This window comes from Patiria miniata, unplaced genomic scaffold (assembly GCF_015706575.1).
Source record: "Patiria miniata isolate m_02_andy unplaced genomic scaffold, ASM1570657v1 HiC_scaffold_9, whole genome shotgun sequence".
Taxonomy (NCBI): Eukaryota; Metazoa; Echinodermata; class Asteroidea; order Valvatida; family Asterinidae; genus Patiria; species Patiria miniata.
The window spans coordinates 26,781,300-26,925,113 of record NW_024037076.1 but is presented as its reverse complement, the minus strand read 5'-3'; the positions used below and the strand labels follow the sequence as shown (position 1 = coordinate 26,925,113).

General features: G+C 39.6%; 8 protein-coding genes across 13 annotated transcripts in view; 3 read left to right on the top strand and 5 right to left on the bottom strand.

The window, feature by feature from the left end:
* Positions 1–11,416, bottom strand: part of LOC119721083 (HEAT repeat-containing protein 4-like) — an 18,521-nt gene extending 7,105 nt beyond the window's left edge. Inside the window, exons 1-9 of one of the 2 annotated variants that reach the window (XM_038190974.1) lie at positions 11,311–11,416; positions 7,573–8,601; positions 7,048–7,191; positions 5,746–5,975; positions 4,732–4,843; positions 3,162–3,335; positions 2,277–2,455; positions 1,485–1,499; positions 226–525 (exon numbers count right to left, since the gene is read on the bottom strand). In XM_038190974.1, the coding sequence (XP_038046902.1) occupies positions 226–525; positions 1,485–1,499; positions 2,277–2,455; positions 3,162–3,335; positions 4,732–4,843; positions 5,746–5,975; positions 7,048–7,191; positions 7,573–8,551 (2,133 nt within the window). In that variant the 5' untranslated portion in view covers positions 8,552–8,601; positions 11,311–11,416. The remainder of the gene's footprint in view (positions 1–225; positions 526–1,484; positions 1,500–2,276; positions 2,456–3,161; positions 3,336–4,731; positions 4,844–5,745; positions 5,976–7,047; positions 7,192–7,572; positions 8,602–11,310) is intronic. The other variant, XM_038190975.1, reaches the window with a different exon arrangement.
* Positions 11,417–13,230: 1,814 nt separating this feature from the next.
* LOC119721084 (eukaryotic translation initiation factor 2-alpha kinase 3-like) lies at positions 13,231–36,314 on the bottom strand. 2 transcript variants are annotated; one of them, XM_038190977.1, is made up of 17 exons: positions 36,071–36,314; positions 33,945–34,212; positions 33,263–33,392; positions 27,541–27,738; positions 26,302–26,435; positions 25,382–25,631; positions 24,128–24,272; positions 23,022–23,291; positions 22,287–22,440; positions 21,177–21,365; positions 20,402–20,524; positions 19,557–19,703; positions 17,960–18,914; positions 17,272–17,451; positions 16,743–16,844; positions 15,798–15,860; positions 13,231–14,954 (listed from the first exon to the last, which is right to left on the bottom strand). In XM_038190977.1, exons 2-17 carry the CDS (start codon positions 34,160–34,162, stop codon positions 14,796–14,798), a joined length of 3,417 nt encoding a protein of 1,138 aa, XP_038046905.1. In that variant the 5' UTR covers positions 34,163–34,212; positions 36,071–36,314; the 3' UTR covers positions 13,231–14,795. The 2 variants fall into 2 exon arrangements, with proteins under 2 accessions (XP_038046905.1, XP_038046904.1); XM_038190976.1 differs by having other exon boundaries at positions 36,075–36,313.
* A 1,622-nt stretch (positions 36,315–37,936) lies between these two features.
* Positions 37,937–45,716, bottom strand: LOC119720774 (ciliary-associated calcium-binding coiled-coil protein 1-like). Of its 2 annotated transcripts, XM_038190612.1 has the most exons (10): positions 45,522–45,716; positions 44,837–44,944; positions 44,485–44,532; positions 43,122–43,228; positions 42,555–42,724; positions 41,459–41,603; positions 40,987–41,059; positions 40,102–40,303; positions 39,527–39,645; positions 37,937–38,717 (listed from the first exon to the last, which is right to left on the bottom strand). In XM_038190612.1, the coding sequence occupies exons 1-10, from the start codon at positions 45,588–45,590 to the stop codon at positions 38,634–38,636; spliced, it is 1,125 nt and encodes a 374-aa protein (XP_038046540.1). In that variant the 5' UTR covers positions 45,591–45,716; the 3' UTR covers positions 37,937–38,633. The 2 variants fall into 2 exon arrangements, with proteins under 2 accessions (XP_038046540.1, XP_038046541.1); XM_038190613.1 differs by lacking the exons at positions 44,485–44,532; positions 44,837–44,944; positions 45,522–45,716 and adding an exon at positions 44,266–44,392.
* Positions 45,717–50,615: 4,899 nt separating this feature from the next.
* LOC119719950 (glutamine amidotransferase-like class 1 domain-containing protein 3B, mitochondrial) lies at positions 50,616–54,346 on the bottom strand. Its single transcript, XM_038189437.1, has 7 exons — positions 54,083–54,346; positions 53,687–53,739; positions 52,872–52,985; positions 52,642–52,761; positions 52,147–52,239; positions 51,410–51,566; positions 50,616–51,174 (listed from the first exon to the last, which is right to left on the bottom strand). Exons 1-7 carry the CDS (start codon positions 54,209–54,211, stop codon positions 51,049–51,051), a joined length of 792 nt encoding a protein of 263 aa, XP_038045365.1. The 5' UTR covers positions 54,212–54,346; the 3' UTR covers positions 50,616–51,048.
* LOC119719949 (protein O-mannose kinase-like) lies at positions 54,262–57,953 on the top strand. 2 transcript variants are annotated; one of them, XM_038189435.1, is made up of 3 exons: positions 54,262–54,387; positions 55,416–55,734; positions 56,607–57,953. In XM_038189435.1, the coding sequence occupies exons 2-3, from the start codon at positions 55,423–55,425 to the stop codon at positions 57,360–57,362; spliced, it is 1,068 nt and encodes a 355-aa protein (XP_038045363.1). In that variant the 5' UTR covers positions 54,262–54,387; positions 55,416–55,422; the 3' UTR covers positions 57,363–57,953. The 2 variants fall into 2 exon arrangements, with proteins under 2 accessions (XP_038045363.1, XP_038045364.1); XM_038189436.1 differs by having other exon boundaries at positions 54,280–54,387; positions 55,420–55,734.
* Positions 57,954–60,248: 2,295 nt separating this feature from the next.
* On the bottom strand, positions 60,249–71,414 carry LOC119719951 (ELMO domain-containing protein 3-like). Its single transcript, XM_038189438.1, has 12 exons — positions 71,281–71,414; positions 70,337–70,462; positions 69,988–70,101; positions 69,027–69,381; positions 68,054–68,074; positions 65,868–65,956; positions 65,287–65,410; positions 64,080–64,202; positions 62,985–63,115; positions 62,334–62,410; positions 61,179–61,306; positions 60,249–61,020 (listed from the first exon to the last, which is right to left on the bottom strand). The coding sequence occupies exons 2-12, from the start codon at positions 70,451–70,453 to the stop codon at positions 60,854–60,856; spliced, it is 1,446 nt and encodes a 481-aa protein (XP_038045366.1). The 5' UTR covers positions 70,454–70,462; positions 71,281–71,414; the 3' UTR covers positions 60,249–60,853.
* Positions 71,415–71,553: 139 nt separating this feature from the next.
* LOC119719948 (prominin-1-A-like) lies at positions 71,554–126,228 on the top strand. Of its 2 annotated transcripts, XM_038189433.1 has the most exons (25): positions 71,554–71,688; positions 74,193–74,625; positions 78,984–79,039; positions 84,009–84,214; positions 85,404–85,524; positions 88,752–88,818; positions 93,397–93,486; positions 94,783–94,997; positions 97,347–97,482; positions 99,588–99,664; positions 101,101–101,204; positions 103,407–103,559; positions 104,388–104,514; positions 105,441–105,544; positions 106,679–106,763; positions 107,440–107,586; positions 108,943–109,026; positions 110,428–110,508; positions 111,675–111,728; positions 112,999–113,079; positions 114,935–115,003; positions 116,894–116,983; positions 118,319–118,437; positions 125,003–125,037; positions 125,910–126,228. In XM_038189433.1, the coding sequence occupies exons 2-25, from the start codon at positions 74,382–74,384 to the stop codon at positions 125,912–125,914; spliced, it is 2,550 nt and encodes an 849-aa protein (XP_038045361.1). In that variant the 5' UTR covers positions 71,554–71,688; positions 74,193–74,381; the 3' UTR covers positions 125,915–126,228. The 2 variants fall into 2 exon arrangements, with proteins under 2 accessions (XP_038045361.1, XP_038045360.1); XM_038189432.1 differs by lacking the exons at positions 125,003–125,037; positions 125,910–126,228 and adding an exon at positions 121,476–121,928.
* Positions 126,229–138,364: 12,136 nt separating this feature from the next.
* LOC119720986 (adenosine receptor A2b-like) lies at positions 138,365–139,453 on the top strand. Its single transcript, XM_038190851.1, has one exon. The coding sequence runs from the start codon at positions 138,365–138,367 to the stop codon at positions 139,451–139,453; it is 1,089 nt and encodes a 362-aa protein (XP_038046779.1).
* Positions 139,454–143,814: the final 4,361 nt, after the last annotated feature.

The following is a 143,814-nucleotide window of genomic DNA, read 5'->3' as shown; positions in this document are numbered from 1 at the left end:
TGACCAGAACTTAAATAACATCTGTCCCAATTTAAATCACATGTCCATTGGAAGCTGTCGCCATGCAGACCAAAATTTCATCACAAATCAGTCCCCTGTCATATCATGGGTCAAGCCCAAAGATTCTACACATGTTTGTTTACACTTGTGATTGACTCATGATTTGACCTGTGAATGACTTTTGCTGGACTGGTGAAGGACTCATGCTTGACTCCTGACTCTAACCTTGTTGATGGTCCCGTTGAGCCGTGGCAAGACCCGGCAGGCAATGATCCGATGCCGCCAGCTGGTGCTGTTGAGCTGCTCCCCGACCATGGAGTGGACCACGGAGGAGTTGGCGCTCAGCCTGGCCAGCAGGCTGACGCAGCGCTCGTTCTTGATGGCATCCTCGCTGGCCAGGAGTTGCTGGATCAGCTCGCTGACGACGTAGGAGTCACAGACCCCGGCGTGGGCCAGGCACTGGGCTGCCGCCCAGCGCTCTGGCTCGCTGCCCGCACGCATGACGTCGTTCAGGATCCTCCTGGCCTGTAAGGTGGGACAATTTACACAATTTTCAACTATATTTGACTGCTTTCGTACAAGAACATTCTGAATTCAGGTTGTGCCCTCAAAAACTGCTGGGGGATATTTCTGTGAGAGTTGGTCAAAAGAAATAATAGCAAACAACATAATATCAAATGTACAAAGCAAACAAATGCAAAGAATTGTATGGGGAAGTTACTTTGTCACACAGTGACTTGTAAGACAAATCAAAGCATCATTTAAAGCTATGTATATTAGCTTTTCCAAAATGAACAGGGAGGATTTTCGGAAATCCTTTTTATTTCAAAAGGTTTGCTTTGTTTCCATGAGTCATCTCAAATCTGCAGAATTTTTAGAAAAGCAAAAGTTTTAAATAAAAGCCACTGTTACATAATTCAGAATTCTTTGCAGTTTTACATTATTAAATAATGGGTGATAACTGAGCAGTGCTGAGCATTCAATTCTAGTAAAATCATTTTAATCCTTAAGTGATTAGTTCATCATAATACAGTCACCAACTGCCATCCTTCTCAATGAGCAGATAAACACAATAGAATTACTGGCAAGACCAAAGTGCAAAACAAGAAAAACAATATTAAGATTTGGGAAAATAACATTAAAAAATGGCGCAAGAACAGTGGATATTTTCTTTGTGCGGGTGCGTGTTGCTTTCCGACAATGGTGAAAACTGAATTTATTGCCATTTTAATAGTTATATAAGACTGGTGTAAATTATTTAGTGCCAATAAGTACACAAACCCAGTGTTTAACAAAAATTAGAAACTTTTGACAGGACTATATTTGTTTTGTTATGCAGTGCAGAATTGTTAGGTGCAGCTTATTGGGACAGTGCAAAACCAATACAAATTTAAAATTGTCAGTAAATGAAGAGTGCATTTTAAGATTAGGTGCTCAACATATTTGACCACAAATTTGATCAAATGGTTGTTCTGATTACTAACCTCAACATTAGATGGCTATCCAAGAGCACGCAGAAATCGGAACGAATTGACATTTAAAAAATATAACTATTTGTAATAATAATTACAATATTTCAAATAATGGTAATATTTAGATTCCAGGAATCTAACTTTGTCCCGAATATTTCGTCGTTTGAGGCATGCAACGCTTTCCCTTTCTTTCTTCCGTTCCCCGCCATGTTTGTGAGTTGGGGGGGGGGGGGGGGGTGTTTGACAAAACCATCAGGAAAACCATCATTGAAGTGAAATTGTGTCACTTTTGGCATATTAAGCCAATGTGAGCAGTTTAAAACCTCACGTCAGTTTGTCTCCAGAGCCTGCCACCTGGTTTTAAATAATGTCGAACCATACGATATTGTGTATTAGGCCCCAAAATATATCAAAATTCTGCTTCCGATTACATGGCATTTGAAAATAGGGTACATAGGTAGGGAATTGTGTTTTTGTGGGCATTTTTGTGTGTGTACAATCATATGGAGATGTCTGCATGTGTAGTCAAGGGTAAAAGGTAGAAATTGATGACTTTCAGGTTTTCTTCCTCATTTTCCCTACCAAATATTAGGGTAGGGGCTGTCAAAATAGGGTAGGTAGGGTAACCGGAAGCAGAACTATTTTTTTCTGTGTCCTTAATAAAAAACTACTTTCTCTAAAAACAGACTACATGCCAGGTAAACTGGACCAACTTTCTGGCCCTGAAGTTGGGGGTGGACTCTTGTTTACAACTCGGCTTCATTTAAAGTCAGAATAAAGAAAATAGCCAGCTTTGATACTCACCTCCTCGTTGGGTTTGTTGAGTGTGTACAGAGCAATGGCTGCAGTGACCTGGACTCTCCTGCTGGTGTCCCCCAGGACCTTCTCCACGCACTGCAGGAGGGCGTCGGGGAGCACACCCTCCGAGTCGCTGGTGTTCTTGCGCTGGTTGATGGCGGCCAGGGCCTTCTTGGCAAATGAACCTGAAAGAGACGTTTGGAAGACACACTCTGAATATAAGCTTTCTCTTTCATATGGGTGGGGGGGCAAAGTTGTAATTGGTGGGCGGGGGGGGGGGGGGGGGGGGGGCAGAGTTGTAATGACTCGAGTCAATGACTCGACTTGAGTCCCACTCGAGTCACAATTTTTGGTGACTCGACTTGACTCCCTAAGGGCAAATGACTCGACTTGAATCGAGTCACTGCGAGCAAATGACTCGACTCAACTCGAGTCCCTATGTTGGGGGTTGCCCAGTCAACTTTTGACACATGAATTCAGAATCATTTACGTCATATGGTTCAAAATATTTACTAGCCCATTGAAACGATTTTAGTGATCAACTTTCCCAATGGCCTTGTGTATTTCCCTACAAAATTCAAGAGAAAAATCATTAATAAGAAAGGGGAATCACAGATTTTTTTATTGAAAAATAAAATAGTAATTTAAATAAAGAAGTCAAAAAGTTAGAGAGGCCAGATATATGTCGTCTTTAGCAAAGACTTCTTCAGAGGCAAAAGACGAAATATATCAGGCCTCTCTAACTTTTTGATTTGTATATTTCAGGTCTGTCCAGTCAGTGAGCAGTTTGCAGTAATTTTATTATTTTTTCAATTAAAATGTAGTTCAATGTTTTGTTACATAAAAAAGTCCCCAGCCTTTCTTGGATTCACCGGATGTAGTATTGCTTACTTTTGATTGGTACCCCGGGTTCGGCTGGTGGCCGGTAGGTAGCTGCCTTGGCAATAGTCGCTATGGCCTGCAGTCGGACATGTTCATGTATGTCCGACATGTCACGCACAAGATCATCGATGGAGCTGTCATACCACTTGTTGCCAAGGTGCCATTTGGTTCTCCACTCATCAACTACGTGTTACAAAAGAAAGGGGAAAAAAAATCAGGGCTGTTTTTAATTCAGTAACAATGAAGGCGCATGAGGTCTACTCCCCTGTGGAACAACAGCATACACCTCAAAATTGGCTACAATGCATTAGCCGCCCCCCCCCCCCCCAATAAACATTCTGCTTCCGGTTACCTGATCTACCCTAATTTTATCATCACGTTAAACAATTTGTTTTTTGTTTAATCATGTTGTACTATGGAGTGTCATGGCCTAGCGGTTATTAAGAGCACCGGACTCATGCTCTGGTGTTTCAGAGGCAACAGAAGCGTGGGTTCGAGCCCGGGCCCGGACACTTGTGCCCTCAAGCAAGGCACTTAACCATTATTGCTTCGTCCTTCGGATGGGACGTTAAGCCGGAGGTCACGTGGGTTGTATAAGGCCTAACGCACGTAAAAGAACCCAGTAACACTTATCGCTAAGAGAAGGGGTTTGCCCCGGTGTTTCTGGCCTCCTAGTTATACTCCTTTGTGGAAGTCCTTAGAAGAAGAACCAACCAAGTACCAAGTACTTTCTGTTTCCACAAAAACGTTTCTCAACAACCTTTTTACGTCAAATACGCTGGTAATATTTCTGAGGAAACCTCCATTGTTGTTTTTCCCCCGATGCGATCAGCAAGGCTTCGTGGTGATGGTGAAAGCACATGCGTCATATGCATGTTGCAATGTTAGACTGGTTCCCGCAGTGTGCTAAAATGCCAAAGTTAAAGACCTGAACCAATCATTGGCCGACAAAGCGTAACAGGTCCTACTTGAGTACTTCACATCGTAAAAATGCCAAACAAACATCGACAGAGAAAGAACAGGATCTCTCTTTTCTGTGTTTATGTTTTCCGCATTAATGTATTTATTTCGAGGTTATACCACTCGTACCTGAAGCGCTACAGCGTAGCGAGTTTCTGCGAAATTTTCTACTGCTGGCAGCACTCGGGTCGCTGCCCACGCGCTAGACAGTGCAGTCATGCACGCTGTGATACTACGCGATATACGGCCAGTGGTCATCACGAATTACGTTTTGCACAGTGGTGTGCGCAACTTAAATTCTCCGTTATCTTTAAGAATCGTCGACCTGAAATATATTTTCACATTACTTAAGGTAAGGTTTTATCTCTTTTGAGGGTCAGTTTGATAGAGAAATGAAAATTAATCAGACCCAAAATGCACATAATATATATACTCCATTCAATCGGCACAAAAAATGAGACAATTAAAGTAAACAGATTTTCCGACCAATTGACCCTTTTGTGAAAGGCATGTAATCGGAAGCAGAACTTTATGTGGCCTTATTGCACTGAGTACCCCTCCAGAAAATAAGGACTTCAAAAAAGTACCTTAGGCACGCCACTGCTTTGAGGAATCTTACCAAGTTTGACCAAAGCCGGGTTCTGCTTGTGTTGCCTCATCTCTGATGGGTCTGGTTCCCTGTGTGCCTCAGGGTCATAGCCTGCTTCGTGGATGGTCAGTGAGACATCACCCTAAATCAAGTACAGTTAAAAGTAAATCAGAAATACAAAATGTTATCTTTTATTTACCACTTATCTATGATGATCAAATTCGCAATTTTGGCTGTTAACCTTTTTTACTAAATTTGTTCGTGCTTTACAAACTTTTTGGGCTTAAGCAAACTTATTGAGTTGGTGACCTATTTTTGCTCAGCAAATAATCTTTATGCTGAGCAAGATTTTTTTATTTCATTTATTTATTTTATTTGCAGTCTTATTTAAACAGGGTGGCCTCCTCAGTTTAAAAGAAACTGCTTTCCTTGAGGGCCCTGTATTAAAAAAATTATATAAAAAACCCCCAAAAAACAAACTATAAACTATAAAACAATTAAATAAAGAAATATTTAAAACAAATACAGTTATTAAAATATAAACATAAATTAATGTTAACTGTTTAAGCAAATGGATAAAGCAATAAAAAGCAATAAAAGGTAACAGCATGCTAAATTAATAACTTATATGCAATAAAAAATAAAACAAAATCCAACAAAACATTATGACAAACATTAACATATTAAAACAATAGAGCAGCAAATAAATGAAATAACAAAATTTGCAGGAGAGATGCAAACACACAGCAGTGTAAAGTAAAAACATAATATGACCAATATAAAACACACCCACTTTAAAACAAAATAAATGAATAAAATGCCCCACAATTCAAAGAAGTAAAGTAAAAAACAAACAGAATGAGACGTCATTAAAATAAAACAATTAAGCACATTACAAAGTTAATCAGATAACAGGCAAATTTAAAGTCAATGATAAAACAAGTCTTAAAATATCAAATAAAAGACAGTCATTAATTGCACAGATGTTTAAACTGGGACAGAGTATGTGCCTTTCTTTGAGAAGCAGTTAGCTTGTATATATACCTGAATTGCCTGGGGCAACTGGCTCCATTTCTTGTACCCCCTGTGGCCCTTCTGAGTGGCCGCCTCCGTCGGGCCCGGTGCCTTCCCTTTCTGCTTAGTTTTCTCTGACGCTCCTTCCCCGCTCCAGGAGGCCGGGTCCTGGGGGAAGTCTTCCTGCCTGGTGATCTGGTACAGGTTGCCCGTGTCCAGCAAGAGACGGGAGGTGTCATGATGGAGCACCTGTTGGGCACCTGTATTTGGAGATGTTGAGGAAGCGTTAAGGTGACTTTTTAAGACATGGTTGAGATGGAGGATGGGGGAGGGTTGAGATGGGGGGGGGGGGGGGGGGCAAATGAAAAACCAACATAATCGGTAAAGGGTTGGGGCCACGGAGGTCTGTAGAACAATGTTGCTTGTATTAGCAACAACAACAAAACCTTAGAATACCCCTGTCTTTTGTTTCATACCTTCATGGATAAAGAGACCATTACGGTAACATCTCACAAATGACAGATTTCCAAAGGGATTCTTAATAAAACCTAGAATTAAGGAAAAAGCCTGACAAATCTCACCCCCAGTTAAAGATGGTGGGGGAGGGGGGTGCTACGGCAAAACAATTTAGCCTGTCTGTCTTTATCTTTTCCACCATTTTTTCTAGAATTCTCAACTAATAAAGCAAGTTGCTTTCATTTTTTTCCTCACTGACAAAGAACAATCGTGTCCATGTACAGTGTAGTCCAGTGAAGGAATTCAAAATTGGTGTGTGAGATACGAAAGTGTCAGCTGATTCTGGAAAATTCCCTGAAAGTTTAACAACGTGAACAGCTTGTCCAGGGCACAAAATACTTAACAGCAGAGTTACAGCCTACTATATGGTGTGCTGATGAAGACGGTTTATTTTTGAGAATATGCATGAGTTAAAGACGTTGTTAACTTCCATTTTACTATATCTAAATTTGTGGGCAGTAACCGTGCTTATTATTCACCCAGTGATAGACAAGTGAACTTTACGTATTGATGCATCATTCGACAGCAACGACCATGAAACCTTGCAAAAAATAGCAGAAACCATTGACAATGATAAATGTAGTTGATTTTAACTAGTACAAAAAGAGTTTTTGGATCACACTTGTGGTTTTGCACAAGCTACATTTATTTGGAAAGTTACGAAGTAGTATCTATGTAACTGTCTCTTCACCTCGGTCACAAGCTAGGGAGTAACATTACGAAGTCATACGAAGCTGGCAACTACAAAATAGGAAGGTAGAAAATAAGGATATTGTGTAAAATCTCTTATCAATTTAGATGAACAAATGATCTCACCGGAAAGCCATTCCTGCTCAAACTGGTTCTGAGTGTCGTGAATCGTGTCGCCCACTGCCGGATTCATCACATCCTTCAGAGTTGGAGGCGGCTTAGGTTTCTTCCGAGTCACCTTAATTTCCCTGGCTGTGCTGTTGAGGGATCCTTCAGTGCAAAAGCGGAAAGACAATGGTTAAAAGTCAAACTTTTTTTATTCTCCTTTAAATCTAATAAAGTGAAGAAAAAAAAATCAGATGAGCCAGTCCAAGAATTCTCATCAGTGAATATTTAATCGTTAGCTCTAATCTTGCTTGTTCTCAATCTGAATTTATGGCTTTTCTTACAAATTAAAGAATTTTACTTCTCAATGAAATGCTACATGTAACACTATGTTCTTAAGGTACAATGTATGATTAATACTTCGTCTTTTTTTCACACTTGATTTCAGCAACAATCGATACATTTTGTGGATGATACGAAGTGTAATTTAAAAAAACAAAACAATTAACACCATTTCGGGACTAAAAGCGCAGTACTGTTATTAACCTGCCACTTCTTTCGCCAACTGTTTCTGCTGCCGTCGGACGGCATCCGGCTGGCGATAGAATGCCGCCAGGGATCTGGAGTTGACATCGTCTTCCACTTGCCCCCTCTCATCTTTGCCAGCTGCGGTGGTGGCGTCTTCCTGCTGCTGCTGCTGGCCTGTGGACTGCTTCGAGCCAGTCTTAGACCCAGTCAGGACTGTCTCCCTGCTGACGCTCATGTCGCTGACACTGACCTCATCATGGATAAGGGTGTCCAAGTGACCCGAGGGCTCCCCGTACATATCAACCAGCAATCGATGCAGCTTGTCCTTCTGCGGGCCTTCGGACGTCTGCTCCCCCACGATCCAGCGAGCCGTGTTCTTGCTCAGATGCATCAGCAAGTGCTCATCCCAGTTCTGGGAGTACTTGGTCCGGGCCTGCGTGGCATTAGCCTCTTCGGCAGAGGCTTCGATCATGGGGTCTTCGGTGAGGAAAGCCGGAGATTTGGGACCCAGTCTGGAGTCGGAGTCTGTTTTCACCGTCTCCTTGTCCTCCTCGTTCGCGGCCGCCCCGATGGGCTTGAGCTTCTGCTTTCTGATTGGCTCCAGTCGATGATGTGAGCGTTTCTTGATGTGGCAGGGCAAGTGCTGATTGGTGGTCCTCGGGTTGTACCTGCCCACGGGTCCAACAAAACGCTTCTTCTCTCTCTGGACAATGTCGGAGTAGTCATACGCCTCTCGGATAGATTCTCTGTCGTAGGGTAACGTGTGCGCCGCATGGGTTTTCACGACGTCCTCGCTGAACAGGAGATCTGAGCTGATTTTCTGGAGGTAGTCTCTTCTCAGCATATTCTGTCGCTGACTGAAGTAGGGGGTTGGCCTCAAGTCTGCCAAGCTGAACTTCCCCTTGAAGTTACTCGCATCGGCACCAACTTGGGGAACTTTGATTCTGTCCCCACAAGGGAAAAGCTCAGGGTGTTGAGGCATCCGGTCCATGGCCATGGTTGTTTTGATATCAAAACTTCAAAGATTTGGCCTTAATTTAAACGGATCTGAAAGGGAAAGGCACAAAAGTATGTTACACTTACAGAACAAAGTGGTCATGATATAATATTGCACTTCTTAATGATTACTATTTTGAATTAAGTTGCAGCCTGGTTCAAGCACAGCATGTTTTGAAGCAAGATATATTACTACTCGCACAGGGGTCGCACTAAACAGCGTCAACACAGCGTCAACACAGCGTCAACACATGACAGAAGCGTCAACACACCGTCAACACATCCAAAACACATTCTGAATTGACAAAAAGGGCATATAATTGTGAAACATACAATAAAAGAGAATTTCCATTGGATTGAGTTTCCATTTCGTTGTTAAAAATATCGTATTTTCACGCGAAAAAAATGACCTTAACTTGCACGGCCGTTGTCCGCCATCTTGACTTCGCACAAAGCTTGGACTACACCATTTCAAGTAGGGGTGTGTAGGTAATGACATTATCTTGTCATAAACAACAGAGGGCGCCTTGCTGCAGACTAGACAGAGGGATACCAGATCTGTGTGAGGACTAAGGATCGGAGGAGTGGTAGATCTTTATTTTGTGAGTTGTGTTTATGTTTTGGTCTTTGCAGATATTTTTAACACTGGCGACCCCGGCCGCGTCCCTCTCTGTTGGTTTATTGTACAACGCTATCACCCTTTAGAATAATGGTATGGTCTGCGCTGCCACTGAGGCAACATGGCGGGTGTTCGGCAGCCGATTTCGGAGCGGCACGGAGAGCCAATTTTCTTGAACTAAAAATCGCGATTTTCAGACGTTTAACCTATTGATTTTAAGCACAAATCTTGTTTCTGTCCATACTGTATGGGTTACATACTGCTTTTGTAAATTTTAATGCATTTTGGATGTGTTGACGCTGTGTTGACGCTGTGTTGACGCTTTGGAGTGTGTTGACGCTGTGTTGACGCTGTTTAGTATGACCGCTCGCACAGACCCTTAAACACGGCTACATAAGTATTATTAGTAGTCGCTAGTACCTAGTATGGAACGCCGTATTATCGCGGTACTTATCACGTTTCTCGTTCGGAATAGAGATTGCCCACTAACCTTCCAGAATTGTCCTGTCTTATGTGTAGTATAACTCTTCCTTTTTAAATTAATATAAAAAAATCCGACGGTGAAAATAGACATGCGCGGCGTTTGCGAACGGAGGTGGACTCCCTATTATCGCGGTATGCGGGAAGTGGTTTTTATAATAATCCCAACTTTTTTGTTCATAGTTTATCTTTGACCAAAACACCCCCTGAATAAAGTCTGATATTTTCCCTGTAACGTTCAAGTTGATTAAAGACAAAATGTCTGCAGGATGATTTCTTAAGACCCTGCCCTTCCCCCGAAAGGAGAACACAAATCCCTGAGGCAAGTCTACTGATCGGCGATTGAGGGCGCCATTCACTTTACACGGTGTGCCGTTTTATTTTCGCTAACGCGCGGTGCTTATTTTGATCCCGTAAAAGTTGTTACGATTTCGCGCTGCAAATATCGTCGTTCGACTTCATTTTACATTTGCAGCTGAAGAATGGGAACCAGACAATGGAACTTTCATGGACAGAGCGCAATTAAAGATTTATGTTAAAATATAAACGGTACCTTTTAGCAGACACGGTGAGGGAAAATTTTGCAAGTTTTGGAAAACGTTAATATTTATTAAAATCGTTAAAAGTCCCGAAAGACACAACATTTTTTAATCGTCCTTTTTATACATTTCGGTAGAAAATCCTTGATGACTGGTGAACTGGATAAAAATCGCCACTTGAAGGAGTTTTGACACTGTAAAAAGAGAAATTTCCCATGCCGCGATAATAGGGATGCCGCGATAATAGGGAGTCCGACTATACTTGTTGATTCTGTTTTAACATATCCTCGATTCCTCGATCCTCCAAAATCTGCGCAGGTAACACTTGCCATGCGCGCACGTTGCTACACACAAATTGAAGGTGAGTGTGTAGAAATAGGACTGCGAATTAGGGGGTCGACATTACAGTAATTTAAAAAAAAAATCAAATGAACATTCGGATTTGGGAAACATTAAATAAATGATCTATAATTGCAGATATATTAACTTTAAACCTAACTTGGTAGTTTGGATGCATCTCCAACGAGGGGTAGGCACACGGAATTTACGCTGCGATACAAAATCGAGAAGCGCCATTAGGGCTTAATAATGTAATATCATTACCGGTTAACGGCATTTTGTTAGTAACAAAAAAAATACGCAGTGGCTATTGTTACGGCAGCCGTAACGCATTTCCCATTTTCTATCGTTACGGTAGACTGCAACCTGGCAACTTTTATAAAAAAACATGACAAGAAAATATAAAATTAGAAGGAAAAAAGTGAATTTGAACTTTATGAAATTCGGACTTTATTTCCCTTTTAAAAAAAATCCTCCAAAGCCTCAGGTTAGAAAAGGAAAAAAAGTCGAGTGCAAAACTGAGATTCGAACCCGCAACCTCACGGTGCAAAATCCTACCCCCTATCGGCTGAGCTGACGCACTGCTCGATAAAACATGGGGAAACAAATAATTATATACCTGCGTGCGTATCAAAAAAATATCGTAGAGGGCGCTAAACAACGAGTGCCGTAACGATAGCCACTTCGAAAAAAATAACTTCTCATCGCATGCTGTAGGCCTAAATTATAATTGAGTTTATCATTAAATTTCTTCAAGTCTAAATAATGAACATCAATTATCACCTTCTTTGTGTAACCTTGCCGAAATGTTGCCATACCGTGTAAACACGAACGTTAAATTAGGCCGCTATTTTTCAGTCGTGGCCTCTGCAGTCCGCCATGTTGACTGTTACCATGTCGACAAATTAATTTAGAACGTGCAGTTCATGCACAAGTACTTTGCACTAGCCTTCCCATAGTTCCTTGCAAAAAGTAAACTCCAAAACTTGCAAACAGCAAAGGATAATTGAGTGTCACCGGACCACGTCGTCGTCGTTACATTTTGTTGAATGAATAAATGTAAATTCGTTTTTCACTTCAGGACCACGTGGTACAGCTCTAAAACAACAAACACGAGTAAGATATCCTTCCAATTTATTTTCCTTATTTAACAATAAAGTTTGCGGTCTTCAACAAGCATGACAAGCTGAACACTCGGAGAGTTCGATGAACCGAAACAAACTTTTACAAATGTACAAAGTTCGAGAAGTTTCATTTTTCACAATAAATTCAGGATGTCACTAGGCCTAATTTCTTAATGGTTGCTGTCTTCAGCCAGTGCCAAAATCAATGAAGATATAGGCTAAAAAGGCATTGGGCTTGGAAGACATATTTTGCCTAGGCTGATTTATATTTTTTCTTTTTAATTAATACTAGCCTAATTGCAGTTAAACTTCTCCAGCCTTAATGAATCCGTGACAATCCCTTTTAACTTTTAGTTGGACAGTTTTCGATATGCTTCGCGTGGAGCAGGACCAGCACTACCAGAAGGAACGAGAGGAACTGGAGATGCTGAGCAAGCAGCTCAAGAAGACCAAAGAGCATCTCAGCACGATGAGCTGTAAGGGCTTGGTCCCCCCCCCCCCCAAAAAAAATAAATAAATAAATAAATAATTAGGCCTAATAAAATAAATAAATAAATAGGCCTATATAATCAATTAAGCAAACATGAATAAACTCCTAAAAAAGGGTTACAGGCCAATGTAAGTGGCCACCACATGGACATTTTTCCAAAATGTTTCACTTGTTTAAATGAAATTTTAAAGTTATCAATTGGGACGAAATTTGGAAGGAATTATCCAATCTTTAGAACAAATTTTAGACAAATAAAAAAGAAAAACTTAATTAGAGTATGTTTAATCATAAGTTTGCAGGCTCACCATGATGTACATGTACCAGCCAAAGACATAACAAAACAGCTCCCTACATTCCCTGCTCCAAACTAGCTGACAAACTGACAAGCAATATGTCATGTTTTAGGCTTGTAAACTTCTCATACCAAGGTAACAAACTGGCCAGCGTGTGGCATTGAGTGCTGTAACTTTGACCCCCTAGGCATTACAAAAAATCCTGCCCCACGTCATGACTGCAGAATGAATTCAATTGTGCATTTTTCCATTGTACAGTGCAGGCACACATGCTCCAAGTGGACTTGGCCACCCAGTTCAAAACATGTAAATTTGGCCCCCTAGGTATAACAAAAAATCCTGCCCCACGTCATGACGGCAGAATGAATTCAATTGTGCATTTTTCATTACACAGTGCAGGCACACATGCTCCAAGTGGACTTGGCCACCCAGTTCAACCCTTTCATGGTCGAGAAGATCAAGAATGCCAAGGACCTGTGTGAGACGTGTGGAGAAACAATCAAAGGAGAAAAATGAGTCCAACGAAAGGGGGAAAAATATCCTCTGAATGATGGTAAACCAATGAAACTTGCATTTCTCATTTAGCAAACAAGTTTTTTTTGTTAATTTAAGACTGTTTCAGTTTGTATTTTGTAATTCGTGTTAAGACTCACAAAGTCATGTTCATGCTGTTATCAAACTCACAAAGTTGAAAGTTGATAAGTTCTAAACACAAACTTGAAAACTTGTTCAATGTTGTCTTCTGTGAGATTTAAGTTGAAAATTGATGAGTTCTAAACACAAACTTGAAAACTCGTTTAATATTTTCTTCTGTGAGATTTAATTTAAAACTTTAATTATTTACAAGGAAAAAATATACATTGCACTGTTAAGAGTGCCAGCGATAAAGTAATATTTCACGTTATTAACATATAAAATATATAAGTTTACTCTGTACATAGTACAAAGGTATTTGGAAGAATATCAATAGCTTTTTAGGCAACTCGCTATCCTAGGCAACGAGTGTACATTTTCCAGTATGATCAGTATCTCAGAATTGTGACAATAATTACGAGTACTTTACGGACACCACTGAGCCTTGTTTATGTAAACAGATATATTATAGATTTTCAAATAAACCACTGTAAGGGAACAGAGTAGGGGCATTATAATTATTTTAAAGTTGAATATTAAAAGTAACGCGGAACCGCCAACATAGGGTTGGATAGATCCATTGGTAGAGCACCGGAACGGCAATTCAGTGGTCGCAGGCTCAAACCCAACTCCAGTCAACTTTTTTTGTTGAACTTTAGAATGACAGATATATCATATATTGTAGTAAACATACATATATATATTATCTTGGCTCAAAACTAATTCTGCGGCAACTAATAAGTTACACTGCACAGGAATGTTAACCATTAATCTTAATTGTCAGCTGAAGAGAGATACAAAAATATATCGCGGTACGCTTTCATTTTTAGATGTCTTTCAAAGTTGTGGCCCTCAAGTTCTGTTTTGTGTCTTAAATTGTTGCCTCGTTAGTTAATCTTATAAGAAAACTTAACTATTTAAAACAAAAGTCATGCACATAATTGTTTGCAAACAGAAAAATCTGAAAGCAAGAGAGAAAAAAAGTCAATTACTGCATTATTCAAACAGGATTTGACAAATAATTTAAAAAGTAATAAACAACCAAGACTTATGTACATCATTATCTGTTTGACTATCATTCTTAAGATTTCAGGGGGAAAAAACTGAGTCTGAATTTCATGGCAAAGTAGACTTGGCTCAAGACGTCGGTAATCAATAGTGATTTTAGTTATTGTTGTAGAGCGCCCTCGGCCCTCGCACAACTGTTTTTAACTTAGTGTGAGCAGGCGCGCTGATCTAATTATTGTGCCACTAGAGGGCGCACTATGCACGAGCCACTGTCAATCACTAGAGTCTCAGGCCGAGACTAATGGCAAAGCAGAGTTATACTTGAAATATAGAGGGGAACACATCAAACTAACGAAATGCATGCAAAGTAAAATTGTAAAATGGTACGTTTTTGTGTTTTTGGAAAAAGGTACATTCATGTTTATTTTCAAAATCTAAATAAAACTTGAACAGCAGGAATGACACGCATACTTGTTAAGTTTTATTACACTTGAATGAGGAAAGACAATTAAAAAACAAATTAAAAAGTAAATAACTTGTGTACTGTGTCTTCATTATTCTGTATTTTAAATATTCACTCATCTGTGAAAAAGTAAGAAAAAAATAAATGCAAAGGCATCACAGCAAGTTTGACCAGTAGTTGATTCTGACTAGCATGCGCTCAATCAGAATTAGTTTAACACATCTCGATGAAAAGTTTTGTTTGGTGAAAGTAAGCAATCAGTTGCTGGAGTTTGAAGAATAGCGCCCTCTGTTGCTGTTGGCAGCAGGCGGAACGAAGTTCCTGTACAGGCGCGCGAAGGTGTCTTTCTCCGTGATCTCATCGGCGTCGGGTCGGTTGGCGGGATTGTTGGACAGCAGCATCTTTATGAGCTCAGTCTGCAAGCAAGTTGGCGATAAAGCATACAAAAACCACATTACTACGAAACTCATAAGGAAAGCAAGACATATCACAAATTTTTACACGGTCATGTAGCGTATTATAAAGGGAAGATACAACATTTGCAAACATCAAAAAACAAAATGATCAAATTAGCACGAAATACCTTACTGGATTTTTAGGGAATGACAGTCTAAAGCATCCTGTAAAATCGTGGCTCCTGGTGTGCTGACATTTCCAAGAAAAAGTGTATTTTTCCAACGATGGTCGGCCGACCAGCATTGGAGAAAACTGACTTTTTTTTCAAAAACTGCTCCTAATTTGTCATATTTAGTTATTCTGCATTTTCTTAGCAATTGATTACGCACCTGTCAAGGGGTACAAGCCTGCTAGACTGATTCTCTGACCTTACAATTCCCCCAAAGTCTATAAATTGCTCTGTTTCATCTTAATTGGGGTCAGGGAACCAGACTATAAGAACATGAATGGCTTTCTTAGCTCTACAAGCCAAAAACGTGAAACCAGTCAGTGTAATGATATTTTCTATAACATACTAAACTTCCAAATCCATTTATTTTTGAAAATTGCGGCAAAAGCAAATGTTGTACATTCCCTTTAAAGCTACACCTTTGGTGACTTACAAATTCATTATAGCGTCAACATTATAATGAGAGTGACTGAACATTAAGACTTTATTAAGGCAAAGGTGTATTGTAGTGCCACACCATCTAGCTGCACAGTAAGCCTTCATGAAAAAACAAGTAAATTATCAAAAGCAGTGCATTTAACACTGGTAAACCACTCCACAGCTTTGTTGAAAAAAAGAAGAATTAAAAGCCTACCTCCGACGGTAGTTCCTTTGCAAATCTGTCAGGGAACTTCTGCTGTCGTGATCCTGTCATCACCTGAAAAGATTACGTCGATATTTTCTTAGGGTTTGTCAAGTCAAATCTAAAACTTTTGTTTTTGGAATTGTTTTTCAATTAAGTTTTAACTGCTTGGATGTGAACCCAGGCCAGGGTTTGGGCAATTTCATTCAGATATCACCTTGGGCTAACATCAGGGGCCAATTTCACGGCACTGCTAAGCACAAAAATTTGCTTAGCACAAAAAAAGTCTGGCTTATAAAAGCAGGTTACCAGCCAAAACTCCATGTGATGTATATTGCTCGTAATTTGTATTCAGCTGTTGTTTGCTATAGCATGAAAATCACGAGGAGTTTTGGCTGGTAAACTACTTTTATAAGCCAGGCTGTTTATGTGCTAAGCATTTTTTTTTGCTTAGCAGCGCCGTGAAATTGGGCCCAGGTGGGGTTGGGTCAAGACTAGGAAACAACTTTATACAGGTCGGATTCTAACAAAGGACAGCTGTAAAAAAAGTACCGCAACTGCCAATGAAATTTTTGACAATTTGACACAGGTTGTATGTGAACCCTAGTGTGTATATGTATCATGGTGACCTTTGTAAGTTCTGGCTAAATATTGCGATTGACTACGGTTTTGGCAAAAAGGGGTTGGCTAACTTAATTTGAAGAGCAAAAAAGACAGTCCAGTGGTCTCGGGTTCAAGTCCAGGTACACTCCAATAGATCGATCCATTTAGCCCCGCCCAGAGGTGTTTTGACCAATCACAGCCATGATTAATGTCCAACGTGCGTGCACGTGCCGCTGGCCGACATTGGAGAGGCTCATGTGTTGTTGCCAATGTGCACAGTGGGCAGGGCCGTATTGACTTTATATCCAGCTGAATGAAAAATCTGGGCAAATGATATCAACAGAGCAGATTTACCATGATGCGCTCCATCTGTGTGCCGAAGGGATGCAACAACTCAAAGAAGATCAGACCCAGAGAGAAGATGTCCACTTTGTGGTCGTAAGTCTTTCCACTCAGCTGCAAGAGAAAAAAATTGAAAAAAAATTGTCTGATCAACGATTTGATGATGAAACAAGTGGTCTGTCAACAAAATGTGTCACCTTTTTCTATTACGTTATGTGTTCTTAAAAAAGGTCACATTTTGTGCATTTTAAAATGACCCCTACATGACCTTTGACCTCCAATTTTTGGAAGAGTTGTGATGTACCCCCACCCAAGGATCACTCCATCCAAGTGACATTAAAGTCAATCAAATTCTGTAGACAAAGAAACATTTGAAGCATATTTGAACAATGACCTCTAATGACCCCTACATGACTTTTGACCTCAGTAATCCGATGAAGAATTGTGTCTTCCCAACCGAGGGTCACTGCGTCAAAGTTTCATCAAAATCCACGTAAGCATGTAGAAGTTATACATTTTTTAAAAACTCTGTTTATCATACCTGTTCAGGACTCATGTAGAGCTGGGTACCGACTTGGCTGGTGTGCTTCTTACTGAGGTCAATGCTGCTTAGGTCATCGTCCAATGACTCGCCGGTCTCCAGCTGAGTGTCCACGGCAGTCACCAGGCCGAAATCACCCACTTTGACAGTCCCGTCCGCCGAGAAGAAGATGTTGGAAGGCTGGGAACAAACAATATACTTAAAATGAGCCCCAACAGTCCTGAATCCTCCAATTTTCCTATGATTTTTCACACACCCTATACAGAGTTAGGGTTAAGATCTTTGCTTCTTGGCTTATGTTCCTCCTTTTTGAAGAGCCCTGTATTACATCTGCCAAGAACTGACTCTTGGTTACGCAAACTTAAACGCCTAGGCCCTGTTCTAGACTTGGAGGGCGGTGAAAAAACTGAAAAACTTTTCAAAAAACTGACTTTCTGAACAGTTTCAGAAAATTAGAGGAAGTAATTCTTATGGACAAAAATGTGCACAAAAAGGGGAAATTTTCTGGGAACTAAATGGAGGGTTGCAGCCTACAAGCTCGCAAGACAAATGCAGCTGCAGATGCGTAATCTATTCCTGATTACGATTCACACGTGTGTACCATTCCCCAAAACAATCCCAGAATCAACAATTATCGAAGTTACGAAGTTCATAGAGGGGTCACAAGTGTAACTGAATGTTTTGTTACCTTGAGGTCCCTGTGGATCATGCCGCAGGAGTGCACGTACTGCACAGCGGCCAGGATCTGTTGGAAGATGTGAAGCTGCTTGACCCGATCCCTGCTCAGCGTGTTGGCCCCCAGCCAGTCCTTGAGCGTCTCCTTCTGGCACAACTGCATCTGGATGTACAGGTAGACCCTGGGCACCGAGTGGCAGCCCTGGGCGTCGCCTGCACCTCCTACAGAGCCCTCCTTGGGGCGTTTGCCTGAGGCGTCTTTTCTTGGAAGTTCGTGGCCGAGATCTGATGTGGAGCTCTGGTGTTGGGGTGGACAGTCATTGAGGCCGGCCGAGTCCATATTGCCAGTTTTGGGGGTGCTGCGTTCGGGGTTGCCGCTTTGGAAAACCACTAAGAAAGAATCCGAGTTTTGATTGTGATCTGATGGGGAGTTTGGTGAATCCTCACAGCCGAGTGAGTCACGGTTGCCGATTTTTGCTGCGGTGCTGTCTTCTGTTGTGCTGTTCTCAAATATCACTTGGAAAGAATCCTCTTGAATAGCTTGCTGGCGGCTCGGCGGCTTGTGGGCAAATCTTCCGAAAGAAACGTGGGGCAGAGCGTTGACTGGAGTCAGGACTTCAGAATCGCTGTTCGGCTTAAGATCAAACGTAGCCGATTCCTCAACTCTTGGTGTCAGGCTGACTTCAGTGTCGTCATTGCCATCGCCCTCATCGCAAAACTCAATACTGAACGAGCCGCTTTCGTCGCGGAGATTGGAGAGATAGTCAGCCTTGCCCACTGAGAAGTCTTCGGAATCTCTGTCGGCGAAAACGTCACTCTCTGGGTCTTCGACTCGGCCGGTTCGGGGTAGATTGAGGTGGGAGCTGGTCTGGCTCATGAACTGCTCCTTGTCTCGGACTAACAGACTGTCCTTGTTGAAGTTGGCTGTCGTGGACTGCGATAGAAGAGTGGTGTGGCTGGGATTGACACTGCAAAGTTAACAAAAAAACCACTAAGTTTAGTTTGTAGATCGATGCAATGTCATTAAGGGGTGAAAATAAAGAATGATCACATTCACCAAGAATATTTTTGTGTACTTAAAATTAAAAAAAAAAAAACGGTCAAGATTTTTTAGCCCTAATGAATCCTAAATGTTCATCCAAATTTCAAATTTACCCTAACCTTCCAAAATCCTCAAAAATCCTCTTTGCAAAACAGAGCTTTTTGCAGGATTGAGGCTATATGGCAAAAATGTGTAGCTATTTGGGAGGATGCACTGTGTCAAGGTCTAAGGCCGGACCCTGTGTTGTTTATGCTCAGCCGTGCATAAATTTGGGCCTAGATTATATTCTGCACTGCTCTGTGATGTCGCTGGCTCTGCCTCAACATATTAACAGTGATTTTGCAGGATTGAGGCAGTGGTCACCCCTCCAAGGACCACATTCAAGAAATGACGGAGGATTTCGCAGGATTGAGCCTGTATGCAATTTTTAAAAGGAGGCAGTTGGAGGATTTTGCAGGATTGAGGTTGCATCCTAGCAAAAATGCCTGGGGACTTCGGGTTAATAATGCTCAAAGTGTTGCATAAAGTACCCAAAGAAAACAAGAACAAAAGAACTCAAAGACTTTACCTGTCACCCAGGAGCTGATCATCTTGAATCTTCTGCCATCCGGCCGGAGGTTCCTCCAGCCAGGAGTTGAAGTAGCGGACGATGCTGCTGTGATCTAGCCTGGCCAAGGCCCTGGCCTCGCGGAGGACCTTGTCACGTGCTTTAGTTCTAGGACAGAAACACAACTCATAGATGAAAAACAATACTAAAAATGAATTTATAAGATGGAATTTGCGTCGGGATGATGTAAATTTAATACTGGGTTTTGCCCTTCACAGATGTAGGTCCATTTTGGAGCAAGTTCGGGCAAGGTCCATTAGTTGACTAGTGGTTGATTTGTGACGTAACTTACGCCTGCGCACTAATAGCAATGTGCGAACGGCTCTAGTCAAACGCTGACCAGTCAAATGTCATCGCAAAACTTCTGGGTCCTGGCTCCCTGCTGTACGTTATGAATGCGAGCGGCTATTGGTTACCAGCGATGCAACCAGCCCCAGTAGGTTGGTTCCAAATAGTCGACTAGCCTAGTCAACCATCATTGACTAGACAGAGTTTGGGCTAACTTTAGTCGAACTATGGTTAACCATTGGTCAACAATAGTTCTTGCGTGAACTTGCCCTTGGTTGCGGTACCCGCTGCTATATCTGATTCAAACCAGCCAGCAGACCCTGGCAAGCTCGGTGGTCAAGTGGTAAGACGTCTGCACTAGTAAGCAGGAGGTCGTGGGTTCAAGTCCGACCTAAGTGATTTTTTTCTCAATCACTCAAGACAACACATTAAATTTTCATTAAATAACGAAACTAATTCATTGAATCTTCAATGCAAAATTTGGTCTTTTCTGGATTGAGTAAATTCCTTGCTCATACCTGTTTGGAAGACAGATCCTTTTGATAGCATAGCTGTTCTCATCCACCACGTTCTTGGCTTCAAACACAATGCCAAAGCCGCCTTTCCCAAGGCACCGCTGATGCTCAAAGTCAGTCAAATATCTACAAAGTTACAATTTTTAAAAATAAAACAAACTGTCAAACACTTTTTTTCTTTCTTTCCATTTTCATTAAATTTTGGGGCTATAATTTTCTTCTAATAAACTGTTCGTGCATATATTTATTTATTTTATTTATTATATTTTTTTCCCCAGGGTATGCCCAAACAGTTTAAAACTGGTTTCCATTGGGGCCCTGCATACACTACAAATGATAATACACACAATACATTACAAATATAATCCAACACAATGAAATAAAATGAAAGCATACATGCATTGCATTGTTGATTAACATAATAAGTTATCTCTAACCCTGCACAATCTAACAGGATCCTGGTATTTTAGATTTTCGTTTGATTGAGCAGTAAAGACCTTGTATATATTCCTGTTGAAATATGTTGGATTCAACAGGTAACTAAAACGGAACATAGTTGGATTCTGTTGGATTCAGCGGGCAACTGAAACCATTCAGAGTGGGATTCTGTTGGGTACTGGTAAATAACGCCATATAGCTAATATGCTAATAACCATAGCATAATCTACGATTTTTGGTATGAAATCTTGAATATTTCCGGGAACTAAAAGTACCTTGTCAGACTGGTTTAATTTAAATATTTTATTTAAAATCGAGTTTTGGAAACTTAAAAACTTGCCTCGACTTATATTCCTTTGGCTGGTTCTCGGCACTTCCACCGGTGTCCTCTGTGACAGACTCCTGCATGCTGACGGAGCCAGCGAGACTGAGGCTGTTGACCCGGTCCAACGTAGCGCCAGACCTCAGCATGTGACACAGGAACTGCATACCCAGGGCCAGAACGAGACTCAGGGCAAGTATTTCTTTCCTAGAATCACATTTCAAACAAAAAAGGTATTTTGATTAGGGGGGAATTTTTCAGGATTTTGGCACAGAACCAAATTCGGCAATTTAGGCAATGGACCCTTCCTGTCTACCAATCAAATGGTGCGCATTGACCAATAAGATCATGACTTTTGGTCAGGTGACTGTCCATTCATACATTTGGCTCAACCCATTGTTTTTGTTTTTGGTGCTTTTTTTTATTGTTTTATGTTGTGTCTTCTTTGGGGTCAGAATTGTGATACTTACGGTTGATAACAAAAAAGTAGTGGTCGCGCAAGTCCACAAAACAATAACATTTGTAACAGAGTGAACGTTGTAACAGAATGAAATCTGTAACACAATGACATCTGTAATAACACAATGAAATTTGTAATAATTAAATCTTTAACACAATGAAATCTGTCATTTGTAACACAAATTTGAAAAAAAACACACTGAAAGTTGTAACACAATGAAATCTGTAACACAATGAAATATGAACACAATGAAATCTGTAACACAATGAAATCTGTAACACAATGAAATCAGTACCACAATGAAATCCGTAACACAATGAGATTTGTAACACAATGAAATCTGTAACACAATGAAGTCTGTAACACAATGAAATCTGTAACACAATGAAATCTGTAATACAATGAAATCTGCAACACAATGAAATCTGTATCACAATGAAATCTGTATCACAGTGAAATCTGTAACACAATGAAATCTGTAACACAATGAAATCTGTAACACAATGAAAACTGCAACACAATGAAATCTGTCTTTTGTAACACAATGAAATCTGTAACACAATGAAAGTTGTAACACAATGAAATCTGTAACATAATGAAATCTGTAACACACTGAAATCTGTAACATATTGAAATGTGTAACACATAGAAATCCGTTTATCACTTACCACCAGAATGTGGCCGATGCAGAAAGTAATATATCCAGACCGTCGTGCTGGTCCGACGACCCACTGTCGTTGGAGTCTATGTAGCCTGGATCTCTCTTAGGACCCATAACTTGATAGTGGGCTGAAGTCTGTTGCAGCACGTAATAGCCAACATCTGAATTTATGGAATGAACAAATTAACTTTAATTACGACCTGTTATGTTCACGCACAATGCAGAAGTTTTAAATAAAAAATTGCAATATATCTACAAGTTTCAAACTCAAAATCTTGAGCACACATAAATCAGAGATGCCACCAATATATCAATAAAAAGCCTGAAACACTACTAAAAAACCTGAAACTACCCTTACCCCCTTTCAAAAACGTGTTTTCTGGATGTTTCAGACCAAATCCAGCACTTTTAATTTGTCACATTTTTTGAAAAAAACCTGAATTCAGGTTAAAACCTGAAAAGTGGCATCTCTGATAAATTGAAAGTAACAGAGTTCCAAAATGCAAATTTCAATTCATAAATGAAGGCCAGTTTATATTTGAACAAATACAAAGCGAATTTGTTATAAAAATTTGTTGAAACATATTCATCTTGTGTCAATTTCTGTGATAAATACTTCCCATGGGGTCACAAATTGGCATCTTCGTGCCCAGCATGAACTTGTCTTGACAACATTTTTTTATCATTTCAAAAATATTTTTGTTTTATTAGAAAAAACAAACACCAAAAAATGTATCCTTACCAAATGGGTACTGGGACCACACGGTAATGGCACTGCTGTCCGATGCCCAATGTCGCCCTCTGCTCTGATCGTTGGCCACGATGGGCGTCCTGGAGGGCGCCGTTGACATGTAGGGCCGCCACTGCACTTTGGGCGCGGGAAAGCCGGGGACGTAATCCTTTGTACCACGGCCTGCAGCTGCTGCTGCTGCTGTTGCTGCTGCGGTCATGTCACTGACAGTCTGCTGCAGTTCCTTGGAGGGGTGCACATATGCCTGCGTGTTGTACTCACCTAAGAGGAAGGAGTACCCAGCAAAAAAATAATTATTAGTTCAATTATGAGAGAAGGACACTAACATTCTCTGCCCATTCAATCGCGAGGCGACCCACACGTACCTACCTTTTCAATAGGTAAATGGCAACAAATTGAAATGGATGGTTGTCAAGATTGAGTACGGAAGAAAACAAGAGTATATGTGATGCGGTCAAACTACATGAATCATTTGTCGACCCTGGTCAGAAAAAAAATTATTACAGATTTCAAAAGAGCACAATCTCAGCATAACTGCTGTGAAAACCGCATGCTGATACCATCTTTAGTTCAAAACTTATGAAAGTCAGAACACCAAGAGATGTGATGAAGTGATGTGATGAAGTGACCCGTTTGTTGGCCTTTATCTCCAAATGAAAATTCCCGACAAACGGCTCATGTAGCTCGATCGCATCACATATTTTGAACACATAAGTATAACTTTTACTTATAATCTTGACAGCCACTGTTGGAAAAAGTAAACAGGAAAGTAGCCAGGAAATGCCTCAGATTGCACTACAGGGGCCCTTAAGCAGGCCTTGGACCCACGCCGCAAGGGCTCCGTGCTTTGCGCTCGCAGGGTCCATTCTCAGCCGAATTTCTTTTACCACCTCACACCCACCGGCACCCCTAGGAAAATACTGGTTTCAGGACCCGAAAACCAATTTCATAAACTTTATATGGATTATCTAAGCACAGAACACAATTAACAAAATTCGTAGCAAAAACACTTAACAGTAAAAATGTCATGTGATGTATACTGCTTATGACTGCTTAGAGGTAATTTTTGCTAAGCGCGTAACAAGATAGCAGCTTACCCATGTACAGGGCTGGTTGTAACCGAGCGCTTGGCTGCTCCTTTCCATCGTTTCCGAGCAGGGGAATGTTTTTGACATCAAAAAGATCAATCTGATCTAGTTTTCCTTCCTTGATGGTCCAGGCGGCTGCAATGGCTGTTGAAAACTGAATTATAAAATAGAAATAACAATACCTTTTAATGCTTTAACCCTAACCTTCCCAAAACCTCCAAAATCCTCTTTGCAAAATGGAGGATTTTGCAGGATTGCGGCTATGTGGCAAAAACGTATGGCTGATTTTGAAGGATGCACTGTGTCCTGGACCTTGTGTTGTTTATGCTCAGCCGTGCACACATTGTAAATGTTGACCTAAATCACACTTGAAATCCTCTGCACTGCTCCAGGATGTCACTGGCTCTGCCTCAACATATTGACAGCAATCACTGTCAATATGTTGAATATTGACAGTGATTGCTGGAGGATTTTGCAGGATTGAGGCAGTGGTCACCCCTCTGAGGACCACATTCAAGAAATAATGAATGATTTTGGAGGATTGAGGCTGTATGCTATTTTGACATGGAGGCAATTGGAGGATTTTGCAGGATTGAGGTTGTGTCCTAGCAAAAATGCCTAGGGAGTTAGGGTTAAACAACTTTAAACCTTAACCGATATAGGGTATTTTTGCTACAAACCCTGCTGATAAACTGAACACAGCAACATGCAACACTTGTCAACATGAGAAGCCTACTCAGTGTATCATGATCAATAAAACTCAAGGCCAAACTTCCTCAGAGTCTTTGGTCACCAACTGCAGCAGGAAACAACTATGGCATTGCTCAATGGGACTACATGTAGCTAACACGTCTCCGAATTGGCCGTTTATGCGCTGGTGACGATGGCTCAATGCAGCAAGGCCCCACAGACTTTTACACCTGATGCACTCTGTTGCATCTAGCAGGGCAAGGGTTAAAAACGGTTTACTTATTGAAAATTAAGCCCAGTTCATACTTCATGCGAATTAGAATGCGATGCGAATTCGACTTCACAAAGCATTTGTTGCGAAATTCGCCGGAGTTAAAATGTGTTCAACTTTTGTGAATTCGCAGCGCAAAAACTTGCGCTAACATCACAAATTTGCGTTCGCATTCATTTTTGCGCCGAGTATAACCGGCCTTTACAGTGAACTTTTCAATTACATTCTTTTTTGTTATTCATTGAATAGGTTCAATCGCAACGAAAAGTCATGGACAAATCAAAAATCCAAAGTTTACAAACCTCCTGTTTCCATAGCAACCGCCCCGGGTCATTCTCGCTATATGCCAGCACGGTTCCCGGCGAGATGAAGACCTTGAAGACCGGGTGCATCAGGTCTCGCCTGGCGGCGCGTTCCTCCTCCGTCTCCTCAACGCAGACGGTTGCCTGGTGATAATCGTCGTCGTAGTCATCATCATAGGAACTGAGGTCCTCGTCCTCATGGGAACCGGGCAGGTAGGAGACTTCGTGCTGGCCTACGCTAAAATTCCACCTGGGTTTTACCAAAAACAGAGGGAAAACAATTCATGAGTACAAATATACGAAATTTTGAAAGTTATTTTGGACTTTAACCCTCCTATGCAAACATACATTCTCTGCCAAGTTTTCATTTCAGTCAATATCAATAAAGTGACTGTTTTCAACAGGTAAGAGCTACCAGCCTACATGAAGCATGATTGACTGGCTGTGACTGTTTATGTAACTTGATACAATTATGCTTTGACTGTCGGTGATTGATAAGACAGCTGTGCCACCAGTTTCCTGCTTTTTGTCTGTTGACTGAATTTGACTAGTCAGAGTGCTCGTTTAAAATATATGATCTAATTGTTGGTAAGGCGTGCCAGTTGAAGTGGATGGAATTTTGAATGTCTGTTTAAACTGTTTAAACAGCTGGAGGGTTAATACAGAAAGGTTTAAGCATTATATGAACGAGCATAATTCAGTTTATGGATACAAAATATTGAAACTGGCAAAAATGAAGAAAATCATAAACTTTCTCCTAACTTATTGTTTGATGTGTGCATACAGGCTTAACAAGCATATTTTAAAAAAAAATGCTCTTTCAGTTTCTAACGCACATGAATAAGTACAATGTTTACAATCCGTCCTTAGGAATCATGTTATGGGATGATAGGGTCACTCATGTCGTGTGTTTTACTGACTTTTCTGCCCCAGTGCGCTGTTCCACGGCTCGACAGGTCCTCTGTACTCTCTCAATAACGATGATGTCATCCTTGTCGGTGCTCTCGTGCTCTTCAAACATGTGGCAGCCGCTCACGCCACAGATGTAAACAATCTGCCAGAAAGCACCACCAATAATATACCAAAAATTACAATTATATATCAAAATGAAAATTTGGAATCGATGGACATGCTTATAACATGTACTTGCGCTTCTGCACAAGTTAAAGGTCCTTGGTTTTAGTCAAAATTACTGGTGGTCCTGCACAATGCAGAGTACATGTACATGTACAGGGTTTCTTATGGGGTAAAAAACACAATAGAAAGGGAAACACTATGGAGTTTTGAGATTTCAATAGGAACAAAACAAAACAAAAGATGGGAAACAAAGGTCTTCCCCATGAGTACAGGGTGGGTCAGAATGATCTGGACCCAAATTTAAGAAAATATTACAAATATGTAGCAATTTTCAAAACAAGTGCAAATGAGATATGCTATAGGCTGGTATTTTGGACACATTTGGTGAAAGTTTCATGTCCATTGTACCATTTTGAAGAAAAGCACTAGCAAAGAACACATGCTAAATAACACTCTGACCACGGCTCCATGGTTCAACAAATTGATTGAAATCGCGTACTGATGTGAAGCCATGTAATAACAATTCAACACCTAGTCACGGTGACTGACTCACTTGAAATTATTGACACATTAAAAACAGGTGCACCCCAGTACATTGTAAATAGGCCAAAACGCCGTCCGCTGAACTCATGAATAAATTCAAATTATTCTAAATGAAAGAGTTTTGAGAGCCATGGAATTTGAAGATTGAAGACACGTGGCACTGCACCTCTGGCCTGGACTTGGGGCTTCCAATTTTGAATGTGTATTTGGTCCAAAAGCAATGCTATTTAGCCATGTTGTGGAGGGATCCTTTTTCAATATGGCTACTTTTCCAGTTTGGGAAATATTTTGTTTTAGAGGTAGTCTTCTTTGAGTGAGAATATCTCAAAAAGTCAGTGGTCAACCCACCAAAAAATTGAACGGAAAATGAAAGACGACATGTTGATCATCATTTTTCTGTGCAGCCTGAAAACCTGTGAGAGTTTTGAGTATTTAAAAAAAAAATTGAAGTATGAGAATTTTTTTACTGTTCTCTATGAGAAACTTAAACAAAAACCCAATACTGATTTGGGAAAACCCACAGACTGTTCAAACCCTACCTGTCCAGTCCCAGCGTTGATGCCATAGGTGCTGGTCTCTTTGCCCCCCACCATCACAGCGTCGTCACTCAGCTTGAAGGAGGAGCTCAGCAGCATGTCGGCGCTGAGGGGTACCGGCTCCACGCTCTGGCCGTCCCAGCGGAACAAACCTCCGTCCAGGGAAGGGATCACCTTGTAGTTGCCGTCCGGCCCGATGACCTGGGTTTTGGAGGGGGAGAGAGAGGCGATGGAAACTTGAAAATGACGACCGATAGACAATGGCTTGATCATGAAGGTTGGGCATGCTTGTTTTAGAACACAAGTTGTGGATTCTACTGTTATCATATGGAACGCCAAAGCCGCCTTCTATAGTTCGATTTCATTCCATTATCAATTTCATTATTCCATTCGGCGATTTCATCATTCCATTCGGCAATTTGATCATTCCATTCGGCGATTTCATCATTCCATTCGGCGATTTCATCATTCCATTCGGCGATTCCATCATTCCATTCAGCGAATCCATCATTCCATTCGGCGATTTCATCATTCCATTCGGCGATTCCATCATTCCATTCGGCGACTTCATCATTCCATTCGGCGATTCCATAATTCCATTCGGCGTTCATCCTTTCATTCGTCTATTTCGCATTTGATTTAGCCATTCCACATTTCATTCAACAATTTCGCCCCTTTTTCACTTCATGCTTTTCTGCATTTCGCTTTTCATGCAGCCATTTCGCATTTCATGCAGGCATTTCGCATTTCATGCAGCTATTCCGTATTTCATTCGGTCTGGCAGCGTCCATCCGTACGGAAGCGTTAAAGGGACATAAGACAAAGTAAAAAAAAAAGTCTTAATTATGACTTATTATTAAGTCATTGTCATGACATATCTTATAATAATGACTTAGTGTTAAGTCATAATTATGATATGTATCTCATAATTACGACTTAGTAATTGTTAAATCATAATTATGACTTATATCTCATAATTATGACTAATTATTAAGTCATATTAATGACATATCTCATAATAATGACTTATTATTAAGTCATGACTTATATCTTATAATTACGACTTAGTATTAAGTCATTATTATAACATATAAGTCATAAATAAGACTTAATAATTAGTCATAATTATGAGATATAAGTCATAATTATGATTTAACAATTACTAAGTCGTAATTATGAGATATATATGGGCAATTCTTTGGTAACGGAATTACGGAATTTTGTCACTTTGTCAAGGATTATTCTTTCCCAAGAAAATATGTTCTATGCTAGGCAACTAATCTAAACATGGAAAGGGAGCCAAGACCCAATAGAATTGATTGACCGCTAAAAAAAAAAAATCCCACAAGATTACCCTTTAAGGGGCGGAGCTTAATATCGGTAACGGAATTACGGACGGAGGACAAGCATATTTGAGTTCTCGCATAAATTAATAAAACTCTCTGAAGTTTTGAAATTTTAAAATTGGACACTGCCTGTTATTTGTAGAGTTCAGGGGTGTTGTTAACTACAATGCAGAACAAAGTTGAAAAAATAATCACTCTTTTCATAATTTGCATTTTAATCACGGTAACGGAATTACGCCTGGGCGGTAACGGAATTACGCCATGGGTTTACATGTAATAGGTAAATGCAATACATTAACATTGAATTCAACATAAACTCATCACAATACAAATTTTAGAAGTTTATAAAATGCCACAAGGGGAAAGCTAAGTGAAAATTAGCAGATCAAAATGTAAATGTAGGCCTAAACATGTCTGGGCTTCACTTTTTAGGTCAAAGGTCAAGGTCAAATGAAGCAGTCTGGTGATGGCTGCATTGCCTGTTAGCAATGTATATTTTTTTTTTACCGAAAATCGAATTTTACTATGAACAATTGTATTATCGTATTTCACTAGTTTATCGTGGAAAATACAATAAAGCTGCACTGGTTGGCATCTCTGAGCAAGGGAAGATGTTAAGTTATGCCAAGTAGAAGTACAAGTACAGTCTGGTACTCAACTTTCATATACTTGTTATGGAATATATTTTCTGTGGGTACCAGACAACGGCTTTGGCAACACATATTTAAAGGGAATGTACATCATTGGCTTTTGCTGTAATTTTCAGAAATGAACTATTTGAGGGGTTAGTAGGCCTATAATAGATCAAACATTGTTACACTGACATGTTTGAAGTTTTGTGTTCGAAAATGCTGGAAAAACCAAGAAAAACAAAACTGTTCAAGTAGTCTGGTTCCTTGACTCCACTAAAGGTAAAATGGATCAATGTATAGATGCCGGAAAATTGGAGGGTAAGGGAACCAGACTAGCTGGCCTGCACCCGTTCATGAACATGTAACAGATACGCGGTAGCAAACAAAATTTGGACTGGAAAGAGTGTTAAGTTGGAGCAGTAGTTGAAAAATAGTTAGGTTTTTCCAACGGTGGTCGGCCGACCACCGTTGGAAATGTATACAAAAATATTATTTTCCTGAAAAGTACTTCACACCAGGTGCCATAATTTTACATGATGCTTGAGACTGTCATTTACCAACATCCTAGTAAGGTATTTCGTAAAAACTTGGTAGTTTTATTTTCTGATGTTTGCAAATGATGTATATTCCCTTTAAGCATCCAAACAACTATTAGCATTTTTTAAATAGTAAAAAAGAAAAAGTAAAAGTAAAAAATATCAATGGAACACCTGATTATTTTTAATTGTATAATAGCAAATTAAAGAGGGAAATGATTTAACAAGTAATTTAGTATTTAAAGTTATTGTCCAAGGTTACATGCAAATCTCCTATTTAATATGTCATGTACATAATCTGGAGGAAATGTGCATACTTTGTGCATGCGTAATTCCGTTACCGTAATTCCGTTACCGTTTCGTAATTCCGTTACCACTTGGAAAAATGCCAAGAAATTACTATTTTAAAGTTTTTATTTTTCATTTATGTTTATAGTAGGGTCTTTTCTCAACATACATGATTTGAAGAAAAAAAACAAGAAAATTTGTGAAATAAGTAACTTTTGCCATTTTTTTGGTAACGGAATTACGTGCTAATTTTGACATTTTTAAATGAAGGCCTACACTATATATATTTATATTTTTATATTTTTTTAAAATGACCCTGAGTAATGTTAGTAACTTGTAACATCATAAAATAAATCAATTCTTTTCCCTATAATTCAGAAAGTAATACATACACAAAATTTTATTTTTTTACCAAATCTGAACGTTTTTAATCATAAATTGCAAAAATCACTGTTTTTACCAGAAATATGTATCTTTTTTCAATTTCGTTTTTTGAACTGAATTCCCCATTTAATTGAGGTCTGGAAAAAGTACAAAAAAGGTTTAATATGTAAATATTTATTTTTGACATTTTTTGCTCTCCCATGGAGAATTGCCCATATCATAATTATGACTTAACACTAAGTCATTATTATAAGATATAAGTCATAACAATGACTTAATAATAAGTCCTAATTATGACTTCTTCTTTTTTTTACTTTCTGTGTCCCTTTAACGCTTCCGTACGGATGGACGCTGCCGGACCGAATGAAATGCGGAATAGCTGCATAAAATGCGAAATAGCTGCATAGAATGCGAAATGCAGAATAGCATAAAGTGCAAAAGGGGCGAAATTGCTGAATGAAATGTAGAATGGCTAAATCAAATGCGAAATAGACGAATGAAAGGATGAACGCCGAATGGAATGATGGACTCGCCGAATGGAATGATGAAATCGCCGAATGGAATGATGAAATCGCCGAATGGAATGATGAAATCGCCGAATGGAATGATGGAATCACCGAATGGAATGATGAAATTGATTAATGGAATGAAATCGCCGAATGGAATGATGAAATCGCCGAATGGAATGATGGAATCGCCGAATGGAATGATGAAATTGATTAATGGAATGATGAAATCGCCGAATGGAATGATGAAATCGCCGAATGGAAAGATGGAATCGCCGAATGAAATGATGGAATCGCCGAATGAAATGATGGAATCGCCGAATGGAATGATGAAATCGCCGAATGGAATGATGGAATCGCCGAATGGAATGATGAAATTGATTAATGGAATGATGAAATCGCCGAATGGAATGATGAAATCGCCGAATGGAAAGATGGAATCGCCAAATGAAATGATGGAATCGCCGAATGAAATGATGGAATCGCCGAATGGAATGATGAAATCGCCGAATGGAATGATGGAATCGCCGAATGGAATGATGAAATTGATTAATGGAATGATGAAATCGCCGAATGGAATGATGAAATCGCCGAATGGAATGATGGAATCGCCGAATGGAATGATGGAATCGCCGAATGGAATGATGAAATTGATTATGGAATGAAATCGAACTATAGAAGGCGGCTTTGGCGTTCAATATTATCATGCACTCAGAGTAAGGCCTTGTGTTTGTAATACATATCTGAAAAGCTGCACTCGACTTTGAACAAGCTCGAATTGATCAAAGAGCTGCAGCCCATCTGTAGACCAAAGGCCCAACTCTAGACCTGCTGCAGCCTATACAGGGCGAGTTAAAAAAACGAAACCCAAATATTGGGACCAATGTGTTAGTGAAGTTCTGCATGTAGCACTTTCAAAATCTAGGATATGAAAGCCCAATTCATAAGCTTTATTTTAGTACAAATATCATGCAAATCACTCATGTACTTTTCAAGTTACAGAATTTTAAGGATCACAAAAAAAGTTCAGTGTTCTTTCAGCAAAACGAAAAAAATCACATGGGGATGTGTGTGAATTGTTTTCGTTTTGCTGAAAGAATGCACACCTTTTTTGGGGATCCGTGGACAGAAATTTAAAAGGGTGGTTGTGTTAAAAATTCCGTAACTTGAAAAGTAGATGCGTGATTTGATTGCTTCTTGTACTAAAAGAAAGCCTATGAATTGTGCTTTGATGTCTTAGATTTAGAAAGTGCTACATGTGGAACTTCAATAAAACAATAGTCCCGACATTTGGGTTTCGTTTTTTTGACTCACCCTGTAAGTCATGAACATGATGTAAAAGTCTGTTCTTATAATGCACAACTACTCAAGTGAAAAGGATTCTCATTATTTTGTTGAACGTCAGTTGGTGCATGGAGCGTTTTATAGCATGTGGAACACCCAATTTGTATGTAGTACAGTGATAGCCCCAATGCGAAATGAGTGACCTCGTGACCCAATTTTCCACGACTGCAATAAATTGGTAGCTCTGGTCAGTGGAGACCTGAAGCATGTGTTGTTGCGAGGGCTTAAGGGACAAGGTGATTGATTGCCAATAAAGGCATTGGGTGAAGTTTGTTACTAACCAACCAACCAACCAAAGGAAAGACATGAGTACTTGTAGAGCTGCCTTCCCGCAGCTAAGAATGCAGGTTTTTTTGTTTTGGGTCATGCACAGATAAAGTTTGTAAGTGCATATAAATCAATGGTATAAAAAAAGAACATATGAGGAAAGCATCCAAAGATCATTTGAAATAAACAAGAAAAGAAATAAATAATTTAAGAAGGAGAAATTCGGTCAAATAAAATCATAACAGATACTTTGGGAGCCAAGTTACAAAAAAATCACCGCACGCTGGTATCTGGATAAAAGCCGGAGTTTAAAGACAGCAAATATAACCTGCAACTTATTTGTCATTTTGACGGAACTTGTTGGCACAAAAGCTTTCGATCTTTAAAGCAACATTCAAAATTTAAATGCACAAATATCATACCTCAAAATCACTGATGGAGGCATCCATGAGCGGACCGATGTCGGTATCCAGCGTCCATTGGACTGATCCAGCATTGTGTAGGTCCAGAGCAGAGACTTTGCCATCCAGAGTGCTTACAAGCATCAAATCCCTAAATAAAAAATATTGGATCATCAATTGATAAGTTGCATATTTTGGCTGGTGGTTCAGACCCCGGCAGAGTGGTACTTTCTTCGCTTTCTACCACTGTGACCTTGGTTCGAATTCCACCCAGGCCAACAGGTAAATTGGGTTTTCAGTCCCGGCCTGATTCCGTGGGTTTTCCTCAGAGTGATCATCAAGACTTTTCCCTCCACCTCTAAAACCGAACATTTCTTTGTTGTCTTCACCCCACAGATTTCTTCAAGTTTGTGAGCTATTTTCCCAGGAGCTTTTTTGCAGACTCCCATTGTTTCAGTCCGAAAAAAAATTGCTAGGCAATCGTGTAGTCTAGAGCCCCTCTTAAGTTTCGATCAAATTAAAGTCAAGGGTGTTTTTATCATGCAAAAAAGACCTTTCCAACCTAAAGCAGACTTCTCTCAATTCTAATGACACTTTTTTTTGTAATTTTGAACAGTTTCTTGGGTCACAAATTATGATTTTCGTACACAGTTTACGGTTGGTGCTGTGCGATATAAACCTATAAAATAATAAATTTCCATACCTGCGGTTGTGGTTTGAAGCTGTCTTCTCACTACAGGTATTGTACGCTGCCACTCTGGCCCCTTCCACATAGACAGTCGCTTTAGGGCCACCGTCAACACCTACAGCCTGCTGCTGCGTGCTAGATGCCTGGTTCTCAGCACTGGTTGCCCCATGAGCTAGAGCCAAAGAGATGGCAGTGACTAGAAGACTACGACAGAGTGTTGCCTGTCTTAACATTGCAATACGCCTCTGTTAGAAATCATCAGGAACATCTGGACCTGCAAAAACTAAAAAAGGAATAAATAAAAATTAGGAGTCAAAATATTTAAACAATTAAGGAAAGAGAGGATTTTTTTTAAAATCAAAACTATTTTCTGCTGGATATTCACGATGGAAGCTACTTTTAACCAGTTCACGTCGGATGAGGTGTATATTGGTGATGTACCCTAACGTGGCGCGGCCCCTAACGTGGCGCACTTTGATTTTTCACCTGTAGCATCTAGCTACAGCAAAAGTTTTAACTGAAATTTCACAGAAAGTGAAATTTCATCAAGTTCTAAACACTCCCGTTCATAAATCACGAGTTTATTTACCCGTTACAAAGTTAGAAGAAAAAGTTATTTTGGCGTGATTTTTCGATTTTATTTTGAAGTGCAACGTGAACCCTTTGAAAATGCCCCGAAAAATAAGAAAATAATTTTCTGATAAACTTCTGGCTGGGTATGTAAGTAGAGATAATAATAATTTATCAGAATTTATCAACTTTACAGAAATTATTAAATGTTAATTTGTGATTTTCCGAGATTTATTCAAGTGCGCCACGTTAGGGAACACTCCACCAATTTGTGCCCAATTTCCGGACGCCACCGTTTTTGAATTGCCGATTAAATTTCATGACACCGAAATTTTTCACAGAGATTAAAAAGCAAGTATAAGTATTAATAAGGTAAAGGTACCAGTATTTCACTGCATGAATTTGAGGTTTGTCAACAAAGAGGTTTGGAAACACTACACGAGGAAAGTTGGGTAAACGTCGAAGTGCGCCACGTTAGGGAACACCACCATACACGCAAAAGGTTTTGCGGTATTCAGTTTTGCGGTATTTTTGTGAAATTTTATGTTGAAATTTTGATACGCAAACGTGTGCAAATGAATCTGGAAATTTCACGAAAAATAGACATCTGAGCAAGGCAGCACTTTCTGATCATCCTATAATTTAAAGAGGGTGCACCAGTATGCTTCTGACTAAACTTAAGCAAAACAACTAGTAGGCCCTATTATTAAAAAAAAAAAAAGTATTGTTGATGTACCCTAACGTGGCGCGGCCCCTAACGTGGCGCACTTTGATTTTTCGCCTGTAGCGCCTAGCTAGAGCAAAAGTTCTAACTGAAATTTCACAGAAAGTGAAATTTCATCAAGTTCTAAACACTCCCGTTCATAAATCGCAAGTTTATTACCCGTTACAAAGTTAAAAGTAAACATTATTTTGGCGTGATTTTCCGATTTTATTTTCAAGTGCAAAGTGAACCCTTTGAAAATGCCCCGAAAAATAAGAAAATACTTTTCTGACAAACATCTGGCTGGGTTTGTAAGTAAAGATAATAATGATTTATCAGAATTTATCAAGTTTACAGAAATTCTTAAATGTTAATTTGGAATTTTCCGAGATTTATTCAAGTGCGCCACGTTAGGGAACACTCCGCCAATTTGTGCCCAATTTCCGGACGCGACCGTTTTTGCATTTCGGATTAAATTTTATGAAACCGAAATTGTTCACAGAGGTTAAATAGCAAGCATTAAAAAGGTAAAAGTACCAGTATTTCACTGCATGAATTTGAGGTTTATCAACAAAGAGGTTTGGCAACACTACACAAGGAAAGTTGGGTAAGCTTCGAAGTGCGCCACGTTAGGGAACACGACTATATTAACTAAGCCTAAATGTGAAAATCAAAATTTGGCAAAGAGCGACACGTTTTTGTACATGTGTGGATGTGTAGCCTATGTTTACGGAGGTAGTCCAGTAAATAGGTCACATATGGGGCTATTAATTATGGGGCTAACATCATTATGACACACGAACAAGATGCCCTTTAATACTCAATACCATAACTGGTTAATGCATATTGTGAATACAAAAAAACCTACGCACAAGCTTCGTGCACCATCCGCTCACTTGACGTTCACCGCTGCAATCAGCCACTGGCAATTTCAGCCACTTGGCAAACATTGATGTTGTCAAACTCCACGTCTATCCTCGCTGAATGTTTTCAGCGGGAATAAATAAGATTTCGGTTTCTCCGTCTTATTCTAATCAGCTAATGACGTGTCCCTAGCATATGAGCTTTACGTGTACAAAACATCGCTTTCGTGTTTTGATTGAGCGCACCCGTGCCCAAGCTACAAAATACTTTCATTCGCGAACGGGTATAATTTGTAGATAGGCAACGCGTGTCGTGGTCGGAAACTATAAAACGCCCATGTGACTAAAACAAGGAAGGTAAAAATATTTGTTTCCTAATGCAACTCACATCGCATTGATACGTCTCTGAGACTGAAATAGAGAAAACAAAATGAAACCATTTTGTTGAGATTGTTCGTTTTTCAAACTCTCTTTCACATAGTATTGATCAATTTATATAAAAATAAAGACAGGAACACTTGTTGCTTGCTTGGTTGCACTCCATACAAAGGCAATTCGTCATCAATTGGGCCCTCCCCAAGCAAAATATTTAGATATGTCCAAATAAGAACAGCAGCCCATCTTGTGATAAGACTTCATCGGGAACTACGTCACGCCATTTGCAGCGTAGAAAGTTCAAGAACAACTCACACGCGCCAAATTGAACCGGCGGTGAAAGTTATATTAAATTTCTCCATGATTAAATCATACTGCTGACGTTAGAATTTTGAAACTGATAAATTTCCCTCAAAAGGCTGGAAAACCAAAATCCTAAAAAGTTAAACTTGGAGATCATCCGTGTTCAAATGGATTACTGATTTTGATTTGCGCAGTGAAAGGCACAAACCACCGACCCTGTGCATGCTGTGAGATTTAATTTTTTGTTTTTAACAAAATGAATAATTTTTGCCAATGTATAATTAATTACCCCGCCCACTCAAAATAGCAAAAACATAAGGGATGGGAAAAGACACACTCATAACCGTACCATTCCTGGAGGTAAACCCAACAAACAAACAAACAAGAACTTTCACAACTTTGAAAGATTCATGTGAATTTTCTCTTTATTTACAGTTCATCTCAAAATATTTACAAATCAAATACCACAAACATGAAGCTTCTTATAAAAGGAAATCTGTACAAAGTTATACAAGGAAATGTGATGTGCATAAATGCAACTGTATTTATCGACAAATTCCACATAACCACGGACCATGCATTTACTGGAACAGCTGAGCTATGCATGGAGAAACTAGTCAATCAATAATGCAGGAACATCTGTGTGTGAAGCTGTTAAAGTCAGCATGACAAACAATTTCTCAATTTAAATCAAAACTGAACACACACTGTATACTCGCTGTATCACAAATGTTCGTTATTGATCTGTTCTTATTTTTATACAGGCACATGTAGGTTTTTCCAAGGGGGGGGGGGGGGGGGAGGGAATTTTGATTGATTTTTGGGGTGTGGTGGGGGGTGTTGTTTCAATAAAAAGTTCCTCATGTTGGCCTCATGTAAGGCCAAATAAAAAATAAAAAGTTTAGCATCCTGCCTCTTTGGACAAAAGGAAGGAGGCCCTTTTTTTCCCCCTTCCAAAATGGCCGCCCGTCCGGGCCATTTTTCAAGATGGCCGCCAGATTTTTTTTTAAATGGCCGCCACTTGGACTCAGGAATGACATACCAGCTTTACATGGGCTAGATGCAACACACAAAGAGGCCAAAATGATGTCACTGTTTAAAATTTATCTTTTTTTCGTGTTAAAAAAAAGAAAAAAAGAAAAAAAAAAAAAGGCGGCCTCCAAAAAGGAAGCGGGCAGGGACGATAAACAATTTTTTCTTTATTTGGCCTAACAATGACCTTTCAACCTTTTGGAACCCACAGCCAGTGTTAGAATCAAGTCCATTTCACAAGTCATCCTGTCCTAATTAGTCAAACTCAGCTATTCAAATGAACTGTGACGAATGCATTCCTTTGATACTGCAGTATTCGGCGACTGTGTAGTGTAGGCCTGGGCCCCTCTTCAGTTTTCCTCAAATTAGAGTCAATTTTAATAATTCCAAATTGACCTTTTCAACCTTCAGCAGACTTTGGTTAATTTTAATGACATCACATGATTATTTTGTACTTTTAAACACTTTCTTGCGGTGGAAAATGTGATTTTCTTACGCATTTTAACAGTTGGTGCCATGCGAATTAACGTGGTTGTGCGTGCTCACTTTGCATCGGGGTGATCGCCATCTGTATTTTCATGTTGCTTTTTAAGTAGTCTTTATCGTCGCTCTACCCGAAAATCTCCCTCGAAAAATAATAAACTTGCCCTGTTTCTACGGCATATGCCTGTTGCAATTTCGCTGACTAGTTTGGTTAAGTCCAAGAACCAGAAGTGGATTTTTGTTCCCTTACAGTGAACAGGGCTCTACACTACACAATCACCCTGTATTCCAGGGTCCAGGATTTCCCACAGAAAAAAAAATCCATTCCGGGCCATCTTTTCTTTGGATCAAGACTTTCTCAATGTAAAGACCTCTTTAAGCCTCAGCCACTCTGTGTATCTTGTTGATTCTGCCGATGATCTCTGCTTCTCTCTCCAACAATTTCTCAGAAATTTCGCTCTGAAAGAAAACAAGAACACGATTTAACGACTAATATTCATCCATCTGATGGTGCAGTGCAGCAAGTATTCTCACAATGCCAAATGAAAAGAATGCCATTGCCACAGTTCATTTGAATAACTTGTGTTTTGACTTGAGACTGGATGAGTTGTGATGGACTTGTGACAGAGTTGTAACGAGTCACTGATTTTTGTGACTCGAGTCGAGTCGAGTCATTAGGTCAAGAAGGTCGAGTCGAGTCGAGTCAAGTCATAGTGTGTAGTCGAGTCGAGTCAAGTATTTAGCTCGAGTCAATTCGAGTCACAAATATTTGAACACTATACAATAAACAAACTCAAGAGAGAAAGTCTTTTTGATTTTTTTAAATTTTACATTCGGGCTACAACCACATTTAACTCTTAATGAAAATAAAAAGAGGGGTGCCAGCTGATTGCCATTCAACTAATGGGGACACCGATCAAACCACGTCTGTATATGTATACATTATTCGCTAGCATTCTAACGTGACGTGAACAAAAACCTGCACCGGAGTAAGTCATTGCAAATATTTTTTTTCGCAAAGTTTTGCTTTTATTTTTGGGACTCGAGTCTTATTAGCCTTCCTCGAGTCGAGTCGAGTCATTCTGATGAGGGACTCGAGTCGAGTCGAGTCATTTGCTCGCAGTGACTTGAGTCGAGTCGAGTCATTTTCCCTTAGGGACTCGAGTCGAGTCGAGTCACCAAAAATTGTGACTCGAGTTGGACTCGAGTCATTACAACTCTGACTTGTGAAAACGTGACTAGAACCCTGGGTATGCATAGTAAAGTACCTGGAGGCCAGCAAACAGCTCCTTTGACACACGGTCAAACATCGTCTTGACTTCTTCGGCCGTAACACTGGCGAGGAGAGCCTCAGGTTGAACCAAGCTGGCTGCTTCAGCTGCTCCCACTATTAATACAAAAATAGTAACAAATAAATTGAAAATGATGATTATTATCATTCCATTAAGTGGTGTTTATTTTTAGTTGTCCATATCAGTTTGTTGGTCAATTTTCAAAGCTGGTCAATTCTTTGATGGGATAGCCTCAGTATAAACAAAAATCTCGCAATTTAATTAAACAATCTCGCAATTAAAAAAATTTAAATTGTTAAAAATCTCGCAATTTATTTAAACAAAAATCTCGCAATTTATTTTTAAAAAAGACCTGAAAGAAGCTGCCGATTACACATTTAGGTATACTGTGCAAGGCTCTTACTTTGAATTGTAACTATTTAAAATACTCAAACATTTGCAAAATTTAATGTTAGGGTTAAACCAGTGTGTCCTGCACACAGAGCTCTTATGAGTGGTCATAGCAACATCTACTGTCATGTACACAGTCCACGGTCCATCAAACTCCTCACCTTGTTCCTCGATCAGCTTCGGGGTCTCGCTCTTAATATCCGTCCCCGCCTCCTCCTCGGTGTCTTCTTCCTGGGGTTGGGGTTCAGGTGTGGGTGTAGGGGGAGGAGGCGCCACATGCCTCAGGTAGACCTCTTCGCTCAAGCCCTCGTCCAGAGGGGGCGGGTAGGGCATTGCTGCCGGCGGGAGAACTTCAACAACCAGCTGTGAGAAATGACAGAGATCTAAAGGTTGAATTTACTATACCTCATACATATTCATGATCGAGAGCCGACTTCTCACTGGTCTATTCACCATCACTTGTCAGCCGCCAATTTTGCTGTTTACCAAGCGCGCATGCGAGGTTTCCCGCACAGGTTAAATACACATGCTTAGTCTACCATCACACAGGCTACCAGCGCAATAGTCTACTACACATGCACTTTATGAAGCAATCGTGGAACTAGCGCTCAACATGTTGCCGAGAAAACGTATGCGTAAATTATGGTTAAGTTCAGGTAGATCTCCCCTATTGGAAGTTGACAGACTAGTTCCCTAGCTCGGCGAGTCTTTCAATTTCCAATACCTCAGGAAGCTAATATATCAACCCTCAAACCATGGGTTATTCGTATACTACAGTGTGACATATATGATTTTCCAACCAATATTTGTCTGAACAGTTACATCAAAACAGTTACATATTTTTTTTCTGGACTTGAATACAACTTTGAGAAACAATGTCGTCAAAGGAATAAATCACAAAGGCAAACTAACCAGATAAATGAAAAATTTGTCGTTCGAAGTGCACTGACACAATATTCTGGAGGTTGCTGGTTCAAATCCATTTAGAGGCCATTGTTTTGATGAAATTTTTTGAATTGCAAGAAAAAAAATTCAGAGGAGCTTACCTCTGTCCCGACAATCTCTTCTGTCCTCTCCGAGTGAAACAGGAACTCGTACATCTTATGATGCTGGAATAACCTGAAAGAAGTAAAATAAAGCCGAAAAGGCTAAATTTTTATAAAGGCTCTAAAAAAAGTCCTTGTACTCCATGTCCGAGTTACAACTCAAAACAGATCAATCCTAGAAGGACAGCAGCAAAACTGACTTTGAATTCCAATACATGCACATATTTTAATTTTTTGGTTTTTGATCAGATGCACGATGTATATTCAACAAATGTCTTCCGGTGAAATTAGTGACCAAAAAATAACAACCTGAACCAATGGATGCTTTCATCAACAAGATAAAACATGTTACATGCTTTGATAAATCTGATGTTTCTTTTATACCTTCAGAAAGCCAATGCCAAAAGCAACAATACAAATACAATTTTTTTATTAAAAACCTTTTGAGACAATGAAAATCTTGCAAACTTACGTGCCCTGCAGAAAGTCCGTGATGGCTTTAGCGTGTTCCAAGTCAAAGAAATCCAGTCCTTTGCTTGGACTGTTGTTGTCTGCGCCGATGCCGACTAGCATCTTACGGAACTCCGACAAATTGTCTGCTAGAGACAGCTGCTTTTCTGGTTGGTTGAAAACAGGTAAAATATGTGACAGAGTTTTTTTCCCCAAACTTTTTAACATAAATGTGTCAGAATCTTTGTATCTTGTGGGATTTTATTCTATACTAGACTTTTCCATTGTCAATTTTCGACTTACTACGGACTAGTTTTTGACAAGTGCTTTTGAATCACAAGTCAGTCCACAAAGGTTAGGAGGATGAACAAGGAGAAAAGAATGCCTTTGTCACAACTCACTTGAATAGCTTGTGATTGACTTGAGATTGGCTCGTGATTGACTTGTGAATGGCTTGTGATTGGCTTGTGATTGACTTGTGATTGGCTCATGATTGACTTGTGATAGACTTGTGATTGACTTGTGATGGACTTGTGAATGACTTGTAATTGAGTTGTGATGAACTTGTGAAAGATTTTGGATTGGCTCGTGACTGACTTGTGAGGGGCTTGTGATTGGCTTGTGATTGACTTGTGATGGACTTGTGATTGACTTGTAATGGACTTGTGATTGGCTTGTGATTGATTTGTGATTGGCTTGTGATTGCCTTGTGATTGCCTCGTGATGAATTGATGACAGATGCCGTCGCTTTGTACTTTCAGATGAGCCTAAAGCTAGTGGAAGCTTAAAGACAATTTCTGTGGCACACAGCCAAAGTGTTGTTGACCCAAAGTTTTGGTGAGGAACATAAAAAAAATTAATTCAAAAAGCACTTGCCAGTATCTGAATTTTGAGACCGTTGGAATTATTTTTGGATAAATCCTGTATGCCATTACACAGGTGTGGCTCTCTAGGCTAATGTTTTTATGGCAAAAATCACAAATCCCGTTTGGAAAAGAAACAGATACAGTGTGTCATTTGACAATGCTACTACAATTTCGTTTACACTACAAAATTTTGCCAAAATGGCATTTTCAACCTCTGCTGCCCCCTACAGGAGGTTTGAAGTTTCCCATTACCTCTGATGTTCTCCAGGAGTGTATGCAGCACGGTGAAAAACCCAGAGAGCTGCTGCGTGGTGAAGCCTCTCTCCTTAGCCCACCAGAACCCACAGACGTAGTAGTCTAGAAGCACTGACTCCGACAGGTCGATCTCCGAGTTGGTCAGCTTGAGAATCTCCGACAATTTTCTAAATGGAAAATTTCACTGACTTTTAACAGCAGAACACTTTGAGATACTCAGAGCCTCTGGGATTTTTGCAATCCCAAATTTTCAAATCCCAAAGTGGAACTTTTTATACTATGCATTGCAAGCGCTTATGGTGTTGGGTCCGGGGCGCGCTTTAGGGCCTTGGACAGATTTGGATTCTAGATGCTCCCTAGTGCAATCTGAGGCATTTCCTGGCCACTTTCCCCTGACTTTTTGAATCAAATTTGCTTGTGTTTGCAACGTGAAGGCAAGATTTGTTAGGGGGATGGGTCATGAATCCAATGTTGAATTTTTTGTAAGGCCATTATTTTTTTTGAGCCCCTGAACCCCCCCCCCCCCACAAACATGCCCAAGCATATGGGCCTGCAATGGCTTACTTTTCCACATCTTCCACTGATGCATCCTGAAGAGCTTGCGTCTGGGTGTTGGACAGAACCTTCCAAGCTAAGGATGCTTCCTTCTCAATGGCCCTTGCTTCGTCATCCTAAACCAGACCAGCACAAACAAAATGGAAATATGTCATCTTGGAATGAACACAGTTCCAAAAAAAATTTATGACCAAAAAAAGAACCTTTTCTAGAAAATAATCTATTCAATGAAGTATCTTCATGTCACTTAACTGAAGATCAGTCCTTGTGGGGGAAAAACGATTTAGGGATTGAGAAAGATTTTCAATTTCATGTTTGAAAAATACATATTTTTTTCTCTAACGTCAGATTTTGTATAACTTCAGTTGAAGTAGGCCTAGGCTAACACAAAATTGACAAGATATAGCAGCAGGCCTACAAAATTAAATCAAAATGTTGGCTTAAGAAATATTTTAGGACCCGCAAACAATAAAACATGGTAGGCCTGACATCCGTTTGGCCTAAGCAAAGTCGACTTCTTACACTGTACTAGCCCCGTGAACATGGTGTTGTACTTGTACTAAGTTGTAGGGCCTAGTTTACAATAAAATACAAGCCACATTCACTCAATCACTGGTCTATAATGACCAAAAAAGGTGTCTTCTTTCCCACCCACCTCGACGACTCACTATTAGGCTACTACTACATTCGGAAGGAATGTTGCAACCTGACGCTACTTCAGTGGTTGTGTACAAAGGTCAATGGATGGCATACTCCTAGAACTATGAGGCTCTACTACGTGGAGCCTCATAGTTCTAGGAGTATGGATGGCATGGATTGAGAGAAAAGAAAATTAAATATTTCCCGACAAAATTGGAAATGTTTTTCATTGCCATTGAGATTGATATGAAGAAAAAAAACAGCGTCAGGTTGCAACATTCTTTCCCAGTATATTCTCAATCAATCGCTCAAATCATTTTCAAAACTGTCATTGACAAAATAAGCGACGTTGCAAAAAGGCCGCACCGCCTGCCGCCGGCCGTGCGTGGTGGCCCCGCGGCCGTGCGTACGCCAGTAACGTTACGACGGGCAGCGCGGCGCTACTCACTTGCATTTTATCTAGTATAACAACGGAGATGGACGCTAAATCACTTGGACATAAACACAAACTTACACTTAATGTTTTCCAGTCAATGTCTTTGTAAGCTTCCGACCCTTTCCCGGTTATTTGAATGGTAATTTGGGACGATTTCCCCTTCCCCTTTCTCGTCGACGAGGACGCCATTTTGTTGCTAGGCGAAAAACAACGACTGTTTGATAAAGTTACCTCTATCATATTTATCACATATCGTATTGAAACATAAAATAGTCGTATAAAATTAGTTTTGCCTACCTTTCGGAATAATGATGATCTGTCAGTGTTATGCATTCCCGGCGGTACCTGAAAAATACAACAACAAATTTAAATAATTTGGAAAGCAAAATCCTGCTTGAAAGTTTCAGTGTCTTTTCTTTCATTTTGTGTCTTCTGGGTGAGTGAGTTTAAGTGGGGTGGGGGGGGGGGGGGGGGTGGGTTTATAGGGGCAGGGTTGGGACGGACGGGTGTGGACTCTGCCGGGTCATAAACTTGGGTTGGCAGTTAGTTGGGTGAACATTGCGTTTAAAGTACAATTTAATTACCTTCGAATTCATTATTGCTGTTACAATGACTGAATGATCAAAGCAGTTTCCATTATGAAACTTACCAATCGTGCCATACTGTTAGCCGAAGGTGCCACGGCTATAGACGCCCGTCGCCCGCGCGCTGGCGCCGCCGGACCTCCTTGTGCTAAGTTATTCGAGGCCGAGGCAGCCTGTTCAGGGTAAAAGTGATAAAAATATATATATTTTACCCGCAAACAAATAATTATAGGCCTACCACCGCACAAAATGCATGGAACACTGTTCCTACACGAAAGTCCAATTTTCAATGAGGAAGTTGATTTGGTAAAGTGCGGGTTCCAAAGGAGAGACCATGATATTTTTTTTTTTTTTTTTTTTTTTTTTTTAAATAACTTCAAGATAAATACATGGAAAACAGACGTCGTGAAGAAACATTGCAATTTTGTGTCACGTAGACGTATTTTTAAACTGTTTTCATCTCCAGAATAACCCAATTTTTATTTAACCTAGAGTAATACTTTCTTTGTTAAAATCATGAACAGTGTTAAGACTACAGAACAGTTTATTTTGCATCCAAGCTACCGCGACTGAAATTTAACAATCTTAACCTTTTTTTTTATCGCCCAGCCTATTAAAATTAAACAATACTGAGATTCCCTTATGAAAGAAGATCATAGAAACAACACAACGGTCATGAGAGGGCGTTACTAACCGTAGTTTTACTGGAATATCATCGCAATATGAGAAACAATACTCTAAATCGTGTACCTTTGAAAAAGCTGACATTTCTTCGAGGCTGCTCCGTCTCCTCTGCCCGATTCGTCGAGTGTTTGCCATTTTCACTCCTTTATTTTTAACCCAAACTCTCGGCGAGAGAAAAATGGCAGTTCGTGCCCGAAGTGACAAGAGTAAAATGTCCTTGGAAACGTGCACCTTGGTGTTTTGGACCAAAATCGATGATGTTGGGGTGAGACGTATATATATAGGCCTATCCCGCCTATAGCCCAAGGCGCAAGAATTAGACAGAAGTCACGCACTTGTTTTGTACTCATTTTTCCCCCGTGCCCCCACGTGAGAAATGACCTATAAGTGAGGAATGAGCATTATTGACACTTGGGCTTAGGAAGAAGAATGGCTCGAGAAGTTGTCACTACTAACGAACTGTTTTGTGTCCAATTGTAGTACAACAAAGGAGAGGAGGACTTTTTTTCATTTGGCGTCTCCCGTAATAGGCTGCCATCAGTAACGAAAGATGACTTAATATTTACCGTAACAAAAATGTGTGTAGAAATCTGGCTGATTCTAATTATCGTATCCCCGGCCCTCCAGTGCGCAGCGCGCATACTTAAAGAAATCAACATGCAACTTCTCCAAATTGGTCCCTACGTAGTATAGTCGGACTCCCTATTATCGCGGCATCCCTATTAATCGCGGCATGGGAAATTTCTCTTTTTACAGTGTCAAAACTCCTTCAAGTGGCGATTTTTATCCAGTTCACCAGTCATCAAGGATTTTCTACCGAGTTGTATAAAAAGGACGATTAAAAACTGTTGTGTCTTTCGGGACTTTTAACGATTTTAATAAATATTAACGTTTTCCAAAACTTGCAAAATTTTCCCTCACCGTGTCTGCTAAAAGGTACCGTTTATATTTTAACATAAATCTTTAATTGCGCTCTGTCCATGAAAGTTCCATTGTCTGGTTCCCATTCTTCAGCTGCAAATGTAAAATGAGGTCGAACGACGATATTTGCAGCGCGAAATCGTAACAACTTTTACGGGATCAAAATAAGCACCGCGCGTTAGCGAAAATAAAACGGCACACCGTGTAAAGTGAATGGCGCCCTCAATCGCCGATCAGTAGACTTGCCTGAGGGATTTGTGTTCTCCTTTCGGGGGAAGGGCAGGGTCTTAAGAAATCATCCTGCAGACATTTTGTCTTTAATCAACTTGAACGTTACAGGGAAAATATCAGACTTTATTCAGGGGGTGTTTTGGTCAAACATAAACTATGAACAAAAAAGTTGGGATCATTATAAAAACCACTTCCCGCATACCGCGATAATAGGGAGTCCACCTCCGTTCGCACACGCCGCGCATGTCTATTTTCACAGGCATCGTACACGGAATAAACCACACTACCCGTCAGATTTTTTTATATTAATTTAAAAAGGAAGAGTTATACTACACATAAGACAGGACAATTCTGGAAGGTTAGTGGGCAATCTCTATTCCGAACGAGAAACGTGCTAAGTACCGCGATAATACGGCGTTCCATCCTACCATGCTTGTTAAAAAATATATTTTGAAATGATGAGCTGTGATCATGTATAATAAACTGCTCTAAAACTCACCGGTATCAGTACTTCACACATAATAACACGTTGCAAGAGTCACCCGGCCATTTCTGTTAGTGTTAATACAAACGCCTCGCTTTGATTCTCAAGATGGCGTCGCGCGAGATAGGTCCATTCGGGTTTACGTTTCTCGATAAAATATGCACATAAACGATTGTCATCCGATATAATAATTTCCATATAAAAGGGTATGCGATATGCCATATGCAAATTTTGTGTAGTCGGCCAATCCCAGTCAACCCCAGACATTCCTGTTGACTTTCGACCAATCACAACCACCCATTTACTTGTTCTGCGAAAACATCAACAGTTTGTGTTAGTCCGCAGGCGAAGAAAAGTAGGACCTCATTTTCTGAACAATTTCTTCAAAAAATGGTTTATGATAATTTCTTTTTAACATGAAGCGCTCTATCGTTGAAATATATCCAAAAAAGGGAGAACAACTAATGAAGATACAGCGAAATAAAAAAACAAACAGACAAATTGGTAATTATTTATGTGCGGAGAGATAAAAAAGTGATTAGGATTTTTGAACCGCAGTACGGCCGCGCGCCTCGTACTTGTCGTCTGACTTTCGCCCACTCACTGGCATTTCAAGATGGAAGCCGTGCATTTGCACATTTTAACTATTTTTGTGTAAGTATTCCTTTCTTTTTCAGTGATAAATTATTTACGAAATTGACGTGTATGAGAACGGTGACGATATTAATAGTTGTAGGTAACCCAGGAGAAGTTTTAAGCTGTCGTCGTGGCTTCGTTTTGCTCTGTAATTCGCGGTAATATTGAACTTGGAGAAATGCGCAGCGCACGATAAGTTAAGAAACGCAATGACACTGCACTTGGTGATTTTCAAAGTCACCAGACTATCGCCCGACTTCTTGTGGCCTCTCGTAAGGAATTCAACCGGGTATTAATTATTTTTTCTCTACATAGACTAACCTTTGAACTTATAGGAGACCGAATTTTATGAGTCCACCATTAGGAGCGCATCAGAATGCAGGAATATTCATAAACTCCCCCTCCGAGTCCATGGGACGGGGACATTATACATGGTAAGTCACTGTTGTTTTATCATAAGCGTAGCGTAGAAAGAGAGATGGATTTTACATGTAGGCCTAGGTTTACTGGATAAGCAAAACCTGACATTTTACCGCAGCGGCATGGGAAATTCAAAAGGGGGAACTAGGTAGCCGAGTGAATTAAAAAAAAACTCCATTCGTCAAGAATTTTCAAAGAATAAAGATGCCAAGGGCATTTTGGTAAAATTCGTAGTCGTATGCCTAGAACTTCATATGTTTTACACAAAACCCATGCCATGAGGCAGTTATCTTAGAAGAGAAGTATAATTCTACAGACGATGACGACGACTGTTTAATTAGGAATCATGATTAAGATCAGGGATTAGAAATCTAAGGTCAAGGGTCAGAGATCTGAGTATCCTGAATGCGACCTAAGATGAGAATCCCACAAGATCAAGATCGTGAACTTGTAGCTTCTAAATAAAATCACAAACTAACCAGCTATGACGTATTCATGACGTAGGCATGTACAGGAATTAGGTTTGCATATGCGTTTAGGCCTATTTATGCATGTGTTAGGAATGGATGTGTTTAATGTGTAGGTATGTATTTCTGTCACACATGAAAGAACTAGGCATGTATTGATTAATAATCTTATGTTAATGACGTAAGCATGACGTAGGCAACAGCAGTGACGTCGACTGATGTCATGATGAAGATCAAGGTCAAGATCACGATCCTCTGATCAGCGCACACAATGAGACAGTTACATGCTGCACACTGATGTATTTCGCGACTGAGGTCAACATCATGACAGACATTAGGGCACAACTCCTGAACTTATTACCAATACAAAATGACTTGAGATAGGCCTACTTCAAAAATGTGGTAGATTATTGTCATAATATCACAATTGCTGCCTATAATCATCCCATATTCGCATATGAGTTAACAAATTCAAATTGAAATTGTAATACATTGTACAATGATATACATACTGTAGGTATGATACAACATAGATGATTTTGATTTTCATTTTCGTTTGATTCAGGTGAAACATTTTTTTCTTGCAGTCTCACATGTCAGGATTAAAGTCTGTGCAGCAGCCAAGTGACACTGATTTTTAGTTTGACAAAATGTGCCTCTCGTAGCATGGCGGTTCCCGCGGTGCAAGTGAATCCCAGGTGGACCTGAGGCCGGCTTCACGGCTGTCAAAGCGGCACCTCCAGTCATCCTTTCAATCCTTTGGCAGCCGTGCTCTCAACGAAGTGAGTAAATTTAACTGTCTGTTTGTCCTCATTGTCCTCAATGTTGACATTGTGTCCGGGCAAATGTCCAAAAAAGTAACAATGACTCGCTACTATCTGTGAGAATCGATCGAGGATGGCCAGAACAAAACGAAACTTTTAGAGTGGAGACGCTTACCACTTAAAACGATTATTGGGTTATCGTATTAGCCCCCCCCCCCCTAAAAAAAGGAAGAAAAAAAGAAAGACCATTGACAGTTTGAAGATACCACACGAGACATGACTACAAAAGGATATTTGATATCAAAGGACCTCAATGTAAACAAGCTTCTAACAAGGTGTTAAGGGGGAGTTTTGCCTATATTGAAGCATGGAGGTAAACAATCGCAGAAAGTTCTTTCTTAAATTACACTTCATAAAATAATGTACAAATTAGAACCGGTAGTTTTCCGCTACTTAAAAATTCAGGGGGAAACCACTTTTTCATAATGGAATTTTAAATGTTCAATCCCAACTTTCTATTAAATATTAAAACAAGACACTTAATTTCACATAGTTTCTTGCATCATTAATTAATGGGGTATATTATTTTATTGCACTTGAGATTTGAAAAACTGAGAATACTTGTGAATGACGCCAATATGACACATGGTTGAAAACAAAAACTGTTTCACAAATTCACTGAATTCTATTCAGCATTTATTATTGTTTTCAAATCTAATACTTTATATCTGTAAACATGATCCACATCCAATGCAGTTTCAGAGTGACAGCTTTTATCAACTCCAAATATTTTCAAGTAAAAAAAAATGCCTTTTCATGGAAGAAAATTAGATGTAAAAGTTCATGATACGGCATTAATTGAGCCCAGAAAAAGGAGCAAAAAAATAAAAAGGAAAAACGCTATGCAGACAAATACCTAGAAATAACAAAGGTACAAGAAGTACACTTTACCACCCTATAATACCCAAAAGGGGGATGGTGGTGGGGTGGGGGGTGGACCGTGGTGGTGGCCGGGGGGGGGGGGGGGGGGGGGTGTTGAAATTTCCTGCTTACCTAGCAACCTACTCAATCTAACATTTGACACTCTCAATGACTTGACCCCAAGCAATGTAAGTAAGTTTATCACATAACATAAGTTTATCACACAACTGAATTTTAAAAAAAAGGCAATGCGAAATTTGTTATAGTTTGAATATGAGAAAATCGAATGACAACTACTTTTGTTTCCAAGAAATCATCCCGAGTAATACCTATTTTCAAACACGGTAAGCTTTATTCAAATTCAAGCCTTATTAAATAATGGACTCTGTAATGTGTGAACAAGAGAGGACGCTGTTTCAACTAGCAATGATAATGCACTTTACTGATTCGTGCACTCTTGTCGTTGTAGAATGTAGCAGGGATGGGGGATGATCTGGTACCTGGCCCGTTTAATACGTCCTGCCTTTAAAACTGTAAACTGTCGAGCCTGTACATGTGAACATACATACAGATAGATCATGATCAGCCAACGTGCTCACACATTGAGAGCAAGATGGCATCCGAGTGGTCCTTCGCACCTCTCTCGTTTTCACCAATGAGGGGGTTCTTCAGCACAGAGTCCATAGCTCCCAAAGTGTTACAATGGCTACATTGTGTCTTGAGTTTCGTTTGGGTATCGATAATTTCAATTACTTCGCAAGGCTGAGTACTTTCTTCACCATCTCCCCGATCCCGTCAAATATCTCGTGAAGTTTGGTCTCGCACATGAAGGCCGGCGTCGTAACGATCTTATTGGCTGCATCCACATGGACCTCTTGAATAATTCATTAAGGACAAGTATTGACTGCATGAACATTGGCAAGATTTACGATACATATTGAAAACCATGCTAGTCCTCACAATTGTCACATAAGTATTAATCAGGTATGTGAAAGATGCACTTAAATGCCATTTTAAGTAAAGTGGAGATTATTTTAAGTCAAACAGAGAGTTGCACAATCCTCAATTTAACCTGAACCACAAGATTTCAAAGGAATATTAAAAGGATATTGCGACGTTCTTGTTGATGTGCTTACTCCCCATCTGCTCAATGGCGCCGGCTGTTCCAGCATATGGCCACCTCCCTCCGTCGTCCTTGTCTTGGCCCACGGTGACCTCGCAGCCAGGAATGACCTTGGCGGCAAGAGTTGGGGCAATACAACACAGCCTGGAAATCGAGAGTGTGATGACATGTGATGACTTGTGATGACTTCTGATAACTTGTAATGACATTTGAGAGCTTGTGATGACTTGTGATAACTTGTGATGACTTGTGACTGACTTTTGATAACATGTGATGACTTGTGACTGACTCTTGAAAACGTGTGATGACTTGTGACTGACTTTTGATGACATGTGATGACTTGTGACTGACTCTTGATAACTTGTGACTGACTTTTGATAACTTGTGATGACTTGTGACTGACTTTTGATAACCTGTAATGACTTGTGACTGACTCTTGATAACTTGTGATGATTTGTGACTGACTTTGATAACTTGTGATGACTTGTGACTGACTTTTGATAACTTGTGATGACTTCTGAGAACTTGTAATGACTTTTGATATTACTTGTAATGACTTGTGACTGACTTGATTACAACTCTAATGCTTTGTTTGTTAGTGAGACAGAAAGGATATACTGTCAACTAGACAAGACTAAGCAGTTCCTGGGTTTCAGGGATGAGTTTGATTTGCTGTACACGAAACTAACACTCTTCTGAGGTATCATGTATCACACTTTCTTACCCGATTGGTTTCTTGGCCTGATGAAACTCGCGCAACACCCTTTCTACGTCAGAGTTCACTGTGCAGTTAGGGCCATCGTTGGCGACGGTAGAGCTGTTGGAAACAGAAATGGTTTAATATTGTACACAGACTAAATCATGGAAAGTGGCTCATTTGATAACCGCAGCACAATGTCCCACAGGGAGGGAGGCCCCTAAATTCAATGGCCTATTCTTGGACTGAGTATTGCAGTGGAGTGAAAAAGTTGTCAAGAAAGTTGTCAAATTGATTGCATGTTTACAATTTAATTTACATAAGTTTCTTTTTGAAATCACAAATCCTTAAGGACCAACAGTGTAAAAACACAACAAATTACAAAGATCTCTTTCATAAAACTCGGTCACCGTTTTAACTTAAAGTTAATTATGAATGCTGACAGAAAGACAAACACAAATACAGATTGACGAAAGTACACAATTTTGGTCATTCCTAAAAACAAACGCCAAACTGACATACAGGTTCTTGGCAGCCCCAAAGCCTCCTGGGAAAACAACTGCATCATGGGAAGCAACATCCAGGTCACTGAGGGGCGAGATCTTGCCACGTGCAATGCGAGCTGACTCCACCAACACATTCCTGTCAAAGTGAAAAATACAAAATATGTCCATTAACTGTTAACAAAATGTTCAATGTGTACGAATAAATTTATTCCAAGTATGTCTGAGCTCTGATAAGGAAACCCTGACCTTGTCTGTCCTTCAGCAGGTTGTCCCTTGCTGTGGTCAATCACGTGCATTTGGTCAATGTCTGGAGCGTAGATGGACACATCTGCCTGGCCCCGACTCAGGTGCACAAGAATACTAAAAACAAGGAGATGAAATAAGAACCAAAGAGATCAGTCAACTAACAACCAGGACAACATTAATATCTCATCAATTACAGGTGTATTCATTTCTAAAATTAAGCTATATATGAAAAGTAAAGACGACAATTAAATATTTTAATTTGGGTTGCATGTTGCAACCAGCAAGCAGCTCGGTGACCCACCCCCTGCACACTCTAATGTCTTGTCCCACAGAATATTGAGAGATCACTTTAAGGTAAGAATGTAAAAGTTAAACCAGCGAGTGATATATAGTTTTGAAGTGACTGGACCAATTTTAAAAAAGCATTGCTTGGCCAACATTTCGCTCCTGCAAAATCAGCCAGGAATCAGTTACAAGCACAAATCATCGCATGATACAGTGGCTGGTAACCTGTTTATGAGATAAGAAAAACATTTTGTGAACTTAGCAAATTGAAAAGCTTCACAAACTTGGGACACTGATCAGGCCACATGTTTTAAACGCGGAACCCCAGTAGAAAAAAAATGCCCTAAAAAATCCTTTACCATCTCATATTTACAATATCAGCTGTACGTTGTTTCAATTACAAGTATGGCAGCAGAAAAAAAATCATCTTCCCAATTTTCCTGCATTTCTGCAAGTTCAAAAAGCAACACACAGTAAAGTAACTGTCTTTGTCGAGTAGAGGCAAAACAAAAAAATGATGGCAAACTTACGCCGATGCTTCATGAATCTCACTGCCATCATAAACACCACAGCCTGACAATACCTGCATCCAGATTGTAAAATATATATGAAGTGAGATATTTAAAGTTTATTATCCCCCCCTCGTGTCCCCGCCCCCTTTCCATCAACATTTAAGATCTCACCCCTACCATCCATGCCCCTACCAAAAAAAGAAACAAACCCTGTCATGTCATTAGTCACCAGAGGCCGACAAATTAATAAACAGATGAAACTCTCACATAACTTATAAATTATCACAACCTATTAGTATTACTATTACGAATATGTTGTTGGTGGTCAAAGTTATAAGGAAAAGACAAAAATTAATTCGGGGGAAGACTTGGAATTTCTTCTTTGGCAAGAGGGCGCCCTTGCGATATACTCACAACAGCAACTTTACTTCCATTCGCACCCGTCGTGTGCATTTGTTGAGCCATTTTCACCGCCGAAAGAGCTGCACTGCCAAGTCGCCAATGCGCTGCACTTGCAAGGACAACTGATGTCAAGGACAGCATTGGTATAAAACGAGAAAACTCAACCGAAAATTACTAAATGAGTAAAACCATGGAGCTATAAAAACTACTTGGAAGCGCGCACGGTACAGGATCGGATTGCCAGGAATTCTGCCCCTTGAGGGCGCCCTGATCATAACAAACAGCCGCAAAGTCGAGATACTGCCGCAGTTTTGAAGGTAAAAGTAAACTAATGAGTTTTACGCGACTAGAGTTCATTCTTGTTTCTATTTATTGTGCTGCTGGCAATTGCTACCAAAGTAGTGATAAGACGTGTAAGATGAATAACTTGGTTGAAACTTAAGTTGGGATTAAATCAGTGACAGTGTGCAGTGCTTGAACATGTTGAAGTTGATCATGTTGGAGTTCTTTTTACAGGGCATGCGGGGGGGGGGGGGGGGTGGGAAGGGGAGTATTACGTATTAAAGTATTCTTGTGCAGTGGTAAGATATTTCTCAGCTGGTACGTTTTTGTGTGTAAATGGAGTATGAAATTACTTAAGTATGAATGTTAAAGAAAAGGTAGTGGATATTTTGCCGGAGGTAATGACGGCAAACTAACGATTACTAAAGGTTTGCCGGCGGCAATCCATGTCAACAGAGGGCGCTGTACTCTTTAAAATAGGGCTGAATTATAAGATGTATTAAATTCCCATGAAAAGTTGTGTAGCACGTTTGGTGTAATGGTTAAGCAAAGGCTCTAGTAAGCGGGATGACTCGCGTTCGAATCCGACAGCACCACAATTTTTAAGTTTTTTTTTCTCATCCCCAAATAAATAAGAATATTCTTCTTTTATTATTTTAACATGTCTCAAACAGTTTTTGCAGAGTATTACATTTTCTTTTTCAGATTTGTGGCTCTGGAGGATTTTTTTTAAAAGGGAAATAAAGTCCGAAATTATAAAATGGTCTGAATCCCATCTTGTGAATACGAGGTAACAACGATAATTTTGGCATGGAGCCAGACTAAAACTTGTCACGGGAAAATGTTTAAGTACAAAAAAACAGTAACTGCGCATGTTCAGTGCATATCCGGCAAACTAACGAATACTAAAGGTTTGCCGTCTCCGGCAAAATATACACTGCCTAAAGAAAATTAGGGTTGGGGTGTACATGTATTTTGTAAAGTATTCTGGCAGATCTGGTAAAATATATTTTGGGCTTGGCCTGACTTTAGGCATTTGGTCATTGTACCTTTTTGTATGTAGACAGAGTATGAAATTACCATGGCGATATGGCATCAGCTGTGTTCTGCTCACCACTGGACTGACCGTCGCTTACATCTGGTGTGGAAAGTTTGCCAGCTTTCCTGAGGAAATCAACCCCTCAAAGCTGTCTTTGTCAGATACGCAGTGTCAGCAACGCGAGCAAGAGGAACCGTGCATCGACGGAGGTGTTGATTCTTTGATGCGTGCGAGGAGTTGCCATGGCGACCGGGATGAGGAGAATTCAAGTCCCTATCTTGGCTGTCAGGAAATGGAGGAGATCAGATTGGAGAAGAAGATTGGGCAGGGGGCTGTCAAAGAGGTACTGTTAAATTCACCTCTCCTTCAAATTGAATTATAAAAATTTACTTAATTTATTTGAATAAAACTTTGGTCGGGAAAGGAGTTTACTTTCTGTAAGGGTCAGCTGCACCTGTTCTGAACCTTCCGTCAGACTTTTGGTCAAGTCTTCAGAAGTCATTTCAATTCAGTCACAAGTCTCAAGCTAAGCGACAACCTATACATGCAGGTGCGGGCGGGATTACAATGTACGTCATCCGATGAAAACATCTATTCAATTGCACACCAGTTGGTTTTCATTTCTTGTTATGTGAAACCATTCAGCACTCCAGACTCAAGAAGCATTGAGTTTCAAGAACATAGGTCTGGGAGCTAGATAACCCATTGTAAAAAAATCCACCGATGTCCACGCTCACCTATTAGAATGAAGAGTGACAGGCGTACTTTTGCATTTATTCACTATTTGTTTGTGATTGACTTGTGAGATTCAAACAACCAGGCATGCAACTGGGAATTTAGGGAAAAAACGAGGAAACTCCAAACCACACAAGACTTTGTACAGTGTTTTCAATTTGTAATGGCATTCATGAGCAGTAAAAAAACAAGGAAATCAGCGGATCCAAGGAAAAGTTGCATGCCTGAAACAACCTATTACATTATGCAGAGTACACTCTTTGAATGTTTGTTCAAGTATATCAGAACGGTTGTTCAAAAAATGTGGAACTCCTTTCAATAATTAGCAAAGAGAATAAAAGCACAGATATTAGAATTAAATGAGACAAACAGAAAGGGCGCTTGTCCTTTCCTGAAATGGATTTTAATTTCCAGTGTTTTTAAAATATTTGAGTGTTTGAAAAACCTTAGACATTGGAATTCATTTTGATTTTAATACAGGTTTATCTTGGAGAATGGCAAGGGATGAAAGTTGCCTACTCCTCTCTGATCCAATCACAGCATCTTGAAGATTTTCTCCATGGTGCTAAGATGCTGCAAGCACTGCAGCCCCACGAGTTAGTGGTTGGACTCATTGGTCTTTGTCTCCGTGCTGACAAGCCCGTCATCGTCACTGAGTATCATCAACTCGGATCTGCTGACAGAGTCGAGGATATCCTCTCCCAAGAAAGCTTCCGTGATAACAACACAATTAAAACACGATTCCAGCTGTGTTTGGATTACATCCGAATTCTTCTGTATTTACACTCCGGGCCGGCCGGCATGCGCATCATGTGCGACAGTAATGACGTGGATAAAACGCTGTCGCAATTTTTAATTACTAATGATCTCACGCTTGTTGTAAACGATTTGGACGCCTTGCCTCTGGTGGACCGCGCCGCGGGAAAGCTTGCCAAATGCGGCCACAGACAACTGTGGGGGGAGTTTGTGGCGCCAGAGCAACTTTGGCCGTTTCCTGAACGCGAATTTCAAGATGAGGAAATGGCGTCCTATGACGAGAAGACAGACATTTGGAAAGTCCCGGATGTTACCGATGCCCTGCTTGGAAATGTTGCCCATGCCAACATCGTCAGGTTTCATTTATTCAAAATCCATCAGCAGTGCAAGGAGTTGGATCCCACGTTGAGACCCACCGCAGGCAGAATACTTGAGGCGTACCTAGAAGTATTCCATTCTGTTGTCATTGATGATCATTGACAAAAATGCAACTTCAAGACTGTAAAAACAGGGATTAAAAAAAAAATATAGCCGTCTTTCAAAGAGATATATTTTGTTTAATCTTTAAATATTTATAAGTTGGAAGAACACTTTCTGCCTTTAAAATTACTGCGGGTAATTCTGCAGGTTGTGGGTTCGAGTCCAGCCTGGGGTTATGGTGCATGTGCCCTTGGGCAAGGCACTTTGTCACTCATTTTTTCTCCCCACCCAGGAATAAATGGGTACCTGTGAGGGTAGAGATGCTTATTGTGATTGATTTTTAATTTAGCTTCCTTGCGCCCGAAATGGCAGCATCAAGCTGTTTACTCCCCAGGGAGCTGAGATGGTATTTGGAATGATTAATTGGCCCAATGATCAGGGATAATAATAATGTAAAACGCTTTGATCTTAGTTAATAACTTTGATCTTAGTTGAAAGATTTCACACAAATCAGTATTAAATCCCCCCTCCCCCATTTATTGAAATACGTTAACGCATTGATTTGTCTTTCACAATTTCATTTTTGAAAACAAATTTCAAGTGAATGATTGTATATGAATAAAATCAATCACTACTATTTTTGTCACAAAATATTGGGTGTCAAATGCTTTTTTGTCTGTTCCTCTTTAAATACGTCACACGCACTGGGTCTCACTTATTATGTTAGGTTCCTGTGAAGTTCCAAAAATCTCCCAACATTCATATTTCTCTACCTCATAAAACTGGTTTGTCAGAAACTCTTTTTCTTGAGAGCAGTAACTCGGGAGAAATCACTGATCAGATTGAAATATTTTATTTATTTGTCAGTTTTCACATGATTTATAAGTTTACTTTTATTCATAAATTAAGAAAGAATTTCAAAATGCAAGTATATACAAAATATTTAAACAAATCACCTGAACATGAGAATTTATTTTTAAGTAGCTATTAATCTATCACGAATATGACCAAAAGACAAGATTGAATACTAAGTTGGTTTTTCCTTTCAAGTACTGATCACCCTTCTTTGCAAATTCACAAATTGTAGGTTCGCAATTTGAGAAGCTTTTTAAGGTGGGATAAATACAGAATGCATTTAACATTGCACTTTTTAAGCAAGAAAAAATTAAGCTAATAGAATCATCCTGGTGTGGGGGGGGGGGGACATAATTACATACAAAGGGACCTTTGTGCTGGATTTTTGAACGTGCTTACATATTCTGAAAGTCTGGAAATTTGAATTGTCAAGCGACACATCCTAACTTGAGTTTTAAGCTCTATTCGAAAACGCACAAAATTGAGGCATGAAAGAATTCTATTTTTGACAGTTACGTACCAAGATTAAAAATGGACAACTAAAAATTGACCATGTCTAATTTGGGATATGTGATGTCCCCCCCCCCCAGACTAAGGGACTGTAATAGGCACAGAATTGGGCCAACAAACGTACATGTACGTGTGCTGAATGTTATTGTTAATATTCTCAAGGTGCTTTAACTTAATTTTTACAACGGTGGAATTCCATTGTCCAAGAACACAAAAACACACACTGATTTAAAAAAAAGAAGATAATCGGGGCTTTCTCTGAAGTTTTTAGAAGGATCACAAGTAAATTGAATAAAAATGCAGACACTCCTTCAACCTGCGTTTTGTCATATACCCGTGTGTTTCATTCAAACAAGAAGTTCTGTTCACATCTTAACGATTCCGTAGTTGTGTCATGGGATTTCCTAAGTTAGAAGAAATAGTCCAATGGTATCGGGACGGATTTTTAAAGATGACCGGCTAAAAGCTTAAACCGCAACATAAACATCCCTTTTTGGCAGTAACATGCACACATATATGTAAAACAGAAAAAATCATAAACAAGTAATGTACAAAAATTATGAAGGGTTTCTTCCCTAAAGAATCTTAAAACCAAAAGCGGTCTTACGCTGTAGTCCTTATTCTACAACTAAGCCACAAGAGAGTTTCTAAACCGAAAATTTACAAACCACATGGTTATCATGTCTAAAATTAGGCAGTTATATTTCAGATTTGTACGGCACACACGAATACTATAATATATATACATCTAAGCATGGTACCCAGAAATTCCAGGAAGTTAAATACTTTGCTTTACAGCAAAGATTTACGTAGACTTTCTTGACAAAGTTTTCACAGTAAAGACCTGTCAACTGTTCAAAATTAGCACACTCACCAAAAGCTAGTGACTTTTAATAATTTGACTGTGGCAGTTTGGTCAAAGCATGGTGAGAAATGTGCACAAAGCAAAGCTGGGCTGCACCCGATTTCATGAAACTCATCGTAACTTACGATGCATCGCAGCGCTGTGACGCGTCGTATCTCTACGATGCGTCGCAGCTGCGACGCGTCCTGCGATCCATTTCACAAAACACGTCGTACGTGCGACGCGTCGTATGTGTATTTATAGCACAACTCGGTGACTGTTTTATGTATTAAGTCAGCGTACAGTAAATAGTCGTCTGATATTCAACAAAGAGTCGTCGGATCTCCACTCGAAATTTGTTAAAACGTAGGACAAAATGGCGGCCGTGCGATGCAATTTGAAAGGAAAACAAGTTCTCATTAGACTGTATAGCTACTTTGAAATTACAGCTCTAATATTCCGGTCTAATTCATAATTATTCAATGAATTTTCCATTTACAACTTTACACACATTGCCTCGGTATTATAATCTCGTTTATAAAATGTTTATTGCATAAAACTGGCTTTATAGAAAATGACTCTTCTTATTTGCGATGACCACTAGACACATCGTAACTTGCGACGTGTTTTAAGCCGTTGTCAAGGAACTTACGACGCGTTCAACACATCGCAACTTTCGTGAAATGTATGATACGACGCGCCGCGAGTTGCGACGTGTTACACGTCGTAACTCAAGTTGCGACGCGTCGCAGCGCTTCGTGAAATCGGGTGCTGGTCTTATGGCAAAATATGGAATGATCCAGTCTGAAAATTTGGGACTCTCAATACTGTGTATGAGAGTCCCAAAACTTACAGAAGTGAAAACACGCAACACAAGGAAATAGACTGGCACCTGAAACAACCAGTCCAACAACCCTTCAGTACTGCATCAATCAACTGTGCCAAAAGAAACATCAGGCATGAACCGGGAACTAGTCTCTATTAACTACGCATTACTCCATAGTCAGCCACCAGACTAATGAAGAGGTCTGTCTATTCAAACAGTTGGACTGTGGTTGGACATGTCTTTTAACGCCTCAAATTAAAATCACCTGGCTCCACTCTCGGGCGCAAAATATTGAGAAAAAAAATGTCCTTTACAATTTATTTGACACCTCAAACTTGGCTGGTGAAGTACTAAGCACCTTGTCTTTGCCTCTTGAAAATTTTGGAGAATTTCGTCAGCTAAAGAGTGAGTAAAGTTGACCTGAATTTGTTGTGCGTGTTTTTCTACACTCCAAGGTCTAGTCTGGGAATGATCCATTAGGTTTAAGGCTTTGTGAAATCTAGTACCCCATCTTCATCAGTCATCTTCTATATTAAGTTCATGCACGCCGGCAAACTCTAAGGGACCGTCGCCGGCTGCCCCCGACTTGGCATTCCCACCCTGTTTGCCACCCCTTTCGTGAAGGTAGGTCTCCAGGGTTTTGATGACACCCCTGGGGTTCTTTCTGGCTTCCTGTTCTACATCTGGAAAGATATATTGATTAAAATCAATGAAATTAATGGAGAGTCTTAACAAATTTTAAAACACAAATATCAATAGATTTTGTAGGAACTTTCAAAACTAAGGATTGAAGGAGCTTGGGCGATCTTGAAAAGAAGGGACATTTTTGATAAATTATTACCTTTGATAACAAATCCAGAGTCTTTGATAGTCTTCTGTTGGTGTTTCCATATCTGGTACAGCTGCAGAAAGATACCGGCGTAGAAATCATTGAAAACGCCAAAGACTTGCTTGCGTCGATTACACTCCCTGTAAACAACCACCAGAAATTTCAAAAAGATTTAGGAAAATCTGCGAGGGAATTTAAGCATTCCGAATAAAGGATGGAAAAACAAATTATTTCATCTTCATCATTTTTGTTCAGGGCGGATTAACACTATGCCAACATACACTCTGGGCAAAGTTATCCTTTCAGTCAAAATCAATCAAGTGACTGTTTTTGTAACTTGATACAGCTATGCTTTGACTGTAGGTGATTGATAAGCCAGCTGTGCCTACTTCTTGCCCGCTTTTGTCTGTTGACTGAATTTGACTAGTCACAGTGCTTGCTTGAAATATGATCTAACTGTTAGTGACTAGCCTAAGTAAAAGGCATGGCAGGGGAAGAGGATCGATTTTTTTTTTGACTGTCTGTGGCTGTTCAAACAGCAGAAGGGTTAGAAAAAGTACTTAGTGCATTTTTTTCGACTGCTTGTGGCTGTTCAAACAGCAGATGAAGGGTTAGAAAAAGTCATTAGTGCCGATTTATGGATTAAACACAAAAGGGGGCAATTTAAAATATGAAACAGCAAAATGTACCTTCAACTTCATAAAATGGCCCGTCACAAAAACGGAAAAAACCTCTGATTCTTTGCAAAAAGATATACTGTTTTGCACACAAGTGTAGACTTTTTATACCATGATATAGGGAAGAAGGCCTCTCTGTTGCAAATTCTTTGTGGCACACCATAGACTTCGCGCATGAAAAGTAAATTGCGCTATGTGACCACTTCTGATGGCCAAGTGGGAGGGACACAATGAGCATAATGTTTCTTCACACGTACGAGTATAGTGCAAAATACACGCGACATTTGATTCCTAGCATCTACATGCGAGTGGCAGGTGTCATCGCAGGTGCCATCAGCAATACGTTTCAAGAGTTCCTCCTAGTGGTCTCCCCAAACATTCAATTTGTAATCGTCGAGTGGGCACTTGTGCATGGAGTCCAATATTGTGAAATGCTCACATTGGCCTCGATGAATTGACCAAACCATTACTCTATGATAATGAACCTTACCTTGATAATGTACCCTCCCTGAGAGATTGTAAGGCTATTCTGGTCATGTTGATGGACATCACTGAGAATGGGAAATTCTGAAGAAGAAAATAACATGAGAGAAGACAAAATCCCACAATTACCATCCGCCTGGGAAATTACAACTACGGATTCTCATTCAAATTCTGGTGAAATCTTTGAAATCAAATTCTGTTGAAACAGGACAAAAAAGGGCAAAAACAAAAAACACTCTCCAAATCTCCTCCCCCCCCCCCCCCACAATATAAAATGTACATCTTCCTGACGCAAATTTCATCTCATAAAAGAAAGACAAGGCAAGCCAAGTAGAGCTGGTCCCAGAGTGCACAAAATGCAATTCAATCGATTCAGAATGGTTATTCACTGAAAGTCTTTGCATGCATCTGGTGTGCACTATGGGCCGGATTAGCCCATTACGGGCCAATCCTATACAATAGCACTGCCCGGCTCTCCTCACCAGCCAACAACCAGGCTAAGTCACAAGTGACAGACGGGGGGGGGGGGGGGGGGGGGGGGGGAGTCAGTCAGTCAGTCGGGGAGTCAGTCAGTCAGACGACACTAGGCTGGCTGCGAAAGCACCCGAAATTTCGAATTGAATTTGTCACTGAATTTTTTTTTAGCTACATCGTATACCTGTGTTTCATGCAGAGACAGTCTGTAGATGTCTTTGGCAAGCTGCTGCCTGACGGGATCCATGACAAAATGCAGGAGTGTCATCAGGCCGAGGAATCCGCAAGCCCTGAGATCGGTGGCTGGATCGGCTCCTGTGGGTACAAACAAGCATACACAACTTATCAAGGATGATACAAGACACTCGCAGCTTTGTGTTTGAAGTAAAAAAAACTGCATTTTACTCAAGTTTTCAGAGTTGCCCCATAATTCCAAAGAAAGTTGGACAAATATATTTTTGAAATGGCGGGCGGAGGTAATTCAATACATTTTTCATGAAACGAACAAGATCATACACAAACAGGTGTCGTAAATGTTGATATCATCCTCGTCCAAGATGATTAGATTACTTAGAATGTTGCGCAGCTACGCCAAGTTTCATGAAATCGATCGTAAGTTTAATATTCGGAGATATAAACAATCTCCTGTCCCATCTATGATTATATTAAATAATTCTCAGAAGTTGTGGTTTTTAAGGTGTTCATATAATTGTTTCTCCTACTTTATTTCATTTTATTTTATTTTAATTACTCAATCTTTATCTGTAATGTTAGTCACTGTTATTGTTTTTGTTTGTTCAAGCTTGACTGTTTACATGTATAAAATGCTGAGCAATCATTGTAAATATTAACTTTTACTGTAAACCAAATATTTTTGGTCCTTGGACTTTTTCTTTGGTCACCATTTTTTTAACAAATGAACCGAAATAAATGAATGAATAAATGAAAAAAGTATATTGCCCAGCTGTGCAATACATTTGTTGCGTTAGTAATACGCATGGCGTAAGTTACGCACTGTTTCGTGACATTGGCTGTAGGTGCCGTAAGCAATTCATTCATGTGGTCTCCAAAACCAAAACTCTCCCTTTGTAACCGTTTCGGGCGTATTTGTGCATGGACTCCATAGCTACTTCACGTTGGGAGGGAGATCTATTACAATAGCCTATGACGTGAATGTAAAGTCTCCTTGCTCATGGATTTCTGCAGGCCTCAGGGCTCTGCCATCATAGAATGGAGATGGGGTGATCAGGGTATTATTGGGTTGATTTTCATCCGTTACCTTGGAAACCGATCTGCTCCCAGTGCCCGCCATACCGGGGGCAGTCCAGCGTACTGCCTGTCAGCTGCTTGTAGATTGTCTGCAAGACGCGCTTGTGGACTTCTTCTTTATCCTCAAACGGACCTACAAATGACGACAAAATATAAAATCTTCACTACCCAAAATTTAGAATAAATGCTTTTCAATCTTTGTCCATCCAGCCCAACTACTCTTGGTCACATATTAGTGGGAACATCCCCCCCCAGACAATGTTCAATTTGGGTTTATTTTGTGGTAGTACTTATTCATGCCAAGTCAAGACTTCCACCTGAAACATTAAACAGTGGAACTCTTTTTTTCTGTAGGCCTTCTATCAATTAGCACCAAACTTTTGTGAATCCGGCAGTGCTCTGCAAGGATTAATAAAATTTGTAAGACAGCGTAGTGGGCAAAAGCTGGAAAAGAGGTGGGTGTCCCAAAAGCACTCTATTGATGACTTAACCCCAACCCCCTAGTAGTTCCCCAGGACTACCCTGCTAAATCCAACAGAGCCCAGCAGTTACTCATATGAGTTTCTTGCTCAATCCAACACAGTCCCACACAACCCAACTTGCCAAGTTGTTGGTTATCTGAAAGTATAAAATGGCTGGCATGCTCCATCCAACAGAATCCAATTGTGCCTTATGTTTTCAGTTGCCTGCTGAATCCAACAAATTTCAACTGGAATAGATACATGGGGTTTACTGCTCAATCCAACAGGACCCAGCAGGTATGTCAAATAGTTAAATTCTGTAAGGTTAGGGTTAATGAGATATCCCTGTTGTGTTTACACCTTCTTACCAAGTATCATCAGCGAATTATCTTGAAAACTGTGGCACTGACAAAAGTAACCAGTACACTACGGTGCTTAAATCTTAACGTTTTTACACATTTTTGGCAAGTGGGAATCCATGAAATGACATGTTGTAATTTTTATTTGTAACTTGAATTGGGCCTTGTCAAAATAGTGACAAGCTAGATAAATCAGCAACACAGCCTGCCGTTCTAAACCATTTGTGGATAACACTGATTTGGGTAGTGATCATTTCGCTTTGTTTTTTGAAGGCAATACTTTGTGTTCGTCTGTCTTTTGGTCTTTTTATTTTCTTGTAACCTGTCGGGAATGCTGGAAGCTTCCCAGCAAAACATATAAAAAGGCTAAATGTAAACATCCCCCTAAAAAACTTACACTGTGCAATGGCAAAGACCAGGTTTCTCTCATCATGAAGGGAGGCTTTGACATTCGGAGGCCCCAGGATGAAGTGACGAACTGCAGCAAGGCCTGTTCTGTGAACGGTGGGTTTGATCTTACCCTACATCCAGATAAAAAAAGGAAAAGAAAGTGAAAAATGGCTTGAATACAAGTTATTACTGAAAACGGCTTTCAGATTACATTTTGCAGAGGCTGAAATAAGACTGTTTGGACAAAAGGAACTTGCATGATCAATTTTGAGCTGTCCAGGCAGAGTGTCAAATTCCTTCCATATCTCGGAACGCACTTTCAGTAAAACTTTGATTGAGCAGATCCTTTTTTGCTTTGACGGATCTGCTGGATGATCTAAAGATGTCCGATTTGTGACTGTAATTTCATCCTCTGAGTTTGTGACTACACTTGTCCTTCCAGTCCTAGTAACTAGACTCGGAAAGAAAACACAGTTCCGAAGTGAGATTACATTTCACAGGAATAGATATCTGCGCAAAATGTGCTCAACTGTAAAATTCATGTCATGAACCCTTTATTAAAGTCTTCTATTTTTCTTATGTTCTCACCAGATAGGGCTGCATGTTGATTCTCTGAAAGAACGCGAGCGTCTCATTGAAGGAGATCAGTGGAGTCACATTGATAGTGCTTTCGTTTCCTGAGAAAGTCAAGCGAGCAAGAAAGTTGGGTTTAAACATTTTTTAAAAACTTCAGCAAAATAGAATTCAAGTTGCTTGGAATTCTTGAGAAAGAAACGTGATTATCTTTGATGTCGCACTTGTGTATAGATAGGTGAGGTAATTAACAGCAGAACCCCCCCCCCCCAAGAAAAAAAAAATAAAAACAAACCCAAAGCCCCCAAAAAAGAAAAATGCAGGATCACAATGGATCTCTAACAACTTTGGATCAATTTTTCAAATTGGGAAACTGAATAGGTGCATTAGATAATATTTCAAAAGTTGAACAAAGACATTGACTGGAACAGGTTTTGAACCTGCTATCTCCGGAATATCGTACTGATGCTCTACCAACTGAGCTTTCCAGCCCTATGTTGGTGGTTCCCCGACTGCAAAGCTCAGTTGGTCGAGCATCAGTTTAGTATTCCACAGGTTGCAGGTTCATACCCCGCTTCAGTCAAATTCTTTGTTCAACTTTCAATTCATTTTGGATCAACTGAAACTTTTTTCTTAGAAGAGACTGTTATTTGGCTGTGCAATACAGAGTCTGGTGTAGCACTTTTGATCAACATACTGTATAACATAAAAAATTGAATCCAATAACAAGAATTGTGCAATCAAATACAGCATGGATTTATAAAAAGGCAAGAAACTACTCACTACTAGTTCTACTACATGTAGTTCTAGCTATCGTGAAAAGTGACAAAGTCAAAACAAAAAAAACCACTGGGGACACCATCAGAAAATGTATCTATTTATCATCTCAGTTGCCTTATTATTGCTCAAATTGAATGGAATGCATACATGTACAATGTACTTATGCCAAAAAATTGTGGCCATTTGAAATGGCTTTGGCAATTTATTTCAAAATTGAAAAGGAAAAACTGGTCAAAATGCTAATTCAATGTTTTTTGGGGTTGCACACGATGTTAAGATGATAAACAAGTTGTTTCCATGGCAGAGTTGAAGGCATGTCCTCAGAAATCAATGACAAGTCAAATGACAAGTCAAATCGCATTTCAAATCGCATATCAAATCACATTTCAAATCGCATGTCAATATCACGTCAAATAACATGTTACATCACATGTTAAATCACGTGTCAAATCACATGTCAAAACACATGTCAAATCACAAGTCAAATCACATGTCAAATAACATATCAAATCACAAGTCAAATCACATGTCAAATCACAAGTCAAATCACATGTCAATTCACAAGTCAAACCACATGTCAAATCACAAGTCAAATCACATGTCAAACCACAAGTCAAATCACAAGTCAAATCACAAGTCAAGTCACATGTCAAATCACAAGTCAAATCATGTCAAATCACATGTCAAATCACAAGTCACATCACAAGTCAAGACACATTTCAAATCATATGTCAAATCATGTCAAAATCGCAAGTCAAATCTCAAGTCATCCGTTCTCAAGCAAAGTCACAAGCTTCCTGTATGAAATGCGACGAAGGCATCCTTTGTCACGTTTACTTGTGATTTGAAGCATGATTTGACTTGTGATAGACTTCTGATGGACTTGACTACAACTCTGTTCCCCGGGGTCCAAAAGTAACAAATCACAGCAATCAAATCAGATTAAAAAATTAAAATAAAGACATTAACAAAATATGTAATGTAAGTGTGTGAGATGAAAACGAAATAGCTGTGAATACTGGTAGCTGTGTGTTATGATTTTAATAGTTAAGTAATGAATCTCACAATTACTTCACCCATAAATGTTACTGAAAATTTAATGACACAAACCTCCACAACCAATTTATAGTCTTCAACATGATTTTAATACTTGGTAAGACAAAACAAAACAAAATCAACTGAACGACGAGCAAGTAAAATTCTAAATCCTGGAAGGAAGAAAATGTGGTCCAAAATTTAGACCTGTGGATGAGTGGGATGTTAAAAAAAACCTAAAACCCATCCAACTTTGGAGGAGGTAGGTGGAGTTACTGGGTTGATGTTAATAGAGTGAGCCACATTTGACTCCCACCAATCTCCCCCTGTTGAATGGATTTTGACAACCAACGCAACCACCACAAGTTATGACTTGACTCAATTACCTTCGTCACTGGACTCGTCTCCTTTTGGTGAGCAAAAAAACACAAAAAAATAATCACAAACTCAAGGTACATGCTGCTGACTAAGTATATTATATCCACTCAAAGCAAATCCAATCAGACTTCCAATTGCCAACCCATTTTAAGTTCACCTGGGACGTATTGTGCCAATTTCATTTTTAAAAAGGGCTACAGTTTTGTGGATATTCAGGAAAGTAGGTTGAGATGATAGTCTAATGGAATAGGAGAAACATCTTTCTGCTAATTATACTAACGCCCCTCCAGTTGATAAGACGTCTGCACTGGTAAGCAGGAGGTTGTTGGTTCGAGTCCCATCCGAGCAAGCTTGTAGTTCTTTTTCTTTTCGCGAGCTCCCAGACAGGACTGAGTTTACAGTACTTATGTTGGTGAAGATCAATACATATTTTTAAAAAAAAATTCCATCTCCCCATGTTGCAAATTTCCATCACTAAAAAAATTCCATAAATCGATATTTGTTTTTGTTTCTACCCTCTAATACATCATCAATCCTACCCGCCCAGACCCTTTTGGCTAGCAATCATCCTCAATCCAGCAAAATCCGCCAACTGCTTCCATGTAAGAACTGGATTCAGCCTCAATCCTCAAAAATCATCCTGGATTTGTACAGTGGAAGGGGTGACAACTGCCTCAATCTTTCAAAATCCTCCAACAATCACTGTTTCTAAATTGAGGTAGTGCAAATGATATTCAGAAGCAGTGTGGGTGATCCAGTACAATCTGGGCTTCAATTGCGCATGGCTGAACATAAACAATGCTGGGTACAGCCTACGACCTGGGCACACTGCATCCTCCAAAATCAAATGACAGACTTCGTTGCCTTTCAGCCTCAATCCTCCAAAATCTTCCAAAACTGCCTGGTTCATTTTGGAGGATTGAGGAGTGTTATGGTTTATTTGAACAAATAGTCAGGTATTTTCTGGCTATTTTGCATTACCTGGGTGGATGGTCCCCACGGCCTCCCACTCCGCCTTGGCCCGGACCAGCTGCTCTGTTGGGTCCCCGCCCGTCCCAGCCCTGTCCCTGGGCAACTCCGTCCTCAACACACCGCTTGGGTCCTCCTCCTCTTCGCCACCCTCCCTTTTCTCTTCTCCGCCCTTCGGTGGGGTGGAATGTAACTGGTACCTTGCCTGCCGCTGGTCTCCCACTGTACCGTTCTCTGTAGTCCGGGATGACGCGTTTGGGTCCTTCTCGACCGACGGACCGTTAATTCTCTCGTTTGTGTCGTCCTGATGCGTACATGCAGCGTCATGGTTGTCACTATTAAAACCCTCTGAACTTCCATGGTGAACCTGAATCAGATTTTCCAGATATTTTTTAGAAAATAATAATGTTGGGTTTACCATTGTTCATTGGGACATAAAATTCGTTTTTGACAGCAGTGTACGATCAGTGCAATCTGTTCATAACCCTCATAGGTAAAGAACAGGGTGGAGAGACAATTGCAGTAAAGTGTCTTGCCCAAGAACACAAACGCCATGATCCTTGTTGGGCTTCAAACCACCATCGTCCCACATGATTCAGACACAGTTACCACTGGACCATGGCACTACCCATAAGAAAAGGGGTTTGTTTTCTTTATTCAAATATGGGTCTTTAGTGTTTGGGTTTTGCCTTTCAACGACAAAATTTCTAAAGGACAAGACCCAATATTTAAATATCCTTCTCACCAGGGCACAGTAAGCACTGTGTCAAAACAAAAAAAATTGAGGCCTTCCAAAGTATCACAGCGTTGCCTGGCTTGCTTAGTACAGCTTAGCATCAACATGAAATTGGTGTTGGTGCCTAGTTGCACAGTAGGGTCTACGGAAGGGCCTACGGAACACTTAATCCAGCACTGCTCCTCCCTAGATAATGCTTATGTTCTTTTGTTAAAAATGTTGGTAAATTGAACTTGCCTGCTGTTGACTGTTCGTTTCTGATGAAATGACTCGATACTTGCTTGCTCTGCTCTGGGTTTCTAGGTTGTCTGAGGGCGTTACCGAGTCCTTTGAAGTTTGGAAAATGTCCACCTGAAACACAGCATGGAAATACATTTTTTTCTATTTTTTTGAAACCAAAATCAAGGTTACAACACGATTTTCAGAAATGTTTAAGATTTCTGAAAAAAACAACAACAACAACAGTATTGAGAGTCTCAAATTTTCGGACTAGGAAGGAATTGGAATATGTAAATATCCAACACTGTGAAGTTAACCACATTTTCTGTACTTAGTTCTTTTCGGGTATTTTTTTTGTTTTGTTTACCTTTTGGTATTTTTCCATAGACACTTTGTAATTGACTGCTTCAGCCTTGACGTTTCCATCGCTTGCTTCCACATCTCCGTCTTGGAAGATGGCATCAAATTCGTCGTCCTCCTCCATCCGACCTGTCTTAATTGGTCAGAAGAAACCGACTTGTAAGAAAAAAAACCAGTTAGCAATTATTTGTCCAAATTGAAAAGGTCATTTTTTTTTTTACAAGCTAGTACCAGTATTGAGAGTCCCAAATTTTCGGACTAGTTCCAGGCATAGTGCCAGTAAATTAACACTTTACATCCAAATCCAGTCTCATGCGCAATACCTGCATGTTCATGATGTTGGAAACTACGGAGTCGCCCAAGGATTTGTGATAAATTGTCTGAAAAAATACACTTTATTTGAGAAAATAGGCCTACATGTAGGCCTACACACTGTAAAAAAAAAAGTCAAATCTAAACAAAATCTGGGCGGGCGTGAAAATCTGGGCGGGCGGTGATGAAAACCGAAAAATTTATTTAAAATGCCTTTGGCCTCACGAAATTCGAAAGACCAGATATAGAATGGCCGTCCGCTGAATGGTCAGAATCCGGAGATCAAGACGCAGTCTAGCTCTACTGAGTGGAGCGTTGAATTACGGGTACCCCTCCGTTTGTATGGAGGGGTACCCGTAATTCAATGCTCCACTCAGTAGAGCTAGACGCAGTCCTGTTTTGCGCAAGGGGATATTCCTAGACTAAATAATGTTCACACTGCATCACTGTATTTCCCCTGCCCCTGCCATCAACTTGATCGAGTACATTCACCACAACTAACTAGCAGCCCCCGCCCCCCTCCGCCCCCCCCCCCCATTCCCCCGGCCCCTCCGATCCTCCTTACGAAAAATCTAAAATTCTCATGCTACATTTGTCACTTCATCACCAGTGCCCAAATAGAAAGTCCATTATACCTACTTAGTGTTGGCTATGGCAACAAAATATTCCCTCAACGACAGAAATAGCCTCTTGTTGCTAGCTGAAATGCCAAAGTTCAACCACGGAATTTCGTTTCTCGCTTCGAAATCGCTCAACTTTATAGAATCTGGCTTCCGACGCGACCGACCCTCGATACAAAATGTAAGGGAGGATTACAGTCCAAAACCAGACTATTTGCGTTCGTCAACAAGAGGGCGATATACAGCTAGCTCACGCCGGCGCTGCGCTGCAAGCTGAAAATAAAAAAAAAAGGTGACACTGACAGCTGAAGAAAAAACACGATCGAACTGCTATCGAGACGAGGGAGTGGGGAAACCTCCTTTTCAGGCAAGGTAGATGTTTTGCAAGGACGTATCTGCTTGATTGGGGGAATTGACATGTAACCAGGTTGGTAATATTTGTCGGTAACTTAAGCCGTAATTCATAACTTAAAAAAAATCAATTCCAGTTTAGTGAGCTTCAGAATGGGCGCTAAAGGGGCCAACTGCGCCGTGCGCGCGTGCCTAACTCTTGCATTGCACATTGTTGCTTTGGTTGTGACTGGGTGGGCGTGGTCTTTGGTTGTAATTAAGGGTGGACTGACAGGTGATTTGGTTGAACTTTTTGTCTCTTGCTTAGGACAGGCCATGGTAAGAATGCAGTATCCTGACTCTACTTTGATCACAGCGATTGTTTTTACGAAGTGGCTATCGTTACGGCACTCGTTGTTTAGCGCCCTCTACGATATTTTTTTGATACGCACGCGGGTATATAATTATTTGTTTCTCCACGTTTTATCGAGCAGTGCGCCAGCTCAGCCGATAGAGGGAAGGATTTTGCACCGCGAGGTTGCGGGTTCGAATCTCAGTTTTGCACTCGAATTTTTTTCCTTTTCTAACCTGAGGCTTTGGAGGATTTTTTTTAAAAGGGAAATAAAGTCCGAATTTCATAAAGTTCAAATTCACTTTTTTCCTTCTAATTTTATATTTTCTTGTCATGTTTTTTTATAAAAGTTGCCAGGTTGCAGTCTACCGTAACGATAGAAAATGGGAAATGCGTTACGGCTGCCGTAACAATAGCCACTGCGTTGTTTTTATTTTAGTTACGGGCCCCTCCGGGGCCTACTATTGTTGATGTACCCTAACGTGGCGCGGCCCCTAACGTGGCGCACTTTGATTTTTCGCCTGTAGCGCCTAGCTAGAGCAAAAGTTTTAACTGAAATTTCACAGAAAGTGACATTTCATCAAGTTCTAAACACTCCCATTCATAAATTGCGAGTTTATTTACCCGCTAGGCGCTACAAAGTTAAAAGAAAAATTTATGTTGGCGTGATTTTCCGATTTTATTTTCAAGTGCAAAGTGAAACCTTTGAAAATGCCCCGAAAAATAAGAAAATAATTTTCTGACAAACATCTGGCTGGGTATGTAAGTAGAAATAATAATGATTTATCAGAATTGATCAAGTTTACAGAAATTCTTAAATGTTAATTTGGAATTTTCCGAGATTTATTTAAGTGCGCCACGTTAGGGAGCACTCCGCCAATTTGTGCCCAATTTCCGGACGCCACCTTTTTTTAATTTCGGCTTAAATTTTATGAAACCGAAATTGTTCACGGATGTTAAATAGCAAGCATTAATAAGGTAAAAGTACCAGTATTTTACTGCATGAATTTGAGGTTTGTCAACAAAGAGGTTTGGCAACACTACACAAGGAAAGTTGGGTAAGCTTCGAAGTGCGCCACGTTAGGGAACACGACTATACTTAATAGTAAAAGTTTTGGGCAATTTTTTTGGGGGGCCCATACATGTAGGCCTAGGGCCTAGGCCTAGATATGATTTGTGAATACTAGTTAGACTCAGGAACGTGGCGTCGCCGTCATTAACCACGTTCACAGGTCTAATGAATAGTACGATGCAGTCAAAATGGTCTGACCATCATGACCATTGTCAAGATTGTTTTTTTTTGTCATTCCAAAATTACTAGTTCTGCTAAAAAAAATGCAGACTTCTTTTAATTCTTATTAATTGTTATGTCTAATTACACTATCTTTTGTCAATTTGAACAGTATATTTCGGTAGAAAATCTGATTTTCTGATGCTTAATCCAACTTGATTGTAGAATATGTCAAAATTCCTGTCATCAGGTAGTGGTGCTGTATTTTAAAAGAAAATTGTGAAAATGCGCATATTGTGATTACTTAATCACGTTAAGGAAATGAAATTTCGTTTGTTGGTAGTGCAGAATAGTACGTAGTGCATCTACATCAGAAGATCAGAGATTATCACTTAATATGAAACAAAACAAAACAAATCAATAATGACCACAAAATGTAAAATAAACTTTACAAGTTAATCCAATTATTTTGTTTCCCATGTCAAGCATGCTACAGCCTTTTGACATCTGTTTGTATGGATTCAAAACAAAGACAAAACATTGCTGATGGGTTTTAAAAGAATGCTATAAAGTTGCACTTTGTTTCTAGAGGTGAAAACAAAACGTAAAGAAAAAACAAAGTCTTTTTTCCCCTTCAATGACCTCCCGTTAATCGTGGGAATATAACCCTCTTCCTGTTGCAGAGCCTGTGGTTAGGTTCAAGAGAACCACGGCATGCATTCGTGAACATCCTCTTTTATTAGTGTTTGACGTCATTCCATGTTGGCTAAGGTAGACGGTGTTAAGTCTATCAGGAACTCGATCCTGGCTGGCTCGATTGTGCAAGACAATCCTGACCCGAAACTGAGCCACATCTCAAAAGAAAAGCTGCTCTTTTTAGTTTCTGTTGTTGGTGTATACATCATTTGTGTAAAGGTGCTCAGCTGGATATATGTCACTTGATCTGCTGTACAGACAAAGGAAGTGAAAATTATCAAATAAACCTACTGAAATACTTGACCTGGCTATTTTCTTTCAGGGAACATCAATGCATGATCTGCTTCCGTTTCAGCAAGTGTAAGCCACTGCAGAAACTTCCTCGACAAACAGGCGCACAGTCGTTGAAGGACATCGCAGTGTACAACCAACGGGGCCTTCTTTGATTGTCTTTTTCTGCTATCTGGAAAGTCAAAAAGACGAAAAGAGAAAAACCCAAGAACAACCAACCATGGAGTATACGAGACCACAAAGACAGATGTACGCTCTCCTTTTGGTTTGCGTCGTGGGTTTAAGTTTTGTCGGAGAGGCGGAGGGGAACATAAAAGCCAGCAACGGTTCGATAACGTGGAGCGATTTGCCGCCCGACCCGCAATACAACACAACAACGGACAAGCCCGATCTCACCTTTGACATAGTATTCACTGTGGCGTCGGAATTTATCCACGCGGTGGCTCCAAATGAATTTCCTTGGGGTAAGTGCCGTTTTGCTCAGATTTGAGTTCTCTCTTTTTCTGGTTCTGTTTATTTGATTTGTTTTGATTTGTTTATGCTTCAATTTATTTGTTTGTTACTCCTCTGGACGGCTGCCTGGCTTTTGTTTTAAACAATAAATGTGTGTATTTTTCCCACGGCGGTGAGAAACATGCTGTGGGCTGGAGCTGCTTATGTTGGTTGGTTGGTTGGTTGGTGGGTGGGTTGGTGGACACTTTACTTGGCCATATATTGTATTCATACAACTTGACTACTGCAGCTTTGCAAGTATTACAGCTTTTCATTCGAAGACTGGTTTTGCAGCGCATGCGTCTAATTTGCATACAAAAAAATACTTTTTGCAAAATAGATCATGCCCCATTCCTTTTCGTGTTCTGTACTCTCGTCTCGAGGTACCAGTACGGCCTGGGTGTATGGGCGGTGCCGTGTAGCCATCTACACAGGTTACCCGGCCTCGCTGCTACCCGGCCGCCGTGGGTTGTACCACTTGGTACTTGTTAAGTAAGAAAGGGTTAGGGCCTATATAACATTTTCCTTCTTTGGGTTCAGCTACCATCAATAATTTCAAGAAATCATCTTTCAATAAAATGAAACGTTTTGAACAGGGATATCAGACTGAAACTGCTTGCTGAGTTGAGTGAACTGACGTTTACATAAAACTACATAAGGGAGTTTTGATCCTAACATAATCATTTTGTGGAAAGTGAAATACATGTATCCTTAGTGTGCACCTGGAGTATCCATGGACGAAGAAAATAATAATAAAATTGTACAGCGACGATGTTTCCAGCTGTCTTCTGGCATAAAAAGGTACACTCACATTCACAAGTTAAATCTCATGTAGGCCCCTACATGTATATCCCATGTTTTTCAATATTTTATTAAAGTTTCAAAATGGACAAATTAGGCCTATGTTTAGAATGATTAAACAAATCAACAAAAGTGAGAAAGAGTCTAGCCTGAGCTACATTGTAAAAACATAAAACTTGAAAGGACCAAGACATTTGAGTTCTAAATTTCATTTTCAGAATATTACAATGTACATTATAAATACAACACCTGAATAAATCCCTGTCACCTGATTGGTGGATCGTTGATCACATGTCATTGAATTATTCGTACGGCGCGCAGCGCACAGTGCAATGGAAGTTCTATTGCTCGGTGAATAGAACTTCCATTGCATGGTGTAACTGCTGCTGGTGGTGGCGCTGTTTTAAATTGAGATAAATTGAATATGATTGTTCTTAACCTGTTGAACAGTTTGCATTAATATAAATATGATGAATTGTCGAACTTTTAAACAGTTTTTAACCTGAATAAATTGGCTATTAAAAGTCAACCAATCAGATGACAAGGATTTATTCAGGTGTTATATGAAACAAATAATGAATGTTTTACGTTCGTGCAATGGAAAAAATAATTTCAGATGAAAATGTTCCATTCCACTCGGCTCGCCTCGTGGAATGGAACATTCCATCTGTGACCTCATGAAATTACTCTTACCACTGCACTCACAAACATTCATTATTTGTATACTATAACAGCTTCATTGTACTTGGCACTGTACCATATCCAGGTTCCACTTGTTGCCCCTTTGCAATTCATCCACTCATGCTCAGAAGTCTAAAAATATCTACAGGGCTCTTTTGAATTTTAGTTCTATGGCAAGGTTTTTATGTTGAACAGAGCGTAACAAAACTTCTTTACAATTTGTGACATTGACGATCAACTTGGCAAGACCTTTTCATGTAGTGTAAGTTAGGCGGAGTACTGCGGAGACGACTTGTTCCATACTAATGTTAAAATGTCTATTGCCAAGAGTTAATGTCATGGAGCAAAGTAGGCCTATAGGCCTAATTTGCTTTATCTAAATTTGCGTTATCTCAGGGGAATTTTGCCTTATACGCACATTTCTGTGCCCTGTCCCAACTCAAAAAAATTCTGTCACAAGTAAAAAAGCATTTCATTTACTTCAAACACAAAGCTGTGAGTGTCTTGTATCAACATTGATACCGGTAAGTTGTGCAGTGACAGGCTCCACGACGATCACGATTTGCTTGTAAAATATCTCATTTTTAGTCGATACGCCACAACTTACGCCACCTAAACTGATTGCGCAAGTTACGCCATAATTTATTGCGCAAGTCGCGGACTACGAGACTTTCGTGTAATGTGCTATAAATTTGTGAAATGTTGCCCCCTTGAAGTATTGGTGCACTCCAGGTGCCCCCCCCCCCCCAGAAGTTTAACCCTAGTTTACGTCGCTGGTGCTTACGAATCATATTTTTGCAAACAGCTCCGACAGGTAATGCTTGATACCACTAAAAGCCTCTGACTTCACTTGACTCCACAGCTGAACGTGGTTAGTCACACAGTAAACAGGATGCGTTGAACTTTACATGGACAGCTCTTAACCACTGCATCCTTTCCTGTGGCAGCACCTATGATGTGCCAAATAGCATTGCAGGAAACGAACATAAAATCCATCCAAAAATAAAAACTGTGCAGATAGGCCTATTTCTTTTCCAATCAATGTTTTGCATGTTGCTACTTGAACTTCATTGCTAAAAAAAATGGTTTTAGTTCACATATAAATTAACATTTTAAAGCCAGCAAAGCGACATTCTTGATAATGATTTGCACTGTTTTCCATCCCTGTACATTTCCCGACGTACGATTGCGCACTTGGCACAAATCTCACATTTTTATTCAAAATGACTTTTACGTGCATTTTCAATGGCAGTCTTTAAAAACTATATTGTTTACTTTTTGTTCATTAATTTAAAAAAAAATGGTCATGAATGATGTTTATTAATATTATAATTTTATAATCTTCAATTAATAGGCCTAACACGGCATTTTTTTTGCAAACATCTGATGTCCACTGGATGCTGAGCTTGTCAGGAATTAAAAACAGTTAAAGGGAAAATACAACATTTGCAAATGTACATCAAAAAATAAAACTACCAAATCATTTTGAAATACCTTACTGGACTGTTAGTGATTGACAGTGTAAAGCATCCTGTAAAATCATGGCACCTGGTATACTGTCATTTTCAAGAAAAGTGGTATTTTTGTATCAATTTCCAACGCTGATCGGCCGATCAGCGTTGGAAAAAACTGGGTTTTTTTCAAATATTTGCCCCAATTGACCATCGCACTTCTTTGCAATCGATTACAAACCTATGAACGGGTACGATCCAGCTAGACTGGTTCCCTGACCTTACAATTCCCCAATGTATTTAAACTGCTCTGTGTCTTCTAATATGGAGTCAGGGAACCAGACTGCAGGAAAATGATTGTTTTTCTTGGTTTTTATAGCATTTTCGAACCCAAAACCTCAAAAAAGTCAGTGTAACTATATTTGCTATATATTTCCAACCCCCCAATTCCATCCATTTCTGAAAATTACAGTAAAAGCAAATGATGTATATTCCCTTTAAAGCAATAACTCTCATTGTTAAGTATTATTTCCTTGTCCTCCACAGATCATATTCTACTATGTATGTTATTTTATCCCCTAGGATTGTATGTTTGATGTATTCAATGATATCTGTTATTATCGATATCAGCGGAACATTGCATGAAAAGCCAGGTGGGGCACATGCTTCATTTGCATTACAATGATCGCAAACAGAAAGCTTGAAATCTGGCAGTCTGCCAATAATAATGCTTTCGAGGCGAACTTTCTCAAATGTACAGGGTGAGTCAAAAAAGAAACCGAAACCCAAATGTTGGGACCATTGTTTTAGTGAAGTTCTGCATCATTGTAGCACTTTCAAAATCTAGGATATGAAAGCCCAATTCAAAAGCTTTCATTTAGTATAAGAATCATTCAAATCACTCATGTACTTTTCAAGTTTACGGAATTTTAAACACAACCACCGTTGTTAGGTTTTGTCCACGGATCACAAAGAAAGTTCAGTGTTCTTTCATCAAAAACGAAAACAAATCACATAGGGATATGTGTGAATTGTTTTCGTTTTGCTGAAAGAACACCTTTTTTGTGATCCGTGGACAGAACTTTAAAACGGTGGTTGTGTTTAAACTTCCGTAACTTGAAAAGTAGATGAGTGATTTGAATGATTCTTGTACTAAAAGAAAGCTTTTGAATTGGGCTTTCAGGTCCTAGATTTTTAAAGTGCTACATGCAGAACTTTAATAAAACAATAGTCCCGACATTTGGGTTTCGGTTTTTTTTTTACTCACCCTGTCCTCTTGAGTAAATGAAAAGCTAGGCATTGTACATGTACACTGAATATATGAGGTTTTAAGTACATGTGCCCTGTTTGGAAAAACAAATTAACATAATTTGATTATTTTTTGTTTTCTTTATTAGAGCTTTTGAGAGGGATTATCAATGGCACAGTAAATCCCCTACAAGACTACAAGGATGTAAGTATAAGGAGATAATTTTTGTAATTAAAGGTCATGAACAGAGAATTTTTCTGATCATATTTTGTGAAACTTTCTACTCTTCTCAAATGTATGAAAACTATTTGACCTCCGTTTTTTGGTTTATTTTATGGAAAAGTTCACTTCTTTAATCGTTTAATTGTCCTTGCTTTTCTGGACAACTAAGGACGCTGTTGCTGGTTGCTGTAATGTCATTTCAGGAAGACACTCTTTAGTTCAGAGGTTTTCTGTTCAAATTGCAAACTCAAAAAATTTGCTGGGTGAAAATACAAAATGTATTTGTAAGAAAAGGTTGCCCAATTGCTTAATGCCATGTACTGACACATCAACGAATCACCAAATAAGAGAAAATTTACGACAGCGAAATATTCAAAATTCTGGAAACTTTTGGTGTTGAAATAGCTGTAACATTGAGGATTTTGCCTGAAATAACATCACACCTTTGCTCATGAATATGGAAATTTGCATTAGCATAAAAACCCAAAAGGCACCAAAGTACCGATACCCTTGAAAATGACAAAACAAAAATTGAAGATAGAGTTAAAAAGGACACAAAGGTGCATTTCCAGGGATTGTATTAAAAAAAGAATTAAATATTGCACCGGCCCTTTAAGGAGAGTTCAGAAAGTACTTTGTTGTTTTTTGAGCAGAAATAAGTTTTCAGCTTCTGTGGAACCCAGGGAACAGTTTGTACTTTCTGCCCCTACATCTCTGTTGCTGTGGTTCGAATCCTGCCCTGGCCATTTTTTTTCATTGGATATTTTGGAAACATAATGTTTCAAAAATGCAAATTTGTATTTGCGAAAGTCCTAAATTCTGCTTCTTCCACTAGAAAATTAAAAAAAAAAATTATTTATGTTTGTCATGTACAATATTTTCTGTTCAATAGTTTTATGTTAGAATTTAAGAAGATTGTCTCTCCACCAAAATGATAAAAATCTTCAGACACTGACTTGTGCATATGTTGTGTACATGTACGTATGCATTGTACGTACATGTACGTATGCATTGTACGTACATGTACATGTATAGGCATGATAGGTGTACATGTACGTGCATTCAAGTCTAATATTTTGTATTCTTCAGTAACTCAAAAAGGCTTTGCTTCATTCAAAATCTGAATTCCTTTTCAAAATGGGGAATTTTTGTTGACCCCTTGATCCCTGGACAAGCTGCATCGGTACACAGTGAATTTATTCAAAAGATAACTTGGCTGCAGTGCCAAATTGTATGCACTACCAAAAAAAGAAGAAGGACACGGTACATTGCCCCAATTACAAAATATCAATACCCTGTTGCTTTTGTCACTGTATACACATGGAATGCTGTATTTATTTGGATACCTCTCCTTCCTCATAAAAATACACGCTCTCCAGAATCAAGTACGCAGGGCCACACCCGCCATAAATTTTTCCCTCGTCTAATCGCTGCATTGCCGAGAGGTTACACGATCCCGTCCCTGCTACTGTAAACGTTGAGGATTCAGGGATCACAGAATCATTTTTTTGTGTCTTCTGTCTGTCCCGAGCCATTTTCTAAACTTCGGCCTTGCTGCTGATTTCGGCTTCCTGAATGGATTAGAAACCATTAATTCTTGAACCAAATGAACTTCTCTATACTTTGGCACCGACTGTTGTGATTTGATGTTCAGTAACTGAAAATAGACCCAAATATTGACTCATGGCTGAATCTTAACTTCATCAGAGGCCTAACATGAAGTTTGTAGCCTAGGCTGTAAGATTAAAGGTACATCAACATTTGCAACAAAAAACCTACCAAATTATTACAAAATACATGCACCTTACTTGACTGAAAGTGAATAATAGTCTCAAGCATCCTGTGAAATCATGGCACCTGGTGTGCTGTCATTTAAAAAAAAAAGTGGAATTTTTGTATGAACTTCCAACGATGGTCGGCCAACTTTAAAAAAAACAAAAACTGCCCCCAATTTACCAAATTTAGTCAGTCCACATTTTGTTTGCAATCGGTCACAATCAGTGAACGTGTGCAAGCCAGATACTCTGGTTCCCTGACCTATTAAGGCCTGACTGTCTATAAATTGGGTCAGGGAACCAGACTACAAGAACAGCATTCTTCTTGGTTTTTCCAGCATCTATGAACACAAAACTTCAAAACTTTAAACAGGTCAGTGTAAAAATATTTGCTATAAAATACAAGCCACAAAATTCATCCATGTCTGAAAATTACAGCAAAAGCAAATGCTGTACATTCCCTTTAAGGCCGAGGTTTGGAATGGGACCGCTGGGAAAGATCGTTAGTCCTTGCTGACAGAAGGGAGGGGGGGGGAGGGGGTTCAGCTTTTTTTAGTTGGTTACAAACGAGGCATAGAGAGATTATGTCTAGGGGGATGATTCACTTGTTTTTCCTGGAGAGTTTATTTTTGTCCATGACTTCGAGGATGCCGTACTCTCAGCGAATCTATTAATAGGGCACTGAATGTGCCTCATCTCCTAGACGTGGCACATTTTGATTTATTTTTCCACTCACATGAGTAAACTTTTCTGAAAGTTCCTTTCCTTGTGCTCTTCAACATATTTGAATTATTTTTCTCTTAAATTTTCCAACTTGTATGCAGTTTCAGTGAATTTTGGAGTTCTTGACTTGGGATTTCTTATAACTGGCAAAACGAATAAATTAAAAAAGGCACAATTTCAAGAAAACTGCTCTGCATGGACAGTAAAGGGACCTTCCAAATAACCCATGTCAAAATGTTCCGATCAGTATTCTCTGATCGTCTTCAGGAGAGAAGACGATCAGAGCATACTGATCGAAACGTCGAGTTTCACAACCAGCCTGTTCTTTTCAGAACCACACTTCTCCTCAAAAGAGATTGTTCCACATGGTGTAACCGCAAACCTCCCTAGCATTCACTACCACCATGCAAAGTTTCAAATCATATTTATGTGGAAAGAACATACATAATGTATACTGTACAATGTATGTGGAGTTGGACATGTTAGTGTACAAATTTATGCGCACTTGATCTACCAAATGCAAACAGGGAAATGCCATTTATCTGCTCGTGTATGAAAAATCACAAGTTTTCCTAAATGTATGTGCGTTGTTTTTGAAATTCATTTTTCTCAGTACATTTCCTGGTTTTTTGAAATTCATTTTTCTCAACATTTCCTGGTTTGCATGATCGATGATGCATCAATTGCTGGTTTCACCTGAGCTACCATATATGGTTGTAAACATAGTTAGATTTATAACACCTCGCCTACAGATTCTGTGTCTCGGATTGGCCGAGACCAAGTCACATGGTACTTGCTATATTTGCTATCTTTCAGTGCACCGCCAAAAGTACTATACCCATAGCAACCAAAGTACTATACCATTAGCGACCGAAGTACTATACCCACGGCGCGGTATTTGTGTGCAAATGCATGCTGGTGTGTGCGTTGCACGAAGCGCGTATTGTTCCAAAGAGAGCGCGCCACAGAGTTGGGTTCAAACATTTCGTGAAGGGGTGGTTTGGATCTGAGAGAAATACATTTTCCACCAATTTTGTATTGAAATTGAAGTTTATTTTAATCATGTTCAGATTTAAATAATTTAGAATATTAAAACCAAGCAGAATCTGTGGATGAAGTGGTATAAAACAAAAATTGAATGCTTTATCTCGTGGTGAAGTAAAACTAGCCTCCCTCGGTGATCCATGGAGCATTCTATTTTCCCGAGGCGAATAGAATGTCCATGGATCACCTCGAGAGGCTAGTTTTACTACACCACCCCAAGCATTCAATATTTGTATATTATAACACCTCGCCCACAGATTCTGTACATGTACCCGTAGCAACCAAAGTACTATTCCCACAGAATATCTAATTACTGACACACCCAGTACTGATTTCTGTGAATTATACTCAATATGCGGATGCACGGTTTAGATTTCAATTTTCCCTGGACCAAGGCAAATGAGACTATCAATACATGTATGCCCTGGTGTGACTGTTCCCACTGATAATATTGCTGCACACGTTTGCAATTCCCTTTACTGTCATGACTTTTGTAAAATTACCGGGAGGGGGAACTTAGGGAGAAGAATGGATTTTGTATTATTAATTTTCACAAGGGAGAAAAACGCTATCGACATTTAAAAGGTGTAGAAATTGTGGAAGGAAAACTGTGTCTCACCATTATGTAAATGTAGATCTCTTTTGGGCCGGTTCATGATTCACGAAAGCAAATTTGATTTGAAGAACGAAACATTCACTGCACAATTCACCCGAGTTAAAATATTCAGCTTTTGTGAATTTGAAGCATGTTTGCTTTTTCACTGTTAAAGCTACAAGTACATGTACAAATCAAAATACAAACCTTTTCTTTTTAACCTACACATCGTAATCATATCATTTAATAAAAAGAGTCCGGGGAAATAATAAAAAGGCAAAATGTTTATGATATTTAAACAGTTGGCTGAATATTTCCCTTAGCACGATTCCAAGGTGAACAGACGAACGTTGTACTTTTGAGCAATGAGAAATAATATAAAACCACTAAAAAAAAAAGTAAAAAAAAAAATCACAAATGTCCTTTTTCATGTTTCACTTACAATTTCAATCTTTTCAAATAAGTAGAACAAATACTTGTTAAAATATCGGTACTTGTATGTTTTAAGTCACCATTGTACATACATTTATGTATGCAGTGTTATGTTTGGGCTGTGTGTTATTATGGTGGACATGGACTTTCATGTTATGAAAAATAAATCATTACTATTTTCTCTGGACCATTTGAATCATTTTCCTTATCTCTCTGAAGTGTACTTCAGCTTATTTTTATATTTAATCAAAGAAAACAACATGCTGGCCTTGATAATTTATTAAACAAAACAGTACATGCAAAATACACCTATTACATGTATCTCAGAAAGACCCATTTAAAATTTTAAAAAAATCACCTTTTTTCTTGAAAACTTTTTCAGTTTGTGAGTTATTCAGCGGGCTTCATCGCCTGCTTTTCGTTGGCTCTGCTGTTCGTGGTGGCCATGCCCATCACCGGTCTCATCTTCTGCTGCTGTCGCTGCTGCGAGAACTGCGGCGGGAAGATGCTGCAGCGGGACAAGTACAACACGACGTGCCGACGCGTCAGCTTCGGGATCCTGTTGCTGTTCATCACGGCACTAATGACGTAAGTTGAAATTTTGGGTGTGGAGATTTTGAACAGGGATTCCGTATTTATGAATTTTCCCAGCCAAATGTGTTTCAGTAGTTTCAGGCATTAAATTCCTTTATTAATCCTTATCTTTAAGCATTCTTTAAAGATAACATACAGCGTTTACTTTTGCTGTACCGGTAATTTTTAGAAATTGTAGCCCGACTGGCGAGTCAAAAATTATTGGGCTATGGCAGAGACGAAAAGGCAGGAAGAACTAAATCATTAAATCCAGAAAGCAAACCTGTATCAATTTGTGTCTAATTTGTTTTAACTGTTTAGGGTTCAATTATTAGATCTGTTTATTAAAAACACTGACAAGGTTGCCTCAGGATACACGTTTTACATGTATGCACATTGTTGTTTATGAGACACTCTATAGAAAAAAAGCATGCGGTCTAGTGAAAATGCCCGCAGGCTAGTTAAGAGTCTGTTTCAGTAGCCTGGCTGGCTAGTAAAAAAAAACTTCAGGTTGAACCCTGCTTAATATATGTTAATACATGTATCCAATAAATTATTTATCTCTTAAAGGGAAGATACAACATTTGCAAACATCAAAAACCAAATGATCAAATAATCACGAAATACCTTACTGGATTGTAAGGGAATGACAGTTTAAAGCATCCTGTAAAATCGTATCTCCTGGTGTGCTGACATTTTCAAGAAAATTTGTATTTTTCCAACGCTGGTCAGCCGACCAGCATTGGAGAAAACTGGCGTTTTTTCAAAAACCGCTCCGAATTTATCATAACAGTTGTTCCGCATTTTCTTTGCAATGGATTACACACCTGTGAAGGGGTACAAGCCTGCCAGACTTATTCTCTGACCTTACAATTCCCCAAAGTGTATACATTTCTCTGTTTCATCTTAAGTGGGTTCAGGGAACCAGACTACAAGAACATGATTGGTTTCTTGGTTTTCCAGCATCTACAATTGAGCCCAAAACGTGAAACAAGTCAGTTTAACAATATTTGCTATAACGTACTAATCCTCCAAATCCATTTCTGAAAATTGCAGCAAAAGCAGATGTTGTACATGACCTTTAAGCTGCATTTTCCTTAAGTTAAAATTAAGCCTGAAAAGTTGTTTTCTTCTCAGCAACAGATTAAATTTAGCTTCTGACAGAGTTTTGAAAGTTTGTTCATTCTTTTTGTTATGGCCTTAGATTGGGTCTTGCCGGAGTTGTAATGGCCAATTCCCAGATGTCGACGTCAGTGAACGACATCAAAGGCACGATAGACACCAACCTGGACGACCTGGGTGCTTACATCAAGCATACTTTTCAGGTAAGAAAACTTGATTTTTGGCCCAGATTTAAAATAAATTTCTCTTGTTTCCAAATCTTTAGTTTCTTGTTGGGGAGGCCTGTTTTAGACACGGCCTAAGCCAGTGCAAAATGAGTGCGGCACAGATAGCTAAAATATCTTCCAAGGAAGTGTAAGGCCAAGTCAAAAAATTTCCGAGATTCTCATCCCTGTCCACTTTCTTTTTTTCTTGGCCACCTCCCTTTTTCTTTATTTTAAATCATAGATTTGCAATATGTTTTGACATTTTTGTGCTTCCAGCAAAATTGTAGCTATGTGTGCAAGTTTAGAATCTGCTAGAAAGGGTGACGGCTCCTTTGAACACAAATATCAAGAAAAGAGTTGAGAAAATGGAGGAATCCATCTTGGAAAATCCGGCATCTTGGAAAAAAGAAAAGGGTCTCCTCCTCCTTTTTTTTTCAATAACAACTGGCGAGAAACTCTGAATTTTCTTTACTTGGTCTAAAAGATTTTGAGATGTTCCTAAATATTTTCAATTTAAACCTTTTGCTCGTCATTTCAAAGGTTTTGTTTTTCAAATGAAACATTAAAATAAAATATTTTAATGACTTAGGGATATAACAACCAAGTGGCAATGCTCCGCTACTGACCAGCTTATTTTAAAGGGAATATACATCATTTGCTTTTGCTGTAATTTTCAGAAATGGATGGAATTGGGGGGTTGGAAATATATAGCAAATATAGTTACACTGACTTTTTTGAGGTTTTGGGTTCGAAAATGCTATAAAAACCAAGAAAAACAATCATTTTCCTGTAGTCTGGTTCCCTGACTCCATATAAGAAGAAACAGAGCAGTTTACATACATTGGGGAATTGTAAGGTCAGGGAACCAGTCTAGCTGGCTTGTACCCGTTCATAGGTGTGTAATCGATTGCAAACATGTGCGATGGTCAATTGGGGCAAGTATTTGAAAAAAAGCCAGTTTTTTTCCAACGCTGGTCGGCCGACCAGCGTTGGAAATTGATACAAAAATACAAATTTTCTTGAAAATGACAGTATACCAGGTGTCATTCACTAACAGTCCAGCAAGGTATTTCAAAATGATTTGGTAGTTTTATTTTTTGATGTTTGCAAATGGTGTATTTTCCCTTTAACACATTTCCAGCAGGCGTGTTCAAAAACTGTCAATTCTGTCAAAATGTGCTGGCAGTATTTAGACCGCACGCTGCATCACGCTGCATCAGGCAGTGTGTGATGAACGGGGCTCCACTCACTGACTGTTTGGATGTGGTTGTAAACAACGAACATGTCATAACTTGAGGCTGGCTGTATCACTAGCAGCATAATTTATTAGTTACTACGTGTACACCGTATTTCAAAATTTGACCCTTTATTGTTTTCACGGACATGCCTTTTTTCCCCTTAGAGTACAGACATCCTCTACGTGAACAAACATGTAGGCAGGATGAATGTTTGAAATGATTGTGATACCTGCATTCCCCGCCCCCCCCCCCCAGCTTGAGCTGTCAAAAGTACATAACCCTGGCAGTGCAAGAATATTAATTATCAGCCAGTAGACTTGTTTGCGTGTCCCCTCTGCTCACAACCTGATTTATGACAAATGCGTGCAGTGTTTTCTCTGTGTGAGCCTCAGCAAGTTCAACTGCAGGTCACCTGTTGACATGTTTACTCACTCTTCAAACACGATGAACAAACCGACTACAATATGAATGGGAAAGGGGTGCGCACTATTAATTCAAGATAAAGGCCATTTTATACTTCATTCGAATGGTGTGCGTTCTTTCAGCAAATTGAAAACAATTCACACACATCCCTATGTGATTTGTTTTCGTTTTGCTGAAAGAACACTGACATTTTTTGTGATCCGTGGACTGAACCTATTACAACGGTGGTTGTGTTTAAAATTCGGAACTTTCTCAGATGTCCTGGTGAGTCAAACAAAAACGAAACCCAAATGTTGGGACCATTGTTCTACCGAAGTTCTGCATGTAGCACTTTCAAAATCTAAGATATGAAAGCCCAATTCGAAAGCTTTCATTTAGTATATGAATCATTCAAATCACTCATGTACTTTGCAAGTTACGGAATTTTAAACAAAACCACCGTTGTAAGGTTTTGTCCACGGATCACAAGAAAGTTCAGTGTTCTTTCAGCAAAACGAAAACAAATCACATAGGGATGTGTGAATTGTTTTCGTTTTGTGGAAAGACCACCTTTTTTTGTGATCCGTGGACAGAACTTTAAAACGGTGGTTGTGTTTAAACTTCCGTAACTTGAAAAGTACATGAGTGATTTGAATGAAAGCTTATGAATGGGGCTTTCATATCCTAGATTTTGAAAGTGCTACATGCAGAACTTCACTGAAACAATGGTCCCAACATTTGAGTTTTGTTTTTTTAAACTCACCCTGTAGGGGCAAAATGTTGCCAATACCAATGTTCTTAATGGCAATGTACCATACATCATTGGCTTTTGCTGTAATTTTCAGAAATGAACTATTTGAGGGGTTAGTGTAATAGATCAAATATTGTTACACTGACATGTTAGAAGTTTTGTGTTCGAAAATGCTGGAAAAACCAAGAAAAACAAAAACGTTCAAGTAGTCTGGCTCCCTGACTCACTAAAGATGAAATGGATCAATTTGTAGATGCCGGAAAATTGTAAGGTAAGGGAACCAATCTAGCTGGCCTGCACCAGTTCATGAACATGAAACCAATAGCAAACAAAATTTGGATGGAAAAAAATGGTAAATTTGGAGCAGTAGTTGAAAAATAGTTAGGATTTTCCAACGATGGTTGGCTGACCACCGTTGGAAATTTATAAAAAAATACCACTTTTCTTGAAAATGACTTCACACCAGGTGCCATAATTTTACAGGATGCTTTAGACTTTCATTTATAAATCAACATCCTAGTAAGGTATTTTGTAAAAATTTGGTAGTTTGTTTTACGGTGTTTGCAAATGTTGTATAATGAAGGCTTACGTTTTCAGTGTGACATCTTGTCACTTGCTGAAACAAGTTAGTGTAAATTTAATGATAATGATTAAGATTAGAATACAATGTGACAGAAATCATTGTTGAGAGACGTATCGACAATCTTATACAATTAGTATTTACCAACCAAGCAAAATGTTGTCTAGATGCGCAGCACTGCCGACGGTCGTTAGCTAATTTCCTGTTTTGACCATTATTTTATTTCTCTCTTTCTCTTTTCGTTTTCTTATAGGAGTTTGATTTCTTGGCGTTCCGGCAGTTTGGCTTCGTGTCCAGTCTGATTTGGAAAGACCTCTTTAGTAAGTGCCTCATTTAAGATGTGTCCAGATTGCGCGCATCGTCCAATCAGATGCTTCCTTTTTGGATAGGAAAGCCGGGATTTGGCGGGATTAGGAGCTAATCACACAAACCTTGGAAACAAATGTGTTAGTTGCTTTAGACTGAGAGCAGCACTCAAAACATTTGCACTGTTCAGGTTTTTTTTTTGGGGGGGGGGGTTGTTCTACATTATGTTCATTTTGTACAAATTTATGCTGAAAATTCTTTTCTGATATTTTGAAAAGGAAGCTTTTTATAGTGTTTGTTTTGTTTTGTTTGTATGTATACGTTTATTTTTGGTGTAAATCGAGGACACGCATGTGCAACATCATCAGTGAATTGAGGACAGGAACCAAATCGAGGACGACCTCGATTAGAAAATGTGTACAAAACCAATGGGAGCTGTTGCGAAAAAGTTAGTAGTACAAACAAAGGAAAAGGGAAGAGGAACAAAAGAAAATCCTTGATTTACACCATAAACAAAGGTGCTACTTTTTGTGTGTGTTTTATTTATCTGTGTGTGTTTGGCTTTTTTTACTTTCTTTTGTATGGTTGCAGGCAAGTTTTCTTGTTATGATTTTTTTTCTCATTCTAGAAGGATAATTTCAACTGTTTTGGTATCTAGCTGTTTCGTTTTTTTTTTTTTCCAGAAAATTGGTACTTTCTGAAACACTATTAAAGGGCAAAAGTATTGAAAATTGCAGTCTGTCCAGCACTTTTGGAAAGACATATTTCTTGCTTTTAACACCTTCGTTTCTTCAAAGTACCAGTAAAAAGTTCAAGTTTATGGTTCTGTGATTTGCTCAAACAGAGATGTGACTCGTCCACGTCTGCTTTTGTCATTTTTGTGTGTGACTTTATCAGTCTGGAAAAAAGCAAAAAATGATGTTAAAAGCAAAAAATGTATCGTTCCAAAAATGCTGGACAGACTGCAATTTTCAATACTTTTGCTCTTTAATAGTGTTTCAGAAAGTAGTGTCTGGTATGTCCCTGATGATTGTTTGTTGTTGCTAAAATGGTTCAATATCTCATCCGTTATCAGGCCACTTGAGTCAATTGACGTGCCAGCGGTAAACAAATACAAACATGTACATTGACTGACACTCTGACCCCCCTTATGTTGATCACGTCCTCCAAAAACTCATGGCTAATCCATAAGAGCAAGCAATTCACAGCATGAACAAAATCATGAAAAGCGTGCATTTTTAATACTTCGGAGACATTTTTAGGTTGTTGATTTTTGTGTCTTTCCTCGTGTAAACTTATCCTTTTCATTTTTTCCCCTGGTTTAAAGGGAATATACATCATTTGCTTTTGCTGTAATTTTCAGAAATGGATGGAATTGGGGGGGTTGAAAATATATAGCAAATATAGTTACGCTGACTTTTTTGAGGTTTTGGGTTCGAAAATGCTATAAAAACCAAGAAAAACAATCATTTTCCTGTAGTCTGGTTCCCTGACTCCATATAAGAAGAAACAGAGCAGTTTACATACATTGGGGAATTGTAAGGTCAGGGAACCAGTCTAGCTGGCTTGTACCCGTTCATAGTTGTGTAATCGATTGCAAACAAGTGTGATGGTCAATTGGGGCCAGTATTTGAAAAAAAGCCAGTTTTTCTAACGCTGGTCGGCCGACCAGCATTGGAAATTGATACAAAAATACCACTTTTTTTGAAAATGACAGTTTACCAGGTGCCATGATTTTACAGGATGCTTTACACTGTCATTCACTAACAGTCCAGCAAGGTATTTCAAAATGATTTGGTAGTTTTATTTTTTGATGTTTGCAAATGTTGTATTTTCCCTTTAAGACGAAGATTATTTTCCTTGCGTAATCACACAATTTGAATGAGTTGGGTCATCTAGCAACAAGAGAATTCCAAAAATTGTCAATCGTGACAAAGCAGATTTCCATAAATTATTACTGAATTAGGTTACTCAAAAAACTTAATAAATTACATAAAAATATAATAAAAACAGAGAAAACAAAGAGAGGTGGTTGATGTTCGCATTGATTATCAATCAGTAAAACATGTACATAAGAAATTATTTGATTTTTCATGTTTGAATAGCTTATTGGTAAAAAGAAAAAGAAAAAAAAAACCTCAATTCTGTCCATTTTCCCCTGACATGCCTGAAGTGAAAAATCAATGGCCTTCTGTAACCAAAATATTGAAATTTCATTTGGAAATGTACAAAAAAAATGTGTTATCGGAAGAAAGGTTAATGATTTGCCATTGTGGAGCACTGGTAGTATTAAGGACACCGGCTATGACTCATCGTGCAGCTTACCAATTTATCACCAATATAGTCAGGTGTTATCGCATGCTCTTGAATATTTGAACCCACGCTGTATCTGCAGATACATGTGCATGTACTGGTAGCTACACACATAATGCTTAATGTACTTTTGGTCCACGTGCACAAAATGAGAACATATTTCTATATAAAATTCATTTCGTTCAAAGCGATGAAGAAGATACATTACCTTCAAAAAAAAATGGGGGGGGGGGGGAGGGGGCAAATAGGCCAGAGTTATGCATCATCTTTCCTTTTTTTCTGTAACAAAATTTGAATGAGAATTTGTGATGATTTTTGTCACCGAGACACCACATGTACATGTTCACTAAAAAGTATTTACTTGCACACACATGTACACACAGTCGTGTTTTACTATACGCCTGAGGACAACCTATTGTGTTTCCCTTTGTCCCTGTACTTTAACACTTTCCCAGAGACTAAGCACGTAAACGTACAATCGAGGACAGTTTCGAACAAAAGCACTGTCGTTCGAGGACTGAAAGGATCTTTTAATTGTTCTCCCTTTGTGTGTCTGTCCTCGAGCGTAATACAAGACAGAGACACCCACACGCACAAGAGCACACCTGTTTGTTGATGGTGTAAATCAAGGATTTTCTTTTGTTCTTCTTCCCATTTCCTTTGTTTGTACTTGAACATTTTCGCAACAGCTCTCATTGGTTTTGTACATGTTTTCCAACCGAGGAGTCCTCGATTCGGTTTCTGTTCTCGCTTCATCGATGATGTTGCACGTGTGTGTCCTCGATGGATAAACAAACGCACACATGCGCGTTTGTTGCCAATACCCGTATTGGCAATAAACACTTGTACACGTATGTTGACATGTATCTCTTTTTAATAGATGTTTATGAATACTATCATTCCTACTTTCAGTGAAATGTTTGCGTTTCTATTTTCCAAACGATATTTTAAGCATTTGGCCTTCCTGACGAATATATTTGCATTAACCTTTTATCCAAGCAGCTAATATAACGAAAGCTCTGGTAAATGTTTAGCGAATGGCCATGTATGTGTATGCGCATACACGTACTTAGTACACGTAGTAGTCCGACTTGAACTTTGAGCCGGGGTGGGGTGATAAACGTGATCCAACATCCCACGCGTTGCACTTTATAATTGAAGGTCTTGTCAAAAATTTGAAGTGAAACCATTTGAGTAGAGAAATAGTGTAATCTGAAATCGAAAAATTTAGGTTCTGATATTTCTTAAATGAATATTTTGACTGTTGCGGTAAGCTGCAGAATGGGAGGCTTATCTGTTTAGAATATTCATGTGAAACATTTGTAACATAACAAATTCCTGTAATACAAGTAACTGTTAAAAAATGTCAAAACAAAGTTTGTACTCAACATTATGAAAAGCAAATTTGATGTCGAAAATGTTTGTGGCAAAATTTGCCAGATGCGGAAATGCATTCAATCTTTGGTGGAAATTAACGGCATGAATGATTTACGCAATGTGCTCCGTGCGCGAACAGAGAGGGGGCTTTTTACCACTTTCGAGAGACCCGTGGACAGGATACACTGCATGTATTGGATCTGATACACCGTGCCCTCTGGAGACGTGCACACAATAGGGAACAAAAGATTGTATATGTCTCCACAGGGCAACTTCTATAGATGAATACGTCTCCACAAGGTTTTCACGAAATACGGTAGGGGTTTTACTCAAAAACTAGGGATTTTTTAGTTGTTTTGACTTTTGGACTGAAAGTTTTGATTTTTTTTACTGAAAACGTATTTACCCTAACCCCTGACCTTCACCTCTTGTAATTATCATCCAGACTCCATCCGGTCTTAAACAGAGTGTTTAAAACCGGCCAAGCACACACTTATTCCCTTATTTGCATTTTCTTTCACGTCTTGAGTGTGTTAGCTTGCCCTCCGTTTCTTGAGCCATGTTGATGAAGAGCAAGAAAATTATTTTCATGATCCTGTGGCATTGCTGTTGTCACTGTAACTTATGAAATCCATTCCATCAACTTCAGAATTGTGTATTGTATGTATTTGAATAGGTTTGAGAAACTCAATGATGCGTATTGAATTCTGGGGAGAATGGTACCGGTACGTGCCGAATTGCCTGGCCTTTTCAATACTCAATGCACAAGCTTCAAGTGCTCTATGCACAAATATTCTGTTCATTGTCCATGACCTGCTTTCTATGTACAAAATAAAAAAAATAAAAAAAGAACTGCTTAGCACAGCTTTTACAGTTGATTTTTCTTTTTTTTTGGTCTGCAGATGTTGATAAGCTGATAGGCAAACCTGTACGGGACAACTTTGCAAGGAAGGTCGACCCGGCCTTAGGATCCGTGTACCGGCTTGGGAGAGGTATATAAGACAGGAACATTGGAATTAACTCAATTTCTGGTCTGTGGACTAGCAGCTCCCTCTTACAAGGCAGCTCCTTATGTGGTTGACGTAACGTCTTCAGTGTAATCTTTGACATAATGCCAGGCAGGAGAGGCCTTATCTAGGATATGTTTCCACTAAACAGGAAACTTTCCTAAAGAAACGAAGAAATGTCAGCAGAGGTTGTTCCCCGATTGCATTTCACCAGCCACCTTTTATCCTTACTCTCTAGCATAATTTACTAGGAACCATACCCATCCTGGCAAATTCCAACACCCACATGGGAAATCGTACACACACACTGTTGGACTTAGTTTCTGGAGGTATGCCAAACCCAACGTAAAAGACCATCAGTTTAGGGGTACTGAACCTATCCTACCAGGCTTCAACAAAAACTGCTGTTGGGCTTTGATGGGTTGCATTTGGTTAGGGTTAAGTTGTTTTATTAATGTATGTTATTTTTTTAGAGGTAGAGTATATCTTTTTGTCATTTTCGCCTTTTTTTCTTTTGAAGCAACAAAAGTACTCAAATTTTAAAGAAGGTTGCTTAACAACTCACCTGATAAAGTTTTAGCTCAGAGAATGCTGTACTTTTTCTGAGAAAAACAACTTTCTAGGAACTTGATTCAATTTGAAAGTTGCTGAGCCTGTTTTGAATTGCGCCCGAAATCAGCGTTCCCACACGTTCTCACTAAGCTGATTGTAGGTCTGCGCGATGTCATGACGAATAATAGCAATCACGCGCGCCTGTATGTAGATCAACACTCGCATGCACCAGTTTACAGCTTCGCCGAATTAAAAAACGACCTACTAAGGGATAGTTTCAAAAATGCGTCTGGCGGTGCGCGTATTGATAACAATCCAACGATCTTCCACGGCCATGTCTGTTCATTCGGCTGCCATGATTGTTATAAATCTGTGTATCTGCCACGCGCTGATTGGCTACACATTGAAATAAGATGATCCGGATGTGCGCAAGACGTCGTACCGGTAACTTCACATAAGTCACATGATTCACATTGATTCCAGCTTGTCGGTCAACACATTCTGTCACAGCACAGACGTTTTTTGGCTCTTGCGACTGTTAATTTTTTTGAGTGCCGACTGATGCCAATTGTGTTAAAACCTTTAGAATGTGTGATCACTGAAGTTTATTTTTCTAATCGCCCAGAAATCTTGGCAATTTTCTGAGATCGAGTAGGACAATCTTGGATAATACCCTAATGCACATGTGTCCCGTCTGGTTCGCTTTTTCCTTCCACATCTGTGTTTCAGAGTCAATAGGCCTTCAGGCTAATTTGATAGCCGTCAACCAGTCGGTCAACCAACTCAAAGAGAACGGCTCCAGACTGCAGGAGGCCCTGGACCTGGCCAGGAACGACATCAACGCCACGCTGCAGTCCATCCAGTGCGTGCCGGGGCCCGGGCAAGTCTGCCCGAAGGATGAGATAGATCTGAATCGTGTCAATACAGCGGCAGATTTCAAAATTGTAAGTCCTAATTTTCTCCCCTCCATCTCCCACTGTACGGCAGGGGAACAATTATCGCTGACAAAATTTAGTGATTTGGCTGGGAAACGGTACAAGATATTTTGAGTTGGTGCATTTTGTTGACTTTCAGCAGAGTTTTAAAACCCATTCATAAATACCTAAGACAGTTTACCCATTCCTATTGGTTGAGAGCCTGTCACGTGGGTGGTTTTAAACGGTTGATAAAACACCGACTGGCTGGTTTTAAACACTATTCCGGTGTCACATGATATTTGGACTCCTCCGAATATTTACCCTTGCACAGGTTGAACGTTCACAATCTTCACTTAAACATGTGCAATACTACCAATGAGCCCGTATTTCGAGAGTCCTAAATTCACAGTTCACTGGCACCGCTGCGTTCTGTGCCACATTGCCCAGTATGAGCCACGCCCGCGCCAATCTCCATATAAGGAGATGCTTATGACCACTCGCAAGAGGCACATACCATAACATAACTAGAGGGATGTTTTTATAAAAAAATGAGATAAAATTGTTGAACAAGATCATTGGAAATTTATAATTTTTGACTTGTTTTGAAGTTTTGACTCAAAGGCCATTAAGCCTTCTGCTTGGGCCATTATCAGCGTCCAGACACCATAGCCAGTTTTAAACGTATTTGTTTAAAAAGTACATATCTATTCTCTTATTGTGAACTGGTGTTCCAGGGTTAACCCGCCGAACCAAATCTTTACAAAATGTATGAATATATGATTGGCACTACATGTAAAAAGACCTTCCGTTCTGTTGCCAAGTCATAAGTACACCCGACATATTACCACATATTGGGATGTAATCGAAAGCTACATGTATGTGAAATTTGAAAAATTTCAGAAAGGTCAAGGCTTCATAGGAAATGCTCAATCAAGTAATTAATGGCCAAAGCAACAAATATTGTGACGCTGAGGGGAACAGCTGGTCTTAAGTTGTTTGGTCTTGCGCGGATCAAGGGGCAAATGCACACGTGTACTTGTCAAATTTATTCTACACATCCTGTTTACTACGGACCAAACACAGAGGTTAATGTGATGACCGCTATTAGAAGCCATAAAGTGAGGTACGGTAGTACGGTGCTCACGCGCTCTTCGTAAGCTTGCACTTACAGGTGGAGCAGACCACTTGCAGCTATCCAAAAAGTTAACCGACCAAATGATTGTGATAAATCTTATTTGGTTTAAAGACAGTAATGGTACTAAACTCCCTGTGAAATTATTCCTTCTGGCATGCTGTCGTTTTGAAGAAAACAAATGAAAATTGTTTCCAAAGACGTGTCAAGTGACACATTTTTTGGAAATTATTCCTTCTGGCATGCTGTCATTTTGAAGAAAACGGCAACAAAAAACTCACTTTTTCGAAGCTGGGCCGACCAGTGTTGGAGAAAACTGGCTTTTTTCAAAAACTGCTCCTAATTTTTCATAATTAGTTATTCCGCGTCTTCTTTGCAATTGATTACACACCTGTGAAGGGGTACAAGCCTGCCAGACTGATTCTCTGACCTTACAATTCCCCAAAGTCTGTAAATTGCTCTTTTTCATCTTAAGTGGGGTCAGGGAACCAGACTACAAGAACATGAATGGTTTTCTCGGTTTTTCCAGCATCTACAAGCCCAAAACGTGAAACAAGTCATTTTAACAATATTTGCTTTAACATACTAATCCTCCAAATCCATTTATTTCTGAAAATTGCAGCAAAAGGAAATGTTGTACATTCCCTTTAAGCATCCGTCTTTAGATTTTGAGCACTTTTGTTGGTTCAAATGAAAGGAAAAAAATGCACAAATTACAAATTTACGACTCTACCTTTAATGCGCTAGCAGTGTGCTTGCTCACATGTACATGATGAATGGGCCTCTGCAATTTAAGGATATGTGTGACTCACACGATGGCAAGTCCTGCATGTTCTTACACGTACTAGCAATTGTTAAATACATGTGAATCAGCTACATAAACTGTTCTTTTTTTACTACAACATGCAAGTTCAAGTTGTGCTCTTGTGCAAAAACATGTATGATAAAATTTAGAGAATCAATGCATCTTTTGTTTATGTGTCTGCATGTATATACTTTAGAAATGTCAAACTTCAACAAGTTCTTTTATTTCTTCAGGAATAGCATTTAGGTATTAAATACATGCACTGAGTATAAATGCACATTTTGGGTACTCTTTAAAGAAAATGAAAATGATTATTCATTGTCTGTACGTATCGCAAGTCCTTTAGATTGAAGCTTTTTTATTGAACTGAACTGAAAAAAGATTCTTTTATTTTTATTGAAGTCTTACTTCACATTTTTTCCCCCCTGTTCTGTTGTAGATTGACATTGCGGCCGAGTTGAACCGAGTCAACGATGCCCTGAAGATCAACATCACAGACAAGGCTGATCAGGGCCAGCAAGAACTGGACGACATCCCTAACAAAGTCAAGAACGAAAGCCAGGATGTCATTGACCGTACGTTGGACATAATTCCGCCTTACAAGACATCGTTCAATTCAATTCAATTCAAGAAGACATTTATTCCACACTCCTTTAGAGAATACATCCATAAATAAAGACTGGTAAATAGCAAAATAACAAATCCATAAATTTGTATCAAAAATAATAAAAGTAAAATGCGCTTTGAAGAAGCTGTAACAACCGTTTGTAACAACCATCAAAATTAACTGTATCATATACATGCTTAACCAATACAGGGTGAGTCCGAATGATCTGGACCCAAATTAAAGAAAATATTCAAAATATCAAAAACAAGTGCAAATGAGATATGTTATAAGCTGGTATTTTGGACATTTTTGGTGAAAGTTTCATGTATATCCATTGTACCATTTTGAAGAAAAGCGCTAGCAAACAACACGCGCTAAAAAAAAACACTCTGACCACGGTTCCATGGTTCAACAAATTTCTTGAAATCGAGTACTGATGTGAAGCAGGGTAATAACAAATAAAAACCTAGCCATGGTGACTGACTTGGAAGTTGTTGACACATTTTAAAAAAAGGCAAAACCTATACCGTGTGCAGACTGGAAAATGAGCCACTTCAATCAGGTCAATGAAAATGGCATAACTCCTCACCACAGCCACTAATTAGAAAAATTCAAAATTTCTGTGGAAGATAAGCTTATAAACCATTAATATAAAAATGCTCATTTTGTTCTCGATGTACTCTATTTGCCACAAGAAATGGTGAACTTGGGTCCAGATCATTCTGACTCACCCTGCATAAGGTTGAATAAGGAAATAGGATGGAGTTATATATTGAATCAATGAAATCCAGAATACCAAAGCAGACTGAGCTTTCAAGCTCCATGTTAGCAGTCGACCGATTTCACATTGTCTTTGCTCATGGGACCAGTAAGCAATAAAGCCATGTTTCCACACCAAATTCACAAAGCTAGCGACATTAGCCCTGCTGCAAACCTGGGAAATGGCAATGCGGGATCACTCAAAGAGGATGTGGCTTTTAATTACTAAATGTTCAACAGACCATAACATTCAGGCTTATACCCCTGTAATCTGCAGCACTTGCTTACGAAAGACCGAACAAAATGCAGGTTTTCAGTTTCAGGTCAACCCCGATCTGCTTACCAGAATATTTTACTCAGCAATTTACCATTAGAAAAAAAAATCACTTGCGAATCAGTCACAGGTATTAAATAAACAGTGCGTCCCAAAAATACCCACAACTTTTTTTTTTGCGAGGCTCTGGTGTCGGCGCAGATACACGTACCGCCATTATTTTTATACCATTTTAAAGCTCGGGATCTGAACTTTATCCCTGGCAAGTATTGGTTAGATACTTAAAAAAGAGTTTTAAACTTATTCGTGTTCAAATAAGGGCATGTTGAAAACAACCTTAACCGATTTCAAGAAAAAAGCGATGATGCAGTGCATCAGATGCAAACTCCAGTCACACTTTGAGCGCACTTTTTGATTACGTACATACTTGCACGTGAATATCAAAATTGAATTTGGACCAAAGAATAATATTGTGAATTCATTTACGGTGTAGTCTACGTGGATCGAAAAGGAAACACAGAAATTAAAAGGCCACGAGATCGTCACAGTATGAACATTATGAACCATTTCCACATTAGAAGAAATGCGCATGATTGAGTTTTCTTGAAATTGTTGAGTTTGTGTTTGACACTCCTTTATTTGAACACAAATCATGTCAAAACCCTTTTGAAAATCAAACCAATACTTACCAGGGATAAAGTTAAGATGCCAAGCTTTAAAATGATATAAAAATGATGGCGGTACCTGTTTCCGCAGTGACGCTCGAGCCTTGCAAAAAAAATGGTGCAGGTATTTTGGGACGGGCTGTACGATGCAGAACACTTTGGCGAAACTCAACTTTTCGGACAGTATACTGCGTTCATCATCTCCGTGGTCAGGAGATGCTAAGTCCTCTGATGGAGCATAGTGTCTGAAACATTGAGTCTTCTCCCCGTCCTCCCGCCATCCCCCCCACGCCTTTTAAGAACCTCTTAATGTGCCACAGCATTGCTGACATTCATATATCGTCCAAAGTAGCCCTCTGTTTGGTTTTCTTTCAGAATTCATGGATGAACTTGAAAAGTTGCAGGAGAGTGTTCAGCAGGAGGTTGACGATATCACCTTTGAGCTCTCACCTGTGAGTAAACTTGAGTTCAAATTTGTCGTATTTCAACACATTTGCACGTACGAGAAAGTTCAAACGAGGACTGGTCAACCATAATTTGACTGACGTCACTCAACTACAAGATGGTTAGGCTGCTTTGGTGGACTACTTGGAACCGGGGCACAGGCACTGTTCCATCACTGGTTACCAATAGCTGCGGGCATCATAATGCACAGCAGGGAGCCAGGATGAAGACATTTCCCAATGACGTTTTTACTAGCACACGACAGCAAGTATTCGCACACTGCTTTTAGTGCACAGGGGGAGTGTGTGGCCTAGTGGTTAGGGTTCGTGACTCATGATCAGAGGGTCCGGGGTTCGAATCCAGCTGCTGGCCATATGTTGTGTCCTTGGGCAAGCCACTTCACCCCCTTTTGCCTCTCTCCACCAAGGAGTGTAAATGGGTACCGGCATTAGCTGGGGAGTAACCTGCGATGGACTAGCATCCCATCCAGGGGGAGTAGAAATAATCTCAGTTGTTTCATGCCACTGAAACCGGAGATAAACGCCGGCCTGATGGGCCACATTGGCTCGCGACAGACTTTACTTTTTAAAACTTTTTTGTTAGTGCGCAGGCCGAAGTTACATAACAAATTAACAACTAGGGTGGATAGTCGATACTAGCTCCCCGATGTAATGGAAGTTGACAAACTAGTTCCTGAGGTGAAGCCAAGGGAACTAGTTTTGTCAACTTCTAATACCGAGGGGAGCTAATATCGCCTGTCCACCCAAAATAACCCATGTTATATTAGTTTTACTATACCTCATGTATATTCAGTTGCCGACTTTTCCCGTTGCAGTAGGGCCTATGCATCTCGCAGGCATAAAATCTTCGGAGAAACTTGTCCAGCTCAGATTCAGAAAAGTTTATTTCTTTTGCAATACAGTGACTCCTAAGAGTTTATACCGCATTGTGGAAAACTTTTTTTTAGCAGAGGAGGCATTTTTATTGTCCACAATATTCTCCAGTTGGCATCATTGAGCTCAGGAAAATACTACTTAAAATTTACGTGTGCCGCCATCTTTTCATGTGTAGCCAGGGTCGATGTTTGCACCTGCGTACTACACACGTGTGACAATTCCACGATTGCTTCGTAAAGTGCACGCGTAGTAGACTGTCGCACGGGTAACCCATGCGACAATCTACTACGCATGCATATTCACCCTGTGCGTGAATCCTCGCGCGCCCGCTTGGTAAACAGCAAAAATACCGGTAGCATACGGCAAGTGATGGAGAATGGACCAATGAGAATTCAGCTCTTGGTCATGAATATGTATGAGGTAAAGTAATACTTGCTGTATTATGGAACTTGGCAATTAGACTAACTTAGATAGCGTGATCGGCTTGATGCAGTGATTTTTTTTCAGAAAGCTGTAATTTTTTGGGGTTCATCTTTGTATTCTGACAGGAGATTGAGAAGTTTCTAGCACTGTTCTCAAGTGACTCCACGGCTCCTCAAGCGCAACAGCTCTACGACGTCATTGCATTTGTCCAAATGCTTGACAGATACAGGTATGGCCAAATAGTCCTTCATTAATGTTAAAAGTATACAGGGTTAGTGAAAAAGAAACGAAACCCAAATGTCGGGACTATTGTTTTAGTGAAGCTCTGCATATAACACTTTCAAAATCTAGGATGTGAAAGCCCAATTCATAAGCTGTCTGTCAGTACAAGAATCATTCAAATCACTCATGTAATTTTTAAGTTACGGAATTTTAAACACAACCACCATTTTCAAGTTCTGTCCACGGATCACAAAAAGGTAAGTGTTCTTTCAGCAAAACGAAAAAACAAATCACTTAGGGATATGTGTGAAATTGTTTCGTTTTGCTGAAAGAATGCACACCACTCAAGTGATGTGAATGATTCTTGTACCAAAAGAAAGCTGATGAATTGGGCTTTCATATCCTACCGGTAGATTAGGAAGTGCTACATGCAGAACTTCACTAAAATATTAGTCCTGACATTTGGGTTTCGCTTTTTTGAATCGCCCTGTAAAGGATCATTTGCTGTTTATGCATTTTGTTCCTTTCCAATAGTAACACCACTCAAAATCAAAAGAAGAATGCAAAAAACCTAACCTTCACACTTCATTGATTTCGCTTTTTGCTACTTAAGTATTCACTTTCTTAGAGTTTAGGCACTCTCCTGAAGACGGTCAGAGCATACTGACCGGAACGTTGAGTTTATACCTCTGGTTCTTTTCAGAAGCATTCTCTTAGTTGAGAAATTATTAGCACATGGTGTTTCCGCAAACCTTTCATTATTCATTATTTAAAAACCTAACCTGTTGAAGATTTTAGCTCAGTTGATATTACAGTTTTTGAGAAAACTGCGAAAATCCATCTTCATTTTTGTGTTGCCTAAACGAAGTTTTGGGAGACATTAACCGGTCCTCAATTCTGTATGACCATATGACCATATAGACCAGTAGACCCGTATTTAAAGTTTTGAAAAAAAAATGTGTAACTTCTACATGCTTTCGTGGATTTTGATGAAACTTGGATGCAGTGACCCTTGGTTTGGGAAGACACAATTCTTCATCAGATTACTGAGGTCAAAGGTCATGTAGGGGTCATTGTTCAAATATGCTTCAAATATTTCTTTCGCTACAGATTTTGATGGATTTTAATGTAACTTGAATGGAGTGATCCTCGGGTGGGGGTTCATCACAACACACTTCCAAAATTGGAGGTCAAAGGTCATGTAGGGGTCATTTGAGGTCGTTCAAAATCGCCCAAAATTAGACTTTTTTTTAAGAACATAAAACATATATGGATCGATCCAGAAAAGGACGACACATGCGGTCCGCGGACCACTTGTTCTCAATGCAAGGCATAGGTTTCTATGTGCGATATTTAGATCTTAACGATCGCAAGGATAATGATGGTTTATTCTTGAAAATGACAGCATACTAGGCGCAATGATTTCACACAATGTTTGATTCTATTATTTACTTACGATCAGGTATTATCATTTCATAATAATTTGGCAGTTTCATTTTTGAATTTTCGAAAATGATCCCATGTTCCCTTTAAGCTTATGCAAAGAAAGTTCTGTTTGAAATTCTGTGAGTGTCTAATTAAAATGTCCATGAAATGAATTTTTCTTAGGAACACATTTTGTGCAACTTTCTACTCCTTTTAAATGTATGAAAACTATTTGACATCCGTTTTTGGCTCATTTTATTTAGAAGTGCGTTTCTTTGTAAAATTGTCCATGCTTGAATTGAGGGCGCTGTTGCTGTGATGTCATTTCAGGAAGACACTGTTCAGTTTAATTTGTTTAATCAACAAATCTGTTTTTTTTTAAACATTTGTGAGAAAAGTTTGCTCATTCATTGGCTTACTGCCATGTACTGACACAACAACGAATCGCCAAAGAAAAGAAAAATTTAAAACGGCAAAATATCCAAAATTCGGGAAACTTTTTGTGCTGAAATAGCTGTAACATAGAGGTTTCTGCCTGAAATGAAATCACACTTTTGCTCATGAATATGGAAATTGGCATTAGCATAAAAACAAAAAATTGCACCCAAGAAACGCTTGAAAATGGCAAAAACGAAAATTGAAAATACGGTTAAACGGGATGCAACAGGTGCATTGTTAAGGGCTGCATTATAAAAAAAAATTACATTGCATGGTCCCTTTAAACGATAATTTACCTCCATGGTTTGTTTGTTCATTGGCCTGTGCTTTTACTGCTTGGTTGTAGGTTTTACGTGGGCATGGCCCTCTCCAGTATCATCTTCATCGTCGTCCTATGCAACTTCCTGGGCATGATGTTTGGGGAGTGTGGCCGGTTTAAAGGAGACAGGCCCACCGAGCGGGCATGCCTGTCCAACTTTGGTGGGACACTGCTGCTCGCGTAAGCACTAACACATTTAGTTAAAACCCTCTCAGGACAGGGGCCAATTTCATAGAGCTGCTTAAGCACAAAATTTGCTTAAGCACAAAAATGTCTTGCTTAATAAAATCAGGTTACCGGCCAAAACTCCATGCGATTGTTATGCTAAGTAAACAACAGCTAAATACCAGTCACAAGCAATGTACATCACATGGAGTTTTGGCCGGTAACCTAATTTTACTAAGCAATGTTTTTTCGTGCTTAAGCAAAGTTTCTGCTTACCTTGAAATTATCTATGAAATTGGGCCCTGCAGACTGTTACAGCTCTGAGTAAGAAGGAAACTTGGACACCGTTTAGACTTCAGAGTTTTAGTCATGCCAATGAAGAGTCAAATGCAGATCAGGCCCGACAAAACTATACATTTGGTTCGGGTCACATAGTTAGAAAAAAACTGGGTTGGTCGGTCGGCATGACTTTTTTTTTTCTTTTTTCTGGAGCCAATACATGTGAGGAACGATACACATTTAAGTGGTCCCCAATCAAAGTGTTTTTGGATGATTTTTGAGACGTGTTTTATTGTAAGAAGTTCAAAAGTTCAACGATAGAGCAAGGAACATGGATTCAACTCAAGCATTAAAGAGATAAACCGGGATAATATGAAGCCAACAAGTTCAATGAATCATGTGCAAAAAGGCCATTCATGTATTAAAGTCGGCACTTACAGCAGATGTCAGCATTCGCGTAAAAGTCGTCACAAATTCTCGGGTCCCGAGAGTGCCGACTTAGCCGGAGTTTACTGTATTTAAGAAAAAGCAATTTCCAATGATTTTGATGCATGACTCTTTTAGGGGCGTGGCCTTCTCCTTCATCTTCTCCGCCTTCATCATGATACTGACCACACTGTGTTTCCTACTGGGCGGCGTGTCGGAGAAAGTCGTCTGCGAGCCGATTACGACCAGATCCATCTTCAAAGAGGTAAACGCATGGAATGCCATTGGAAGCTATTGAGCTGAGTGAGAATTACAGCTTACACACAGGCATTCAAATACAAATGAGATTTTAACTTTTTGAGTCAAGACTGTAATTTTTACTGTCAGATCTTGTGTTTTGAATATGAGGAACCAGTCAACTCTTTTTTATTTTCTGAAATATTGATGGCGATTTTTGTCTGTTTTCCTTTGCAAGTTTTTCTTCATTCACGGAGGTGGGAAAACGTCCATGTTTCATTGTATTTAATGGGTATTCATCAGTTCGTAGAATGGTAAATGATCAGCGGTGGACAGCTGAATTTTGTGATCTTTTGATTAAAATAGACAAAACTTGGGAATAGAGTTTTCACAGTTACTAGTAGGTAAGGCCAAAAAAAAAATAAGTCGGTCTCTGGTCAGCGCACGCGTCGATTTTAATCATGCGCGTCGATCTTTTTTTTTTCCAAAATGTTCCGCGGTAGCTCCAACAGCGCCCTCTATTTCTGCATCTGCTCAATTTGTTTTACCAAAGAGCACCAAGGAATGGGAAATTGCACCAAGGCAAATGATCGAAAGCACCAAGGCAAATTATGGAGGACACCAATGTACACGAGGACACCAAAAAAGCAAAATAGTACCCCACCTTGTCTGTACAATCCAAGCTTGAAGAAAAAAAAAAAAAGCCGCGTGGCCGCGTCAATTCCGGAACTTTGGTCTGACCAGAGACCGAAAAAATTTTTTTTTGGCCTAACATGTACTTTATCCCTATATTATTTTTGTGAAATGGAGCAAGCCATATTTTTAAAGATATTTTTTTCTAATTCGGTCACTTTCTTTTTGACTCGCCTTGTACATTTGGTGCGCACTCATGTGCCACATGCCACGCAGAGTTGACATCACAGAGTTATGCTTTCTTTTATTTTTGACTTTTAGGTCATAGACTATCCGTACCTGATTGACAAGACATCGCAGTACTGGCTCAGCGATAATCTGTTTGGGAAAGGAAAGGACCCGCTGACTGTCGAGAGCTTGATCATGTAAGTCACCTCAAAATGGATTTTACAGGAAAATTTAATAATATTGTGATACTTATACGTGTAAAGGTACCACTAAGGAGACACGTTATCGTAATTTCTTCGCACGATGGGAGACATCGGTTTAGAGGCACAATTTTATTGTCGCAATTAGGTTATATTTGTTGTTTGAGGTGTAATTAGTAAACATGCTGAAATTCGTGTAAAAAGGACAAGGGAATATTGGGTTAGGGCACATTTAAGTGTGAAAAATGTTGTGCACAAGTCTATGGGGATGTCTCCCAAATGACCAATCCAGGGTAATTTTTTATTATTTTCATTATTATTAATCATTTCTGGTAATGAAACCAAGGATTCCTCAAAAGCGCCCTAGGCACTGTAGCTCGCAAGCCTGAAGAAACCTGTAGAGAGAAGACAATGAGAAGAAGTTACAGTTTTAGAGGTGGGAGGAAAAGCCCAGAAGAATATTTTGGGAAAAACCCACAAAATCAGGTAGGGACTGAAAACCCAGTGGCCCAGGCGGGATTCGAACCCGGGTCACAGCGGTGGAAGGCGGGGAAAGTACAGCTACGCCAACCTGACTCCCCTAGAAGTGGTTACCAAATTTGCAATATTAACCAATTCGCGTTGGAGGACGTGAACACATGCACTGGCTGTTTTTATACACAGGCACGTTTGACAGGTTAAGACGTGAAAATTGCCTTGACTCGCCTCCGGGTGACGTCTTAACACGCTAATCCCTCATGCCTTTTGTACACACACACACAAAGTCTGTGAAGTCTGTGGAGGTGGACCGTGTGTTGATCTGTTGTGCACGGCCTATCGTTGTACAATTTACGCTCCAGTGCACACCCCTGAGTATAACATATGAGGTTTCGGCAAGAAATATCATACAAATACTGTTGAAATGACTCTTGCGAAACAGTATTTGTGGCGTTTGGCTGTATATCAGAAGTTGGCTGGAAATGTTGCCTTTTGCGAAAATCTAAATTTTTGGCAAAAATAATCCTGGCGCGAAGCGCCTTTGAAAATGGCAAAACGGAAATTGAAAATGAAGTTAAATGAGACACAAAGCTGCATTTTCAAGGGTTATATTAAAAAAATTACTTTTTTTTTCACCTGGTTCAAATTTTTCAGCTCTTGTGAAATTGACGAGGGTTTGTACAGTGCGTTGAGGCTTGGGAACATCTACAACATAACCGCAGCGCTGGATTACAGAAAGGTACGACTTGTGACATATTCATGGGAAATCGTTTGTTATCAAAGAATGACACAACGGCGAATCGACCATTTAGGCGATTTTGAGATTTTGTCATTGTGGCGGTTTTTAAAGGTTGCACTTTCAAGCATTTATGCCAAAATTCTTAATTCTTGTCTGGATTTTGAGATTCTGAGGCCCGCCTGTGGCGTATCAGTCATAATAACAAATCCATAATTTGACATAGTGACGAATACCGAATTTCACTGGTAACCAGCTAATGTAAGGTGTGCATTCAAAGTACCAACGAATGCTATTCGTCAGTTTGTCGGATTGCGCGCGCGCTGTATGCAGTGCGCGCGCGATCCGACAAACTGACGAACAGCATACAAACAGTGTGAAGAACAAGCGGCTATTACAGATTTTGTAATTTGACAAACACGTTTACGATCAAATAAAAACATATCGCACAAATTCTCTGATTAAATAAGTAACCTGATGGATACTACGTTTCCTATTTTATTTCGAATATACACCAAAATGGTTATTATCGAAACATTAAGGGTAAAATACATGTACAATGCCTAGAAAAAAAGTCCAACTTCAAACGCGAACTATTCGAAACAGGGTTTTCGCTTATTCGTCGGTATGTCAGCTCTGCGACGATAGATTTCAATCTTTGCCTTCGTTTGGATTGTAGTTATACCCGGACATTGGGACCAAACTAGACGGCATCAATCTGGACCTGTCGCAAGTGGTAATTCTGGATCCTGAGACAAAGACGGCCTTGAGAAATTTTGTCGATTCCGGAGTGGCCGACGTCAACTACACGAAGTATCTGGAGGAGGTAAGAGCCCAACTACATGCCAATAAAACAAAAAGCAATTTTCATGTTTTTGAAATGAAGTATTTTAATGATGGAGACAGGATTATTGGCAGTTTCATACTCGGTGGGAAAACGAATGTGAACACGAGTTTGTACGGTGCAGAACTGTTTTCCCTGTTTTTGGGGGTTTGTTATTGTTATTGGTTATCAAATTAGGTTTTGCCCTTCACCGACGTATAAACACTGTATACTCAGTGTGTTACCTCCTGAGTGAAAGTTGGAAAAAAATCACTTGGATGGGACTCGAACCCACGACCTCCTGTCTTCTAGTGCAGACGTCTTACCACTCGACCACCAAGCTAACGGGATCGGTTGGCTGGTTCCAATCTGATGTACATAGCAGCGGGTACCGCATTAACTATTCATAAGATGGAATTTTGCGTCGGGGTGATGTAAATCAAATTAGGTTTTGCCCTTCACCGACGTATAAACACTGCATATTCAGTGTGCAGACGTCTTACCACTCGACCACCGAGCTAATGGGATCGGTTGGCTGGTTCGAATCTGATCTGAAATTAGGTTTTGTCCCACCCGAGTGATTTTTTCCAACTTTCACTCGGGAGGTAACACACTGAGTATACAGTGTTTATACGTCGGTGAAGGGCAAAACCTAATTTGATTTACATCACCCCGACGCAAAATTCCATCTTATGAATTATTGGTCATCGTTTTGTGAACTTCGCAATTGCAGTTTTGCCATAGAAATTGAAGCGACTATCTGCTTTTTGATCGCCTTGTGGACCAAATGTATATTAAGCACTTGAAGGGAATATACAACATTTGCTTTTGCTGTAAGTTTCAGAAATGGATGGATTTGGGAGGTTAGTATAATTTAGCAAATATTGTTACACTGACTTGTTTGAAGTTTTGTGTTCGTAGATGCAGGAAAAAAATTCTTGTAGTCTGATTCCCTGACCCCACTTAAGATGAAACGGAGCAATTTATAGACGTCGGGGAATTGTATGGTCAGGGAAGTAGTCTAGCTGGCTTGTACTCGTTCATAGGTGTGTAATCGATTGCAAACAAAATGCGGCCTAACTAAATATGGTAAATTGGAGGCAGTATTTAAAAAAGAAATTGATACAAAATGCCACATTTTTTCTTGAAAATGACAGCACACCAGGTGCCATGATTTCACAGGATGCTTAAGACTGTCATTCCCTAACAGTTCGGTGATTTTCGCAAATGTTTGTATATATATTTCCTGTAATAAACTGAAATGCATTGCTACACCTACTTGACAGAAACTTTATTATCGCATCCCTAAAAGGCTGGAATAAATGATAAATTTCCCCTTTTTATTAAATTCTTTGATAGATAAAAAAAGGGGTGACACAGGTGAATCTCACACACCTTGCTGGCCGGCTGGAGGGATATGCAGTGGATCCGTTGCCTTATTCAGTAAGTTGAGGGGTGCTGTGGTCCAATGGTTACGGTGTTGGACTCGTGTGCCGTGGTACATGGGTTCGAAATCTGACCGTGGGAACATGGTGCTTGTGCTCCTGAGTAAGGCACTTTACCATTATTGCTTCGTCCTTCGGATGGGACGTAAAGCCGTAGGTCCCGTGTATTGTGTAATGCACGTTAAAGAACCCAAGTAAGAGAAGGGGTTTGCCCCGGTGTTTCTGGCAGTGGCTGCAATATGCGCCGCAGCACCTTGTAAACCCTTATAAGGTGCTAAGTAATGGGTCTGATATTTCTCGTAAACTTCATTTACCTGTCTTTAATAATAGACATAATTTCCAGCACCTTGAGTACCTAATTGTTGGTAGATACGTGCGCTATATAAGACTCCGGTATTGAGTTTCATAGTGTATTACGTGGCATTTCCTCAGCAACCCAAAGTGCTGTTTTCATGATTTTTTCAGTATTTGAAAGAAAAACTCTCATAAACAGAAACAGAAACATCCACTGATCCATTTCTTTTTAAAGGCAAATGTTTTGGGGTTGCATTTTTTGGGGTTGCCCTGTATAGTCTTCTTATGCACAGCTAGATAGTAAAAATTGAAAAATGCCATGTGACGTACTCTCCGCCAATCAAGATACAGAAGGTGGGTGAGGCCAAAAAAAAAAATAATCGGTCTCTGGTCAGACCGAAGTTCCGGAATTGATGCGGCGACGCGTTTTTTTTTTGTGTTTTTGGGGTGGCTTTTTTTTTTTCAAGCTTGTATTGTACAGACAAGGTGGGTACTATTTTGCTTTTGTGTGTCCTCATTATACATTGGTGTCCTCCATAATTTGCCTTGGTGCCCTTTATCATTTGCCTTGGTGCAATTTCCCCATTCCTTGGTGCTCCTTGGTACAAAAATTTGAGGAGGTGCGGCAATAGAGGGCGCTGTTGTAGCTTCCGTGTTAATTTGAAGAAAAAAAAAGTTGTGATTAAAATCAGTTATGATTAAAATCAACGCGCGCGCTGACCAGAGACCGAGTATTTTTTTGGGGGGGGGGGCCTAATATTGCGTATTATAATCTGCATTAGCTGCCTGAGGTATTGAAAGATGACAAATTAATCCCCATAATTTGATTAATTCCTGTAATTTGTCAACTTTCTATACCTATTCAATACTGACGAAAAGTATGCAGCTTACCCATTGTAAAATTATATGGAATGTCTGTGCAAGGATGCGTACCGGTATGAGAATGAAATTCTCTTGATCCTCATTAATTGGCAAAATGTACATATTTAATTTACAAATACAATTAAGGTCTAATAGAGATATGGAAATGCTTTTTGTTTTGTTATGAACGTACAAAAAGTATCATATTTTTTTTGTTGTAATTTTGTTTACTTTTCTTTTTCAGAATCGGACTCGATTAATGGAGCATGCCACCACATTACGGAACATTCAGAAGGACTTTGTGGAGCCAATGGCTAGCTATGTGGTAAAGCATTTGTAACGTGCTCTTGTCTTTAAAGGGAATATACAACATTTGCAAACATCGAAAAATAAAACTACCAAGTTTTTATGAAATACCTTACTAGGATGTTGGTAAATGACAGTCTAAAGCATCCTGTAAAATTATGGCACCTGGTGTCAAGTCATTTTCAAGAATATTGTATTTTTGTATACATTTCCAACGATGGTCGGCCGACCACCGTTGGAAAAACCTAACTATTTTTCAACTACAGCTCCAAATTTACAATTTTTTTCAGTCCAAATTTTGTTTGCTATTGGTTACATGTTCTTGAACGGGTGCAGGCCAGCTGGACTGGTTCCTTTACCTTACAATTTTCGGACATCTATAAATTGATCCAGTTTATCTTTAGTGGAGTCAGGGAACCAGACTACTTAAACATTTTTGTTTTTCTTGGTTTTTCAAGCATTTTCGAACACAAAACTTCAAACATGTCAGTTAAACAATATTTGATCTATTATACTAACCCCTCAAATAGTTCATTTCTGAAAATTACAGCAAAAGCCAATGATGTACATTCCCTTTAATCAGTAATTATACAATTGGAAAGATATTGAATTATGACTCTAGTGCAGTGCTTGTATTTCTGGGCAATTTTGCACGGTCTTTTGAAAAACTTGAGTTCATTCCTTGACTTTTGTAATGTACACGGTAAACTTTCAAGATGATTGCTCATAGTACATTTGCGTCCGTCATTCTCCTCAAAACTACATCATGTAATAAAAACTGCCCCACGCCCGACCCAGATTTGAATGAAACTTTCAAAAACATCAGTGCAGTGTGTATAAAACAAAACACATTTCCCCAAGCCCCCCCCCCAAAAAAAAATTGACATTCAAACTCTGAAATTGTTTTTGTTATTTCAGAAAAAAAATTGTTTTTGCTATATCAAAAAAGATCCGGCCTCATTTTTGTCTCAACTCAGTTTTATCCACCCACGTTTTCCCTTTTTTTATGGGGGGATTAGGATTTACATTTTCGAAGGCCATTACCTCAAAACGGCTGTCCAATCCAATGGAAATTTATGCATGTTATATAAATGATTTTTTTTTGTTTTTATGTAAACTGATATGTAAATTAACTGAAGTTAATTCCCGACTCATATGTACCCGACTCACTGTTTTTCTTGTCAGAATTCCCTGGAGAGGAATTTAGACGCTTTACTGGCCAAAGCCGGCGACCTGAGCGTAAGTATACAACCAATCTCTGAGTACAATGTCAAAGCTGGTTTTTCCTTTTCCCTGCGTATGCAAATTTTATACAAAAACTGATGGATGACTTTAATTTGGACATGTGAGGATTTGGATTTTGTATTTTTTTCCAATCGTGTGGCAGTTTAGTCTCTTGTGGGTATATATCAATCTTCTATTAACTGCGTGTTTCTTAATCTGTTGTTTGTCGTTCAGAACGTTACCAAAGGTTGCTTGTACTGTGACAGGGCACAGTTAGGTCCCCCCAAAAAGTCTCCGGTTTTTGGTCAGCGCGCGCATCGAAGTAGCCATATGCGTTGGTAAAATTAAAAAGTTTTTTTCTCAATGTAAGATGATGACTCAAAACCGCCAAACTCACTGGTTTGACTGGAATCCTGCTGTTGCACAATTTTAACGTGTTTTTAGATTAGGTTACGATCTTTCATAAGCTTTTTGTGGCCTCTCTGGGCTCCAATATATTTTGCACTATAAATTTAGTCGGGCACCATTTGCAGACGGTGTTGTAATTTTGTAATTGTGCATCTGGAAGCCAGACTGAGGGAGCGATGGTCTTGTATCTGGAACCTGTAAACGCTTTCCAATTTGCGCAAAATGTAAGAGAACAGACTAATGACCAGCCTGGCAGCACATGCACAATGCCGATGTGGCTGTATGGTCTGGCGTTACCGTTTTCTCTGATTTTTGTCTTGACTATCCAAATTTCCCGAAGAATGTTCGTGTCAGTCGAGATCGTAAGTGGGCACAGAATTCTCAAGCCTTATGGCCTGAGGTCACCTCAAGCTCCAACCTGAAGGATATTTTTGAGAGTTTTAAGGAGATTGAGGCGTGATCTGCCACATCGGCCGAGATTTGAAGACAAAAAAGTATGAGAAAAAAAGAGAAAAAAAACCATGTCGCCGCACCACTTTTGGGGCAAGCTCCATACCAGAAACTAGAGATTTGTTTTTGGGGGGGGGCTAATATAAACAAAATAACGCAAGGCTAATAAAGCTGGTCCCCAGAGTGCACAACAATTCTATTCTAATAGATTCAGATTGGCTATTCACTGGAAGTGTTTACATGCGTCTGGTCTGCCCAGCGGGCAAGATTTAGCCCTACGGGGTCATCCTATACAATAGCACTGCCCGGCTCGCAAGTGACAATCAATGAGTGAGTGAATTGGTCAGTCGGGTAAAAAGTAGACACTTGGCTGGCCCTGTGGGGATCAGAAAAAAATGTGTTTTTTTCTCTTGATTACTGTACACAGCCGCTAGTCAACGAGTCTTTAACCAACATCGAGGACACTCAAGATTACATACACACAACAGGACCCGATCTTTTCCGCGTGGTAAGTCAAATGAAACTTCAGTGGCATTCCAAAGTCCTTTTTTTGGAAGGGGAGGGGGGGGGGGGAAGTTTGTGGAAATGGCACTCGCCCATCCGTGCTGAAATATAGACACTTGGCCTCCGTCAAATCAAAAAGTATGGGGCTGTTCACACCGGGTGATCATGGACACTATCAGACAATAGGTGGCGCTTTTCAGAGCAGCACAACCATCATGCGAAATTCCCAAAACGGCACTGTACAAATATTTGGGGGTACACTGGTCAAAAAGGGCACTTGTAAAAAAAACCGCAGGTTTAACAAAATATTTAGGGGGGGGGGAAAATATCCCCCTTAACCACCCCCCCCCCCCTGTCATTATTATTTATTTAATGATGTTGGGATGCATGGAAACTTCATTATTCCTTTTGCCCTGAATCAATGAATTACGATTCGTTAAATAGAGTTATGACTTTAATCAGGGAACATGATGATTTTATATCTCACATGTTTATATCTTACATGTTTTCCATTTCTACTATAGTGTATTTCATCGTGCATTATTATGTCCAGTACTCCTCAAAAAAATGTCATATTTATCATATTTAGCATAAAACTCTTATGTTGAATATGAGCGAGATTATCGCATTGGAACTTTGAATAAAAAATCATGTGTTTTCCCATCTGACGCCGCAACTAGTTTCAGTCTGAACCCTAGACACTGTATCCATAAAAACAAAAACATTGACTTGTAATGTTGTAAAGGCACCCGACTATTCTGCACCTAATTATATGCCAGTGATCCGTTACTAGGGGTGCACACCTGTAAATGGGTCCAGAATTACCTACGTGGGCCAAATCACAATTTGTGCACCCTCAAGTTCTTTGCTATTCGAGTATTTTGTGGGCCATGAACTTGAAGGTTTGTAAAAAAGATGGGTGGAAGCCGTGCACAGGAGTGTGAGCTCGTATTTCTGTAAAAATTCTCATGAATTTGCACCTTATTTTGCAATGGAGCGCAGGCATCATTTTTCAAAATGGCGATGGGCCACAGGACTACTTTTCGGGGTGATCAACTTTGGATGGAATTTCTCTCCGAAAAGTTGTCAGATAACAGAACAAAAATTGAACAGAAAATGAAAGATTATTTAATAAGCTTTCATTTGATGGGTGTGTCAAACACATTGGAGAGTTGTGAGTATTTTTTAATAATTTTTGGCAGTACGCGTAATTATGACTGAAGTCTATGGGAGTCAATCGGCAGGCCTGCACCCCTAGGGCGAGGAGCATACTGCTCAATGCCATGGGGACAAGGTTGACTACAGCTATGAGATAGCAAAATAAAAAAAGGTGTCTCTGGTGTTTAAGGGTGCAGACCAGTAAATCGGTCCGAAATTGCCTACGCCGGCCAAATCACGATTTGCATGCCCTCAAAATCTTCAGTATTTGAGCATGCTGTGGGCCATGAACTTCAGGGTTTGTAAAAAATATGGGTGGAAGCCGTGCACAGGACTGGGAGCTTGCAGTTCTGTGTAATTTGGATGTAATTTGGACCCTAATAGCGCTCTATTTTGCAATGGAGTGTAGGCATCGTTTTTCAAAATGGCGATGGGCTTCAGGACTATTTTCAGGGGTGATCATCTTCAGATGGATATTTCTCCTAAAAGTCATCAGTTGACCCCCAAAAATTGAAAAGAAAATGAAAGATGATGAAATAAGCTTCAATTTGATGTGTGTCTTGAACACCTTGGAGAGTTGTGAGTATTTTTCCCGAATTTTTGAAGTGGGAGCATTTACCATTGGGGTCTATGGAAGTTTATTTACTGGTTTGCTACCTTAAGCTGCTGCACTTGACTTCTTGTTTTGTGTTTGTACCCAGGCTGTTCAGAGCTTTGTGGACGGTATCATTGACTACGTGGACCAGTACGTCCTGTATGTCCTGACGCAGGTGGGTACAAGCTCATTACATGTATTAACCCATAAACACCTGTGCTACATTGTATTACATTGTATTACATTGTATCACATGGTATTACATTGTGTTACATTGTATTCATTCCCTGAAGAATCCATAAAACCACAAAATGCCCCAGCGGTTTCTGACAGTACAGGGAGTAAAGCCCGGTTCATACTCGGCGCGAATGCGAATGCGAAGCGAATTTGACGTCAAGAAATGTTCACTGCGAAATTCGCCCGAGTTGAAATGTGTTCAAATCTTTTCCAAATTCGCAGCTCGAATACTTGCCATGACGTCACCAATTCGCGTTCGCGCCGAGTATGAACCGAGCTTAAGTGACAGGGCATTTTGGGGTGGTACAGTATGCAAATAATTAATGTTTATGAGTGCAATGGTAAGAATAATATCATGAGTGCTGTTTTACGACCAAATTTTGACACTTTATTGAAAAACTCGGTCAAGCATGAGGGAAGTTCATTTTCAAACTTGAAAAAAAAAAAAATGTTTGTCATTTCCATTTTTTTTTCCATCTCTTTTTCCTTAATATTCTTTTGTTGTTTATGTGTATGTATTATATTTTGTGTAAGATTTAAGTCTAAATTAAAATTCCCTTGACAGAATCTGCGGGGTATTTTTTTGTAATCTTTCAGGCTTCCACAAGTTAAATTGTTCTTCCCCCCCAAGAGAAAAAAGACATATAAAGGAAAACGTAAACATATTCTAAGAAAAAAACTCACAGTTTATTGTGCGGATTTGGCACAAACTTGTTTTTCTCTTTTACCTCTGGGCTCGAAGTGCATCAGACAAAGTGTATAATGTAGTTCAGTAGCACGGGATGAAAGGTAGAGTGCCGTTAGGATAACTCCCAATTGTCTCCTGGGAGGGCTCAAAAGCTCGATTTTATGTCACAAAAACCTTCTACCCACCGGCAAAGTTAGACAAATAGGGGAAAGTGTAATTAGAGATTGAGTAAGGAGAAGTAATCTGTTTATATTGCCAGTAGGTTTAGGTTATATCTAATCGGTATAATTTTTCGTAACGTTTTGAAAAAAACAAAACAAAGGGTTAATCTCCAAAGTGCTCGCAGACAATACATGGCATTTGGATGCAATGGGGATACTCTATTCCCCCCCCCCCCCCCAAGGCCTGCAAAACAAAAATTAAAAATAGAAACGTAAATCAGCTGTCCCTATGGGCATTTATGTCAAATTACCGTGGAAAACGGGAAGAAGATAAAATGACAAATTATCCACATCTCACAGGAATAAAATGACAACGCAAGGTCTTCTTTCGTCAATATTAAAGTTGCATAAGGACAGGGTTCGCTTGGCCTAGAAAAAAAACTGGAAAGTCATAGAATTTTAATATCAGTTTCCAGATCTGGAAAAGTCATGCAAATTGGTAAACATGACAAAAGCCATGGAATTTTGTGAGGACCAATTTATTTTAAATTTTCAACTTTGTATGTTCATAATTTAGTATCCAAAAACTGATTTTTATACCCGACGTCATGCGACACATTTTGCAGATACAAGCGTTTTGATTTCAAATTTGTGCCCCATGATATCCCCATTTGTGTTAAGCACTTGTCACGGAACAAACTTTACAGTTATGATCTGCATTTTGAAGAACAAGGTCATGGATTTCATAATTTGGTCTTGGAAAAGTTGTGGAATTTTATTGGCCTTTAAGGATTCAAATCAAACAAAAGTAAAGACTGGTATTTTCTTATGTTGTCCTCCCGAAATAAATACCAACAAACAATCCTTGAACTAATAACAAAATCAGAAGAAGACCATTTATAATTTTCTTGATGAAATTTCTGTAAAATGATGAAGCTTTCAGGAAATGACGTACTGCTTTTTGCAACATTTGTTACAGGTGAATAACGAGGTGGGCGGTTGTAAACCTATCGCCAATCTGTACGACTCGTTGGAGGTTCTGGTCTGCAACAACATGGTGTATTCGTTTGTAAGTATTTCATTTCTTTCTTGGTAGCATTCCAAACCCATTTATCTATTTCCTTTTTTTTAAATCGTGTTTTTGTTTTTTATTCAGACAATATCGTAGGTTTCATCATGCAGTCTCCTTGTTTTACACATGTCATGTGGTTTTCAAATAGCCTTTTATTTTTATCATAACTGTTCAACGTGTTTTTTGAGGGGTGTAATTTTTTTGACATTGTTTCTGCTTCTTTTGGATATCTGTATAATAGCGTTTTGCATCTGTCAGATTTATGTGATTGTTATTGTTCGGAACCCATTACCTCCTACTGTTTAAACAGTCACAGACAGTCAAACATTCCATCCACTTCCGCTGCCATGCCTTTTACACAGGCTAGTCACCAACTGTCAGATCATATTTCAAGCAAGCACTGTGACTAGTCAAATTCAGTCAACAGACAAAAGTAGGCAAGTGGTAGGCACAGCTGTCTTTAGGCCCGTCGCCAGCCCTTAGCGTCAGAGGGGGCCAAAGTACCAACATGGGCCCACTACCGTAAAAATACACATGTACGGCTTTTGCCGTGGGGGGGGGGGGGGCAATTGCTCGCCGAGGGGGGCCGGCCCCACCAGGCCCCCCCTTGACAACGGGCCTGGCTGTCTTATCAATCACCTACAGTCAAAGCACGTTTTTTCAAGCTACATAAACCATCCCAGCCAGTCAGTCCTGCTTCATGTAAAGCTGGGAGCTGTTAAGTGTTGAAAACAGTCACTTGATTGAATTTGACTGAAAGGACAACTTTGCACGGAATGTATGTTTGCGTAGGAGGGTTAACCTTTTAACCCATTAGCACCTGTACTAAAATTGTATTACATTGTGTTTATTCACTGGAGAATCTATAAAACCATAGAATGCCCGGGTGGTCTCAGGTGCCAAAGGGAGTTATAGGTAGAGTGGTTTTGGTGCTACAGTGGCTAAAGTGTTAATGCAACAGGGCCCCATTTAATGGCTTTCCTGCTGTGTTATATTTATCACCATTCTGTGTGTACAAACTAGCATAGAGGTTTCGCACTGGCCCGGTAAGCCCGTGACTTGATGTTTGAGCAGGCAAATGCCAAAATGTCTTGCTCACATACATGTTAAATTAGCTGACCGTTTTTCTGCTGGAGATTGCGAAAGTTCTTTGCTCACAGTAAGCAGAACTCGCAAAAGTGGGCCCTTATCTCTAGCAGTGCTATACTGCTAAGGCCACGTCCCCAAATTACTTGGCTATAACTGGTGATTTCACGGGCACCTACGGAAGTGTAGCCAAGTAAATCGCACGCAGCATGACTGTAACCCCCTTCTTTTTCCCCCCTGCAACAGAACGGTTTCTGGCTCTGTCTGGGCTGGTGTGTGCTCCTCTTCATTCCCAGCATCATCTTTGCTGTCAAGCTTTCCAAGTTCTACCGGCGGATGCGCTTCTATGAAGACTACTACAATGCGTAAGTAGCCTCGTGCTTTTGTACCACTAGAGAATGTCGTCTTATAAGGTAATCGAAAAAATAACGGGGTCTTTCGTTAAAACCGTGAACTTGAACACTGCCAATGTGGTTGCAATTTGAAAGGTGGTTTGTCAGTCTGAGGATGTTAAATTTGTAGTCCCAATATTTTCGGTGTACCTTTCATTCGACACATCCTGCGTGCATTGTATATAATGCAACAAAGCAGCATGCTTGCTACGATCATGGATCACTTCCATAATACAGTGGAGATTTTGAATGTTTAAGAGTCCAACAGCAGCAGCTGATTTTCACGAAACTTTACGCAATGGCACAAGTCATTGTGCGCCACACTTTATTGCTTAGGTTGCGCAACATTCCACGCTGCGTAATGTTTCAATTATGACAAATTTCACGAAAGTTCCATAGTGCGTAAGTTCGCGACTTGCGCAACAAATTATGGCGTAACTTGCACAGTCATTTAAGGTGGCGTAAGATGTGGCGTAGCGACTGCCGATGACCCGTTTTACCAGCAAATCGTCATCGTCGTGGAGCCTGTTGTTGCACAACTTATCAAGGTTGATACAAGTAAATGAATTGCTTTTTACTAGTGACCGAGTTTTTACGGTGCCCGCGTGATTCCGAAGAATGACTGACAAAACTATTTTCAAAACGGCGGGCGGAGGTGATTCAACGACTTTTTCATGAATGAACAAAATCATACACAGCCGTAGTAAATGCTGTTATTATATATTTAAAACGTTGCACAGCTACGCTTGTAAGTTTATTGCACAGCTGCACAATAAAATTGTTACGCAAGTCCTACACATGGCGTAAGTTACGCGCTGTTTCGTGAAATCGGCTGCAGGCGCATGGCCGCAGGTGCATATTCCCAAATATGGTCGTTTATTTACAGTTATGAATCCACATTTTGCATTTTAGGCACATAAATTGAAAGGTTATTTTGTAAAACTTTGAAGATTTATACTGATGTTATAATCAGCATGAATAACACATTTTGGTCCATCAATCATTCCATAACTAACAGCTGTACATAAAATTAAGCCCTCTGCTTAATCCATTCCACCACCCGATAAAAAAACACAAGGAATATTAAGGGTGAAATGTTCTTTATCAATGGAAGTCTGGGCTTTGCTGATCATCACCGAATATCTCAGCATTTTACCAATTAGAATATTCGAAAACGTGTGAGCAGTCTAAAGAAAATGACGAGAAACGTCTGCGATGTTATTCATTCGTACAAGTGGAATGGTTTGATTGTTTGTCAATTTATGCCACGATTTTGTGGACAGCCACTTTTCAGGCATCATTCCGTGAGGAAGTTTAGCCCAAAATGTGCATATCTTTAAAATCTGTGAAATATTAGCTAGTCAGCTACCTCGAAAAAAATATATGGATACATACATGTACATGATATTAAGCTTAATGTCGGTACTTGAATATTCAATCAAATTCTAGTTTCATGCAATAGACAGATACTAAGTTATTGGAGCATGCACAGCATAAATGAAGGTTATTTAGTAAATTGGAAAAAAAAAGAGCCTTGCCTTTGACAGGCAGACAGCCTTCATGGTTTTTTTGTGATGGTCTTTTTCTTTAGTTGTGTTGTGTGAGGGCTCGTATGGTGAAGAATATTTTGCCTTACCTTGCAGGCCAGTCGATGGCTCTTGATACACATTTTATCTCTACAAATCTAAATGTATGCAAATTGGTGTCATTACTGTGGCTATAGCATCAGTTCTTTTCCAGCATTGTGAAGGTGCACTGCATAATCCAGTGGAAAGTACCATGTAAAATAATATTACCTAGAGAAAATGTCATGGTGTCAGAAGTGGGATTCCATCTGAACTCAAATAGGAGTCAGAGCAGAGTCCTATCATTACCTAAAGAATCGTACATGGTGTCAGAAGTGGGATTCGACCTGAACCCAAGTAGGAGTCGGAGCAGAGTCCTATCATGACCTAAAGAAAATGTCATGGTGTCAGAAGTGGGATTCGACCTGAACCCAAGTAGGAGTCAAAGCAGAGTCCTATCATTACCTAAAGAATCGTACATGGTGTCAGAAGTGGGATTCGAACTAAATCCAAATACGGGGTAGAGTCCTGTCATGATGTAAAGAATATTACAGGTGTCAGAAGTGGGATTCTAATTGAACCCAAATAGAAGTCACTAGTAGAGTTCTATCATGACCTAAAGAATTTTACAGGTGTCAGAAGTGGGATTCGAACTGAACCCAAATAGGGTCAGAGTAGAGTCCTGTCATGACGTAAAGAATATTACAGGTGTCAGAAGTGGGAATCGAACTGAATCCAAATAGAAGTCAGAGTAGAGTCCTATCATGACCTGAAGACTTTTACAGGTGTCAGAAGTGGGATTCGAACCTAAGCCAACACTTACAGAAACTTCTCAATTTGATCGGTTAAACATGCATTGAACCTGAATTTTGTTCACTTCATTTGTATAAGCCAAGGATACAGACCCCTCTATGATATTGTGTCCCTGCTTATTAATGGCAACAATTCAAGAGTTGTGACATTTAGTAAAGGCATTGTGCATTGTACAGACCATTAACCAATAACCAAGAGTGACCTAAAGAATTTTACAGGTGTCAGAAGTGGGATTCGAACCTGAGCAAACTCTTGAAGAAAATTGTAACTTCATGTCACATTTGCTTCTTGTTGCATGTAGATTGAGGTCAATGCAGCTCAGCAATCTGAAATGTTAGAAATGCTGATGAAACACAGAAAACCTGTGAAGAGTAATTATATGGTGAATCGTTAGATTACATCCCCCACCACCCCTAACCAGAACTTCAGAAGCAATTAAAGTTGAGTTACTTTCACTAAAATAAAAATTGTCAGGAAAGGAAAGGACTTTCAGCCACTTTCCTGACACGCTCTCAAATATATGACTAGCTGTGAAAACTGCTAATTCCAAGAGAAGCCCGAAAAGCCAATGAACATTTTTTTTTAAAATAAATTTCCTCACGATGGTGCGACACAATTTTATTCCACTTCCAGAAAAAGCCCAGTCTCTGGAGAGAATCACGGCGATGTGGTTCGGTTGAAGTCCTTGGTAAATGGAGCGTTTCCTCTGTCCATGCAAATCATTCTCATTCCATGTGTCACTCATTTACATGTAGATGATGAACCAATCATGCCAATGCCATACCATAGGTGCTGCTTGCTGTAGTACAATTTCAAAGGTTGTCTTTACTAATCATCTCGCATGAGACTTGAAATTTGCTAGGTGATTAAACCCTCTCCTAATACTTTAGCACATTGTTATTGACTTGGCTCTTCCAAGTACTGAAAAATTGTGTAGTCAGTCATGGGGAGATCTCTAGACGCTGTTCAAGTCTCAATTACGGTAGTTCAAACCTCACGTTTTTGTTCAACCTAGACTAGCTAGCTGGTTGACCTCAATCTGCATGTTGACCCCAGCGGGCCTGGTAAAACTTGGTTAGGCAAATTTGCCACATGTTTCATCATCAACAATATGTTTTGTTTATTAGTCGCCTCGATTACTTCCCCCGCGCTTACTCGTGCAAGCGCGACAGCGTTCGATTTACCTCTCATGTGACTTCTTGCGCTTACTCGAGCCTGGCCCAAGTAACCAACTCACCGAGCCGGTTACTTGGGCTAAGTATCCCATAAGGCCATGCAATAAACATGGCTGCCAACGTGACGTCCGGCGGGCGCCTCAGGCCGTGTCCGAAACGGGCTTCCAGAGCTACGGCTACGTCCATTGTCAGCGCGTCCCCGCGTATTTTCAATGGGCGTGGACCTAGACCTAGCTCTAGACAGTTGATTCGGATGCAGCCTGTGTCATGTCAAAGTTCAACTTTCCAGCTCTTGCACAAAACTTTACCCGAAACCGTTTGTTTATTTAGCTACACTGCGCATGTCTGTCATTACGCGAGGAGCCAGGCGCGAGTAAGCTGGGGGAGGTAATCGAACGCACTCATTATAGCCGTTGTAGTTTGCATACTCTTTAGGCCCATTACAAAAAAACGTGACACATACATGTACATCAGACAGACAGACAGACAGACAGACAGACAGACAGACGTCAGACAGCATTGGATCTTTTAATATATAGGATTTTCCCTGTACTGTTTGCTCAGTTTATTCCTTGAACTTTCCTCCTTCATGTGATGTAAACTCACGGCCATTCATGTGCAAAAACAAGAAACTTCTGCCTGTTTTCATTTTTCATCTGGTCCTAACTGCAAGCCATTTCACCACATGACCCAAAATGGCAGTTACGCATACCTGAAAATTGTGCATGGACACTTCTGAAGCACTTTTCAATCCATTTTTGTCATGGTGACCTGTCAATAAACTACAGCATTAGAATGAACGGTAAACACTCTTTCAGCTGGTATTTGGTTGATGTAGGAGCAGCTAAACTTACCGGTACTGACATGCCACCTTGTTAAGAAGCAGTGGAAAATATCTGTTTAGGTTGTTAACAACCTAAACAGATATTTTCCACTGTTCTGTGTGTTGTTACCTTGTCTACTAAAATCTTCTTTGGTAAGCAGCAGGGGGCTGGTGGTTTCTTGTTGACAAAAGTCGCCCATGGATGTATAAAGGAAAGGGTTACGGGCTCATGATTGCATGAACTCACAAGTGTTTTGACCACTTTCGAGACCTCAGAATGGGGGACACACTGTGTGCATACACTTTGAGAAGTCTTTAAACTGATAGCGTCTTCGAATGAGGGTACAAATTGATTGTCCCTCCTAGTGGTCTCCCAAACTCAGTTGAGGGAGTCCTTGTGCATGTGTCGGACTGTCCATGGGTTCCTTTTGAGACACAAGGTCGCTGTTTGTGAAAAATGTATTACTCAACATTTACTGAAATCAAAACACAAACAGCGTCCCAGTGTTTTTAACTGACAGTTACCAAAGGTACCGTAAATCTGGCCAACCCAGCAGTGGAAAATTCTGTCATTTAATTCATTGTGCTTCCTCATGTTAAAAAAAAATAATGTGCAAAATTCAAATCCAATGCAAGTTCCGATGTTTTAGTTGTGACACCATCCACCTTCCCAAATGATCTTTACTTTGAAAAAATACTCCAGCATCTTTGTGCCGTGAAGCGATTTGTTTTTCAAAAAAAAAAAAAAAATCACATCATACTTTTTCCTTGCACTGTAAATTCTTTTGGGGATTTCATCTTTCTTGTGTCAGTCCACATGTGGCAAATAATAAAAATAAAAAATAAAAAAAACTCCAGCATCTTTGTGCCGTGAAGCGATTTGTTTTTCACCAAAAAAAAAAATTCACATCGTGCTTTTTCCTTGCACTGTAAATTCATTTGGGATTTCATCTTTTTTATGTCAGTTGGTGTGGCAAATAATGGTAAGAAATACTGCTACACATAAAGCACATGGTTACCATGGGATCATATTTTGTGTCCTTGGGCAAGACACTCTATCACAATTGTCTAAGATGTCATGCAATACCATCAGCAACATACATCTCCATGAGATCCGGTGTTTTATTTTTCTCCGATTGTAGATGTTCCACATCTCGCTACAGATTTATTTTATGCACATGAATCATATTGGAGAAGTGTTGTGAGGAAAATATAAGTGTTGCTTATAGAAATATCTCATGTGTAATTTACAAATTCGGTTGTACTTCCATGTACCATCACTTTTGTTTGCATAAATTTGGGATTACATTTAGAAATTTGTACCCATTGTGACCAATGTTGAAATGATGTAAACTTGTCCAATACATGGTGTTATTTTCATTCATCACTTTCATTATGAACTTTTAACATTTGTGACGCGATCAAGCTAAATGAGTCGTTTGTCGGCCCTTCTCAATTTTTTTTTTTTTTTTTACATTTTTGAATAGAGCTATCTTTCAGTATATATTTGGTGAAAACCCCATGTGAATACGACCTTCTGTTCAGAAGTTATGGGACTTAGAACCCAGGCAGATCAGAAAGAAAAAAACAGAGAAATCAAACTGAGATATCAACAATTCAAAATTGAAGTGTTTATTAAGCAACAATAAACATGCTTTATTTCAGGTTACTGAATATTAACTCCTTAGCAAAAATGTCACACTTTAACTACTTTTATCATGAGTTTTTCTCTGACAAAATAGTTGACATGAAAGTGGACATATGTAGCCTTTACAAAAAAGTCAATTTAGAAATTTCCACCCCTGCTGACCTATTTTGGGCTGTATCTCAAAATCATAATTGCCGACAAACGACTCATTTAGCTTGATCGCATCACATTTGGTTTTGCCGTTCATTGATGTAATTTTATAAGCGCTGTATACTCTGTGTGAGAGCTTGTTAAATTTTTTTTGTTGACAAATTTGCTTCGGTGGGACTCGAACCATAGATATTTTTTAACCATCTGACTACTGAGCTTGCCAATCACATAAAATGACATCGGTGGACGGCTAAATCTAATATAAAGTTTTTACGTCTCCCTATTGCAAACTTCCATTCTGCAAAAAGGGACAAACATTTAATTAATAATACTTAACAAAAATCCTCTTTTTTGTTTATTGCAGACACGACATGGAGACAATGCCAATGAAGACTTACGGTATTTTACATTTATTTTATGATGCAACTTGAACCAATAAATAACACTGCAAATTCGTCTTTTACATTTTAACTCATCAAGCGCAATTAAATATCTCAAAAATAGCATTTACAAGTAACTGCAACTTAACAGAAACTTAACAGACAAACTGTAGAATGTCATAAAAAAATGTTACAATTTATGAAGATCCATTTTCCTGTAAGATTTAAGGCATTACAAATTTTAACAGTTAAGAAATCTTTCCTGCAAATGCAAGTTAAAGCTATAGTCCATCATTTGCAACTATCCAAAAAGTAACTGACGTAATTATTGTTGACAAACATACTTGGTTGAAAGATAGTTATTCTCTCTGGCAAGCTGTCATTTTGAAGAAATCAACGAAAGAAGGGCTTTCCAATGGACGCACCGTATATATAATTCGTCGGATCGGTGCGCGACATCGCGTAGAGCTACAATTGGCTCAGTGAGAACGTGTCTCGGACGCTGAGTTCAGGCCCAATTCAAAACATGATTCAGCAACTTTTGATTTGAAATCGAGATCCTAGAATGCTGTTTATCTCAAAATATACAGCTGAAGCTGAGCTGAAACTTCATCAGGTTAGTTGTTCAGCACCCTTCTTTAGATTTTTAACACTTTTGTTGCTTCAAATGAACAAAATGCACAAATAACAAATGATGGACTATATCTTTAAGTTTTCCATTTTGGGATTTTACTCTTCCCCCCCTTTTTTATGGGGGGGGGTTGCATTGAATTACCTGTTAATACCTGTTACCACTTACCTAACATTGACGTGTACCAGCCGCAAAGTTATGACACTGAACATCACAAATCAACTTTGTGTACTTTTTTTTTTCATTCTTTAAATAAACAGAATAGAAAATGTCAGTGAAGGACAGGAAGAAGGCTCAGCCACTGAATCCTATGAGCCTGGAGGTGACAAAAAGAAGATGCCTGACATTGCCGATGGGATGTAATCAGGTCATCTGTCTTGAGAAAAGACAAAGGAGATAATTTTTTTGAAACAAATGCATAACATGTTGAATAATTTAATTTCAGGCAGGTGTGTGCACCACCTGTGCCTGTCGGGATATGTATACAAAATTTCAGGGTTTGCAAAAGGGGGTAACTAAATTAGTCATGTCAGATTTCTGTTGTGGAAACAATAGTGCTGTTGGGCTGGTTGTCAACTTTGCAAATGACTTCCTCATATGCCTCAGGTAGGACGCCCTGTGGAGGACGCCATACCCCTTTGGACATATTGCCAATCATATCAGAATACATGTCAGAATAAAGGACAGATTGCAATATATTGAACAACATGTTTATTTCAACAAACATGCTGAGGGGCAATACAGCCAGTCCCAAAATACCTGCAACATTTTTTTTTGCTAGGCTCTAGCGTCACGGCGGAAACACGTACAGCCATTATTTTTACACCATTTTAAAGCTTGGAATTTTAACTTTATCCCTGGTTAGTATTGGTTTGATTTTCAAAAGGGTTTTGAAATGATTCGTGTTCAAATAAAGGCATGCCAAAAACAAACTCAACCGATTTCAAGGAAAATCAATCATGCGCATTTTTCCCTAATGTGGAAATGGTTCATCATGTTCATGATGTGACGATCTTGTTGCCTTCTACTTTCTGTGTTTCCTATTCTTTTCGATCCACGTAGACTACACCTTAAATGAATTCACAATATTGTTATTTGTTTCAAGTTCAATTTTGAAATTCATGTGCAAGCATGTACCTATTCAAAAATTGCGCTCAAAGTGTGACTCCAGTTTGCATCTGATGTCGGCATCATCGATTTGCCTTGAAATCGGTTGAGTTTGTTTTCTACATGCCTTTATTTGAACACGTATAATTCTAAAATTCGTTTAAATATCAAACCAATACTCGACAGGGATAAAGTTCAGATTCCAAGCTTTAAAATGGTATAAAAATAATGGCGGTATGTGTATCTGCGCCGACACCAGAGCCTCGCAAATAAAAAGTTGCGGGTATTTTTGGACGCGCTGTACTATTGCATGCATTTTTTCTCATCAAAAGTTTGAGGGTCGACGGAAATGTAAAAAAGTCTGAGTTTTACAAAACATGAAACCATGTATAAAATGGTTATTGAATTGTTGCTGTTTTATGTCTTGCCCGTGCAAGCTTTCATGTATTTTAATTAGTGCCTTTTAAAACCTGTAGTCATTTTTCTTTTGCCTTTTCTTTGTACAAAAGTTTCTGTAATGGGGTAAAACAAGATTTAAAAAAAAATATATGTAAATAATGAATGATCAGACAATCATAGAACAAAATTGTATTTGCCTTTCATTGTATGCATTTAATATATTCACAGGTGCATGGCATTTTTTTTTCCCATTATATTTTTATAAATAGATTCAAATTGATCAAAAACAAGTTGTAATTGTAGTTGTAATGAGAATTGAAAGCGGATCATGACTATAGTGTTACTGTAATTTATAAATAAAAATATTTCTAATAATGTCTTATTGGAAAGTAGGTTTTAGAGAATATCCAGGCTTTCAAGTTTTCCAAATTTTTCCTAGTTGTTTTGTCCTTGCTTCTTGTTTCTTGAAATTCCTACGTATTCCTACTTTTGTGTCCCACAACTTCAAAAATGAAATCTCATTGAATATGTTTTTGTTTTTTTTCAAAACACTGTTAATCAATGTCATATGTAAATCACACAATGAAGGGCTTGGGCGCAGGAGTACTGCAACTGTACTTCCAAGAGCTTAGTTGAGGATAGAGCACAAGTGTTGTGAGTAGCCTACAGAACATGCCAAATACGGCTTATGATGCTGTGGACATGGGTGACTTTCAACAAAAACACTACTCCTGAAAGCCCGCAAAAGTCCTACTTTTATCCTGATTTTGTCCTCCAAAGTCCTACTTTTTTCCTGTTTTTTTAATTTTATTTTATTTTTATCCTACTTTTCTCCTACTTTTTCACCTGGGTCTGCTTGAAAGCCTGAATATCTGCTATTGTACGAGACAGGGAATGTTTTTGCAACATTATCTTGCCCGCTTCTTCAGAATTTTTACTTGGTTTTACCTGGTGGTGACATTTATTTTGAGGGGTAAAAAGCGCTGACTTTTTCAAAAGCAATGTTCCTCCCCTTCGGTTGTCAGGAAGACACCCCGGACATTCTGTTGTTAATATTTTTTCAGGATGGAATCCAGAGCTTAGGAATCTGAAGTCGGAACCATGTAAAATGTGTTTCAGTTTTAAGGCAGCTGCATGTTTGTTAGTAAAGTAACAGTCAATTTTTGAAATGTTTATGTACCTACATGTAGGTACACTTTTACTTACAGCTCATGGGTTAAGTTTATAGTCTGAGGATCAGATATTAACGTGTGCAGAGACACGCTTGAATGTATGATACAAGCAAATTTATGCAACCCGCGCGCCAGACAATTCGAGGTCAACTATAGAAACTGTGATGTCGTTTTGATTAGAAATGTGGACTACGCTATTGATTGGTCAATTTGGATGCCATGTTTTTTGTAATACAACAACGGGTTACTGAAGACCCGATATAGAGGGCGCCCGCTGAATGGCCAGAATCGCGAGGTCAAGACGCAGACTTGTTTTGCATAATTAATCGCTGAATCTGCTCGCATATCATAGACCCTTGCTGTGCAAGGGATATTCCATAGACTAGGGTCAAGTGGTGTCTATATAAATTTGCAATTTTTAGGGTAGATGTAGTATTGGTGGCTTGAATTATAGAATTATAAGTGGACTGCTTCCCAACACTGAAATGTTATGAGGTTTATTATTTGAAATATTAATGTAGTTTTGAACAAATGCATTTTTTTTAAAAACCCTTTCCCTCACTAAAAGAAATTGGTCACTTTGTTCCTCTTACTTAACTTTATTATTATTTCTTGTGGAATCTTGTCAGAATTTTATGCAAAGCTTATATTTTGGAGCCTTTAAAAACTTTTGCCTTTTTTTTTAATAGACAAACAAAAATAATTGTTGAAGCTAAACCCATTAAAGCCGTGGTTTACATGACATGAGATTGTGCAACTGTTGCCTTTTTAATGCCTTTAAAATGGGGGGGGGGGGGGGGGGGGCACAGCCGGTGTGACCCCAAAACACCCCCCCCCCCCATTTGTATATTTTTAAAATATTTTAAAAGTATGTTTTGTCTTTTTTCCCTGTTTCGTCTGCTGACAACTGGTTATTTAATCACTTCAACAATGTAAATTTCCATGCACATGAACAAATATATGCCCTTCTTGTATGATCGGGTTTCATCTCCATTTTGCGCCCCCCCCCTCCCCCGCCCCCTCTTTTCTGTAAATGCTGGATCCACCACTGTATAATAGGCCTAATTCATAATAATTATTTTGTTTTGTTAAGTTTTGTTTAAGGTTCAGGGGTTGCAAACCAGCACACTCTCCCCCCCCCCCCCCAACCATCCAAGCTAATGATGGGTCTGATTAAAGCGACGATAACATCTTTCAAATTCTGCAAAATTGGATCTGATCTCCTACAGGACTGTATCTTTTCACACTACCAGAATTATATGCAATTTCAAAATTACAAGTATCCCTTCTAGCAGTATATAATATGGTAAAATAAAAAAAAGACCTATTCTTCAGAACCAATCGCTAGATATACTTGCAGAGCCGTGGGACAGCGTGATATTTGAAAGGGGTAAAGGATAAAAAAAAAATGCAGAACACTGTCAACTTGAGAAATCAAATGCTTTGAAATGTGACGGGGAAAAGGGTTGAATAAGTGTGTTTAGGAAAATATAAAAAACACTACTTTGAAATGACAGTATTGCCACTGGGCAGGTAAGTTTAATCAACCAAACTCTTTCAGACTGACGTGCATTTGGGATTAAATATGAGTGTGAATGACCTCTGTTGGCTGTTGCCGTAATGAAATCCCCCAACTAACCCCCCCCCCCCCCCCCAATGTGACGGGGAAAAAAGGTTGAATAAGTCTGTTTTGGAAAATATAAAAAACACTGAAATGGCAGTATTGCCATTGGGCAGGTAGGCTAAGTTTAATCAACCAAACTCTTTCAGACTGACGTGCATTTGGGATTAAATATGAGTGTAAATGACCTCTGTTGGCTGTTGCCGTAATACGAAATCCCCCCACCCCACCCCTAAAAAACAGAAGCATACATGTTAGAATAATGAAAGGATCAAGTGAATTTACTTTAACTCAATTGAAACTACTTATTTGGTCATGTGATGTATCTTGCACATTTTATTTTTAAAATTTTTATATACTGCCGGCAAACATGTAATACACAATAATGTAGGCCTACAAGGTACAATACATTTTGAATCGATTATGTACACTAGAATAACAGTTAAACAATATCAAGGAAATACATTAAGTATGAATGTCTAAAAGGCCATTAAACCGTGTCAAGAACAGATAAACTGTTTAACATGACAAGCTTAGAAATTTGTTTTAAAACAAAAAAAAGGTAGGTCCTATATTAAGATTGCAATTTGGATTTAAAAAAATGAATGCGTATTCATTTTTGATTTTGAGGGCTGATACTTTAGAAAGACGAGGTTAATCAAATCTGATTTTGGCTTAATATAATGCAGTTAATGAGTCGTTATGTGGTAGATGAAATGGTGTTGACTTTTGAGTCTGATTTGTGAAAATAAATCTAAAAAAAGTGCCAAAAATCAACTTTGAAACCATCAAATGTACGGAGAGAAAAAAATCAGAAGAGGATTAAAACAAAATATGATTAAGATAGTTTGCGCCATTTTGGATGATTTTCACACCTGAAAATACACAGTGATGAAAATATTTTCTCACCCACCAATTTTAAAAAAATAAATTGATTTTGTGTCTCTCACATTTATTCTCAATAGGCTGCTCTGTTTGCCCACAGCGAAACGTGTGCCAAGAATAACAAGGAAGCGCCAAATGCAAGATGGCAACTCGATACCTCCGGGAATGAATGAAAACAATACATGCTTGGCTACTTTGTTAATTTCCAGTGGGAATGCCAGTTTCAGCCATTGAAATTCAGAGAGTTGCATTTCAAAAGAAGTGAGTGATCGCCTAGTATAAATATATCGGCCTAGTATAAATATATCGGGGAGGGGAGGGGAGAGGGGAGAGGGGGGGGGGGGAAGTGCCCCCTTGTTCCCCCCGCCCTCGCGATGTCCATGAGTCAGGAGAGGGTTTAGCAGGCATATGCGTGCCTTTTATTCTGTTTTTCTTTTCCTTTTTGTGACCCGTAACCCTCCCCTCCCCATAAATCTGCCACAGTTGTGATACACTTTGTTATTTTTCTTGGGGGGGGGGGGGTTCACTATTTCAAAGTAGACCTATAATGTTAATATTCTAGTGTACAGTTTGGGTTGACGTTTTGAGGGAGAAGGGAAGGCGACTGCACCTTTTAACACTTTTTCTTGGAACTTGCCTGTCCATTTTTTTATCACTGTTCACTGGTAGCCAGTAGGCATTGCTCCTGCTTTCTGAGCGATGCAAACGCTCTCTGCATCTTCTGGATGTTCTTCAGCACATCTTTCTTCATGGCATTCTGTAAAATGATCCAAAAGAACTTATAGGCCTAGGTCTTACTTATACTATAGTTATACACACAGCAGTGGTGCACCCAAGGGGGGGGGGGGGCTTCCCCCAAAGAGGTCAATTTTTTTTTTTTTGTATATTTTTTTTTAGTCCCACGATTTGGCCTTGGTGATGTGAATGTGGCCTGTTTTTGAACTGGCGCCACCAAGGTAAAAAAAAACCCAATTTTTTCTGCGGTCAAAAATTTTGGGCAAAATTTTTTGACAAAAATTCAACTTTTAACAAATTTGTGAAAACAAATTTTTTGAGCCCAAAACCAAATCCTGGGTGCGCCACTGAGAAACGAGGCGAGTAAAAATAAAAAACTGATGAGTATGACAATATATGAATGAGTGTAGGCATAAAGTGAACAATTACGTTAGACAGATGCACTCATCATGGAACACTTTCTCAAAGACTTAAAATGGCATTTAACTTTAAGCTGCAACTTTTTTTTTAAAGGATCCACTGCCCAGAATTAACTGCCATCCCCCTAGCCCCACTAGTGTGGCCGTCGGTATGCTGCGCTAAAGGTTCAGCGCAGCATACCGACGGCCACACTAGTGGGGCTACCATCCCCCATCGGCAACAAATTCATCAGAAAGGAAGCTCACAACTGACACATAGTAGCCCATAAATCTTATATTCTTTTTTCTTTTTCTTTGTTTTTAAGCCTGCAGATCAGTCTGACAACAATCCGAGTTATCGGTCTCAAGACTCAAGAACCCAACGCCAAGAAAGAAAAGAAAAATGGTGTAAATTTGCCTTGGTTTTCCCGAACCCTTTCGGCGAGTGTGTGTCCTTTCCGTGAAGCGAGTTCGTCGCCCTCGGCAAGTCCGATGGAGAATCCCCTGGAGAACCCTGAAATTCGTAAACATCCCTTCGCAGGTTGTCTTCCGTGCGAGTTATATTTGTACTGCCATTCAGAAAGAATTCGTCCGGTCGATAATCTGGCTGTTGAGGACTAAATTGTGCAGCCGACGCTTGTTGCTGAAGTTTTAATATGTTTTGCTGTGGAAGTTGTGCAGGTTCTGGTAGGTATTTTTTCACAGTTTTTCTCATGGGAGGAATGAAGACCTTCTTGGTCTTGCCCATAGTTGTGGCTGTTCAGTTCTACAGGTTGTAGCCGGCAGGCTCATGCCAAAATGCGAGATAATTTGTCCATTCTTTACAGATTGAGAAACTATCAAATTTGATTACATGTGTATTGCATACATATGCATGCAACGTAATCAAAATTACTGCAGACTATGACGTACATCATGCATCCATATCCATAGAGCTATATTAAATTACACGGTACGTACATGCAGCATGTACAGTACAGTGTACGCAAGCGGAACAGTAGCGGCAGACCCCAGACCACCAAACAGGCGACCACCAGCGCAGGCGCGCAGCATGCAGGCAACGCGATTGGTTGGAAGTTCATCACCAAAAAAATGACTGGTTGTCCAAAATAACTACTCAGATCTGTGGATATCCGATGGAGCGGGAACCAGTGATGAGGGCGCTCTGCAACCGGCCCTTTAGGAGCTTTCAGTCGTCACTAGGCCTACGGAGTTTTACAAAAAGAAAATAAGAAATGCCACCATGGGATTAGCAGGATTTTTTTCGGGAAAGGGGGTACAAGCTAGTCTGAGGATCAGGACATTCACGTGGGCAGAACCACGGTACGAACGTCTGATGTATCGTAGCATGTCAATTTTATGCGACCCCGCGCGCCAGCCAATCGGAGTGGTCCGAAGAAACTGTTACGTCGTTTCGGTCACTTTTTGTAATACAACAACGGGAGACCCGATGGAAGGCGCCCGCTGAATGGTCAGAATCTCGAGGTCAAGACGCAGTCTTGGTTTGCATAATATTCGAGGGCCCATGCAATGTAAGTTTTAAAATGCAATCCTTGAAAATGCACCTTTAGCATTGTGTCCCATTTTAACCTTATTTTTAATTTTTGTTTTGCCCTAAGCCCTTTACGAGGGTTTTTGTTGCCTTTTTGGTCAGGTTGTTATGCTAATGCAAGTTTCCATATTCATGAGCAAAAGTGTGATATCATTTCAGGCAAAAACCTCTATGCTATACAGCTATTTCAGCACAATGAGTTGCCCGGGTTTTTTTGATATTTTGCAGTCGTAAATTTCCTTTTCTTTGGTGATTCGTTGTTGTGTCAGTACATGGCAGTAACCCAATTTGAACGCATAGCCCCATGCCGTCTCGGGCCAGTTTACTGGACTAAAATCCCTATATAAACTAACCACTTTCTCCTTTTAGTGAAATTATACTTATTCTCGCTACTTTACAAAACAGCTATTTAGGCAGCAGCTTCAGGACGAAAATGAGGCAAATTTCACCAAAAGGAGAAAATAAGGACGGATCCAGCTTTGGCTCAAGGGGCTTAAAGGGGGGGGGGGGGGGGGGGGGGGATTAGCACACAAGCCATTGTTCTACTTTTTGTTCTTTTTTTTCTGCGGCCCGGGGGTGGGGTTGGGTTAGACCCCCTAAACCCTCGTATAGATCCGCGACTTCGAGGTAGGCCTACTACAGATGAGGTGTGGGTATTAATGAAATAAATTAAAGGAAATATGTCGGTGGAGACAAAAATGACGTCCATACGAAAATAGGCCTATGCATGATTTTAGATTTTGTATAATGAATGTCATAATTATATACACCATTGGAATCTCTCCATGATGTAGCCCTACCGTACTAGCCCTGTGTAAATTGCACGATAAATTGCACGATACATTAAGATATTGTTCGTTCTTACAGTTCATAATTTAGCTATTTTAATCTTTTATTTATTTTTTCCGGGAAGTGGTTTAAGATCGGCTGTATACAGTCTTTTCCACAACTCCTGACATTGTCAGAAATGGTTATAACAATAATATCTTTGGCAAATAATACACAATAAGAGAGTTTATGTTTTGAGTGATAACATTGATGCACATCATATAGCAAATGCCCCAGGACATTTCTGTTGGGGAACACTTCACTTTCACGACGAGGTTCGACAAACAAAGGCTACCCCCTGGAGACGGCCAATCATGAAATCCTTACTCCATCATCCAGGGGAGGATACCCTTTTAATGTTGTTCAACTATGTATGGTTGAACCTAGTAGTTATAGTTGATGAAGAAGAATGTGATGTGGCTTTGCTATCAAAAGCCCTTTACTAAAAACAAACATCAATCCTGGAGGGACATGGTCAATTGCTTTATAGGGGCATGATGAACATTAAGTATATAGGCCTAACTCAGTGGCGGATTTCAGGAGGTGTGGAGGGCCCCTCTTCCGGCAGTGACCAACATTTTCTCAAAATAGGACAATTTTCCACTTGAGAGAGCCCTTCCGCCCCCCCCCCCTCCCCGGCACAGCCACAGCACCCCTCCCCCCCCCCCCCCCCAGTTGAACCCTCTCTGGATCCGCCCTTGTAACTGTGTAACACGTAATCAATGAGGGAGCAATCCATCCTGGTTTTCCGGAAGAAAATCAAATTGAAAATTCGAAACATCGCTGCCTTACATCAGAATCCAATCGTCTAAAGGGTTCGTTCGATTTCACGGTTGAGCATTCTTTCGACAAATTCGTTCATGTTGAATTCAAATGGTCGTTAAATCACGTATGTTAATTTGTGTTTTTCGTATAAAAGGCCAAGCCATGTAGCAAGAGGTTGGTAAATAATTCAATTTCATCAATTATTGGCAAACATTTTCCACGTGTGCTTTCAATTTCGACTGTGTTTACGTGCTCCAGATTCTTATTTTTTTCTTCTTTCATATTATATGAAATTACATATTTCATGCAGAATTCATTCGGAACTGCATGCGTGTTTTTTTGGGATATTACACAAACTCTGAATGCGTTTTTGAGTATGGATGGCGGCCATATTATTATGTCAGTACAGTACGAGTGTTGAGTGCTGATCGAAGCGTTATGCCGAATAAAAAAAACATGTTTCTCGTCCGGGTTTTTGAAAAAGAGGAGGAAGAGGGGCTTTTTATTTTTTATTTTTTATTTTTTTCAAGATGGTCGCCATTTTAAAATTTCCTGCAACCGTTGGTGTTTCCACTGTTCAAAGACACTTTTAATATGAAAGACAAGTTGGACAAGAAAACTGAACATATTTACAGTATCATTTAGAGTTGCATTGGTCACATATTTCGCAAGTATTTATTTTCCGATGAATTTGTGGACTTTTCTGGTGTTTTTTTACTGCATTTTTCAAAAATAAAAAATTATTAAAAATCCAGGCGGCCTCCAAAAAAGGAAGCGGGCGGGGACGAGAAACATGTTTTTTTTTACTTCGCCTTATTAAAGAGAGTATAAACGCCAACAAGCTGCAAAACGTTACATGAATATCACAAAATCGCCTTATAGCATGCATCAAGAGACTACATTATTTAATAGGACTAGCAATGAGATAATACAAAGGCACGAATTCTATCAGGGTGACCAAAAAAAAGTTGTGCAAGCAGATATCGTTAAATTTCTCAAAAAGTACCTAACATTTCATTTTGACATATTAATTATACTGGAGCATAATTATACTGCAGAATTTTAATTATACTCTTGTGTATAATCAGTGAAAATGTCATGGAAACCCATTCACGAAAACAAGAGCTGTAACAGATTATAAAGGTTTTTCAACCATCCCAATGGGACTAATTACACAGTGCATTGGGAATGGCTCTACCGGGACCCTGCTATGGGTCTTCTCATTAACTTAATAAGCCATTCAGGGTCAGCTGGGTGCAACTGAAAATCAGTCAATCTGACTAGATTTTTCCAGTCAGTATTATTGACTTTGGAAAAATAGTTTTGCAAATTACTAAAATTGGAGTCGAACCCAACTTCTTTTTCTAGTCATATTATGAAACTTTGCATGTTTAACTAAATTCCCAGTCAATTTTCAATAACTAGGAAAACCAGTCAATATTCTGACTAAGTTGTATTTAGAGTGCAGATATCGTTAAATTTCTCAAAAGGTATACCTAACATTTCATTTTGACGGAGCATATTAATTATACTCTTGTGTATAATCAGGGAAAATGTCATAGAAACCCATTCACGAAAACAAGAGCTGTAACAGATTATAAAGGTTTTTCAACCATTCCAATGGGACTTATTACACAGTGCATTGGGAATCGCTCTACCGGCACTCTGCAATGGGTCTTCTCATTAACTAAATTAGCCATTCAGGGTCAGCTGGGTGCAACTGAAAATCAGTCAATCTGACTAGATTTTTCCAGTCAGTATTATTGACTTTGGAAAAATAGTTATGCAAATTACTGAAATTGGAGTCGAATCCAACTTCTTTTTCTAGTCATGCTTACGCATGTTTACGTTACATACGTAGTGTGGACATTCCTTTGTTTTCGTGTAGTTAAGTAAAACCTCTGAAAAAAAACCCCTCATTTTACTCACACTGTGAAAACACTTTCAATCCAATTTGTTTTCTATGATTCCCTTTAGTGTTTCTCTTCATTTTGCCACCGATAAACCTAACCCCAAAATGCCTCTAAACCTGTTTTCCAGAGAGGGGGAAACATTGTGTGGACGTGGGCAAGTCCACCACGTCGCTGCTATACCTGGTTTATGTGGACCTCTTTTGTTTGGAAGTCCACACAGTGAATGTAATGCTTGTACAACCGGTGCACACACTGTGTCCAGCGTCAAACAGAGGGGGTTCGTGGTTCAATGCACCCGGCGGACTTGCCCAAAATTCGGAACAAAGGAAAAGGGGTGGTTTCAAATTTGCCGGTCAGGGTTTTCGATTTTTATTTTTTCAGAAGACGCTTGGTGCTGATGTGCGAGCGTGTATATAGCACGTCCATGATGTTGGCATACACCCTAAAAACAGATTGGTTGAAATAACCAATATATTGGTAGGATTGGTAGATGTGTGTCCAACCAAACCGAGATTGGTTAGACACATATATCTACCAATCCTACCAATTATGGTTGTCGTATCTATACTGTGCCGTTTCTCCCCACAAATCCTGTATATCAGTATGCACAATCGGTATAGGAACAGTCAGGCCTATACTTAAGACACAGTTATGTCCGGCGTGGCTGCGCATGAGAACAACATACAGATCGTTTCGTTGTTTTGCCGAAATGCCAGAATGGTTATTTTTAAAAGAATGGAACAGTCCGAGTAGGTCTGCAAATGAATGACCGGTACCCTAATCCGTGCGCTATTATATTATGCCCGTCACACAAGATGATCGGTCAAGTACTTTATTGGTCATGTGGTCATGCTGCGACTGCGCACTTGACACTGTGATACGCACACAGCATCCGCTAGCTTTGGCTCCTTAGAAACACACAACATCCGACATCAAATGTGAACGCGTTTCATTATTGCACCAGCCAGTCTCAGAGCATTTGTCTCAGAAGCAACAGTCCTAAACTCCCTTCAAGTTGATTCTCGGTGCGGTGAGCATAATATCTCTCTCTATCCGTTATTTTAACAATTGCGAAGAATGAAAATAACAATTTTTACAAGATGGGCCACATAAATTGAAATATTTTCACAGAATTTTTTTTTAAAGACATATTCACCAAATAATATTTGTGATAATTTTTGCACGATTTTCTTATGGCACAGGTCTATACAACGATTCTTTCCTGTTGCCAACTTTCAATACAAAAAGGAGTGTACCGTACTCCCGAAGAATTCTTGAATTCTGTTAATCCGTGTTATATCTTTTAATCTATACCCACATAGGACTTGCAGAAAAAAGTCATGATCGGGGCAGCATCAGAGCTGGTTCTGTCGGTGTTCCTTGTGGTTCTTCTGACTGGTACGGCACTCGTGGCAAACGGGTGCATCTTCGCCGCTTACTGCCGCAACACCAACCTTCGCACCGTGGACAATTACCTTTTCATGTTCCTTAGCTCTGCCAACGTCGTGGTGGGACTGTGCTATCCTCTTCAGTGCCTCGTGGACTTGGGGATCCTCAACTACCGCGCGGCCTGCCTGCCCCTGGCCTGCGTGCTCCTCGTCGTGGGCTTTCTCATAGCGTGGACCATCGTCGGCTTGACCGTGGAGCGGTACCTAAACATCCTGCATCCGTTCGCCGCTCGCACGATCCTGACGGAGAAGCGCGTCCTGTGTATCGTCTGCTTCATCTTGTTTTATGCCGCGGTGACCGGCGCAGTCGTTCCGCTGGTGATTACCTCCGCGAAGTCCAACATTTCGCCGGAGGTGGCCGCCAACGGGACCGCTTCGGGGCTCAACGAATGCCGTCTCGCCAATCTGGTTCCGTCTCGTAATTATCGTTACTTCTACCTGGCCAACCGAGTGGTGGCCATCCCGTTGTTCTTCGGCATTTACCTGAGAATCTTCCTCGTAGCACGGAGACACGTGCGAGCCATCGGCGTGCAAGTTCCTGCTCCTGCCAGCCAAGATGGGCCGTCCAACTACCAGAACGGCACCGGTAATGCCGCGGGTGGCACCGGCAACACCCAGCGGCCGGAGAGGCACTCCAAGGCCGGCTGGCGACGGCAGATCCGGCTGACACTGCTGGTCTTTGCCATCGCGCTCTACCAGAGTATTTGCTGGATCCCCCAGACCCTCTTGCTCATTCAACACCAGTCACCCCCGTCAATCTACTACACCCTGACGCACTTCGTCACATTCAGCACCTCGGCGACTTACCCCATCATCTACGGCCTGGGAAATCGAGACTTTCGTAAGGCGTTGACTAACCTGTTTGGTTGCAGTAACCGGCTGAACCGCCCGAGAGGAGGCGAAATGGTGTCGATGAGCCCTGAGGGCAGGGGAGGATCTAGGCGCACTGTCTGCACGATTCCCGACAATGGTGAGCCGTGATAATACCTTAATCGCACCTGCGAGTGGAAGAGATCGTCAAGAGACGAACCGATACTCAACAGAACATAATCCCGAATCATATCAAGATTCTCTCAGGAACGATTACTGCTTACTGGCATAGAAATAAAACAAATAGACGAAAACCATGAATAATGCAGCACACTGGGTTGCTGCGAAAATGCCAATTATGTAAAAGAAGTGACCTTTTTTCATCCTTTCCAGTGGTGCTTCAAACATAAAACATTTTACTGTAAGCCCACTATATGCAATTGTGTTTTATTAATTTTGCACATGTGTTTTTATACTATTTTTTTGACATATTTATGATGCTGAAAAGGTTTTAAATAGGACTAAAAGGATAAAATGCATGTTCACATGAAAAATGAAAAGGTATTTCCATCGACTTCATTTGCACTCTTGTCATATTACGTGCCTTGTTGTTTGATAGGACACAATGTGCTACATGCATTTCATGCACAATACATTGTACATGTAAATCCGATTGGAATGGACCAAAAAGGAGTGTATTGCATAATTGGCATTTTCTCAGCAACCCAATGTGCTATTTTCAAGGGGTTTTGCCCTCAGTTTTTGAAAGAAAAAGCTCTCAGCTTGAATTTGATACCCTACAATAACAATTCACAGACCAAGTTTTGGAAGAGTGTTTTTTCACTCTTTCACATTAAAGAGGGTAGGCGCGCAATCAAGAGGCGCATTTTCACCGATAGAAACTTCACACAAAACAACGGGTGCTGCAGGTGAGATCCGTTCCCTTAACGTTCAACATCAACTTTATATCCTTTCTGTGTAGCACTTCTATGCACTACAAAAGTACATCTGTGTACATGTATTATAGTTTACGAAGCAAGTAACGAGCCATGAAACTACAGTGTTTAAAGGGAAGATACAACATTTGCAAACATCAACAAACGAAATGATCAAATTATCACGAAATACCTTACTGAATTGTTAGGGACTGACATTCTAAAGCATCCTTTAAAATCGTGGCTCCTGGTGTGCTGACATTTTGAAGAAAAACTGTATTTTTCCAATGCTGGTCGGCCGACCAGCGTTGGAGAAAACTGGCTTTTTTCCAACAAGTGTTCCTTATTTTTCATATTTAGTTATTCTGACTTTTCTTTGCAATTGATTAAACACATAAGGGGTACAAGCCTGCTAGAGTGATTCTCTGACCTTACAATTCCCCAAAGTGAATTAATTGCTCCATTTCATCTTAAGTGGGGTCAGGGAACCAGACTACAAGAACATGATAGGTTTTCTTTGTTTTTCCAGCATCTACAAGCCCAAAACGTGAAACAAGTCAGTTAAACAATATTTTCTCTAACATACTAATCCTCCAAATCCATTTGTGTCTGAAAATTCCAGCAAAAGCAAATGTTGTACATTCCCTTTAAAGCCTTTGGTGTTAATAAACACGTAATAAATGGGTTTTTGTCTACATTCCGTGCGTTTACCTATAAATCCCAGTAAAGTTATGTATTAGTACATTTAATTATAAAATAAAATGTATGTACAGAAGACTGTGCTATTTTATCAAATAACAACATTTAAGATATTATTAAAGGTGTATTTTCATGTTGTAACTTTCACTTCTCAATAGGCCTATACAGCACATAAGTGTTTCTCACTTTAAAAAAAAACGATTAAAACAACGATTCTCCATTAACTTTAATGCCTCGAACTTTTGTGCAACGATTTTCCATTAATGCCTTAGCCATTTTGGAGTGTTTCTGTGATGTACATTTTTTTTTATAACATTAGGCTAAGCGTAATAAACACCATCTGCAAACTTTCAAAAACCAAACTGCCAAAATATTATGAAATCACCCCAAATACTTGATGGTATGAGTGAATACAACCAACTGACTGAAGCATCCTGTGAAATCGTTGCGCCTATACAGGGCGAGTTAAAAAAACGAAACCCAAATGTCGGGACCATTGTTTTAGTGAAGTTTTGCATGTAGCTCTTTCAAAATCTAGGATTATATTAGCTTGAGTATAACTCCAGCTCTAATGCTTATCGCATTAGAGCTGGAGTCACAACTACGTTACAAGAACTGGGTCGTAAGAATCCCGAAATCCCGGACTGTTAAACGGTCCATTTTCCCTTTATGATCCCGACCCAAATTCATACCTCATACGATTCAGCAGACATTCACGAAGCTAATAATCGACTTCAGGCAGAACAATGAAGACTAAAATATGAAATGTTTCGTTGATTTTGGTGGCGATTCTTCAGAAACCATGAGAAAACGTCGCGCGACACTATTCTGCCGACTGCAGTTGACCCAAAAGAAACCAACACTGGCCAATAAAAACATCAGATTTGCCTCAAAACGGCCTCCAAGTTACTAGATTCGCCACCTGAGGTACAAGGAGAGATCGAGATTAATTGAGAAAAAAAAGTTTCACTTTCCATCCGACTCGTAAGCAAACTTTAGTACCTCGATTTTAATCACCGATCTCTCCTTGTACCTCAGGTGGCGTATCTAGTAATTTGGAGGCTGTTTTGAGGTAAATTTCATATTTAAGTCTTCGTTGTTCTGTATGAAGTCGATTATTAGCTTCATGTATGTCTGCTGCATCGTATGAGGTATGAATTATGGAATCTGGGCTAGGATAATATAGGGAAAATGGACCGTTTTTGTAATGCACTGGGGATACAGTTCGGGATTTCGGGATTCTTACGACCCGGTTCTTGTAACGTAGTTGTGACTCCAGCTCTAATGCCATCCGCCCCCCCCCCCCTTCGACTTTTTCCGCGATAGCCTAAAAAAAAAAAAAAATTCTGCGACCCGAGCTGTTATTACTTTTTAGCCTGGAGCCTTGCGCATCTTTTGATACCAAAAACATAAAAATCGGACCACGGGTAGTAGTCGCGCAGCGAAAATTAGTCCGGCGCTACGCGCCATGAAAACTGAATTTCCCCTTATACGTGTACACAGAGCAGAATTAATATTCGTGCCTATGAATAATAAATTGGCCATAATTCCAAAACCCTTTGACCTATAGTCATGAAATTTCTTGGCTATGTTCATGATAAGTTGTTCTATGCATGTACCAAGTTTCATAATTTGTCGTCACTCGATGGCCGAGATCTTAGGGGGGGAGGGGCGGAATTCCCCTCCCCCTGGCCCTTTTAGGGTTAAAAACTATCCATTATTTCAGTGCTTTCCGCTGAACTATGTAAATCAACAGATATTACGTTTGCGTCAATGACTGAAAATGGCCCTTTCTTCACTCGCGTACACGCATTTAAGATGTGTTTTCGACTGCTTGTGAGCATGAGCATGATAATATTATACGACTTTTAACTTCGGAATAATAACGCAACTGAAATGCATGGCAACTGAAATGCATGGTAACCGAATCTACAAAATGCAATCTTTCATGCACGCAATCAATTAAACAACGAAGACAAAGCAAGCCAACAGCCCACAACTGAACAATGTATTCAACTGATTCAGACTGGACGTTCAACGTGAATCTATTCGTGCATGTGGCCTGCACTACAGTAGGCCAGATTTAGCCCATTCATTTCGTAAGTCTAATTCACAAGACTGAGATAAGTTAGTGAAAGAGCGAGTCAGGCACAGTACAGTTGCAAGAGAACAGGCCGCCCTCTGGGACGCACCAATAAAAGACTTAATTCCACACAACAAAACTAATGGATTATGAAAAGAACATTGTACAATGTACATGTACATCCTGTCTTTAGACATGGGGCCGACAGAATTTCGCGCGTGCCAAAATAGAAATGAAAAAAAAAATACAGGCACTTCTGCAATTCTGCTGGTACGGTGCATGCTCACCCTTTATTCGATACGACTTATTCATCCCGAGAGAAAAATGGTCAGATCATGATTTGCGCATGCGCGCTCACTTTTTGAATATCCAACTGTCTGGCTTTCGCTCGTACCCCCCGCCCTGCAAACAGGACGCTGGGATACTCTGATGAATTCACGCTCTGATTGGTTGGCTTTGGCGAGACCGTTGACCTGCGCGTCATCACGGTCATGACTCTGCAAGGTTTGAAACGGCCATTAAGACTGATTCATTACTCTTTTATTCCAGTTAAGAGATGTTTTTTTCTCGTTGAAAATCGTAATAATGTAGGAAATTCTGAAAAACTTATCTGTGTTGTAAATTTACAATTCCCGTCACTTGCTCAAGCTCCGTTTCGAATCACGAACGGTCGGATTGCATTATTCGACGCTCAAAATTTTGTCCACATTGTCCGCAATGAAACAGAAATTACATCCGGTATGGAACGGGTGCATTTCTGTGCGACGTTTTCGGATAGCATTTGCGCACATTGTCTAACTGCGGTCTTGAACAGT

Excerpts from the sequence above, each read along its gene's own strand:
- LOC119721084 (XM_038190977.1), bottom strand. The coding sequence starts at position 34,162 with ATGTTAAGACAGGCAACACTCTGTCGTAGTCTTCTAGTCACTGCCATC. Across the intron at positions 27,739-33,262 it reads CCTCCATCAGTGATTTTGAG|GTCATCGGGCCGGACGGCAA; the intron begins GTATGATATTTG and ends TCCAAAACCCAG. Across the intron at positions 16,845-17,271 it reads TCTACATGAGTCCTGAACAG|CTGAGTGGAAAGACTTACGA; the intron begins GTATGATAAACA and ends TTTCTCTTGCAG.
- LOC119719950 (XM_038189437.1), bottom strand. The coding sequence starts at position 54,211 with ATGCTGTCCTTGACATCAGTTGTCCTTGCAAGTGCAGCGCATTGGCGA. Across the intron at positions 53,740-54,082 it reads ATGGAAGTAAAGTTGCTGTT|GTATTGTCAGGCTGTGGTGT; the intron begins GTGAGTATATCG and ends ATCTGGATGCAG. Across the intron at positions 52,762-52,871 it reads CCTGCTGAAGGACAGACAAG|GAATGTGTTGGTGGAGTCAG; the intron begins GTCAGGGTTTCC and ends TCACTTTGACAG.
- LOC119719951 (XM_038189438.1), bottom strand. The coding sequence starts at position 70,453 with ATGGAGGAGGACGACGAATTTGATGCCATCTTCCAAGACGGAGATGTG. Across the intron at positions 69,382-69,987 it reads AAACGAACAGTCAACAGCAG|GTTCACCATGGAAGTTCAGA; the intron begins GCAAGTTCAATT and ends AATCTGATTCAG. Across the intron at positions 62,411-62,984 it reads TGTCTCTGCATGAAACACAG|AATTTCCCATTCTCAGTGAT; the intron begins GTATACGATGTA and ends TTTCTTCTTCAG.
- LOC119720986 (XM_038190851.1), top strand. The coding sequence starts at position 138,365 with ATGATCGGGGCAGCATCAGAGCTGGTTCTGTCGGTGTTCCTTGTGGTT.
- LOC119719949 (XM_038189435.1), top strand. The coding sequence starts at position 55,423 with ATGAAATTACCATGGCGATATGGCATCAGCTGTGTTCTGCTCACCACT. Across the intron at positions 55,735-56,606 it reads GGCAGGGGGCTGTCAAAGAG|GTTTATCTTGGAGAATGGCA; the intron begins GTACTGTTAAAT and ends ATTTTAATACAG.
- LOC119719948 (XM_038189432.1), top strand. The coding sequence starts at position 74,382 with ATGGAGTATACGAGACCACAAAGACAGATGTACGCTCTCCTTTTGGTT. Across the intron at positions 93,487-94,782 it reads CGTGTACCGGCTTGGGAGAG|AGTCAATAGGCCTTCAGGCT; the intron begins GTATATAAGACA and ends TCTGTGTTTCAG. Across the intron at positions 99,665-101,100 it reads TCACCTTTGAGCTCTCACCT|GAGATTGAGAAGTTTCTAGC; the intron begins GTGAGTAAACTT and ends GTATTCTGACAG.
- LOC119720774 (XM_038190612.1), bottom strand. The coding sequence starts at position 45,590 with ATGGCAAACACTCGACGAATCGGGCAGAGGAGACGGAGCAGCCTCGAA. Across the intron at positions 43,229-44,484 it reads GATCATCATTATTCCGAAAG|GATGACGAAGCAAGGGCCAT; the intron begins GTAGGCAAAACT and ends GGTCTGGTTTAG. Across the intron at positions 42,725-43,121 it reads TCAGTGGAAGATGTGGAAAA|AAAATTGTCGGAGATTCTCA; the intron begins GTAAGCCATTGC and ends TTTTCCATTTAG.